The following is a 111,531-nucleotide window of genomic DNA, read 5'->3' as shown; positions in this document are numbered from 1 at the left end:
GCACCCCTGCACGGCCCGACCCACACCCCTATTTTATTAGGGCACGGGTGTGCGGACTTGCACGCCTGTGCCGTCGTTTTCACCTTCTCCCCCACACCTCCTTTCTCTTCTCTTTTCCTCCAACTTCCCAAGGTGTTACCACTCCTCCCCCATGTTCATCTCATTCCATTCGATCATCCGTGATGTCGGACTTCGCAAGAAGGAACTCTCGTCAAAGGAAAGGAAAAGAAGTGTTGGTCATCTCAAATGAGGAGAATGCACGCTTCAAAGGTATATCGAACAACTTTGGTATTACTTTCTCTAATGATGATCAATTGCATCATTTTCATTCTTTATCTAAACGTCCCATTTTAAGCACTAGATTTATGGGCCGAGAGACCTTAGAAGCATTGGGGTTTGGAAATGATATTGATTGGTTGCTTGATAGAATAGGTTGGTCTAGTATAATGACCCTAAGGTACCCAACTTACCCTCGTATTGTCTTGGAAATTTTAAGCTCTGTTTCTGTTGATAATGTTTAAGGAGGAAGGAAACTAAAATTTTGTTTATTTAATGATGACTATGAATGGAGTCTTGAGGATTTTAATATATGCTATGATTTGCCTAGGGACAGAACCTACATAATCCTGCCTGCTTTTGAAAAATCAAATTTGTGGGAGCAAATTGGTGGAGAGTCTGGGTTTAATCCGCACGTTTCTAATGGTAGTAGTATTGTTAACCCAATCTTTTGATATGCCCATATGATGATGAGAAACATGATATTTGGAAGGGGAGGTAAGGATGGAATTGTAAGGCTTTCGGACTTGTATTGTTTACGAGGAATGGTAGAAAATGTACCTATTAATTCAGGATATTTCTTTTTGAAGTACTTGGTAAAATTAGGGAAAACTTCATCCCCTACCCCCATTGTTTTAGGTGGTTTGTTTACTCACATTGCAGTAGTATTGGGCAATGACTTGAGTGGTCTTGAAATGATTGAAGATATTTCTCGAATGTATCTAAATTTTTGTTTAACCACTCGTTTGATTCACCAAGAGGAATTTGGGTATAGTCTTGTGAATAAGGATAATTTTCCCCTTAGATTGCCCAACCCAGCCTTGACTATGATCCATGTTAAGGAGAATTGGCGGTTGACATTAGCAAGTCAACAGATTAGGCCACCTCCAAACTCCCTTCATGGAGATGTGCCTTCGGTTAGTCAGGATGTTTTGTGATTTGATTTTCAAGAGTTTGGCCTTATCATTGACTCTTTTCATCATGATATTGAACAAAATAATGGATTGCTTACTAGGAATTTTTACATGGAGGATGAGCAGTTTAAACAACTACAAGACTATTTTAAGAGTGAGAGAGAGTTATACACACGAATGTTTGAATTTATGGAGGCTCATAGAAAGAGAATGGTTTGGAACGAAGATTTTAGGTGGTATATGAGGAGCTTTCAAAGTAATATTGATGATTTTTTTGCATATCATAAATAGGTAAGGGATCTAAGATGGGTGGTTAGGACTTATCCTGAGCTTCTAGATCTCCTTGACATTCGGCCTCATTGACCATTTTGATTTCATCGGGACGATGAAAGGTCTAAGTCTGGGGGGGTGTTGTGTTTGTCCGCACAACCTTAGTCGAGTTTTTGTGTTTTCTTATCTTTTTGCATTTTCTTTCTGCTTTGCATTTTAGTCTGTTTTGTTTATCTGCATTTCTCTCATTTCATGTTTATTTTGCATCTCATTTGCACTTTGCGTTGTTTATTCACATTTATGGTTTTGAGGCATATTTAAGAACATCAAACCTTCCACTTTTTCTGTTACTTGTCTGATAGCAAAATGGTTGACATTTTCTTAGTTTATGAGTTGTCAAGATAGTGTTAGTATATTTGGTGTATCTCTTTTCTCTATCTCTAGTAGCATAAAATAAGCTAAGTATTGTACGGAGTTTGGTATAAGTTTTGGCCTAACCTTAAGGATCTTATTTACACTACACCTAAGTACTTAACCTTGAATAGTAGAAATTCTTTTGGAATAGTTATGATTCATCCAAATTGTTTAGTACTTGTGTGTAGGTCCCTTTGGAGGCCGGCAAGAGGGGAGGGGTGAATTGCCCTACAAAATAAAACCAAAAACCCTTCTCGGATATTCAACTAAATTAAAAGAGCTTGTAATTAAAAAAGTAGAGACTAATTAAAACAGAAAATAGACACAGAGGAATTACTTGGTTTGCAATCAGAGGATTGCTAATCCAATGCAAAGAAGGCGCACTAATGATTCTCCTCTGGGCGGAGTAGCCTCTTACAGCGTTGAAAGCACAGAAAGAAATAACACAAATGAAAGCACAGGATTACAAGTAGTTAATTAATCTGTGCAGACCAGTACTATATTTATAGTACTGGTCCGGGCGCCTGGAAGGGGTTCCGGGCGCCCTAGGGGGGATAAAATTTTATCCCCCAACGATCAGATCGCGTTTGACACGATCCTGGTCAAAAGTCAGCTCCGGGCGCCCGGACCCTCAATTGCGCCCAGGGCGCCCGGAATCATTCCGGGCGCCCGGACCTCTCAAGTCAACTTTGTTGACTTTTTGTGGTCCGGTTCCACTGCTCCGGTTTAGCTCATTTCGGTCCGGGTCCGTTCGCTCCGGCTCCGTTAGCTTGGGTGATCTCGGCCTCCCGGAATAGGGCTCACCCGAACCCATGTTCCGGCCTTCTCCTCGAGCAGCCTTCCTTCCCGGGTTCTCGTCCCTCGAACGCCGCGCACGTTCTTCTCGTCCACCGGTGTACTCTTCCGCGGTCACCTCGTCCCTCGGACGCACCGAGCCCGTCGGCTCTCTCCCGTGCCGTCCTTCTCGCTAGCCGCGTCTTCCGCTCGACTTCCTGTGTTCCTAAGCTCCTGCACACTTAGACACAAGGGTAAAACAAACGCAGGACCTAACTTAGCTTGTTTGATCACATCAAAACACCTTGGGGTTCCAACAATCTCCCCCTTTTTGATGTGAGCAACCCAAGTTAAGTCATATGCAATAAAAACAATTTATTTGCAATTAAGTCCAAAGATATTTCATAAAAAAATTTATATACCTCCCCCTAGACTTAACATTTTTCTCCCCCTTTGATCACATTAAAAATAGGGGTTCTTTAAACAAGTCTAAGGTAAAAAAAATTTCTAAGGCACTTACAATTTTCAAAGGAAAAATGTATAAGACAATATTCATAGAAAAATTTCTAAGTTAATTAAAAAAATATCTAAGTCAATAATTTTCAGAAATTTTTTAAGTCAAAAAAAAATTTATTTGCCAAAAAATATATATATATATATATATATATATATATATTTTTTTTTTTTAATTATAAGTTAATTTTAAATATTTTCTAACACAAATTGAATAACTCTTTTAAAGCATTAGGTAAATTAAATTAATGCTTTTTCAGTTAGTCAATTAAACTTTTCATTTCGATACTTGGCTTCCAGGTCGTGGCGAGGCACTAGGCCTTCTTGGTTATTGGAGCAACAACCACTTCCTTAGACAAAGCCTCATAATGAAATTAGTCGTTTAATTTCCTTGCTGAAAATGCTAAGTCTAATTTTAAATTAAACAGGTTTTTGGAACCCAGTAGAGGTTCCTACCTACAGGGTTAACCAAGTATTTCCTAGGTACATAGATTTTTGATATATTTCTAATTTGACTCTGATGAAACCTATAATACCAATTTAAACCTCTATAATTTCTAAAAGTAGAGATATTTGAACTTTTATATTTTTTCAATCTTTCTATTTCTTCTTTTAGTTTTTCATTTTCAATTTTCAATTTATCAAAATCCTCTATAAGATATGATTTTGCTAAAATTCTTTTTGTTTCCAAAATTTCATTTTTTAATCTGATATTTTCATTTTCTAATTTATACATGGATTTAGTCATTGCCTTAATGCCGGAATAAAGTTGATCAGGGGGTAAGAGGCATACCTCACTTACCATATCAGACTTGAAGCCTGAATCTCCCCCTGCTTCGCTGCCTTCATCTGAGGTCGCTCCCCCTTCATCAATGCTAGGTTCTGATATACTTTGTCTATCGTAGCTTGCCATTAGTGTTATTCCGGCATATTCTTGAGCTTCGATTCGGATGAAGAAGTGTCGTCCCAAGTTGCTTTTAGGTTGTGTTTCTTGGGAGACTTCCTTTTGGCCTTTTTGAATTCTGGGCAGTCTTCTCTTAGGTGTCCCTCCTTCTGACACTGGTAGCACCGCACCTTTCTTCCACCTTTTTGATTCTTTTTATTCTGCATTTTAAATTTATTAGATCTAAAAAACTTTTTAAAATTTCTTACCATGTATGCTTCTTGATCGTCTTCGGAGTCTGACTCGAGTTCATCCTTCTGGGTTGCGTTCAGCGCCATAGTCTGGGTTGTATCCTTTGTCGTTCATGCATACCTGGTTTCATGCAATTCAAGAGTAGAAAACAACTCTTCTAAAGTGCTTACCTCCAGGTCTTTTGAGATGTAGTAGGCGTCGACGATTGATGTCCATTCCGGAGTTCTTGGAAACGCGTTGAGCGCGTAGCGTATAGTGTCCCGGTTTGTTACCGTTTCACCGAGGTTCTCGAGACCAGTAACTAGTTCTTTTACCTTTGCATGTAAACCAGCTACTTTCTCACCTTTCTCCAGACAGATGTTCATCAGTTTGTTACGGAGGATGTCCCTTCTAGCGAGCTTTGCTTCGGACGTGCCTTCGTGGAGTTCCAAGAACTTCTCCCAAAGTTCTTTAGCAGATAAATAGTTTCCGATGCGGTTGACCTCTTGAGGCGGTAACACGCTCAGCAGGTGATGTTCCGCACGGCTGTTTGCTACCGACTCATTCTGCTCCTTCTTTGTCCAATCGCTCTCTTCTTTTTCTTTTCCATCTTTATCTATTGGAGCTACAAAACCATATTTCATAATAAACCGAATTTCAAAATCTGTTTTTAGGAATACCTCCATACGACGCTTCCAGTCTGCGAAGTTCCCCTCGAATTTTGGTGGAACAATGCTTGGTCCGACCATCTTTGTTGCTTCGATCGGCGGTTAGTCCTCCTGAAGCGCCCTCGCTCTGATACCACTTGTAGGTCCCTTTGGAGGCCGGCAAAAGGGGAGGGGTGAATTGCCCTACAAAATAAAACCAAAAACCCTTCTCGGATATTCAACTAAATTAAAAGAGCTTGTAATTAAAAAAGCAGAGACTAATTAAAACAGAAAATAGACACAGAGGAATTACTTGGTTTGCAATCAGAGGATTGCTAATCCAAGGCAAAGAAGGCGCACTAATGATTCTCCTCTGGGCGGAGTAGCCTCTTACAGCGTTGAAAGCACAGAAAGAAATAACACAAATGAAAGCACAGGATTACAAGTAGTTAATTAATCTGTGCAGACCAGTACTATATTTATAGTACTGGTCCGGGCGCCTGGAAGGGGTTCCGGGCGCCCTAGGGGGATAAAATTTTATCCCCCAACGATCAGATCGCGTTTGACGCGATCCTAGTCAAAAGTCAGCTCCGGGCGCCCGGAGGGGTTCCGGGCGCCCGGACCCTCAATTGCGCCCAGGGCGCCCGGAATCATTCCGGGCGCCCGGACCTCTCAAGTCAACTTTGTTGACTTTTTGTGGTCCGGTTCCACTGCTCCGGTTTAGCTCGTTTCGGTCCGGGTCTGTTCGCTCCGGCTCCGTTAGCTTGGGTGATCTCGGCCTCCCGGAATAGGGCTCACCCGAACCCATGTTCCGGCCTTCTCCTCGAGCAGCCTTCCTTCCCGGGTTCTCGTCCCTCGAACGCCGCACACGTTCTTCTCGTCCACCGGTGTACTCTTCCGCGGTCACCTCGTCCCTCGGACGCACCGAGCCCGTCGGCTCTCTCCCGTGCCGTCCTTCTTGTTGGATCGAGACGCGCTAGAGGGGGGGGGGGGTGAATAGCGCTCGTGGCTATTTTTTTTTCAAATCGGAAAACTATCGGAGTTTAAAAACACGCAGCAGAATAACGAACAAACACACACAGAGAGACACGAGAGATTTTACTTCGTTCGCAGCCTAAGGCGACTCCTACTCGAAGGCCCGCGATCCTTGATCGCTTTCCGTGGGCAACAACTATAAGCTCGTAAAATATACAATAAGATATTACAATTGAAAGAACTAAAACAAATTATACCCACAACAATAAAGTAGCAGAATCTGAAGCTCCGGGTTGTCGGGGACTTGTAACAGCACTTCTGGGCGTTTCTAGAGCAGCTTGTAGCGTAAGGATTGCTTGGAGTTCGTTGAAGAGAGCTGCTGGTCGAAACCCCTTATAAAGGGTGTTCAAGGCGCCTTCTACTGTTCACCAAGGCGCCTTGAATGGCCGAGTCAGCCGCGGAGATAAGGGGCGAACTGGTTGAACCTTATCACAGATTCAAGGCGCCTTCCACTATTTACAGGGCGCCTTCATCTGTTCAAGGCGCCTTACACTGTTCACCAAGGCGCCTTGAATAGCTTCTCGCAGCCAGCTCCTTTGCCTTGCACCCGAGGCGCCTCCAAGCTCCATGAAGGCGCCTCGGGCACTGTTCATCCGAGGCTTTAGGTTGCTCCTTTGCCCCTGCAAGATACGTTAGTCCCAAACACTACCCTGAAACACAAAGTTAGCACCTAATGCAATAAATGTGATAAGTGAAGTATAGACAGTCTCCGGACTGTCCGAGTCTGACTTCGGGTTTCCTACCGGAAACCCTAGGTCGACCCGACGCCTATTGTTCCCTCTACGGGGAACGCGCCCTCACCTACTCCACTCAGGAGATTTACCTGTTGCCAGTGCGATCCTCCAGATCGACTGGACTTTTGCTCAGCACTCGACGCTTCCGGACTTCTGCTAGACATCCGCTTCCCGGCTAGTCCAGACTTTCACCTGGTTCGCCACACCAGGACTTTCCACCTAGGGTTACCACCCCCTAGGACTTTTGCCTGAAGCTATCGACCTGCCAAGACTTTCCGCATAGGGTTGCCACCCCCTATGACCTAGGGTTACCACCCCCTAGGGTTTTCCCTCTGCCTAACCGCAGTTAGGACTTTTCCTGAGACACTCATTCAACATGTTAGATCACAACTCACCTTAACTTTGAATCCTTTGCCATTATCAAAACTTAGGTTTGATCGTTAGATGCTTCCCGCACCAACAATCTCCCCTTTTTTGATTATGGCAACCCAAATTCAAAGTTAAGTAAAAACAGATGCACAAGTAGAAAAAAGTTTTAAGTGAGCAAGCTTAAGTATATAACTTCAAATGAACGCCTAACTTAAGCTAACACTTAAACTTTTGTGAAGCTCCCCCTTAATACAGGGTTTCCTTTAAATTTTTACTTTTTACTTTTGAATTACTTTTGATTTGAATTTCCTACTCTCCCCCTTTGCCATTTATCAAAAAAAACAGTTGAAACTAATTTTCCACTTTTCTCGAAAAAAACAGGATTAGTGAAAAGAGACTAAGTGAAAAGATTGACCTTTGAAAATGTAGCTTAAGTGAAAAGAGACTTAGCTTAATTTTGAATACAAAGCTTGTTAATTTTTAGGTTGACGAGAGAGAGTAGCTAGAATTTTAATTTAGGTAATTTATTCAGTTGGTCCTTAAGTCCAAACATGAGTCAAGTTAATTGGTGTTGATCAGGTATCAGAGCTATAAGGAACAGAACATTCTTAACTAAAAGATTGAGTATTCTTTACCAACTGTCTAACTTTTGAGTTACTTGCTAATTGTCTATAGGACAATAGCTTTCACTTGGTTAGTCAAGTTAAGTTATTTTGATCCAGGTAGATTTGACTAGAGCTGGAGAACTTAACTTGATTAATGTTTATTGCATATTTAACGCCCAGACTCATATTGATGCACAGATATAAGCATTCTTGAGTCCAGGCAATACCCTATGCATCTCACGCCGTTCTATATGTGTCAATCACAATCAAGGTAAACCTAGGTGTTTGTGAGATGCTCTGGCTTAATTCTAGAGGAACATGATATCTAGGGGGAATAAACTAGGCTAATTCCAGATAGCTCAAAATCTAACAAAATTGGAGTTTTGAAAACTGTTTTTCCTAGAATTTGAAAAAAAAAAGGTTATGGTAAGATGTCTACTCTACCCAACACATTCCTATTTGCCTTCTAAGTCCACTGAACTCAAGTTCAGGTAATTGTTTTGTGAAGATGTCAGCTAAGTTTGATTTGGACTCAACATGGTTGAGTGCAATTTCACCTTTAGCTACATGATCCCTTACAAAGTGGTGTTTTACCTCTATGTGTTTGGTCCTAGAGTGGTGTATAGGATTTTTTGTCAGATTAATTGAGCTGATATTATCAATAAATATTTTAGTATTTTTATAGTCTAGTTGATAGTCTTTTAGTGTATGCATCATCCATAACAATTGAGATGCACATTCTCCTAGAGCTATATATTCAGCTTCTGTAGTGGATAGAGCAACACAATGTTGCTTTATACTTGACCAACTTACTAGGCACTGACCTAGAATCTGGCAGCTTCCACTTGTACTTTTCGTATCTAACTTGCACCCAGCATAGTCTGAATCAGAATAGCCATAAAGGTCAAAGGTGCAAGTTCTTGGGTACCAAAGTCCTACATTTAGAGTTCCTTTAATATATCTAAGTATTCTTTTAACATATGTTAGGTGTGACTCTTTTGCACATGATTAGTATCTAGCACACATACCTACTGCAAACAGTATGTCAGGTCGACTTGCAGTTAGATACAATAGACTACCTATGGCACTCCTATAGTATTTTGGGTCTACAGGTTTCCCTTCGGGGTCAGAATCAATGTTTATGTTGGTTGCCATTGGTGTATTTATAATTTTAGAATTTTCCATGCTGATTTTTTTGATTAACTCTTTAGCATATTTAGTTTGATATATGTAGATTCCATCTTTGGTTTGTTTTATTTGTAAACCTAAGAAAAAATTGAGTTCTCCAACCATGCTCATTTCAAATTCACTTTCCATTAACTTAATAAATTCTTTTAGAAATTTTGAGTTAGTTGAGCCAAAAATTATGTCATCAACATAGATTTGGGCTATAAAGATGTCTTTACCTATAGTTTTTACGAACAAAGTGGGATCGATTTGTCCTTGGTTAAATTCTTTGGATATTAAGTGATTAGATAATCTTTCATACCATGCTCTAGGGGCTTGTTTTAGTCCATATAGTGCCTTTTTTAATTTAAAAACGTGATTAGGGTAGTCTATGTCTTCAAACCCTGGAGGTTGACTTACGTAGACTTCTTCCTTGATAAAGCCATTTAGAAAGGCTGACTTGACGTCCATTTGGTACAATTTGAATCCTTTATTGGCTGCATAGGCTAATAACATCCTAATGGACTCAAGTCTAGCTACTGGAGCATAGGTTTCATCATAGTCTAGGCCTTCGACTTGACTAAACCCTTTGGCTACTAACCTTGCCTTGTTTCTTACGATTTCACCGTGATCATCTAACTTGTTCCTAAAGACCCATTTAGTATCTATTATCGATTTATCTATGGGTTTAGGTACAAGGTCCCAGACTTGGTTTCTCTCAAATTGGGCTAATTCTTCCTGCATCGCAATGATCCAGTCTGGATCAGGAAGGGCTTCTTCTATAGTTTTAGGTTCAATTTTAGAAATTAGAGCGATCTGACTAAGGTTTCTATAGGATGATCTAGTTCTGACTCCTAGGTTTGGGTCACCCAAAATTTGGTCAGGTGGGTGAGAGGTGCTTATTCTAGTTGGTCTTATTTGTGAGTTAGAACCTGGTTCTTCAGACTCATTAACATTAGGTTGGATTTCATCATCATCTACATCTCTTGGATTAATATTTTCATTTATATTAGGTAGGTTATTTTCTTCATCAAATATTACATTAGTTGTTTCTTCAACTTTTAATGTATTTTGATTATATACTCTAAAGGCTCTACTGGTAGAGGAGTATCCTAAGAATATTCCTTGGTTAGATTTGGGTGTAAATTTTCCTAAGTAATCCTTAGTATTTAAAATGTGAACTTTACAACCAAATACTTTTAAATAGTTTAGATTGGGAATTTTATGATAGTAGAGTTCATACGGTGTTTTGTTGTGATATTTGTTTATTAAGATTCTGTTTTGAATATGATTTGCCGTATTTATTGCTTCAGCCCAAAATTGGTGACTTAACTTATATTCGTTTAACATTGTCCTAGCGGCTTCTTGTAGTGTTCTATTTTTACGTTCTACTAGTCCATTTTGTTGGGGAGTTCTAGGGCATGAATATTCATGTTGGTATCCGTTTATTTTACAAAATTGGGTGAACTTCTGATTATCAAATTCCCCACCGTGATCACTTCTTATTCTTTTAATTTTAGTATCTTTTTCATTTTCTATTAAGTTGCAAAAATTACTAAATATTTCATAGGTTTCATCTTTTGTTTTTAGAAATTTTACCCAAGTAAACTTAGAGTAGTCATCAATTATTACTAAGCAATACTGGTTCTTGCTTAGTGACTTGGCTCCATGTGAATCAAATAGGTCAAGGTGAAGGAGCTCAAGTAACGAGTTGGTTCTTTCTACATTTGTTGATTTGTGTGTAGACTTAGTTTGTTTACCTTGTTGACAAGCATTACAGATTGAGTTTTCAATGAATTTTAGTTTGGGCAAACCTCTAACTAGACCATTATGACTCATTCTTGAAATGAGTCTAGTGTGGGTGTGGCCCAATCTTCTGTGCCACAAGTCAGTTTCCTCTTCCTGTGTTATTAAACACTTTATTGAGGATGTGGGTAGATTAATTGAGTACATATTATTTTTCCTAAGTCCCTTAAGTGTAATTTTAGGATTTTCAATATTTTTGACTAAACACCTAGCTTTGTCAAAAGTAACTAAGTATCCGCTATCACACAATTGACTTATACTTAGTAAGTTGAAATTGAAATTTTCAACTAACAGAGCCTTTTTGATAACAAAATTGGAGCTGAGTTCGATATTACCTCTTCCGATTACTTTAAGTAAACCGTTGTTGCCGAATGCAACTGATCCTAAATTTTTTAGTTTGAGCTTTGAAAACTTCAATTTATCTCCAGTCATATGTCTGGAGCATCTACTATCCAACACCCATTGATCCAACTCCTACACATAAAGTGAATGAGTTGGTTCTTTGTTAATGGAAAAGAGATAGTTTGACTGAAGTAATTTTGAAAGGTTTTTAAAGTAATTTTGAAATTAAATTTGAAAAGATTGAAAAGATTTTTAAATAATTTTGAAAAGATTTTTAAATAATTTTGAAAATATTTTTAAATAATTTTGAACAGATTTTTAAATAATTTTGAAAAGATTTTGAAATTAATTTTGAAAAGATTTTTAAATAAATTTTGAAAAGATTTTTAAATAATTTTGAAAAGATTTTGAAATTAACTTTGAAATTAATTTTGAAAAGATTTTTAAATAAATTTTGAAAATATTTTTAAATAATTTTGAAAAGATTTTTAAATAAATTTTGAAAATATTTTTAAATAATTTTGAAAAGATTTTTAAAAGATTTTGAATTAAAGTTAATTTTATTTTGAAAAGATTTTGAAATTAACTTTGAAATTTGTTTTGAAAAGATTTAAGAATTTTGAAATGATTTTTAAATAATTTTGAAAAGATTTTGAAATTAACTTTGAAATTAATTTTGAAAAGATTTTTAAATAAATTTTGAAAATATTTTTAAATAATTTTGAAAAGATTTTTAAAAGATTTTGAATTAAAGTTAATTTTATTTTGAAAAGATTTTGAAATTAACTTTGAAATTCGTTTTGAAAAGATTTAAGAATTTTGAAATGATTTTTAAATAATTTTGAAAAGATTTTGAATTAAAGTTAATTTTATTTTGAAAAGATTTTGAAATTAACTTTCAAAAGATTTTTGAAATTGATTTTGAAAAGATTAAAGAATTTTGAAATTTATTTTGAAAAGATTTTGAAATTAACTTTGAAATTCGTTTTGAAAAGATTTAAGAATTTTGAAATGATTTTTAAATAATTTTGAAAAGATTTTTAAATAATTTTGAAAAGATTTTGAATAATTTTGAAAAGATTTTGAAATTAACTTTGAAATTAATTTTGAAAAGATTTTGAATAATTTTGAAAAGATTTTGAAATTAACTTTGAAATTAATTTTGAAAAGATTTTGAAATAAATTTTGAAAGGATTTTTAAATAATTTTGAAATTGATTTAAATAATTTTATTACTTGGTCATCTCACCCGATCTAAATTTTCAATCAGGGAATCCTATAATTGATGTGAGATGATTTATTGTTGAATTCAGGAGTCTGGTTTAACTTTGTGTTAGATTCAGGTTTAGCTTTGAGTACAACAAGTAAGCATTGTTTGGATAAACTTCTGGGCTGTGGTGAGTCACAAGGAGCTCATTAAAATAACCATGCCTTCGAAGTTTCCAAATAGTCCTACCCATTGAGCTTAATACTAAGCCTTGGTCTAACTAGTTAGGATTCATTTAAGGGTAGCTTCGGTCAGTTCCAAATGCACCAGGTCGAAGCCATATCTTCCTAGACATGCGATGCCCAAGCTTCCCTAACGTACTATCATCCAAAAACTTCACCAGTACTGTGGTTCAAGTTAAACTTATCCCGTTTTTAATCTAATCTTAATTACCCTGCCGGGTAATTTATTCTTGCTTTACCCTATTCCGGGTAAATTAGGTTCAGTTACCCTGTCGGGTAGTTCAGTTGGAGGTGCCAGCTAGTTTGGATCCTCCATCTACTTTTCATAATTTCGAATTTAATTTAATTTAATTTCGAATTTGACTTTTAAGAATTTGATTTTTAATTTTAGGTTTCGAATTTTAAATTAAGAATTTTAGGTTTCGAATTTTAAATTAAGAATTTGATTTTTAATTTTAGGTTTTTAATTTAATTTTGAATTTTAAATCAAGATCATTTTTCTTCTAGCTCCCCCTGGATCACGGCCTCGATATGGTCTATCGAGATAGTATATATGATCCTTAGGGACCCAGTATTGACCAAGTCCAACTTGATTGATCAATTTGGACTTGGGGACCCATGCTTGGACTGATTTACTACTTTGTTTGTTTATTAAGGATAAGTAAGATTTAAATTTACTTTTATATCCTTGTCCAGTTCTATTGTAAATGGCCCTTTATGTCCCAAGAATTAGATCCAAATTCTTGGAGCCCAGAGAGAACTTTTCTAAAGTGATTTTTAAATCATTTAACTGATTTTTCAGATTTGAATTTTCTTTCTCAAGTTGTTGTACATGAGTTGAATCTTCAGTTAAATATTTTGAGTTAGTTACTCCTTTAAGAATGGTTATTTCTTTTAAAAGTGACTTAATTTTCAAATTTGACTTGGCTAATTTGCGAAGTAAATAATTGACTAAATTATTAAGCCTAGGAATACTTACAGCGGAGTCTGGCCCTTCGGAAACGGATGCGGATCCGTGGCTTTGCTCGGAGTCGACTTCTGACTCGCTCTCGGATTCGTTGATCTGGTCCCGGGCCATCAATGCGAGTAGACTCGTTTGGTCGAGTTCGTCGTCTTCGTCCTCCGAAGAGGATTCGTCCTAGGTTGCCTTTAGGACTTTCCTTCTTCTTTGCTTCTTGGATTCTTTTTGATTTGGGCAGTTGGCTTTTATATGCCCCTTTTGGTTGCACCCGTAGCAAGTGACTTCGAACTTCGTCTTTGAGTTCTGTTGAGCCTCCTTGGATTGAACTGCCTTCTTCAGATCTTTCTTGTTGAAGCCCTTCTTCTTCTTGTATAGTTTCTTTACGAGATTCACAAATTCGCTGGCCAGTTCATCTTCCGAATCTTCTGAATCGGGTTCGTCTTCTAATTCCGATTCAACTTTTCGCCGTCCTCTTGATTCCCTTATTTGACTTGTACCTGCAACCAAAGCAATGCCCTTCTCGGATGGCTGTGCATTAGTCTGTTCATGGAGTTCAAATTCACTAAATAATTCGTCTAATTTTAAGGAAGACAAATCCTTAGAGACTTTATAGGCATCTACCATTGATGCCCATAATGAACTCCTAGGAAATGAGTTAAGAGCATACCTTATTATATCTCTGTTTTCTACTTTCTGCCCGATTCCATGAAGGGAATTCAAGATATCTTGAATTCGAGCGTGTAAAGAACTTGCCGTCTCGCCTTCCTGCATTTTCAAATTATATAATTTATTAAGTAACAAATCACGCTTACTTACCTTGGTTTCCGAGGTGCCCTCGTGTAGTTCGATTAGTTTCTCCCATAGTTCTTTTGCGGAGGAGAATGGACCGACTCTGTTGAGCTCTTCTTTGGTAAGACCACATTGGATGGTGCAGGTGGCTTTTGCGTCAGCTTCCACCTTTTTGATAAATGCTGACTCCCAATTTTCACAGGGTGTAGGCTTACCGTCGGTACCATTTGGCAGTTCCAGTCCTGTTTTGATGATCATCCAGGTATCGAACTGGATCTTCAGATATATCTCCATTCGCCCCTTCCAATACCCGAAATCTTCTCCGGAAAATAGTGGGGGACGAACGGTGCTATATCCTTCTTGTTGGGCCATTTTAGATCTAAAAGAAAAAAAAACAACAAAATCTATTCCAAGACTGAGTCTTGGATTAGTAGTGCGAGAGAAAGAAAAAAAAAACGAGCCCAAGTGGAATTGACCAACTTTGAGCAGTACTGATTCGTGAAAAGCAATTAGAATATAGCTATGAAGCTAAATTCTGATCAACTCCGAACAAAATACCACGACAAAAAAATGTTTTAAATGGTGGTTGCACCAAATTAAAACAACCCTGCTCTGATACCAATTGTTGGATCGAGACGCGCTAGAGGGGGGGTGAATAGCGCTCGTGGCTATTTCTTTTTCAAATCGGAAAACTATCGGAGTTTAAAAACACGCAGCGGAATAACGAACAAACACACACAGAGAGACACGAGAGATTTTACTTCATTCGGAGCCTAAGGAGACTCCTACTCGAAGGTCCGCGATCCTTGATCGCTTTCCGTGGGCAACAACTATAAGCTCGTAAAATGTACAATAAGATATTACAATTGAAAGAACTAAAACAAATTATACCGACAACAATAAAGTAGCAGAATCTGAAGCTCCGGGTTGTCGGGGACTTGTAACAGCACTTCTGGGCGTTTCTAGAGCAGCTTGTAGCGTAAGGATTGCTTGGAGTTCGTTGAAGAGAGCTGCTGGTCGAAACCCCTTATAAAGGGTGTTCAAGGCGCCTTCTACTGTTCACCAAGGCGCCTTGAATGGCCGAGTCAGCCGCAGAGATAAGGGGCGAACTGGTTGAACCTTATCACAGATTCAAGGCGCCTTCCACTATTCACAGGGCGTCTTCATCTGTTCAAGGCGCCTTACACTGTTCACCAAGGCGCCTTGAACAGCTTCTCGCAGCCAGCTCCTTTGCCTTGCACCCGAGGCGCCTCCAAGCTCCATGAAGGCGCCTCGGACACTGTTCATCCGAGGCTTTAGGTTGCTCCTTTGCCCCTGCAAGATACGTTAGTCCCAAACACTACCCTGCAACACAAAGTTAGCACCTAATGCAATAAATGTGATAAGTGAAGTATAGATAGTCTCCAGACTATCCGAGTCTGACTTCGGGTTCCCTACCGGAAACCCTAGGTCGACCCGATGCCTATTGTTCCCTCTACGGGGAACGTGTCCTCACCTACTCCACTCAGGAGATTTACCTGTTGCCAGTGCGATCCTCCAGATCGACTGGACTTTTGCTCAGCACTCGACGCTTCCGGACTTTCTGCTGGACATCCGCTTCCCGGCTAGTCCAGACTTTCACCTGGTTCGCGACACCAGGACTTTCCACCTAGGGTTACCACCCCCTAGGACTTTTGCCTGAAGCTATCGACCTGCCAAGACTTTCCGCATAGGGTTGCCACCCCCTATGACCTAGGGTTACCACCCCCTAGGGTTTTCCCTCTGCCTAACCGCAGTTAGGACTTTTCCTGAGACACTCATTCAACATGTTAGATCACAACTCACCTTAACTTTGAATCCTTTGCCATTATCAAAACTTAGGTTTGATCGTTAGATGCTTCCCGCACCAACACTTCTCGCTAGCCGCGTCTTCCGCTCGACTTCCTGTGTTCCTAAGCTCCTGCACACTTAGACACAAGGGTAAAACAAACGCAGGACCTAACTTAGCTTGTTTGATCACATCAAAACACCTTGGGGTTCCAACATTGTGTTCCCATGGGGATTTCTTATTTATATTTTGGTTACTGGATGACCTCAGATCATGAAAGCTCATTTGGAAAAATCTTAATCCCAACATATGCATCCTATATGTGTGATTAGTGCTACACAACACAAAATATATATATATATATATAATGGATAAAAAAATAGTTGTCGTGAGTGGAAACTAATAATTCACCCCTTTGAGACCGAGTTAGGTTACTAGGGAAATGAATGTTATGTTTCTCTTAATTCTGAGAAGTATCCTTTGAGACCTTGTGTAACTTAAGAAAAACGAACCAAGTGTGTGACAAGTAAGTGCCTATCACCGGGAACATTAGGAACTCAATCGTATGACGAGTTAACTAGGATAAAGAATTGAAACTTGAAGAGTTTGAGCTACTTATTGCACCGAGCACAAAGAACTTATGCTTAAGTCATACTTAGGTAACTTCACAATCATGCTTATCAATGAAACTAGTTGATAGAGTTAGACGAATGTACTAGGGATTATGAAACACTGCCAGGAGCTCATGAACATAGTTTGTAGTGTTTTGCTTGAGGACAAGCAATGGTTCAAGTCTGGGGGTGTGATGTGCGTACATATTATGATAGTTTATGCATGCTTTTACGTAGATTTGCTTACTTTATATGTACGTATCCTTTTTATGATCACCTCTTTTATCATGTATTCATCACATATACTCTATTGTACGGATATCTGCTCTTTGTTTGGTTTTGTGTTGACAGGGACAACTTTTGGAGTGAAAACAGCGTTTGTCGATGCATCGGAGCGAGACAGAGAACACGGTTGTGCAAACCTTGCACGACCGTGTGGCCAAATAGAAGGGAAGATGTGCACGGCCATGCAACCCTTGCACGACCGTGTGGCCAAACCAGAGGCGGATCAGTACATGGCCATGCAACCCTACACGGCGATGCACCCCATGACCGAAGCCAAGCAGCACACAACCGTGCAACCCTGCACGACCGTGTCCCCAGGAACCAAGTCCCAGCATCACATGACCGTGCCAATTGGCATGGCTATGCAGTGCAGCTAGAGCCCAGTTAGGGCACGACCGTGCCACCGCGCCGTACCTTAGCCTATAAAAGGGGTTTTAACCTTTTTTCCGAAGGGGGAGAGCGGGGAGGCGAGCCGTCAAGAGGAGATTCATTCTGGTGTCGTTCCACGCCGTCCAGGACATCGATCCAGCGTGTTGTTTAGTCCTAGGAAAATCATATCGGTTCCACTGTACAAAAATTTTGTACAAGTGTCGAACCTTTCCTTAAATAACCTATTGTATTCTATAGAAGTTAAATTAGGAATCGCAGACGGACTTAACATCATTGATTCCAAATTTAACTTATCTTTTCTTAATGGTTTAGATTTGAATCGCAAGCGGAACTTAACACTATTGATTCAAATCCACCTATGTTATTAATTCCATTAAATATTAATTTCCAAAATTGGATTCCAGGACTGCATGGCGATGTTGGTTGCTACTCGGAAAACCTAGAGGTTCCACTGTACAAAAATTTTGTACAAAGGTCTGAACCTTTTCCTAGCTACCATGTGTTCTTTTAAATTAAATTTTGGATCGCCTGCAGAACTTAACACGTTTGATCCAAAACTTAATCTATTTGTTCTTTAAGGTTTAGACTTGGATCTCCTGCGGAACTTAACACGTTTGATCCAAATCACCTAAGTTATTAATTCCATTAAATATTAATTTCCATAATTGGTTCCCAGTACTGACGTGGCTAGGCACATGACCTTCTTGGATATGGGAACAACCACCACTGACTAGACAAAACCTTTTATAGAAAGCTAATATTTAATTTCCTAAAATAACTTTAGGTCAACCAAAAAGAACAATCAAATCACAAGGAAAAGAAAAATAAAAGAACACAACTTCGAAAAACATATTCGAAATACTAGAATCGTAAGCCTCTTGTATTTGGTATTATTTCCATAAATAACTAGCATGATGCGGAAAGGAAAAATTACTAGTTATACCTTCTAAAAAGACCTCTTGATCTTCTACCGTATTCCTCTTCTAACCTCGGACGTTGTGTGGGCAACGATCTTCCGAGATGAGAACCACCAAGCACCTTCTTCTTCCTTGCAAGTTTCGGCCACCATAATTCTCCAAGAGAAGTAGAGGTCCGGCCACCACCACCAAGCTCCAAGGGATGCAAGAAACAAAACCACATTTCTCTCCTTCTTCTCCTAGCTATAACCGGCCACCATCAAGAGCTCCAAGAGAGGTTGCCGCCGGCCATAAGAAGAAGAGAAGAGGAAGAAGCTAGGGCCGGCCACCAAGGAGGAAAAGAGAGGAGAAGAATAATAGAGTTAATCACCCGTGAAGGCACCTCTATCCCCTCTTTTATAATCCTTGGTCTTGACAAATAAGGAAATTTTAATAAAAAATTCCTTAATTCTTTTGTCATAAAAAAGAAAAATTATTTTAATTAAAAAACAATTTTCTTCTTTTAATAATAATGGCCGGCCACTTCTAATTCCCCAAAACAAGGAAAATTTAATTCACACAAGAATTAAAACTTCCTAATTTGTTTCTAGAAATTTATAAAAATTTCTCCAATAATTTTTATCCCTTCATGATTGGTTAATAAAAAGGAAATTTTATAAATTAAAATTCTTCTTTTAAACATGTGGATAATTTCCAAAAGGAAAGTTATCTCTAAAAATTAAAATCTCTTTTCAATCTACAAATAAGGAAAGATATCAAATCTTTTCTTAATCTTTTGTAGAAACTAATAAAAGAGAATATTTAATTTTTAAACTTCTCTTTTAAATTATTATCATGATTAAAAAGGAAAGTTTTTCTTTAAAAATAAAATCTCCTTTCAATCTACAAATAAGGAAAGATTTCAAATCTTTTCTTAATCTTTTGTAGAAAGCTTTAAAAGGAAAGATTTAATTTTTAAACTCTCTTTTAAAACTATGATATCCACATAAGAAATAATTTTAATAAAAAATCCTTTTTAATATGATGTGGTCGGCCACCTAAGCTTGGGCCCAAGCTTTGGCCGGCCACCAACTTGGCTCATCCATTTGGCTTGGCCGGCCCCATTGGTTGGGTAAGAAGGTGGGTATGTGGTGGGTATAAATCTCTATATACAAGAGGCTACGATAGGGACCGAGAGGAGGAATTGGTTTTGGTCTCCCGATGAAATTAAGCTTCCCGTGTTCGCCCCAAACACACAACTTAATTCCATCAATAATAATTCATTCCACTAAAGAACTATTATTGAACTACCGCACCAATCCCAAATTACATTTTGGGCTCCTTCTTATTATGAGTGTGTTAGTCTCCCTTTGTTTAAGATGTCAAATGTCCACTAATTAAGCGAGTTACTGACAACTCATTTAATTAATATCTTAGTCCAAGAGTAGTACCACTCAACCTTATCGTCATGTCGGACTAAGTCCACCTGCAGGGTTTAACATGACAATCCTTATGAGCTCCTCTTGAGGACATTCTCAACCTAGATCACTAGGACACAGTTTCCTTCTATAATCAACAATACACACTATAAGTGATATCATTTCCCAACTTATCGGGCTTATTGATTCATCGAACTAAATCTCACCCATTGATAAATTAAATAAATAAATATCAAATATATGTGCTTGTTATTATATTAGGATTAAGAGCACACACTTCCATAATAACTGAGGTCTTTGTTTCTTTATAAAGTCAGTATAAAAGAAACGACCTCTAATGGTCCTACTCAATACACTCTAAGTGTATTATATAGTTAAGATAAACTAATACCTAATTACACTACGACCTTCCAATGGTTTGTTCCTTTCCATTATGGTCGTGAGTTACTGTTTATAATTTATAAGGTACTGATAACATGATCCTCTATGTGTGACACCACACACCATGTTATCTACAATATAAATTAATTGAACAACTACATTTATCATAAATGTAGACATTTGACCAATGTGATTCTTATTTCTAGATAAATGTTTATACCAAAAGCTAGGCTTTTTAGTATACACTCTAACAATCTCCCACTTATACTAAAAGACTAAGTTGCCATATCTGCTGCCATACATCTGATTCCCAACCCTTCAACATGTCCATCAAAAGCTCTCGCCTTAAGGACCTTAGTGAAAAGATCTATAGGTCATCATCTGATGCATTCTAGGCGGCAACAACTTCTCCTCGTTTATACGATTTCTCGTATTGGGTGGTACTTGCGCTCTATTGTGTTTACTTGTCTTATAGACTCATGGTTTCTTCGAGTTTGTTACTGCACCATTATTATTACAATAAATTGTAATAATCTTTGGACAAACTAGAAATCATATCTAAGTCTATCTTGAGGTAATTAAGTCATTCAGCTTTTATGGCTTCCTCGGAGGCTTGCCATATACTAAGCTTCTATGGTGGAGTCCAGAAAAACACCTATGCTTATCACTCTTCCATAGTTATGACTTTACCTCCTAAAGTAAACACAAAACCCCGAGGTTGACTTATTATTGTCCCTATCCGATTGGAAGTCAAAATCCATGCAACCCACAGGGACCAAATTAACTGCCTTGTAAGCTAGCATATAATCTCTAGTTCCTCTAAGGTACTTTAATATATGCTTTACTGCAGTCCAATGTCCTTGTCTAGGGTTACTTTGATATTTGCTAACTATGCCCTTGGCAAAACAGATTTCTGATCTCGTGCATAGCATACATTAGGTTGTCTAACTGCCGAAGCATAAATAACTGCCTACATGTCCTCAATCTCCTTTGATGTCATCGGAGACATCTCTTTAGATAAAGACACTCCATGCTTAAAAGGTAAGAAACCTTTCTAGGAGTTTTGCATGCTTAAAATGAGCAAGGATTTTTCCGATGTATCAAGCTTGGGATAAGTAAAATATATTTTTTCTTGTGATCCCTTATTACTTTGATCTCAAGAATATATACATTCTCCCAAGTTCTTTATATCGAATTGTTTGGACAACCATACCCTTACTTCTGACAACATTTTGATATTGTTTCCAACTACCAAAAATGTTATCTACGTATAGTACAAGAAATACCACCACGCTTCCTTTTGTATACACAAGACTTATCCGGTTACTAAATCCATAGATCTGGATTACTTTGATAAACCGGATGTTCCAAGAAGCTTTGCCTCAGTCCATAGACTGATTGAGCTTGCACACAAGATGCTCTTAGCCCTTTGCAATGAACCCTTCTGGTTGCTTTATATGGATGCTTTCTTCAAGACTTCCATTAAGGAATGCTGTCTTGACATCCTCTTGCCAAATAGATAAAAGAATCCGGATAGACTTAAGCATGACTACCAGTGAAAAAGTTTCCTTTTTCATCAAGCCTTGCTTTGAAAGTTACTACCTTCCTGTCTAACCCTCTTTTCCTATTATAGACCTTTTTACACCCAACGGCTTTTACACCATTTGGTGATTCTACAAGCTTTCAGATTTTATTAGAATACATATATTCTAATTCTTTTATTCATTACTCTTTGCCAAGATGCTGCATCTTTATCTTGAAGTGCTTCATCATATGACCGGAGATCAGGTTCATGTCCTCCAGGGATCGAGTCCAAAAACTCTCCCAAAACATGAACCTATTTAGGTTGCATAACAACCCTCCCACTACAACAAGACACTTTCTGTAATTGTGTATCAATTTGTGATACGTGTTGCAGTTTTCTTGTGGTATCTTATCTTGTACAGTTGGTACTAGGTTAGACATGTCCTTTATTATTTCCTTAAGAACAAATTTGCTTATGAGCACGTGGTTTATTATATAGTCCTTTTCTAAAAAATCAGTCATTGATGCTAACAATGACCTTCTGATTTTTAAGACTATAAACCTACTTTTGTTTATCTAGGATAATTTACAAACAAGTGAACTCCTATCCAACTTATCATTGTCTCTCTTTAACATATGTGCTGGATTACCCGAATCCGAATATGCTTCAAAATAGGTTTTCACCTATTCAGCAATTCTATATGAGTAGAGAGTTCTAACTTGGAAGGTACTATGTTCACTTTCGTTTTCAGAGTTTATCCTTAAAACAAATTTGGTAATTTTCTGAATAACTCATCATCTATCTAATTATTTCATAAGAGTCCTTTACCTTCTTTCTACTACACCATTCTGTTGGGGTGTATCAGGTGCAGTTAGTTGGGATTGAATCCCTACTTTTGATAAGTGACTCCTAAATTCTCCCAAGAGGTATTTGCCACTACGATCTTACCATAGTGACATTTACTTTAACATTTCTCCGCATCAGCCTTGTACTCTTTGAACTAATCAAAGTACTTAGTCTTGCGGTACATTAAGTAAATTTATTTGTATCTTGAATAGTTGTCTATAAATAGACGAAATATTCAATACTACCTCTTGTCTGGATAATCATAGGATCACACAAATCAGAATGAACCGATTTCAACATATCTTTGACTCCATACCCTTTGGACTTAAAAGCTTCTTGGTTATTTTCCTTCCAAGTAAGACTCGCAGGTTGGAAAGATTTCCACTACCAATGAACCCAAAAGTTCATCAGCTACCAATGAATCCTACTTAAGTCACTACAAGAAAAAAGCTAATAGACAACGCTTTAAAAGCGTTGTCTTTGTGCCTGAAAAAGCATTGTTAAAGGCACTGTTGTTAAAAGTCTGCTCAACGACAACGCTTTTAAAGCGTTGTCGTTTGTAGAGAAGAAAACGCTTTAAAAGCGTTGTGTATTTTTTGCAAAAACATCATCTTTGCAACGCTTTAAAAGCGTTGTTGTTTTTGGCAAAGACAACACTTGTGCAACGCTTTAAAAGCGTTGTCTTTTTTTTTAAAAAAAATCTATTTATAAAATCATTTTTTTTTATATTTACAAAACTATTAATTTTCTTTTACCATGTCTAGATTTGAATTTGACATATAAAATAATATTAATTAGCTCAGTTAATGATTTCAAACTCGTACCAAAACAATAGAATTCAATTACAAAGTGTTAGTATTTACAGGAGAATTCAACTATACACAAAGACTAAATAGTTCTGTTTCAAAGTAGATAGTGACATTCAAATTTAAAACAAAAAAAAGCACAAAATAGCTAGTCGGCCTCGAAGATAACGATCTGCATGCTTACTTCTACTAGATATACTGATCAAAAAGGATTGTCGGCTTGAGACTGGGACAAAACACCTACCACTGTGTATCTGCCAAAGAAAACAATACCATCAGTATTATGCAAAAGAAATTTTCACTCTTAAAGTTGAAAGCAAAGGTCACAGTTCACACCATACAACAATGAGAAAATTTGGATTGAGAAAGACAGAAGAAAGAAAAGGATCTTTGGTAGGTAAATTAGTGCACAAGAAAAAAGGCAACCAAAGCCACACATGATTCTATACATAGAACCTAGAATGATATCTTGGATTGGTTTTATATTTTACTGGCTACATTTCTTTAATAGGCATATTAATGCTATAAATCACATAGATATATTCTTCTCGCAGTACTGAAATTCCTTCTCATTGTCAAATGTTTGACAAGATAATAAGTAGTCCTCGTCTATTGAAAAAGCAACAGTAAGATACATCTACAGACTATATTATTTGTCATTCATTGCATATCTCAGGATTAGGACACTAAAAAAAATGTTGATTACGTTTATAGAAAAACCTTCATCTCAGGCTTCTGGACCTACCTTTTTAGTTTAACATATTCCTATTTTTTTCCAGACCACAGTTACAGGAATTCCATCTTAAACTAAACGAGAATGATTCAGGAGATAACTAAGTTATATATATCAGTATATTATTAACATCCATTTAATATAGGTTTCTTTTCCAGTTAAGCACTCCTATAAGTTTCTGATATTTGTTTCAAAACTTCAAGAATTCATTGCACTGACTTAATGTTATAGTTCTGTCTTGAAACTTTATGAGAAATTATGTCTCAACCTTCCACCAGTCCACCTGGACAATAAAGGATGATATTGGCTATTAACTATTCATGTTTCTTAATTTAGAATTCCTTCACAGACACTTAATAAAACTTTCAGCAATCAGTTAAACAAAATAGATGAATTAATTACAGAACAGAGCCTTACTACAATACTACAGTGTAAAAGAGCTCGACAAAATAATCTATGATTAAAAGGTTAAAACATAATTTCTCGAAACAAATAAAGTCAAAATGCAAAAACATGGCATTTACCTGTTGAGAACTTCGGCAGCCTTTGCCCACACAAAAAGGATGGAGATCAAGAGAAGCAGAACATTTGAGACAAGCGACAGAAGGGTATATCCAGCTACCTCAAAGATGATCCAAGATGTAAGTACACCGATGAGAATTCCAACAGTTACATTCTTCTTCCTCCAGAGGATCACATCAGCAACTATCAGGCACAATTACAGCGAGTCATTGATCAGGACACAAGCATTTTTAAATTCCACTCCCAATCATTTTGTTTCTCTCCATGTGACCCTAATTGAAGTAAAAATATCACAACTAGATTCGCCAATAGTAGAAAGAAGGAAAAAAAATGGATCGGGAAACTAATAAAACACTTGATGGGCATGAGTCATGAAATCATAATGTGTGCAAATTGAAACATAGGAGGTCAAATTAATACAAGCACTTAACATTCACATAAAACATTACTCAATATGAAAGACAACATGAAGAAAAACATAGAACGAAACCTAAAACATGAAATGAAATCTACATGAAGCTCTAAAATAGCAAAGACTCAATCAGCTAACCTATCAGCATCCAAAGGGTTTTCCTATGAACGATAGCATTTCACTTTTCAGCTATCCTTACCCCTGATAGACTATTGCGTGGTTTGATGGAAAGAGCCAACAGATTTATGTTTATTTCTCACTCAGGAAAATAATTGAGTCAGACACCAAGGAAAGAAATGGATGAATATCATGACAGCTGTTAGACAAAAGGTTTCAAATTAAGACACAAGTAATCTTCAACCAGACCTCGGATAGATATAACATCATAAGATGAGTCCTATGCTATTATATATAGTTCTTCCTCTACCTGGCACCTTCTAATTTTCATTGATTTAGTTTGTCTAACTACAAAATCAATGGTCTCTCACAAGCCTTTGTCGTTGAGTTTGTTGAATCTTATTCCTCTTCTATATGTTGTCATGTGAGCTTCGGATGACAGATTCACAATACGGCTTTCAATTCCTGTCCTCTCTGCTGTGCTTTTCATTTTGTCAAGCAGAAGTTTGGTCAGAAGAAAATGACATGAAATCAAAACGAAACCACATTGCAAGATCATATGGAAAACGAACATGTGGAAATCTTAAAAAGAATTGCTCGTTTACGATTACTAAATGAAGCGTTTTGAGATGGTGAAGAAGATACTCACCGACATGATTGGTAGCAAACTGCATCTCTATCCCATCCTCCGAAAGTTGAAACGGACAGTACATGACGCCGACATTGTTTCTGAAACCAAACAAGTTGAAGAGGAGACGTAAGATTCGGCCGCGACAAAGAATGGAACAATTAGTGTGAGGAAACAATGGTATAATTACATCAAGATGTTTAGAGGAAGATCCATGGCAAGAAACTTCTCAGTGAAGGCTCGGACGGACATGAGCGAACTGAGTTCTATCTGTATGATGTTGATTCTAGCAGATGGGGTGCTCTGTAGAATGCTCTGCTTTACTTCACTGGCAACTTCGGTGTTCCTGGCGCCGATGATGACATGGGAATGCGATATATAAATAGCAGATCTGCTGAAAACACCAAAGATGGATATTCCTAGGATCAAAACATTACCGAGCAAAAAACTGTTTGAGAATTGCATGGAGAAATTAAAGAATCTAGAGTCTTGGCACTACCATTCACAAGGCATTGAGCAGAGGAATTTATCATGTGAGAGAGGCAATGCATACGTTTTAACTGTTTTGCCATCCCTAGTCATGAGTAAGCAAACAGAAATTTTTTTACATAAGTTTTTCTAAGTGTGGAACACATTTTTCCCTTTCATGTTGGTTACGAAGGATTACTTTTACAAAATTTAGAAATGAGCAACATGCCTCGAAATTTTTATTAAAGTAACAAAACACAGATTCTAGACTATTATTTTGATTGCTCTTTTTTGTTGACTAAACAATGAATTGTCGAAAATAAGCATTCAAATTCACCATTGTTAAGATAGCTTATCAATCTAAAGGAACAAAAGTTGAGTTTCCAAGCGAATAAAAGGTCACGAGAGTTTTACAGTAGAACTTACAGAAGCATATCTGCTTTACTAGGTAAATATTTTTCTCCATGCAATTTTTTCTCCATGCAATTCTCAAAAACGAGTGTTTGACCGGGAGAGGGACGAGGGAAAAACAAATATTTCAATGGTGAGTTTTACAATAGAACTTACAGAAGCATATCCACTTTACTAGGTAACCTCCTGAAGAAGTTAAAAGCGACGGAGGGTGTCATGCTTCGCAGCTTTGGGTGGCGCATGGCGTACAGGTGACTTGGATGCTCGGAGTCATCGTCGGTGCTTGCTACTGTCGCTGCTGGAATCAAGAAGAAGGGTGGGCTATGGAGGTCCGGCCAATGGCAGTGAAGAGAAGAAAGAGATGCCGGCCGGTGGTGAGGAAGAAGAGACGACCGACGGTGGGAGGTCGCGTGCCCTAGCCGCGCAAGAGGAGATGTCGCGAACAGAAAGGAATCACCAGCACTGTGTCTTCGCATGGGTAAAAGTAAATAAAGTTTTCTCCTCCTTTAATCTAGGTCGTCCATATTGTGATGAAGATGGATGATGATCCAGCCGTCAGATCTTCAGATAAGCGGTCTAGATCACTTAAGATTGAGATGATAACTTGACAGTAGACAACGTTTTTTAAAAATCGTTGTCGTAGACACTAAAAAAATGCTAATAGACAACGATTTTTACAAAGTGTTGTCTTTGACCCATAAAAATCACTAATAGACAACGGTTTTTAGAAAAGCGTTGTCTATTAATAAGAAAATAATGAAATAGACAACGATTTTGACTAAAAGCGTTGTTAAAAAAAAATAGACAACGCTTTTTAAAAAAAACGTTGTCGTTTAAGTGTTGTAGAATCCCAATTTTCTTATAGTGAGTATAACCTAGCTTTAGGTGCCAAAGATATAATTAGTTCATTTCTGAAGGTTGCTTTCTCTTAAAATTAGAAGATGTGTTACTAATTTCCATTTGTTGCATCGTGGGAGTTATTGGATTATAAATTGTCAACCATCATACCAGAATAGATAACTTCCCTATTTTTCTTGATAACAACTTTGTTATCAAAATAGACACAATATCTATAATAGTTTAGAAACTGAAATCAGGTTCTTTCTAAACTTGGTACGTAAAGACAATTACTTAAAATCCATATTTTATTCTTATCAAAGGATAAACATCTCCCACTGCAACAGCTACCACTTTTACAGTAGTGCCCATGTGGACGGTGATTTACCTTTCATTTAGTTGTCGGGTTTCCTGGAACCCTGCAATGAATTGCAGACATGATTAATGACATCTTGTATCTACACTCCAGGTTCTGGTAGATAACACCACTAGACATGTTTCAACTAATGAATTAAATACACCTAAATTGTTCTTAGTTCTAAGAAGACAGTCTACCTTAATGTCCAAGTCCTATTTCCAATCATTACAATTGGGACTACTAAGTCTTTTCTATAGTATGACTACTAGGGATTGACAAACATTATAAGAATCACAAAAATATTTGGTCAAGATCAACTCCTTAAAATCTCCATGAATTTTGTGTATACAAAATCGAAGAGGAGATTTTATTCATTAATTTTATTATCTCGTCAACTTTACTTTATAACGAATAAAATTAATAGTTGATCTGTCTTTGATCAAATATTTGGTCAAAACTCTTTGAATTTAAAATAACATTGATTCCTCAAACAATATTATTTAAATTCACCAACACCTCAAACACCGTGAATTTTGCATGCCACGTTAGTGTGGACGTATACAAATTCATCATTTGTAAGAGGAGGGTTTTACCCATTGACTATCTTGTCAATATAACTTTTTGACAAATAAAATTACCTCAAACACCATGAATCTTGTATGCCACGTTAGTGTGGACGTATACAAATTCAAACATTTGTAAGAGGGGTTTATTAATTTTATTATATTGCCAATCTAGTTTTATGACAAATCAATAGCTGATTTCCTTTTGGTCACACAAGTGATAGTAGTGACTCCGTTGGGGAGGATACTATTAAATGTGTCTAAGTGTATACCATTACTTGACACTAAGTCCATTAATAAGATTATGCCCCTTCCGTTGGGGAAGATCACACGCTCTTAATTAACTTCCTATAGTCATCCAAAATTGGAAGTATGTTCTAGTGATCCACAAACAAGCTCATCCGTTATGGAGGAAGGCACTCAGAGCCAACGCGCAAGCTTGTTTGCATCACTTACAAACCAGTAATGGAGACCATGGGATTTACTTAAAAATCCCTCTCCCACTTAGTTATTTATAAATGAGGAATTTTAACTATGCTAGCCTACTAAATATGCATACTAACAAGCACACACAACACAAGATAAAAACAATAAATAGAAAACTAATTTTCAACTATTATGGCTTTTATCTATTCTGTCCTCCGTGTGTCACCAACCCTAGCTGCTGCCATCTTTGGCCACTGCCACCGGGTCTAGTTGTCGCATCCATCTTGCTCCTTGTTCCGCTGCGCCTCGGTCCTTAAAGGTTCCACGCCTTGCAAGACTCGATCCGCGACATAAATAGAATTTTACATTTTTCGATCCTATATTCCTCGAAGGAATGTACATGTATCTAGATCAAAAAATAAAATCCTAATAAAACTAAATACAGCTCCTGCTGTATTTTATAATACAATCATGCACACACAATAAAATGCCCTTGACATGTCCAAGGGTCCAATCACACACATAATAACTATAAGCCATAATAGTTTGATCCTGCATCCACAAAGTTAGCACATCCTACTATTAATCTGCCTAAATTATGTATGACATGTGCATAATTAAACTAATACCAAATACACAGAGGCAATACCCTAGCTCTGATACCAGTTGTTGGTTGCTACTCGGAAAACCTAGAGGTTCCACTGTACAAAAATTTTGTACAAAGGTCTGAACCTTTTCCTAGCTACCATGTGTTCTTTTAAATTAAATTTTGGATCGCCTGCGGAACTTAACACGTTTGATCCAAAACTTAATCTATTTGTTCTTTAAGGTTTAGACTTGGATCTCCTGCGGAACTTAACACGTTTGATCCAAATCACCTAAGTTATTAATTCCATTAAATATTAATTTCCATAATTGGTTCCCAGTACTGACGTGGCTAGGCACATGACCTTCTTGGATATGGGAACAACTACCACCGACTAGACAAAACCTTTTATAGAAAGCTAATATTTAATTTCCTAAAATAACTTTAGGTCAACCAAAAAGAACAATCAAATCACAAGGAAAAGAAAAATAAAAGAACACAACTTCGAAAAACATATTCGAAATACTAGAATCGTAAGCCTCTTGTATTTGGTATTATTTCCATAAATAACTAGCATGATGCGGAAAGGAAAAATTACTAGTTATACCTTCTAAAAAGACCTCTTGATCTTCTACCGTATTCCTCTTCTAACCTCGGACGTTGTGTGGGCAACGATCTTCCGAGATGAGAACCACCAAGCACCTTCTTCTTCCTTGCAAGTTTCGGCCACCACAATTCTCCAAGAGAAGTAGAGGTCCGGCCACCACCACCAAGCTCCAAGGGATGCAAGAAACAAAACCACCTTTCTCTCCTTCTTCTCCTAGCTAGAACCGGCCACCATCAAGAGCTCCAAGAGAGGTTGCCGCCGGCCATAAGAAGAAGAGAAGAGGAAGAAGCTAGGGCCGGCCACCAAGGAGGAAAAGAGAGGAGAAGAATAATAGAGTTAATCACCCATGAAGGCACCTCTATCCCCTCTTTAATAATCCTTGGTCTTGACAAATAAGGAAATTTTAATAAAAAATTCCTTAATTATCTTGTCATAAAAAAGGAAAATTATTTTAATTAAAAAACAATTTTCTTCTTTTAATAATAATGGCCGGCCACTTCTAATTCCCCAAAACAAGAAAAATTTAATTCACACAAGAATTAAAACTTCCTAATTTGTTTCTAAAAATTTATAAAAATTTCTCCAATAATTTTTATCCCTTCATGATTGGTTAATAAAAAGGAAATTTTATAAATTAAAATTCTTCTTTTAAACATGTGGATAATTTCCAAAAGGAAAGTTATCTCTAAAAATTAAAATATCTTTTCAATATACAAATAAGGAAAGATATCAAATCTTTTCTTAATCTTTTGTAGAAACTAATAAAAGAGAATATTTAATTTTTAAACTTCTCTTTTAAATTATTATCATGATTAAAAAGGAAAGTTTTTCTTTAAAAAAAAATTTCCTTTCAATCTACAAATAAGGAAAGATTTCAAATCTTTTCTTAATCTTTTGTAGAAAGCTTTAAAAGGAAAGATTTAATTTTTAAACTCTCTTTTAAAACTATGATATCCACATAAGAAATAATTTTAAAAAAATCCTTTTTAATATGATGTGGCCGGCCACCTAAGCTTGGGCTCCAAGCTATTGGCCGACCACCTTAAGACCAACCCACATGCCCAGCGTCCTTGATTCAGCTTCGAACAGGATTGGGTAAGAAGGTGGGTATGTGGTGGGTATAAATCTCTATATACAAGAGGCTACGATAGGGACCGAGAGGAGGAATTAGTTTTGGTCTCCCGATGAAATTAAGCTTCCCGTGTTCGCCCCGAACACACAACTTAATTCCATCAATAATAATTCATTCCACTAAAGAACTATTATTGAACTACCGCACCAATCCCAAATTACATTTTGGGCTCCTTCTTATTATGAGTGTGTTAGTCTCCCTGTGTTTAAGATGTCAAATGTCCACTAATTAAGCGAGTTACTGACAACTCATTTAATTAATATCTTAGTCCAAGAGTAGTACCACTCAACCTTATCGTCATGTCGGACTAAGTCCACCTGCAGGGTTTAACATGACAATCCTTATGAGCTCCTCTTGAGGACATTCTCAACCTAGATCACTAGGACACAGTTTCCTTCTATAATCAACAATACACACTATAAGTGATATCATTTCCCAACTTATCGGGCTTATTGATTCATCGAACTAAATCTCACCCATTGATAAATTAAAGAAATAAATATCAAATATATGTGCTTGTTATTATATTAGGATTAAGAGCACACACTTCCATAATAACTGAGGTCTTTGTTTCTTTATAAAGTCAGTATAAAAGAAACGATCTTTAATGGTCCTACTCAATACACTCTAAGTGTATTATATAGTTAAGATAAACTAATACCTAATTACACTACGACCTTCCAATGGTTTGTTCCTTTCCATTATGGTCGTGAGTTACTGTTTATAATTTATAAGATACTGATAACATGATCCTCTGTGTGTGACACCACACACCATGTTATCTACAATATAAATTAATTGAACAACTACATTTATCATAAATGTAGACATTTGACCAATGTGATTCTTATTTCTAGATAAATGTTTATACCAAAAGCTAGGCTTTTAGTATACACTCTAACAGGCGAGGCACATGACCTTCTTGGATATGGGAGCAACCACCACCGCCTAGACAAAGCCTTTTAAGGAAAGCTAATATTTAATTTCCTTAAATAACTCTAGGTTAACCAAAAAGAACAATCGAATCACAAATTTAAAAAATAAAAGAAGATAAACACAACTTCGAAATAAATCCGAAAACTCTAGAATCATATGTCTCTTGTGTTTGGTATTTCCAAAAATAACTATACAAAGAAAACTAGTATGATGCGGAAAATAATTACTAGTTATACCTTTCTTTGTAAGCAAATAACCTCTTGATCTTCTACCGTATTCCTCTTCTTATCCCGGACGTTGTGTGGGCAACGATCTACCGAGATGAGAATCCACCTAAGCCACCTTCTTCTCCAAGCAAGATTTGGCCACCACAATTCTCCAAGAGAAGTAGAGGTCCGGCCACCACCACCAAGCTCCAAGGGATGCTAGAAACAAAACCTTCTTTCTCTCCTTCTTCTTCTAGCTAGAACCGGTCACCATGGACTTCTCTTGTGTTGATGTCACCAGCCACAAAGAAGGAAGAGAAGAGAAGAAGAAGAGAAGACCCTAGGGCCGGCCACACCAAGGAGGAAAAGAGAAGAAGAAAAGAATAGAGTCATTGTCTTGAAGGCACCTCTACCCCCTCTTTTATAATCCTTGGTCTTGGCAAATAAAGAAATTTTAATAAAAACTTCTTTAATTCTTTTGCCATGAAAAGGAAAATTTATTTAATTAAAAATTAATTTCCTTTTCATTATTTCAATGACTGGCCACAACCAAATCTCCAAGCAAAGAAAATTTTAAATACAAATTAAACCTTCCTTATTTGTTTTTGGAAATTTTATAAAAAATTTCTCCAATAAATTTTCTCTTCATGGTGGATTATAAAAAGAAAATTTTATAAATTAAAATCTTTCTTTCAATCATGTGGATAATTTTCAAAAAGGAAAGTTATCTCTTAAAAATTAAAATCTCCTTTCAATCTACAAATAAGGAAAGATATCAAATCTTTTCTTAATCTTTTGTAGAAACTTATAAAAGAGAATATTTAATTTTTAAACTCTCTTTTAAATCATCAACATGGTTAAAAAGGGAAAGTTTTCTCAAAATTAAAATCTACCTTTCAATCTAGAAATAAGGAAAGATTTCAAATCTTTTCTTAATTTTTTGTAGAAAGCTATAAAAGGAAAGATTTAAATTTTAAACTCTCTTTTAAAACTATGAAATCCACATAAGAAAAATTTATAAATAAAATCCCTTTTAATGTGATGTGGCCGGCCACATCAAGCTTGGATTCCAAGCATTGGCCGGCCACCAACTTGGCTCAACCACTTGGTCTTGGCCGGCCCTAGCTTGGGTTCCAAGCTAGCTTGGCTGGCCCCCTTGAGTTGGGTAAGAAGTGAGTATGTGGTGGGTATAAATCTCTATATACAAGAGCCTACGATAGGGACCGAGAGGAGGAATTGGTTTTGGTCTTCCGATGAAATTAAGCTTCCCGTGTTCGCCCCGAACACACAACTTAACTTCATTAATAATAATTCATACCATTAAAGAATTATTATTGAACTACCGCACCAATCCCAAATTACATTATGAGCTCCTTCTTATCATGAGTGTGTTAGTCTCCCTGTGTTTAAGATGTCGGATGTCCACTAATTAATTGAGTTACTGACAACTCATTTTAATTAATATCTCAGTCCAAGAGTAGTACCACTCAACCTTATCGTCATGTCGGACTAAGTCCACCTGCAGGGTTTAACATGACAAACTTTATAAGCTCCTCTTGGGGACATTATCAACCTAGATTACTAGGACACAGTTGTTTCCTTTTATAATCAACAACACACACTATAAGTAATATCATTTCCCAACTTATCGGGCTTATTGATTTATCAAGCTAAATCTCACCCTTTGATAAGTTAAAGAAATAAATATTAAATATATGTGCTTGTTATTATATTAGGATTAAGAGCACACACTTCCATAATAACTAAGGACTTGTTCTTTTATTAAGTCAGTATAAAAAGAACTTTCCTTAAATGGTCCTGCTCAATACACTTAAAGTGTACTAGTATAATTTATTAGTCAAGATAAACTAATACCTAATTACACTACGACTATTCCAATGGTTTGTTCCTTTCTATCTTAGTCGTGAGCTACTGTTTATAATTTATAAAGAACTGATAACAGAATCTCCTGTGTGTGACACCACACACTGTGTTATCTACAATATAAATTAATTGAACGAGTACACTCAGTATATATAAATGTAGACACTTGAACTATATGATTTTTATTACTAAATAAATGTTTATACAAAAAACTAGGCTTTTAGTATACACTCTAACAATCTCCCACTTATACTAAAAGACTATGTTGCCATATCTGCTGCCATACATCTGATCTCCATCCCTTCAACATGTCCATCAAAAGCTCTTGCCTTAAGGACCTTAAAGAAAGGATCTACAGGTTATCACCTGATGCAATCTAGGCGGCAACAACTTCTCCTCGTTATAGGATGTCTCGTATTGGGTGGTACTTGCGCTCTATTGTGTTTACTTGCCTTATGGACTCATGGTTTCTTCGAGTTTGCTACTGCTCCACTATTATTACAATAAATTGTAATAATCTTTGGACAAACCAGAAATCATATCTAAGTTCATCTTGAGGTTACTGAGTTATTCAGCTTCTATGGCTACCTCTGAGGCTGCCATATACTCAACTTCCATAGTGGAGTCTGAAAAGCACCTATGCTTAATACTCCTCCATAGTCATGGCTTTACCTCCTAAAGTAAACACAAAAACCCCGAGGTTGACTTACTATTGCCCCTATTTGATTTGAAGTCAAAATCCTTGTAACCTACAGGGATTAAATTATCTGCCTTATAAACTAGCATATAATCTCTATTCCCTCTAAGATACTTTAATATATGCTTTATGGCAGTCTAGTGTCCCGGTCCTGGGTTACTTCGATATCTGCTAACTGTGTACTGGGAAAAACAGATATCCGATCTCGTGCATAACATACATTAGGCTTTCCAGCAGCCGAAGCATAAGGAACTGCTTTTATGTCCTTTATCTCCTTTGATGTCTTTGGAGACATTTCTTTAGATAAAGCTACTCCATGCCTAAAAGGTAGAAAACCTTTCTTGGAGTCTTGCATGCTAAAACGAGCAAGGATTGTTTCGATATATGAAGCTTGGAATATGCACAATATTATTTTCTTGCGATCCCTTATTACTTTGATCCCAAGAATATGTGCACATTCTCCCAAGTCTTTCATATCGTATTGCTTGGACAACCATACCCTTACTTCCGACGACACTTTGATATTGTTTCCAACTACCAAAAATGTCATCTATGTATAGTACAAGAAATACCACCACGCTTCCATCACACTTCTTGTATACACAAGACTCATCCGGACACTGAATAAATCCATAGGTCTGGATTACTTCATTAAACCAGATGAACCAAGACCTTGAAGCTTTTCTTCAGTCCATAGACTGATTGAGTTTGCACACAAGATGCTCTTTGCCCTTTGTGATGAACCCTTCTGGTTGCTTTATATGGATATTTTCTTCAAGACTTCCATTAAGGAAAGCTGTCTTGACATCTACTTACCAAATCTCATAGTCCATATAGATAAAAGATTTCAGATAGACTTAAGCATGGCTACCGGCGGAAAAGTTTTCTTTTTCAACAAGCCTTGCTTTGAAAGTTTCCACCTTCCTGTCTATCCCTCTTTTCCTATGGTAGATCTATTTACACCCAATGACTTTTATACCATTTGGTGGTTCTACAAGCTCTCAGACATTATTAGAATACATATATTCTAATTCTGTATTCATTGCTCTTTACAAAGATGCTGCATCTTTATCTTGGAGTGCTTCATCATATTTCCGGGAATCAAGTTCATGTTCACCAGGGATCAAGTCCAAAGACTTTCCCAAAACATGAATCTTTTAGGTTGCCTAACAACCCTCCCACTACGATGAGACACTTTCTGTAATTGTGTATCATTTGTGATGCGTGTTGTAGTTTCTTGTGATATTTCATCTTGTACAGTTGGTACTAGATTAGACATGTCCTTTATTTATTTCCTTAAGAACAAATTTACTTATGGGGTTGTGGTTCATTACTTAGTCCTCTTCTAAAAATCGAGCATTGGTGCTAACCATGACCTTCTGATTTTTAAGGACTATAAACCTACTTTCGTTTTCCCTAGGATAACCCACAAACAAGTGAACTCCTTTCCAACTTATCAGTGTCTCCCTTCAGCATATGTGCTGGACCACCCAAATCCGAATATGCTTCAGACTAGGCTTACGCCCATTCTGTAATTCTATGGGAGTAGAGAGTTCTGACTTAGAAGGTACTATGTTCACTTCCGTTTCCAGTGTATATCCTTAAAATGAATTTGGTAATTTTCTGAATAACTCATCATCGATCTAATTATTCCATAAGAGCCTTATACCTTCTTTCTACGACACCATTCTGTTGGGGTGTACTAGGTGCAGATAGTTGGGATTAAATCCTGACTTCTGATAAGTGACTCCTAAACTCTCCTAAGAGGTACTCGTTACTATGATTTCACTGTAGTGTCAAGATACTTTTACTTTGACGTTACTCCACATCAGCCTAGTACTCTTTGAACTAATCAAAGCACTTAGACTTGTGGCGCGTCAAGTAAATGTATCCTTATCTCGAATAGTCGTCTATAAAAGAGATGAAATATTTGAAACAACCTCTTGCCTGGATAGTCAAAGGTCTACACAAATCAGAATGGACCAATTCCAACATATCTTTGGCTCTATACCCCTTAGACTTAAAAACTTCTTGGTTATTTTTCCTTCCAAGTAAGACTCGCAGGTTGGAACGATTTCCACTACCAATGAACCCAAGAGTTCATTGGTTATTATCCTTTAAATCATACTCAAGTTAATATAACCTAGCCTTAGATGGTAAAAATATGATTGGTTCATTTCCGAAGGTTACTTTCTCTTATTAAAGTTAGAAAATGTGTTATTAATTTCCATTTATTGCATCGTGGGAGTTATTGGATTATAAATTGTCAACCAACATACCAGAACAGATAATTTCCCTATTTTTCTTGATAACAAGTTTGTTGTCAAAATAGATAGAATATCTATTCTTTAATAGTTTAGAAACCGAAATCGGGTTCTTTCTAAACTTAGTACGTAAAGACAATTTCTGAAAATCCATATTTTATTCCTATCGAAGGATAAACATCTCCCACTGCAACAACTGCTACTTTTGTAGCAGTGCCCATATAGATGGTGATTTTCCTTTCATATGGTTGTCGGATTTCCTGGAACCCCTGCAATAAATTACAGACATGATTAGTGACTCCTGTATCTACTCACCAGGTACCGATAGATAACACCTCTAATTATGTATCAACTAATGAATAAAATACACCTATATTGTTCTCAGTTCTAAGAGAGCAGTCCACCTTAATGTCCAAGTTTTATTTCCATTCACTATAACTGGGACTGCTAAGTCTATTCTATAGTATAACAACTAGGGGATTGACTACATTTGAAATCCTAAGAATCACAAAAATATTTGGTTAAGACCAACATCTCAAAATCCCCGTGAATTTTGTATGCCATGTTAGTGTGGATGTATAAAAATTCTAAAAGGAGATTTTATCCATTAATTTTATTATCTTGTTAAATAAAATTAATAATTGGTCTTTCTTTGATCAAATATTTGGTCAAGACTCTAAATTTAAAATAATATTGATTCCTCAAACAATACTATTTAAATTTACCAACACCTCAAAATACCGTGAGTTTTGCATACCACGTTAGTGTGGACGTATACAAAATCAACATTTGTAAGAGGAGGGTTTTACCCATTAACTATCTTGTCAACCTAACTATATGAAAAATAAAACTACCTCAAACACCGTGAATTTTGTATGTCACGTTAGTGTGGACGTATACAAATTCAAACATTTGTAAGAGGGGTTTTTAATTTTATTATCTTGTCAACCTAGTTTTATGACAAATTAATAGTTGGTTTCCCTTTGGTCACACAAGTGAGAGCAGTGACTCCGTTGGGGAGGATACTATTAAATGTGTCTAAGTGTATATCATTACTTGATACTAAGTCCATTAAATAGAATTGTGCCCCTTCAGTTGGAGAAGATCACACACATCCTAAATAACTTCCTATAACCATCCATAATGGAAGTTTGATCTAGTGATCCACAAACAAACTCATCCGTTGTGGAGGGAGGCACTCAGAGCCAACATGCAAGCTTGTTGCATCACTTACAAACCAGTAATGGAGACCGTGGGAATTATATACTAATCCCTCTCCCACTTAGTTATTTAAAATGAGAAATTTTAACCTAGCTATCACACATCACACACATCATAGTAAATAAAAGCAATAAATATGGAAATTATTTTTTCAACTATTATGGCTTCTTCCATCACTGTCCTTCGCATGCTGTTATCCCTAGGTTCATGTCGTCGGGTCCATCGAGCTTTCTTTTTTCACTGCGCTTCTGGTCCTCCGATAGCACCACGCCTCGCAAGGATACGATCCGCGACAAATATAGAATTTTACATATATCGATCCTATATTCCACAAAGAAATGTACATGTATTCTAGGTCGAACAAAAAAGTAAAATTCTAAAACTAATATAGCTTCTGCTGTATTTGATACATACAATCATGCACACACAAAATAATGCCCTTGACATGTCCAAGGGTCCAATCACACACAATATCTATATGTCATAATAGTTGGAGCCTACAACCAAAGAGTTAGCACATCCTACTATTATCCTACCTAAATTATGTATGACATGTGCATAATCTATTTAAAAACCAAACACACAGAGACAAACCCTAGCTCTGATACCAATTGTTGGTTAGTCCTAGGAAAATCATATCGGTTCCACTGTACAAAAATTTTGTACAAGTGTCAAACCTTTCCTTAAATAACCTATTGTGTTCTTTAGAAGTTAAATTAGGAATCGCAGACGGAACTTAACATCATTGATTCTAAATTTAACTTATCTGTTCTTAATGGTTTAGATTTGAATCGCAAGCGGAACTTAACACTATTGATTCAAATCCACCTATGTTATTAATTCCATTAAATATTAATTTCCAAAATTAACTTCCAGGACTGCATGGTGAGGCACATGACCTTCTTGGATATGTGCGCAACCACCACCGCCTAGACAAAGCCTTTTAAGGAAAGCTAATATATAATTTCCTTAAATAACTCTAGGTAAACCAAAAAGAACAATCGAATCACAAATTCGAAAAATAAAAGAAAAGAAACACAACTTCGAAATAAATCCAAAAACTCTAGAATCATATGCCTCTTGTGTTTGGTATTTCCAAAAATAACTATACAAAGAAAACTAGTATGATGCGAAAAATAATTACTAGTTATACCTTTCTTTGTAAGCAAATAACCTCTTGATCTTCTACCGTATTCCTCTTCTTATCCCGGACGTTGTGTGGGCAACGATCTACCGAGATGAGAATCCACCTAAGCCACCTTCTTCTCCAAGCAAGATTCGGCCACCACAATTCTCCAAGAGAAGTAGAGGTCCGACCACCACCACCAAGCTCTAAGGGATGCTAGAAACAAAACCTTCTTTCTCTCCTTCTTCTAGCTAGAACCGGCCACCATGGACTTCTCTTGTGCTGATGCCGCCGGCCACAAAGAAGGAAGAGAAGAGAAGAAGAAGAGAAGACCCTAGGGCCGGCCACACCAATGAGGAAAAGAGAAGAAGAAAAGAATAGAGTCATTGTCTTGAAGGCACCTCTACCCCCTCTTTTATAATCCTTGGTCTTGGCAAATAAGGAAATTTTAATAAAAACTTCCTTAATTCTTTTGCCATGAAAAGGAAAATTTATTTAATTAAAAATCAATTTCCTTTTCATTATTTCAATGACCGGCCACAACCAAATCTCCAAGCAAAGAAAATTTTAAACACAAATTAAAACTTCCTTATTTGTTTCTGGAAATTTTATAAAAAATTTCTCCAATAATTTTACCCTTCATGGTGGATTATAAAAAGGAAATTTTATAAATTAAAATCTTTCTTTTAATCATGTGGATAATTTTCAAAAAGGAAAGTTATCTCTTAAAAATTAAAATCTCCTTTCAATCTACAAATAAGGAAAGATATCAAATCTTTTCTTAATCTTTTGTAGAAACTTATAAAAGAGAATATTTAATTTGTAAACTCTCTTTTAAATCATGAACAGGGTTAAAAAAGGAAAATTTTCTCAAAATTAAAATCTACCTTTCAATCTACAAATAAGGAAAGATTTCAAATCTTTTCTTAATTTTTTTTAGAAAGCTATAAAAGGAAAGATTTAAATTTTAAACTCTCTTTTAAAACTATGAAATTCACATAAGAAAAATTTATAAATAAAATTCATTTTAATGTGATGTGGCCGGCCACATCAACTTGGATTCCAAGCATTGGCCGGCCACCAACTTGGCTCAACCACTTGGTCTTGGCCGGCCCTAGCTTGGGTTCCAAGCTAGCTTGGCCGACCCCCTTGAGTTAGGTAAGAAGTGAGTATGTGATGGGTATAAATCTCTATATACAAGAGGCTATGATAGGGACCGAGAGGAGGAATTGGTTTTGGTCTCCCGATGAAATTAAGCTTCTCATGTTCGCCCCGAACACACAACTTAACTTCATCAATAATAATTCATACCACTAAAGAATTATTATTGAACTACCGCACCAATCCCAAATTACATTATGGGTTCCTTCTTATCATGAGTGTGTTAGTCTCCCTGTGTTTAAGATGTCGGATGTCCACTAATTAATTGAGTTACTGACAACTCATTTTAATTAATATCTCAGTCAAAGAGTAGTACCACTCAACCTTATCGTCATGTCGGACTAAGTCCACCTGCAGGGTTTAACATGACAAACTTTATGAGCTCCTCTTGGGGACATTATCAACCTAGATTACTAGGACACAGTTTCCTTCTATAATCAACAACACACACTATAAGTAATATCATTTCCCAACTTATCGGGCTTATTGATTTATCAAGCTAAATCTCACCCTTTGATAAGTTAAAGAAATAAATATTAAATATATGTGCTTGTTATTATTTTAGGATTAAGAGCACACACTTCCATAATAACTAAGGACTTGTTCTTTTATTAAGTCAGTATAAAAAGAACTTTCCTTAAATGGCCCTGCTCAATACACTTAAAGTGTACTAGTGTAATTTATTAGTCAAGACAAACTAATACCTAATTACACTACGACTATTCCAATGGTTTGTTCCTTTCCATCTTAGTCATGAGCTACTGTTTATAATTTATAAAGAACTGATAACACGATCTCCTGTGTATGACACCACACACCGTGTTATCTACAATATAAATTAATTGAACAACTACACTCAGTATATATAAATGTAGACACTTGACCTATGTGATTCTTATTACTAAATAAATGTTTATACAAAAAACTAGGCTTTTAGTATACACTCTAACACAGCGACCTTCCATCACCACCTCAACTCCAGAAGCAAAGGATTGGATCCGAAGATCACTCATCATCATTGGATAAGCATACTTCTTCTTTCTCTCTTTGTTTTTGAGGATTGTATGATTAGATTCACCATGTCTTCGGGTTCTTCTCTAGCGTCTATGGAGTAAAGTCTTTGTTCTAGGACGAGGGAGTAATTGTGGATTGGGTTTGATGTAAAACTCACATTACGTTTATATTCATTGGATGATTTTGCTTTCTTTGTTTCGATTCCTCAATCTCTTTGTCATGTTGATTGATTGTGTAGGAATTGTCAATCTCGTAGAGGGAATACCTTAGATCATACACCCGAGGGGCCCTAGTGTAGGGGTAACCCATTCACGGACATCTAGGGTACTTCCTTGAAAGGAGAGGCGACTCCTTTGCAAGGAAGTAAGAGACCAAACTAAGTTTCTTAATTCTATCCTTGATAACATCAGTATGAGTCGTGTCCTTGTGATCTTCCGAGGCGCCATAGTGACAGGGGTTAACCGTGACAGGATTTCGTAGGGATTGACTTTGTCTGGTGCTCAAAGATAGTTGCTTTAGCTTCCGACGAATGCATGCCGATAGACAATGAGTATATGATAATATGAGACACATCAATACCACCACAATGAAACCAAACTCCTAGAACTCTCCATTAACAAAGTTGATTTCTTCTCGTTGCTAGTTCTCATTCCTGCTTTCCGATCTCTTTTAGATTACTTACAACCATCGCTAGTGCTTATAACCAGTCCTTGTGGGTTTGACAATCTTTTATATTACTGACGACGAATCCGTGCACTTGCGGAATCGTAACACCAAGCAATAGTTGATGTTGGGAATAAAAAGAAAAGATGATTCAATGATGACTTCACCAAGATTAGAAATTAAAACTTGAGAAATTTAGGCTATGATTAGCACTGAGCACGTTGAACTCATTCTTAGGCTAAGTCAAATCCATTTATGATCATGCTCATTATTAAAATTATTTGATAGAGTTAAATTGATTCAGTAAGGATTATATACACTTACTTCTACACATGTTTCTAGATTGTAGAATTTCGTTTGATAACAATCGAGTGCTTTCTTGTAGATCATTCTTGATTATGCTCATTAGTTTTACTACTTTGATAGAACTAAATAGAATCACTGGGGATACTCATTATTAGCTCATGAATCTAGATTGTAGAGTTTGCTTGAGGATAAGCAAAGGTTTAAGTATGGGGGTGTTAGGCGCGTAGATTATATATGTTATTTTGTACTATTTGACACACATCTACGTATATTACATGTCTATGATCTAAGTGTTTTGCACCCTTTTCTATCATATTTTGACATAATTACTATCTTGCATTCAGAGATATACTTGGTGCTTGTTTTAACTTTCAGGAGTAGTTTGGAGTGGAAAAGGACGCTTAAGACGCAAATGAAGATCAAATAAAGCAAGGATTAGAGTACCCAAGTTATTTTAGAACCCAATTGGACCTGACCATGCTGTAAGCCATGACCAAGGAACAAGGAAATGATACTGGCTATGCCAAATGGCATGGCCAGGAAGTTAACTTAGCGCAAAGGAGGACTAGGTCGTGCTTCATAGCACGGCCAGATGCTGTCCATGCCATTTTCCAGAATCAAATTGGGTTTGGCCGTGCCTTAAGGCATGACTATACACTTGAAGGCACAATTTTGAAGAGATGGCCATGCCAAATAACACGACCAAGAAGAGAAAATAGAGTAGTCTTTGCTCTGGTCGTGCCAAAAGGCACGGTCAAGAAGCCAGAGATAGCTTTGGCCGTGCCAATTGGCACGACCAAGATATCTTGCTAGAGCCAATTTGGTTCCTGCCGTGCCAAAAGGCACAACCAGATGCCCAGGAAGCGGATTGGCAGTGCCTCACCTCTATAAGAGGGGAACCTCTTTTCCTTTGCAAGGGGGGATACAAGGACGGAAGAAGACCATCTTGGTTGAATTCTCACATTCGGGGATCATTTGGACGATTCAAGGCTGTTCCACTGCTCCATCCTCGTTGGCATTGCAAGATCTACATCCAAGCTATTCACTCAACGTCAAAGGATAAGTTTCTACTTCCCTTCTTGGGGTTTTGGGAAATTTCTATATTTTTTATTGCTTGTGTTGTATTTCTTCATATTATGGAGTAGATTCTTATTGTTCTAGGGCGTGGGAAGTAATTGTAATGTGTGGATGATGTAAACTCTATGGAATTGCCATTTTCCTAGTTTGATGAAGCTTGTATACACTTGTTCTATTTGATGAAATGCTTACATAGAGGCTTTCCCTTATGAATATGAATTTATCTATCTAGATTATATTTTTTGTATGCATAGATATCACTTTTGAGTAGATACATTGCTGTGTGTCTAAATTAGGACTGTGCGTGAACCTGAATTTTCATTGATCGGATGCATAAATTATCATCTCTTTTGAGTGTGTGTTCCGATATAGCTCGGTATGACTTTAGGATACTTATTTGAAGTTGAGTATCTAAGATAACTATCCTTCTATGGAACGTAACCTCCTAAGGGAGGATGATTCTATGTATGGATAAGTCTATCACTTGACCTAATTAGCTTCTCCTAATTATATGCTACGCAATTGACTAACGTAATTTAGAGACGTATACCTGGGGGAGACCTTGTGACAAGAGATGCTCTACTAAAACTCAGACTCTTTAAGTTACTTCTTCACTTGATGGCATACTTGGTTAATAGTATGGGAAGTACTATGATATTCCCTCTACTGGGAATGCGTCGTCACCTACTTATCTCAGGAGAGTTTACCTTTTTACCAAACCGTTTCTCCAGACCCTTTGGACTTTTGCTTAGCATCCAAGACCAGGACTTTCACCTAGTGTCCTCGAACATAGAATTTCCCACTTGATGTCTACGACCTCTAGGACTTTCATCTAGTATCCTCGACCCTAGGATTTTGCCCAACATCCTCGATCTGCCAAGCCTTTGCCCAGTCCCACGGACTAGAACTTCATTGTCTAGCTGCAACTAGGACTTTCGACCTTCCTAGTGTCCACTAGGACTTCTTTGCCTTGCCTCAACTAGGACTTTCTCCTTGTCTAAGATCACTTAGGACTTTCTTGTACACTCAGTCAAACTCGTTAAATGACAACACAATTTAACTTTAAACCTTTGCCAATATCAAAATACAGATTTGATTAACTAGTACTTCTAGCACCAACACATATTTGAATATAATCTATAGATGTGAATATATAATTCCTCTATATAAAAGAAAGAATCTCTACATTTGGAAAAGAAATGTAGAATATATAGTTTTGATATGACAATGGGAGGTTGGGTTTGGGCATGATAAGAGTCCATTTTGGATCTGGCTAGTGGTTTATTTTGGGCTAAAATAATTCCATTAAAAACATAGATCTAAATTTAATAAATTTAGATACTTTATTACACACAAGATTGATATCTCTTATTTGAAACCTCCAGCTCCTGCATAAGCAAAAACATATTTATTATTTACATACTTATTATCCAATATATTATAATAATCATCAATATCAACATTAGGCACAATAGACTTAGGATTCAAATAAAACCAGTTATTCGATCAAAATTTATTACAGACAAGATTGATATCTCTTATTTGAAACCTCCAGCTCCTCCATAAACAAAAACATATTTATTATTTACATACTTATTATCCGATATATTATAATAATGATCGATATCAACATTAGGCGCAATAGACTTAGGATTCAAATAAAACCAATTATTCGACTGATCAACAAACTGAATGTCGATGAAATAAGCAGCTTTATTGGGTCCTTCATTACTTGGATGACCACTGCCCATCGGAGGGCTTGGCACATCCAAGGGAGTCACAACTTGCCCACCCAGTTGAACGAAGTCGGCATAATCATTCATCTTTGGAACCAATTCCTTGGGGAAATACCCAAGAGGTAGCTCATCATTATATGTAACCCACCAATTATTTGTTTTAGAGTCCTATACATGAAAATACACAAAATTTATCAATAAGGATTAAGCTTCAAAAAGAATTTAAAAAGCACATTTAGAAAAAAAAAAAAAAAAAAAAAAAAAAAAAAAAAGGAATTACCTTAGCAATTAGTATCGATAGATATTTCTGTTCACCGCCATAAGTGGAAAATTGAGGAATAAAACTTCCAGGTCCATAAATATTAGTGGTGCTAACAAAACCAGGACATTCCAAATTAAAACATCCTATTTTTTGACTACCATCACTCTGAAAACATGTAATTAAATATGTTATTTGATAATATATATATATATATATAAAATTTATACTTACAGTCCAAAAAGTATAAAATCGAGGATAGCTGGTACCGTAATAGGTGTTTGAAACCTATGAAATTGGATATTAGTGACGATATAAAATAATATTATTAGTAAATAATTTATATTAACTTACATGCCAACCAGCTGCCAACATATTGGTTGGAGATTTTGCATCTCCAGAAAGATATATACTGCTGGATGATACTTGATCAGTTTGTAGATTTGGAAGTCTATAAGTTGCCATTTTTGCATAAGCTCCATAAAATTGAGCACTTGGAGTTTCAATTACTGCATACTATGTACAATGTAAATATTATTTATCTTTAAACTATATAAATAATGAATTAAAATTGTAATAATAATAATAATAATAATAATAATAATAATAATAATAACTCACATGATTTCCTGGCACATTTTTGTCGGCTTGTGCTCTAAATTGGGTTCTCAAGAGTTTAGACTCAATTAAATCTTGTGTCTGAGTACGGTGGACGAGCACAGTGCCAGAAGGACAAGTATCATTGAATCCATAAAAAGACGCCGATTTAGATTTGGTAAGCTTCATTCCTTTTGGAAGACTACTTGGTTTTAACTATAAAGATTATTAAGCGAGTTAAAGGGCCGAATGAACTATACCATGCAATAAAACACTTCATATCAATTTGACTTATGTTCTTAATGCTCAATACCTGAAGAGTGTGATTTTTCAACAAAAGGTGGTCAAATGCTGGTTGCTTATACATATCAACACAGTCAAACAGATCTCCAGTTATTGTCTGAAAATAATAAATAATTTCAAAAGTAAATATTATTTATAATTTCTCAAAAAATAATAATACTGACCTGGATGGTTTTAAGAGAATGCTTAGCCTTTTTGTTCCATGATCTTGCTTGTGTCCTTTGAATTGAAATAAACACCAGAAATATAATACGAAGTAACATGATGTAAATGATATGAAAGTTTAGTATTTCAATATGTGGTATATCTTGACCCATTCTCACTTATAAATACATAAAAAAAAGTCTATAGTTGGTAAAATATAAGAATCATTAAATAAAAAAATGAATGAAAGGAAACTTATTTTCATTCTTTAAATTTGTAGATTTTTTTTTATTAATGTAATCTTAAAATGTATAATTAGTAAGATATAATAATTGGTAAATAAAATAAATAAATAAAAGAGAAATTATTTTCCATCTTTTAAATGTTTAATTTATCATTAATGTAATCATCTAATTTATATAAAATTAATGTTAGAATTAATTTAATCTTATCTATATTAATTGTAAAATAAGAAATTTCAAAATTTATACCAAATATAAGCATCTATTAAGGTTAAGATAGTAAATCTAAATTTATACAAAAGTTAAGCAATTATCTCTGTATTAATATATTCTTAAAATTTAATAAAATAATAAATTCCCTTCCATTTATTTTTATTTAAAAGTAAATGGAAAATATAAATTACACACTTAAAATACGCAAATAACTTTTTATTTATTATTTTATTTATTGACTTTTCTTTGTGTCTTTATACATCAGAGAAAGAGCCTAGATTTACAACATTTTAAAAATTAAACTTTCATATCACATCATATTACTTAGCATTTAATTCGTTATGTTTATTTTGATTATTGGGGCTAGAAATTAAGTCAAACATATTCACACAAAACTATTAAAAAAATAGATCTGTTACCTTAATAATTCATAGTATCAACTCACGAATATAAAAAGAGATAAATATAAATATATAAGTGTTAGATATATAGGGGGGTAAATTCTAGGTCATCAGTTGATATGAGTTATAACGAGCGGGTTTAGAAGACGACATGAATGTTAAAGACAAGATGAGGTGGTCAAAATCTTGAAAGCATACCCTAGCATCTCTGGAGTAGGATGCTCAAAAGCAATTGGTCGAGTGGAGGTCAAACGAGCACAAGGGTATCTATATGCACTCGATCGGGCAAAGCCTGACCGAGCTTAAAGGCACTCAACCTTATAAAGCTTCTAGTAAATGCTCAGCCATGCAAAGATCGAGCGAGTTTAAGGATGTTCCACCCTATGAAGCTTCTAGTAAGCGCTTAATCGAGCGAAGGCCGAACGAGCACAGGTGTGCCTGTATGCGCTTGATTGAGTAAAACCCGACCGAGCTTAAAGGCACTTAGCATTATGAAGCTTCTAGTAAATGCTCAGTCGTGTAAAGACCGAGTGAGTTTTGTTGGTGCGGGAAGCATCCGACGATCGAATCTAAGTTTTGATAATGGCAAAGGATTCAAAGTTAAGGTTATGTTGTGATGTAACAAGTCTGTTTAAGTGTTTCAGGAAAAGTCCTAGCTGTGGTTAAACAAGTGAAAACCCTAGGGGGTGGTAACCCTAGGTCATAGGAGGTGGTAACCCTATACGAAAACTCTTGGTGGGTCGAGTACTTCAGGCAAAAGTCCTAAGGGGGGGGGTAACCCTAGGTGGAAAGTCCTGGTGTCGCGGATCAGGTGAAAGACTGGACTAGCCGGGAAGCGGAAGTCCAACAGAAAGTCTGGAAGCATCGAGCAAAAGTCCAGTCGATCTGGAAGATTGCACTAGCAACAGGTAAATCTCCTGAGTGGAGTAGGTGAGGACGCGTTCCCCGTAGAGGGAACAGTATGCGTCGGGTCGACCTAGGGTTTCCGGTCGAAAATCTGAAGTCAGACTCGGACAGTCGGGCGACTGTCAAACTTTAATTCATTATTATTATTGTGCACTAACTCTGTGTTGCAGGTACTCTAGACTAACGCATTTTTGTAGGTACCAAAAAACACAAGCTAAGCTCGGATGTACAGTGTCCGAAGCGCCTCCATGGGGCTTGGAGGCGCCTCGGGTGCGAGCCAGCTTCTGCCAGCGCAGCTCAGTGGAGGCGCCTTGGATCGGGCTTTGAAGGCGCCTTGGAGAGCACAGAAGGCGCCTTGAAGGGATAAGTCACGACCAGTTCAGGCTTGATCCACGCGGGCGACTCGACCATCCTGGAGGCGCCTTGGAGGGCTTTCAAGGCGCTTTGAACACCCTTTATAAGCAGCACTCGACCAGCAGCTCACAACAACTACTCCTAAGCGATTCTCTTACGACAAGCTGCAAACTCAACGACCCCGAAGTGCTGTAGCAACATCCCGATGACCCGGAACTCCAAATTCGCTATTTTTAAGTGTTGTCGGTATACTTTAACTTCTGTTTATTGTACTTAATCTGTAGTATTTTCAAACTTATAGTTGTTGCCCACCGAAAGCGGTCAACGACCGCGGGCCTTCGAGTAGGAGTCGAGATAGGCTCTGAACGAAGTAACCTCTCGTGTCTTTTGTGTGTTTGTGCATTTTTATTTCCGCTGCTTTATAACTCGATAGTTTTACGAATTCGAAACAGTGAAAGCCACGAGCGCTATTCACCCCCCCTCTAGCGCTTTCGATCCAACAATTGGTATCAGAGCCTGGATTGCCAGAAGGTTTAACCGCCGACTGTGCACAAGAGTTATGATCTGATTGAGCTATGTGGGTACAATATTGACCTTGAACAAAGAAAGTGAGGGCTCCTATGTTCGGATCAAGAGGACCAGACACCAGGCAGGAAGTCCTAGTTGCGGCTAGGCAAGGAAGTCCTAGTAGGTCGGGTGGACCGAGGGGCAGGAAGACTTGGTGGGTCGAGGATCGGGCGTGGGAAGCCTGTGGTCCTTTGTTTGAGGGGGGGATTGTTGGTGTTGCAAGGTTACAAACATAGTCCCACATTGAAACCACATTGGAAAGATCATGAGTTTATAAGAGAAAGATATCTCCATTTGGCATGAGGCCTTTTGGGGAGAGCCCAAGAGCAAAATCATGAGGACTTAGGCCCAAAGTGGACAATATCATGCAATTGTGGAGATATCTAAATTCTTTTCGATCCAACAATTGGTATCAGAGCGGGGTCATTTTGAATCAGTGCAACCACTATTTAAAACAAATTTTTTTCGTGGTATTTTCAGATTTTTCGAAGTCAAATTAAAATTAGCTTAATAGTTACATTCTAATTGTTTTATCGAATCGGTTTTGCTCGAGGTTGGTACAATACCACTCGAGCTCGTTTTTCCCTTCTTTCTCCCGCAGTACTAATCAAAGACCCAGTCTTGGAACCGGTTTTATTATTTTTGTCATTCAGGATTTTAAATGGCCCAACAAGAAGGTTTCAGCACCGTTCGCCCCCCACTTTTTTCTGAAGAAGACTTCGGATATTTGAAGGGGTGAATGGAAACCTTCCTCAAGACACAATTCGGCACGTGGATGATAATCAAGACCGGACTACAACTGCCATCCGACGAAGATGGCAAGCCAACACCGGGAACCGTCCCTAATCAAGAAGGTGGAAGCTGATGCCAGAGCAACCTGCACCCTCCAATGCGGACTGACCAAGGAGGAACTCAACAGAGTTGGACCATTCTCCAGCGCAAAAGATCTTTGGGAGAAGCTGATCGAACTCCACGAGGGAACCTCAGACACAAAAGTAAGTAAACGTGACTTGTTGCTTAATAAATTGTATAACCTAAAAATGCAGGAAGATGAGACAGCCTGTCAACTCCACGCACGTATACAAGACATCCTCAACTCCCTCCACGCAATCGGTCAAAAGGTCGAGAATAGGGACATCATAAGGTATGCACTCAACTCTTTCCCTAGGAGGACATTGTGGGCATCAATGGTAGATGCCTACAAAGTCTCCAAAGATTTATCTTCAATTAGATTAGACGAGCTATTTTCAGAATTCGAACTTCATGAGCAGACTAATACACAACCTTCCGAGAAAGGAATTGCTTTGCTTGCAGGTACCGGTGGAGCTCGCGAATCAAGATCACAACGAAGAATCGAACAGGAGTCGGAAGCAGAAACCGACTCAGATGAAGAAGACAATGAACTAACCATTGAACTCATGAACCTTGTGAAAAGACTCAACAAGAAGAAGAAAGACTTTAACAAGAGGGACCTAAAGAAGGCAGTCCAATCCAAGGAGGCCCAACCAAATTCTAAGGTAAAATTTGAGGTGATATGCTACGGATGCAACCAAAAGGGGCACATCAAGGTCAACTGCCCCAACCAAAAGGAAGCCAAGAAGCAGAGAAGGAAGAAAGCCCTGAAGGCGACATGGGATGAATCTTCCTCAGAAGACGACGACGACGAACTCGATCAGACGAGTTTACTTGCGCTGATGGCCCGGGACCAAATCAACCTGTCCGAGAGTGAGAGCGAGTCGGAGGCCGAGTCCGAGAAAAGCCACGGATCCGTATCCGTTTCCGAAGGGCCCAATCCCTCTGTAAGTATCTCTCGACTCAATAATTTAGTTAATTATTTGTTACGAAAGTTAGCTAAATCAAACCTTAGAGTCAAGTCACTTCTAAAGGAAGTAGAAGTCCTTAAAGAAGTGACTAACTCTGAATCTTTGACTGAACCAGTTCAGACTGGAAACTCATCTCAAGTCCAAAAACTTGTAGAAGAGAATTCCAACCTGAAAATTCAAGTCAAGGATCTGGAGAAAACACTAGAACGGTTTTCTTTAGGTTCCAAGAATCTTGACTTAATTCTTGGGACACAAAGAGTCGTTTACAATAGAACTGGTCTAGGATTTAAACCAAAGAAAAAAAATATAAATCTTATTTATCTCTTGTACAAAGAGCAAATAGAAAAATAGTCCAAGCATGGGTTTCCAAGTCCAAATTGATTAATTAAGTTGGACTTGGTCAATATTGGATCCCGAAGGATCAAATACACTACCTCGATAGACCATATCCAGGCTATGATCCAGGAGGAGCAAAAAGAAAGACGATATTAATAAAACGAACATAATTAAAAATTCAAAATTCAATTAATAATTCAAAATTAAATTTAAAATTTAAAATTCAAAATTAAAATTAAAAAAATCAAAATTCGAAACTCAATTCGAAATTAATTCAAAATTAAAAGTAAAATTCAACTTAAATCAAATAAAAATAGAAGGAGGATCCAGAATAGCTGGCACCCCCAACTAAAATTACCCGACTAGGTAACCGAACTTAATCTACCCGATAGGATAATCGAACTTTACCTACCCGGCAGGGTAAATAGGGTTAGATTAAAATGGGCTAGGTTTAACTTGACCCACGGTACTGGTGAAATATTGGATGATAGTACGTTGGAGAAACTTAGACATCGCATGTCTAGGAAGATATGGCTTCGACCTGGTGCATTTGGCTAAGTGAAACTGACCGAAGCTACCCTCTATGGATCCTAACCAGTTAGACCAAGGTTTTGTACTATGTTCAATGGGTAGGACTATTTGGAAAACCTCGAAGGCATGGTTACTTTAATGATGTCCTTGTGACTCACCATAGCGCAGAAGTTTATCCAAAGAACGTCTGCTTGTTGAACCCAAAACTAAACATAAATCTAACACAAAGTTAAACAAAACCCTTAAATTGAAACTAATTCATCTCACAAAACTTATAGGATCCCCTGATTGAAAATTTAGATCGGGTGAGATGACTAAGGATTATAAAAAAAAAATTAAATTAAATTCGTAATTATAAATTAAATTTGTAATTATAATTAATTCAAAATTAAATTCGTAATTATAATTAATTCAAAATTAAATTCGTAATTATAATTCAAAATTAAATTCGTAATCAAAAATTAATTAACTTAAATTGTCTTTCAAAAATTAATTAACTTAAATTATCTTTCAAAAATTAATTAACTTAAATTATCTTTCAAAATTAATTAACTTAAATTATCTTTCAAAAATTAATTAACTTAAATTATCTTTCAAAATTAACTTAACATAAATTATTTCTCAAAATTAAATTAACTTTTAATATTTAATCTAAAAACTTAATTTATAGAAATTAATAACCTCTCAAAACTTAATTAATCATAAACTTCTTCAACGATAAAAAATAAATAAATAAATTTAAAAAAACAAAGGGGAATACGTGGCGCCTGAACAAAGGCGCCTCCCACACAAGGGAGGCGCCCTCAACAGCAGCGGGAAATCTCCCGCTGACCTGATTAAGGCGCCTCGGACCATCTTGAAGGCGCCTCCAAAGGCGCCTTAAGGAGCCTTTAAGGCGCCTTCATTCCACGATTTTGCCACGAACAGAAGGCTTCTTCTGTTCATTTTCTGTCGAAACACAACACGAGGTTCTCGTGCGATTTCTCCCCTACCAAGGCGCCTTCAACCCATCTCTTCCTCCTCTAATCCTAGAAATACCTCCTAGGTATACTCTAAACTCTTCTCAATTATCTATTACATAAATTTCATGCTAGTTTTGCTATTTTTCTTGTATAATGTCAAAAATAGGAAACGTCGCATTGTTGATCCTACACCAGCTAGGGCCCCTTCCACGGACCCTAGATTCCCCTCAGAGCAACATAGGATAAATTTTGCCAGGTTTACCTTTGAGTCCATTAAGCCTAGGTATATAGGTAGGGAATATTTTGCCCAATTTTGTCTCCCCGCAGTCCAGATGATAGCCTACTATCACCTAGATAAACTGGTTAACTGCACCACTACAGTGAATCAAGACCTGTGTGCCCAGTTCTATCGCAACCTTGAAAAGGTTGATGATAGCACCTATTCCACCAGAGTTGGTGGCACTGATCTTCAGTTTACTCCCTCCCTGCTTCGCACTAGCTTAGAGCTTAGGGAGTCTCAGTGTACATTTTTATGTTACCCGAGTAGGGAACTACCTTTCGGTGATCCCTATTCTCATATTACCTTAGATGACATCTACATGCATTTTTTTGGGGAGGAGAGACCCTTTGGCCTGACTGAGTTCAGGTCTACTCTTCTTCGAGTTCAGGACTATGTTATGTACAGAGTCCTGACAGCATGCATCCTACCCATCACATCTCGAGACGTCTCGAAGATGTGATCATCTCACTCCTTCTTTTTGTACGCTCTTAGCCAGCGCCTAGATATAGACATCGCACTGCATATGTTTCATAACATTATTCATGCATCTAGTACAGTCACGTCTGGAGTGATCCATATGCCCTACTGCCATATCCTTACCCAGATTTCTCCTCCTCTAGGATAGACACTACCAGAGGGACACTCATACCACTTACTATATATAATGAGTTAGGTCAGCGTAGTCTTAGATTAGCGGGTGCAGAGGTCACTGCCGAGGGGATTCTGGCCTGGAAAGGCCGGCCACCACCAGTAGCTGCTCCTGGTGTTCCAGAGGCTGAGGACGTACCATGTGACGGTGAGGAGTGGCCTGACTTCCTGGCAGAGGAGTTTTTCGCAGATCCTTCCACCTCTGCCGAACCCTCCACATCAACCGGGCCTTTGACTTCAACTCCTCCCTCCGTCGAGGACAGACTTACTCGGCTTGAGATCCAGTCCATTCAGACGCGACGGGCTGTACTAGACATCCATCGTTTCCTCCGATCTCTCCGATCTGAGATAGTTGCAGGGTTCGCGTCTCTCCGAGGTGAGATACGGCGCCAAGGACAGCCTCAGCCGGCACCCGAGCAGCCTCTTGCACCACCTCCAGCTGACGACCCTCCAGCTGATGATCCCACTCTTGATGATCCTGCCTTTTGAGACTATTACTTGATGTATTTTGGACAAACACCTATTTGTCTTCTCAGACTGTATTAGTATTTGGTTGACATCTACTTACTCATGTTTATTAGTTTTTAGTTGTTTATTGAAATAGGAATGTGTTGGGTAGAATAGTTATTTTTAATCAGTTTCCTAAAAAAAAAATTTCTATCTTTTAAATTCTAGGAAAATATTGGTTTTAAAATTCCAACTTTACTAGACTTTCAAAATATGGAATTAGCCTAGGCTCTACTTTAGAAATCATGCTCCCCTAGATTTCAGCCAGAGCATCTCACAAACACCTAGGCATACCTTGCTTGTGTTTGAAAAATATAGAACAACGTGAGATGCTTAGGGTACAGCCTGGACTCCAGTATGCTTATATCTGTGCATCATTATGAGTCTGGACGTTAAATACCTTATTAACAGTAATCAGTTTAAGTCATCCAGCCTTAGTCAAATCTAACTGGACCAAATGACTTAACTTGACTAACCAAGTGAAAGCTATTGCCCTCTAGGCAATAAGCAAGTAGCTAAAGATTAGACGGTTGGTGAAGGAAATGGAAATTGTAAGATTGAGCATGCTTTAGGGCTCTGATACTTGATCAAAATAATTTGGATAACTTAACATCTATTTAACCTGACTCATGCTTGGACTTAAGGACCAACTAAATTTAAATAAATAACTTAAATTAAATAGTTACTCCCTCTTCGTCCTAAAATTAACAAGTTCTTACTCCTATTTTTTCAAAATTAAGTTTTTTAAAAATTAAGCTAAGTACCTTTTTAAACTGAAGCTACATTTTCAAAACTCAATGTTTGCAAAAGGCTTAGCTAAGTGATTCATATAGCAATTTTTTAACTTTCTCAAACTTAGCCAACCTTGAAATCTAACTTTATAACTTTTTACTAAAATATTGTTCTAAGTTACCTCTCAAATTCATTCGTTACTAAAATCTAGCTAAAAGAGACTTCAATTTTTTGGCTCAAAAAAAAATTCTTTAAAATCTAGCTAAGTTTTTCTTCTAACAGATTTTCAAAATTTAGCTAAGTATCTTTCAAAAAACAACTAAGTTTCAAAAGGAGTCAACCATATATTAGCCTTTTAAACTTAGGTGAAAAATATTCCTTTTAAGTCCTCTTTCTCCCTTAGCTAACAGTTTTTTTAGTAAAATTTAATTATAAGCTAAGTGTTACACAAGCATTTTTTTTCCCTTCTTTCAAAGGCTAATCTGTTAAAACTTGTTTTAAACTGGCTTATTTTTGATAAATGGCAAAGGGGGAGAGTAGGGAAATTCAAAAGTAAAAAGAAAGTCTGATTAAGGAGGAGCTTCACAAAGTTTAAGTGTTAGCTTAAGTTATGCTTGTATTTGAATTTATATACTTAAGCTTGCTCACTTAAACCTTTTAAATATATTTATGCATTTGTTTTACTTAACTTTGAATTTGGGTTGCCATAATCAAAAAGGGGGAGATTGTTGGTGCGGGAATCATCCGACGATCGAACCTAAGTTTTGATAATGGCAAAGGATTCAAAGTTAAGGTTATGTTGTGATTTAACAAGTCTGTTTAAGTGTTTCAGGAAAAGTCCTAGCTATGGTTAGGAAAGTGAAAACCCTAGGGGGTGGTAACCCTAGGTCATAGGGGGTGGTAACCCTATGCGGAAAGTCTTGGTGGGTCGAGTGCTTCAGGCAAAAGTCCTAGGGGGGTAACCCTAGGTGAAAAGTCCTGGTGTCGCGGACCAGGTGAAAGACTGGACCAACCGGGAAGCGGAAGTCTAGCAGAAAGTCCAGAAGCATCGAGCACCGAGCAAAAGTTTAGTCAATTTGGAGGATTGCACTGGCAACAGGTAAATCTATTGAGTGGAGTAAGTGAGGGCGCGTTCCCCGTAGAGGGAACAGTAGGCGTCGGGTCAACCTAGGGTTTTCGGTCGGAAATCTGAAGTCAGACTCGGACAGTCGGGAGACTGTCAAACTTTAATTCATTATTATTATTGTGCACTAACTCTGTATTGAAGGTACTCTAGACTAACGCATTTTTGCAGGTACCAAAAAACACAAACTAAGCTCGGATGTACAGTGTCCGAGGCACCTCCATGGGGCTTGGAGGTGCCTCAGGTGCGAGCCAGCTTCTACCAGCGCAGCTCAGTGGAGGCGCCTTGGTGCAGACCGGAGGCGCCTTGGACCAGGCTTTGAAGGAGCCTTGGAGAGCACAGAAGGCGCCTTGAAGGGATAAGTCACGACCAGTTCAGGCTTGATCCATGCGGGCGACTCGGCCATCCTGGAGGCGCCTTGGATGGCTTTCAAGGCGCCTTGAACACCCTTTATAAGTAGCACTCGACCAGCAGCTCACAACAACTGCTCCTAAGCGATTCTCTTACGACAAGCTGCAAACTCAACGACCCCGAAGTGCTGTAGCAACATCCCTACGACCCGGAACTCCAAATTCGCTATTTTTAAGTGTTGTCGGTATACTTTAACTTCTGTTTATTGTACTTAATATGTAGTATTTTTGAACTTATAGTTGTTGCCCACCGAAAGCGATCAACGACCGTGGGCCTTCGAGTAGGAGTCGAGATAGGCTCAGAACGAAGTAACCTCTCGTGTCTTTTGTGTGTTTGTGCATTTTTATTTCCGCTGCTTTATAACTCAATAGTTTTACGAATTCGAAACAGTGAAAGCCACGAGCGCTATTCACCCCCCGTCTACCGCTTTCGATCCAACAAGTTTAAGGAAGGTCGGCCCTATGAAGCTTCAAGTAATCGCTTGACTAAGCGAAGGCCAAACGAGCATAGGTGTGATGTATGCGCTCGATCGGGTAAAGCCCGACCGAGCTTAAAGGCACTCAGCCTTATGAAGCTTCTAGTAAACGCTCAGCCATGCAAAGGCCGAGCGAGTTTAAGGATGTTCTGCCCTATGCCGAACGAAGGTCGAACGAGCACAGGTGTGTGTATGCATTCGACCGAGCAAAGCCCGGTCGAACCTAAAGATATTCTTAATTGATGACCAGCTAAATGACCAATCGAGATATATTCTCAACAAGAGATATGTTTAAAATATGATCAGCCTATGAACAGTAGGGATACATTCTCAACAGAAGATATGCTCAAGCAAGCAACCAGGGTAATGATCGGCTGAGATATATTTAGTAAAAGGTATTCTCAAAATATGACCAGCATAATGACTGGTCAAAATATATATGCAGCAAACAAATAGTGGACAACCATATGACATCTTGGTAAGTTTGTTGCGAAGTATTCTCTTGAAGTTTCTTCAGTTACAGTGACACATTTCTTTGCATATTTCATCAAGGATATAAGTTATAAGTGATAAAGGAGGTACATTTGGGATAAAAAAAGATTCCTTGAAGGATTATTGCATAAAGTATAAGTTGTATTTCTCTCATCTTCTAATAAACTTTGACAAACTAGGGACCGCTTCATGATCGCAGAGGTTATGTGTGTTGGGATGTATACTATAAGCCTAGCGTTTGTATGAACATCTGTTTTTATAATATTTTGAAATGAGAATCACTTTGATCAAACGTCTGCATCTTATATTTATATATATACAGTTGTCCATTTAATTTATATTGTAGATGTAAAATACGGCAACAAATGTAATTAAATAATAAGGTTTAATGGACGAATAACCTTAACGAAATTTTCAGGAATTTTTAGAAATTTTTCTGAAATTAATCGGAGCTCGTACGACTTATTTAGAGGGGATGCACATATGGGCTCGAGTAAAGTCCGTTTGGAATACCCGGAGGTGGGAGTTGATTGAGTAATTGATCTAGGGTTTAAATTACAAATCCCTAAGTAATAAAGGAGGATTTTGCTCGTGCCCTAGCTCCCTACGCACGCCGAACTTCTTCTCCCCTCACCCCTCGCGCACCCAATCTCTTCTTCCCCTGAGCCATCAGCTTGCGCCGCCGCCTCCCCTCCTTCGCCGAGTCTCTTCTCCCCAAGCCACCGCCAGCCTCTCCCCCTCACGCCAGCACCAGAGGCAAGCCCCAGCCGCCGGTCTCCTCCCTTCCTCGCGCGCGAGCACCGTAGCTGTCGGCGATTTTCTTCTTTCCCTCATGCGGGCACCAACCGATCTCCCTCTCACGAGATCTCACATACCACCACCGCCGATCCTACTTTCTCCAAGCTGGTGCCCTAGCGTTGTTGCTGTTCATCTGCCACGGTCCCGACCATGAGCCACTACCGATTGATTTCATCTAAATTTCCTTCTCCAATTAGCAAAAGATTAGTTTAAGGTAAGATCTGAATAGTGCTTGAATATTAGAGTGATTATTCTATTTCGATATTAGATTGGATGTGTGAATTGGAATGCTGAAAATGAAGGGGCAGTAACTTCATTGTAATTTTGGTTATGACGTTCAAACAAAAAGGGGTTTCTGACAGATGGCTGATTCAGGAGCAAACAGATTAGGGTATGTTTGGAAATAATTCTTGTATAAACTCAATTGAATTTAGTTGTACAATAGTTGGATTTTATCCTAATTTGATTTGGTGAGTGATTGATTTAATTAGTTGCATGGTCAACATTGGGATCATTGAATTGTTGTGGATGAATTAGGTGTATATTGATCTTTGAAGATGACCATGATTAAATTGATTACCTCATGAGTGAGATTGAAGTGAAGAAATGGTGGATTGGGTTAGACCTAATTGGATTAATAATTAGGTTAATTATTTCAATTAAGATTTTCCTAAATAGATTGGGAATTTTATTTAGCTATTTGCTATATATGTAATTAGCTAAATACATATTGTCATCACAGGACTTGGGACGAGCGCCTCGACGTGAGACTACTTGACGCGATCTACATATAAAGTCGGGTACTTCTTACTTTGTCTCTTTAGTTCTTTGAACTTGGTGCATGAGCTATTTTTGGATAGAAACTGCTTTTACCTTGACTTCACTCTTATTTTTCCTGCGCTTGATACTTCCACGCAATCTTTGAGAAATTCGTTTCCATATCTATACAGTCTCTTTTGTTGTCCATGATCGGTAGAAGATACTAGATACCATGGTTGTATGCTTTGACTGTTGCTTATTTATGTACGATATTGAGCATGCTGGCTTCATGTAGCATACCCGTTTCTGCTTATAGATATATGATGACTATTGCATTGTTCGCATCATGTCATTCCATGCATGCCACATCCTCGGCCACTCGAGAGAGTGGTAGCTGGAGTTGATGTAACGCCCGAAAATTCTCAAACTTGCATTAGAGTTATTCTACGATTTTTCTGGAATTTCTAGATATTTTTCCGGAATTTTCCGAGTAGCGGAAGTAGCAAAAATAAATATAAGCGTAAAACGGCCTAGGCGGGGATTGAACCCGAGACCTATGGTTTAGTGGACAAGGCTAGTAACCAGTGGACCCAGCAGGGCTGTGCTGAAAGGAAAGGGGAACAATCCTAGTTAAGTGGGATTTGGGCGGAACTTATCACTAAGTATAAATAGGAAACTTAAGTTGGGTTTGGGTTAATTTGGTTCTGCAGCCATCTCCTCATAAACCCTCACCGTGACCTATCCCTCTCCCAAAAACCGGCACCGCCGCCCACACCTCTCCCTCCTCCTCTCTCGGCGCCCAAGCCCCAAGGGCTCTCGGATCACTTTCCGGCGACGACTCCAACACGAGAAGGGTTCTTCTCCGCGAGAGGAACGCAAAGACGTGAGCGGATCGTCGAGAGGACCATCTCCACCGGAGTTTTAGCGAATAGAATCGTAAGAAATTACGATTATGAGGTAAGAAACCCCTCACCTGCGGTATAATAGCTTCCGTTTGAGTTTTTATGCTTTAGTTAGGATGTATGCAGATTGTTTTATCGATATCTAGGGTGTATTTAACTCTCTTTTCATATTAGGGTCTTAGTTGAACACCTTTAGAGGGGCCGGGCATGTCTTCCCTCTTCAGATAGGAGGTTAGATGTTGTCGGGTGCCTAGAGGTGGTCTCCCTAATAGAGAGGAGAGTTAGGGCACGCTAGGTGTTCGATAAAATAGCTAGTTTAGTAAAAATGCACCCTAGGCATCTTTAACAGCTCAGTTAGATACATTAGAAGTATCTATTCAGTATACTCAGTTTATTACAGCTTATATGGATTAGATATCCAATGGGTGGGCTCCCATAGTCGCCTCTAGGTTCAGATAACCTAGTTCTAGGTTCAGATAACCTAGTTTCAGCAAAACAGTATTATCTATTGGATTTTACTTCCACAATCGTCATCGGATTAGATATCCATAGTGGGCTCAGATACCTAGTAGGTTTAGATAACCTAGCTAGGTTTAGATAACCTAGTTAACCCTACTAAATTCGGGACTTGCAAACCCGGGTCTAGTTAGGGATGCGCGCATAGCAAGTACAGTTGTCGGGCCCAACAGCATGTTTAGTATTTTCACTTACTATGTATTAGTTTTCAAAACTCAAAAATCAGTTATACCAGTTGAGTTTGATTGCAGCTTCAGTTTAGTTTAGCTTAGCTCAGCATTATGCTTCAGAGTAATTTTCCATGTTAGCTCTACGTTCAGCTTATGTTATGCCATGCTTGTATGATACTATGCCATGCCATGCTTGCATATTCAGTATGTTTTCCAAAAGCATGTTTTAAAAGCATATTTGCATCGTATGCATGATTTAGTGAGGTAGATGGTTTCTTACTAAGCTTTTTAGCTTACAGATACTATTTTCCTTATACTGCAGATACAGGTAAAAGGAAAATGGACTAGCAGAGGAGGCTGGAGGACAATGCGAAGATGGTGTGTGTGTGTGGAACTGGAATCAAAGGTCCTTAGGGGACTTAGCAGGATGAACATTAGACTCTTTAGCATGTTTACCTTAGCACTTTACAGTTTATGGTTTAATACTTTCATCTTTATGCACCTTTAGTTTTGGAACGTACTAAACTATGAAAGAATGAGTTAGATTGTTAGTAGTCATTATGGGAATGCTTGTTAATGCATGTTAGAAGTAGCTTCAATTGATTTAGAACTATGCGTGAGGTTTTGGCACGCCAAAGTGTCAAATCGAACTTCGGTGAATCGACTCGATCGGTCTCGGCATCGATCGTGGTCTCGAAATCGGATCGGCCACCGACCGATCCTGATAAGATGCTATCAGATCTCCGGATCGGCCACCGACCGATCCGATACAAGAGCGATCCGGTATTCAGTGCTCGGATCGGCCACCGACCGATCCAGATACTGGACGGCCGCCGACCGATCCATCACCGGACGATAGCGAACCCAGGATTCTCACTGGATCGGTCACCGACCGATCCAATGCCTAGAGCTTTGGACCGATCAGACATCCGGATCGGTCCCCGCACCGATCCGGATCCTCGCTTGGTCAATGGATCGTTCCACGGACCGATCCAAAGCTCCAATTTTGCCTCCTCACCTAGCTATGAATATCTAGAAGGTAGTGGGACATGAAATCTCACTCTCACAGAGTTAACAGAGGCAACTACAATAGTTTAGTAAAATTTTATTTTACCCAGTTTCCGCATAGTAATAGTAATTTCAGTAGCAAAGGTAGCGGTCCGCCTTGCAGCCTAGCAGTAGAAGGTGGGTCGTTACAGAGTGGTATCAGAGCCGTGTTCCATACTTCCTACACACACATCAGCATTGTACCTGCAGCTTCCAAGTAAGAATACCTCTACTCTCTATATGTTCCTTGCTTTCTTATTTCAGTTCATGTTTACATATATACCTGAAGCATGCTAGTATATGATAGTTTTTAGACATGATATCAGTAGTTGTGAAACTATGAATGCTTTAGTTATGTATGTTCTCTATGTCATTAGAAATGGCACGAGGACGCCCAGCTAAGCGGGCACCAGCTACTGAGCCCCAGCAGGAGGCATTGGTGGCTCAGTTACAGCAGCAGCTAGCTGAACAGCAACAGGAAATAGCCACCTTAAAGGCTAACCAGCAGCATACCCCTACCGTCACCCCGGAACCGAACTTAGCAACCCCAGCATTTATAGAGGTTCCACCAGTTCAGCCAACAGCACCAATACCAGCACCAGTAGTCCCAGCAGCTGAGCTAAGGAAAGAAGCTTACCTAATCCAGTGGCAGAGAGTTAAGCCCGAGAATTTCTCAGGCACTAGCGAACCATGGGATGCTCAAGCATGGTTCAAAACACTGGAGAGGATAATGGAGCTTCTAGACTGGCCGGAACAGGAGAAGGTTAAATGTGCTTCCTTCTGCCTGACAGGGGACGCTAGCATATGGTGGGAGAGTTAGAGCGGCGCCCAGTGAATCAGATGTCATGGGCGACTTGAGAAAGAGTTCTTCGAGGAATTCTTTCACATGCGAGTTACAGACCGCCGCTACGACGAGTTCATTGAATTTCGCCAGGCAACCTCAGTGGAGGAAGCGTGAAGAAATTCAACAGGTTGGCTCGTATGCCCGAGCTAGTCAGCACAGAGAAGGAGAAACCGGTTGATGCTCAAGATCGAGGCCGAGATAGCGATGAACGTGGTCGGTGGCGCATATAAGCCACAAACCACGGAGGAGTTAGTGAGCGCCTTGACCACGTAACATTATCGAACATAAAGCGTGACGGTGTCTCCTCGAGTCCAAAGGCCAAGGAAGCTCTCACACTCAAAAACAGCAAGGCCTCTAACTGGAAGGGAACTCCAACAAGAAGCGCAAATCGTGGAGTGACTCAAAGGAGGACCATCTAGCAAGCGACCCAGTTATCCAAAGTGTGCTACTTGTGGGAAATTCCACCAGGGTTTGCAAGGGCACGCGAGGATGCTTTGAATGTGGACAAGAAGGGCACTGCAAGCAGTGGCCGAACAAGACTGGTCTTCCTCACCACAAGAGATTCAAGATGCAGCCAGTAGCTTATATCGATGCGCTCTAGAAGGTCCCTTATCGGCCAGGCATTAGAAGCCCCTCCACTATGGCGAATGCGAGGATCTACTCACTCACCAGAGAGGACGTAGCCAATGCCTCGACAGTCGTCACAGGTCAGTATAGTGCTACTGCTCTATTTGATACTGGGGCAACCCATTCATACGTAGCTAGGGTGTTCTCCGAAAAATTAGAAATACCATCAGAAGTACTCAGTGGTCAGTTTTTGACGACACTACCTTCGGGAGAAGTTATGGCATCCACGCACTGGCTCAGAGCAGTGCCAGTCATTATAGCAGACAGGGAACTCTTCTGTGATCTGATCCTGCTAGAAATGACTGACTACGACGTCATCCTGGGAATGGACTTTCTGATCAGATACGGTGCTTCCATAGAGTGCCGTAAACAGAAAGTCGTATTCCAACCCGAAGCAGAAGCACAGTTTGAATACATCGGCGAACCGAAGAGAAAAGCCAGAAGATTTCTCTCAGCAATGAAGGCCCAGAAGTTGATGGATTCGGGATGTACGGGGTACCTAGCACATGTAGTCAGTACTAGTCAGGGCAAGGACCAACAGCTAGCAGAGGTCCGAGTCGTATGTGACTACCCAGCAGTCTTCCCTGAGGAATTACCAGGCTTAGCACCAGACAGGGAGATTGAATTTGAGATAGAGCTCTTCCCCGGTACTAATCCCATTTCCAAAGCGCCTTATCGCATGGCTCCAGCAGAACTGAAGGAACTTCAGGAGCAATTACAGGAGCTGCTCGACAAGGGTTTCATACGCCCGAGTCACTCACCATGGGGAGCGCCTGTATTGTTCGTGAAGAAGAAGGATGGAAGCATGCGACTGTGTATAGACTACAGATCCCTGAATCAAGTCACGATCAAGAATAGGTATCCTCTTCCCAGAATCGATGACCTGTTCGACCAGCTGAAGGGAGCAGCAGTGTTCTCTAAGATAGATCTCAGATCGGGTTATCATCAGGTGAAAGTCAAGGAAGGGGATGTACCTAAGACAGCATTCAAGACCAGATACGGACACTACGAGTTCGTAGTCATGCCCTTTGGCGTGACCAATGCTCCAGCTACATTCATGGACCTCATGAACAGAGTATTCAGGGAATACTTGGACAAGTTTGTCATCGTGTTCATAGATGACATCCTTATCTATTCAAGTACTCAGGAGGACCATGCAGAGCATCTGAAGACAGTTTTGCAGATCCTTCAGCAAATTCACGAAATGTGAATTTTGGCTAGACCGGTAGCCTTTCTCGGTCACATCATCTCCAAGGATGGTGTTATGGTAGATCCCAAGAAGAAGCAGTAAGTAACCGGAAGAGACCTAAGAACGCCAATGAAATCAGGAGCTTTCGATTAGCAGGATATTACAGAAGTTTGTAGAGGACTTCTCCAGATAGCCTCCCACCGACTCTTACCAGAAGAACAGAAATTTCAAAGGGATGAGGATCGTGAGAACAATGAGCTAAAAGGAGGTTGACCAGGTTCTGCTTTGGCTCTACCGACGACACCAGCAGCTTTGACATCTACAAGGATGCCTCTAAGTTGGGACTAGGAGCAAGATCGATGCAAAACGGCAAGGTGATCGCTTATGCCTCCGACAACTCAAGGATTATGAGAAGAACTACCCTACTCATGACCTTGAGCTTGCAGAAGTGTCGCCCTCAAGATTTGGAGACATTACTTATATGGAGCTCGGTGCAGAGTATAGATCATCAGAGTCTCAAGTACTTCTTCACTCGAAGGATCTGAATATGCGACAGCACAGGCTAGAGCTGGTCAAAGATTACGACATAGACATCCTCTACCACCCTGGAAAGCCAACAAGGTAGCACGACTCAGCAGAAAATCCAAAGCTACCTTGTTATCTCTTGACCATGTCACCACCCCCATGTAGGAGATCGCGGATTTTAGTCTCGAACTCATCGTCGGACACTCTCTACTATGACCTTAGAGTCTACCTTGCTTGGTGATATTCACTCAGCTCAGGGACCTGAAATTCGAAAATCAAGCAAGGGCTAGTAATCTAAAGTAGAGAATTCAGAGTGTCCGATAGCGGGTGTTGTATTTTGGTGATAGACTCGTGTTCCAGATCGAGGAGCTAACGAGGATGATTTTAGATGAGGCTCACAGACTCCCTATGCGATGCAGGCTCCACCAAAATGTATCAAGACCAAGAAACGTTTTTGGTGGCACTGGATGAAGCGAGACATCGCCAGATATGTTAGCGTCTGCCTCACCTGCCGAGGGTCAAGGCGGAACATCAGCGACCAGGAGTTCTGCAGCCTATACTGATTCCAGAATGGAAGTGGGAGGATATCTCTATGGATTTTATAGTGGGACCGCCCGGAACCACGAATGGGTTCGATGCCATCCGGGTAATAGTCGACAGTTGACCAAATCAGCCCACCTTTTAGCCATCAAGATATCCTACTCCATGGAGAAGCTAGCTCAATTGTCTCGTGAGATCGTCGGACTACATGGAGTCCCACGAACCATCATTTCGACAGAGACAGAGATTCACATCACACTTCGGGAGTGTACATCAACATTGGGTACAAAGCTAAAGTTCAAGACAAGATTCCATCCTCGCATGATGGATGGAGCGAGTAAATCGTGTACTCAAGATATGCTCAGAGCTTGTGCCCTAGACTTTAAGGGAAGTTGGTGTAAATATCTAAGTTTAGCGAGTTTGCATACAACAACAGCTATCGTGCCACTATCGGCATGGCACCTACGAGGCTCTCTATGGGCGAAGGTGTAGATCTCCAATCTGCTATGAGTGGTGAACAGAAGGAACTAGAGCTTCAGACAGATCTAGTAGCAGATACCACAGCAGCCTATACAGCAGATCCGCCAGAGGATAGAGACAGATCAGGCAAGATCGGAGACGCAGACCCTTAGAGTTTTCTGTTGGGTGGTTCCTCGAGTAGCTCCCATGAGGGAGTAATGCGTTTTGGGAAGAAGGGCAAGCTAAGTCCCGATATGTGGGACCATACCTTATCGAAGAGTGGGCAAGGTAGCATATGAGCTAGAGCTACCTCGGGAGATGTCACCGTTCCTAATGTATTTCATGTCTCTCTTGTGAAGAAGCATACCCAGATGCCACCCAGGTGATTGAGTCGGTACAGATCCGCCAAGACCTCAGCTATGATAGTCGGCCTATTCAGATAATAGACCGAGCGGTAAGTTGAACAAGGAAGTACCATTAGTCAAAGTTATTTGGCATAATCACCACAGAAGAGGCAACTTGGGAGACAGAAGCTAGAAGTACCCAGAATTGTTCTAAGTTCGAGGACGAACTTTTTATAAGGTATGGGGGATTGTAACGCCCGAAAATTCTCAAACTTGCATTAGAATTATTCTACGATTTTTCTGGAATTTTTAGATATTTTTCCGGAATTTTCCGAGTAGCGGAAGTAGCAAAAATAAATATAAGCGTAAAACGGCCTAGGCGGGGATTGAACCCGAGACCTATGGTTTAGTGGACAAGGCTAGTAACCAGTGGACCCAGCAGGGCTGTGCTGAAAGGAAAGGGGAACAATCCTAGTTAAGTGGGATTTGGGCGGAACTTATCACTAAGTATAAATAGGAAACTTAAGTTGGGTTTGGGTTAATTTGGTTCTGCAGCCATCTCCTCATAAACCCTCACCGTGACCTATCCCTCTCCCAAAAACCGGCACCGCCGCCCACACCTCTCCCTCCTCCTCTCTCGGCGCCCAAGCCCCAAGGGCTCTCGGATCACTTTCCGGCGACGACTCCAACACGAGAAGGGTTCTTCTCCGCGAGAGGAACGCAAAGACGTGAGCGGATCGTCGAGAGGACCATCTCCACCGGAGTTTTAGCGAATAGAATCGTAAGAAATTACGATTAGGAGGTAAGAAACCCCTCACCTGCGGTATAATAGCTTCCGTTTGAGTTTTTATGCTTTAGTTAGGATGTATGCAGATTGTTTTATCGATATCTAGGGTGTATTTAACTCTCTTTTCAGATTAGGGTCTTAGTTGAACACCTTTAGAGGGGCCGGGCATGTCTTCCCTCTTCAGATAGGAGGTTAGATGTTGTCGGGTGCCTAGAGGTGGTCTCCCTAATAGAGAGGAGAGTTAGGGCACGCTAGGTGTTCGATAAAATAGCTAGTTTAGTAAAAATGCACCCTAGGCATCTTTAACAACTCAGTTAGATACATTAGAAGTATCTATTCAGTATACTCAGTTTATTACAGCTTATATGGATTAGATATCCAATGGGTGGGCTCCCATAGTCGCCTCTAGGTGCAGATAACCTAGTTCTAGGTTCAGATAACCTAGTTAAAGCAAGGTAAGAAGATTAGCTATGAAATCAATTAGATATCCATTGGGCTGGGCTCCCATAGTCGGTCCCTAGGTTTAGATAACCTAGCTAGGTTTAGATAACCTAGTTAACCCTACTAAATTCGGGACTTGCAAACCCGGGTCTAGTTAGGGATGCGCGCATAGCAAGTACAGTTGCCAGGGCCCTACAGCAGCATGTTTAGTATTTTCACTTACTATGTATTAGTTTTCAAAACTCAAAAATCAGTTATACCAGTTGAGTTTGATTGCAGCTTCAATTTAGTTTAGCTTAGCTCAGCATTATGCTTCAGTGTAATTTTCCATGTTAGCTCTATGTTCAGCTTATGTTATGCCATGCTTGTATGACACTATGCCATGCCATGCTTGCATATTCAGTATGTTTTCCAAAAGCATGTTTTAAAAGCATATTTGCATCGTATGCATGATTTAGTGAGGTAGATGGTTTCTTACTAAGCTTTTTAGCTTACAGATACTATTTTCCTTATACTGCAGATACAGGTAAAAGGAAAATGGACTAGCAGCGGAGGCTGGAGGACAATGCGAAGATGGTGTGTGTGTGTGGAACTGGAATCAAAGGTCCTTAGGGGACTTAGCAAGATGAACATTAGACTCTTTAGCATGTTTACCTTAGCACTTTACAGTTTATGGTTTAATACTTTCATCTTTATGCACCTTTAGTTTTGGAACGTACTAAACTATGAAAGAATGAGTTAGATTGTTAGTAGTCATTATGGGAATGCTTGTTAATGCATGTTAGAAGTAGCTTCAATTGATTTAGAACTACTGTGTGAGGTTTTGGCACGCCAAAGTGCTGAAATCAGAATTTCCGGTGAAATCGGACTTTGATCGGTCTCCGACGATCGAATCGATCGATCACCGACCGATCCGTGAGATAAGATGTTATCAGATCTCCGGATCGGTCACCGACCGATCCAATCGATACAAGAGCGATCCGGTATTCAGTGCACGGATCGGCCACCGACCGATCCAGATACCGACGGGCCGACCGATCCATCACCGGACAGATGGCGAACCCGTGATTCGTTCCGGATCGGCCACCGACCGATCCAGATACCGATCGGTCCGACCGATCCAGTTTCATGGATCGGTCCCGCACCGATCCAAAGGTTAGTCAATGGATCGCCCACCGGACCGATCCAAAGCTCCAATTTTGCCTCCTCAGCCTAGCTATGAATATCTAGAAGGTAGTGGGACATGAAATCTCACTCTCACAGAGTTAACAGAGGCAACTACAATAGTTTAGTAAAATTTTTATTCAGCCCAGTTTTTCCGCATTAGTAATTTAGCTGCAGTTAGCAAAGAAACTGTAGCGGTCCGCCTTGCAGCCTAGCAGTAGAAGGTGGGTCGTTACAGTTGATGCCACTTGTCCTGTCGTGCCGCACTCGGCCACTCGTGTGAGTGGTAGCTGGAGTACGAGCAGCAGGGACCCCCCTTCGCTGTGTAGCTAGTTAGCTACTCAGCACCTGTCCATCCGATCACTCGTGGGAGTGGCGGCCTTTGGGTGGTACAGTTGTCATTGATCCGGCCTCTCGACCATACAGGGGTCATGATGCAGAGAGGTGGGCGGGGTGACCATCCGTGCATACGCTGTTATTATGCCTGCTTTGGCTGCTACTGTTTATTTATGTTATTATTGCTTACTTATGCTGATGTGGTATATTTATGCTGCAGTTGTTTCTTGCGGTTGTTCACTTATGCTGGTATGCCGTCTTATGTTGAGATATGCTCTCGTTGTAGGCGGTTAAACCTTGGTTTATTCATTTAAAATGTCTATATGTCTTACACATTACCTCTGTAGTTACGAGCAGTATTGTAGCAGATTAGTACCATTCTTGACCTTCTATATCTAGCCTAGGATATGGTTTCAGGTATGAGCATTGATTATGGTTTCATTTTGTATATGCTACTTCTCTTATGAGACTGTATTTCTTTTGGGCATTCTCTATTTGTTGACTATGTTCATGCACTATATTTTCTATACCCGCTGAGTTTCAATACTCACCAACTCGCAAATTTGTTTCTTTTCGCCAGGTAACAGATAGATGAGTCAGGGATGCTTGGAGAGATGCCGGCTGCCAATCCTGGGTCCCGCGTCATATTCAAAAATTGATTTTGGTTCTGTTTCTCTTTACTTGCATTTCGTATTCGTTGGATTTGGTGTTGTGAGAACTAGGTTTTGATACTTGTGGTGTGAACTTGGTATTTGTGATGTTTTGATAACTTTACAAATTGTGGGTTTTCTCTTCGTTTTCTTTCCGCTGTGCTTATTTTATTTTTATTTTTTTTGTCCAGCCGAGTAGGCTGAGTATATTAAACTGCGTGGTTGTGTTGTTTCCATTTTCTATGGTATATATATTCCAGTCGAGTGTGGCTGATGTATATTTTGTATGTAGTAATGCTTCAGATTGTCACTCGTACAGGGGAGATGTTGCCGAAATTTCTTCGGACAGGGACTCCTCTGGGGCGTGACAATTTAGTGGTATCAGAGATCAGGTTACGAAGCCTATTTATGTGTTTCAGATTGTGCGATTTGTTTTTCATGTTCGGTATTTTTGAGTTAATCTGATACCAATTTAGTGGTATCAGAGCAGTTTCGATCTCGTTTTGATTTATGATTTTTGAGTTAATCTGATACCAATTTAGTGGTATCAGAGCATGGTTCGAGTCAAATGCGTTGTTTTGTGTTTTGAGATTTCGGTTTTGTTCCGATTTATGATTTTCGGTGTTCCGATTGTTTTGTTTTGCCCTTTGTAATTTGATCCCTCGATGTGACTTTTGAGTTTTGGGACCAGGCAGCGGCAGGACATCTCCAAGATATAGGAGGTATGTTTGTATACGGTTATTATACATCGTTATTAGAACTTGGCTAGTTGATTATACCATGTGTACATGTTTAGTTGCTTATACCATATATGACATGTTGGGTCAGCCATTGCTTAGGTCCGTCAAATCTTAGTAGAGATCATGGACTATAATTTTATGAGATTTTCCCTATCGTGCCACTAGTATTACTAGTTGGGTAGTGGATAGTAAATAACCTTTTGGATCCTTTAAAATGATGAACTAACCCAGTTTTAACTTTTAAGTCTTCAAGGGTAGTTAGGAAAAGTCGCTCATCGTCCTCTTATTTGTTCATTTCTAGTCTTGAAGGTATCTCAATCTATCCGTGACTGTACTTGAATATTCAAGGAAGGTGTTCAGTGTTAGTAGGACAAGAACAATTTTAGCTCATTTTTTTTCTTGCTTACAACGTATCCCATGCATATAACCGCCCCACGTGCTTGTCTTTTTAAGTTAGCTTCCAAATTTTTTTGTATCATCTGAGAAAAATTAAATCTGAGCAAAACTGTCATCTTTGTTCCATGGAACATGGTAAAGGAGTTGAAATTGTAAATAATACCAAGCTGGATTCAAAGAAGTGATGAATATCATAAGTACCCAATACTTTGTACTTCACATGGTTTATGCACAGATTTTAGATGGCAACTTGTTCATTGTGTACTTATCAGGATTGTTCATTTTGTTCAGGAAATAATGCTTCATTGTGTTGGAATCAACATCTTTCTAGTGTGTCGATGATATGGTTTAAATTCTGTAATTTGTTATTGCATATCTAGTATGCCAAATTGTCAATAGTTGTGATGATACGACTGGATAGTGCACATGATGCTTGAGGAGCTTGTTGACTTGATGAGATTGAGTTGTGGACTTAATGATCATAGATATAATGTGCTCAAGATCGGAGACTTAAATTGGTTGAATTGGGAAATTTTGGATTGGACTATCTGATCAAAGAGGTTTACTGAAAATGGATACTTCAGAACCATAAATTTGTTTAGATATGTTTTTGGGTAACAATATTTGTAGGTAGAAATAACGGAGACTTTCTAGTGTGATTTGTTCTCTTATCAGCCAGCGCCCTACATAGATATTGGAGGATCTGTTGATAATGGATATGGATTTCGGAGACAATGGTGAAGACCCGTTATATTTAGTGAATTTTTATCCATAGTTGGCTAGATAGAAGTGTGAGAGTAACGGAAGTAGGGTAAGCTCATCACCCAAAGAGTAATCTCTTACGGTCAGAGATTTGTTTATGATAGTTGGGCGGAGTAGTATATAAGTGTGTTGTTTGGTTGTTACCCTTAGATGAGGATCCTTGGATTGAGCAGTAAATTTGTGAACCAAATTTTTATTAGTGGAGGAGAATGTAAAATATGACAACAAATATAATTAAATAATAAGGTTTAATGGACGAATAACCTTAACGGAATTTTTATGAATTTTTAGAAATTTTTCTAGAATTAATCGGAGCTCGTACGACTTATTTAGAGGGGATGCACATATGGGCTCGAGTAAGGTCCGTTTGGAATACCCGGAGGTGGGAGTTGATTGAGTAATTGATCTAGGGTTTAAATTACAAATCCCTAAGTTATAAAGGAGGATTTTGCTAGTGCCCTAGCTCCCCACGCACGCCGAACTTCTTCTCCCCTCACCCCTCGCGCACCCAATCTCTTCTTCCCCCGAGCCATCAGCTTGCCCCGCCGCCTCCCCTCCTTCGCCGAGTCTCTTCTCCCCAAGCCACCGCCGGCCTCTCCCCCTCAAGCCAGCACCAGAGGCAAGCCCCAGCCGCCGGTCTCCTCCCTTCCTCGTGCGCGAGCACCGTAGCTGTCGGCGATTTTCTTCTTTCCCTCATGCGGGCACCAACCGATCTCCCTCTCACGAGATCTCACATACCACCACCGCCGATCCTACTTTCTCTAAGCTGGTGCCCTAGCGTTGTTGCTGTTCATCTGCCACGGTCCCGACCATGAGCCACTGCCGATTGATTTCATCTAGATTTCCTTCTCCAATTAGCAAAAGATTAGTTTAAGGTAAGATCTGAATAGTGCTTGAATATTAGAGTGATTATTCTATTTCGATATTAGATTGGATGTGTGAATTGGAATGCTGAAAATGAAGGGACAGTAACTTCATTGTAATTTTGGTTATGACGTTCAAACAACAAGGGGTTTCTGACAGATGGCTGATTCAGGAGCAAACAGATTAGGGTATGTTTGGAAATAATTCTTGTATAAACTCAATTGAATTTAGTTGTACAATAGTTGGATTTTATCCTAATTTGATTTGGTGAGTGATTGATTTATTTAGTTGCATGGTCAACATTGGGATCATTGAATTGTTGTGGATGAATTAGGTGTATATTGATATTTGAAGATGACCATGATTAAATTGATTACCTCATGAGTGAGATTGAAGTGAAGAAATGGTGGATTGGGTTAGACCTAATTGGATTAATAATTAGGTTAATTATTTCGATTAAGATTTTCCTAAATAGATTGGGGATTTTATTTAGCTATTTGCTATATATGTAATTAGCTAAATACATATTGTCATCACAGGACTTGGGACGAGCGCCTCGACGTGAGACTACTTGACGCGATCTACGTATAAAGGCGGGTACTTCTTACTTTGTCTCTTTAGTTCTTTGAACTTGGTGCATGAGCTATTTTTGGATAGAAACTGCTTTTACCTTGACTCCACTCTTATTTTTCCTGCGCTTGATACTTCCACGCAATCTTTGAGAAATTCGTTTCCATATCTATACAGTCTCTTTTGTTGTCCATGATCGGTAGCAGATACTATATACCATGTTTGTATGCTTTGACTGTTGCTTATTTATGTACGATATTAGCCGGCTTCATGTAGCATACCCGCTTATAGATATATGATGATCGTTACATTGTTCGGATCATGTCATTCCATGCATGACGCATCCTCCACTCGAGAGAGTGGTAGCCGGAGTTGATGCCCTTGTCCCGTACTCGCCACCGTGTGAGTGGTAGTGGAGTCTACGCAGGGACCCTTTGTGTAGCTAGTTAGCTACTCAAGACCTGCCCATCCGGTCACTCGTGGGAGTGGCGGCCTTTGGGTGGTTCAGTTATCCCGCCTCTCGACCATACAGGGTCATGGTGCAGAGGGGTGGGTGGACATACGCTGTTATTATGCCTGCTTTGGCTGCTACTGTTTACTTATGTTATTATTGCTTACTTATGCTGATGTGGTATATTTATGCTGCAGTTGTTTCTTGCGGTTGTTCACTTATGCTGGTATGCCGTCTTATGTTGAGATATGCTCTCGTTGTAGGCGGTTAACCTTGGTTTATTCATTTAAAATGTCTATATGTCTTACACATTACCTCTGTAGTTACGAGCAGTATTGTAGCAGATTAGTACCATCCTTGACCTTCTATATCTAGCCTAGGATATGGTTCCAGGTATGAGCATTGATTATGGTTTCATTTTGTATATGCTACTTCTCTTATGAGACTGTATTTCTTTTGGGCATTCTCTATTTGTTGACTATGTTCATGCACTATCTTTTCTATACCCGCTGAGTTCCAATACTCACCACCTCGCAAATTTGTTTCTTTTCGCCAGGTAACAGATAGATGAGTCAGGAATGCTTGGAGAGATGCCGGCTGCCAATCCTGGGTCCCGCGTCATATTCGAAAATTGATTTTGGTTCTGTTTCTCTTTACTTGCATTTCGTATTCGTTGGATTTAGTGTTGTGAGAACTAGGTTTTGATACTTGTGGTGTGGACTTGGTATTTGTGATGTTTTGATAACTTTGCAAATTGTGGGTTTTCTCTTCGTTTTCTTTCCGCTGTGCTTATTTTCTTTTTATTTTTTTTGTCCAGCCGAGTAGGCTGAGTATATTAAACTGCGTGGTTGTGTTGTTTCCATTTTCTATGGTATATATATTCCAGCCGAGTGTGGCTGATATATATTTTGTATGTAGTAATGCTTCAGATTGTCACTCGTACAGGGGAGATGTTGCCGAAATTTCTTCGGACAGGGACTCCTCTGGGGCGTGACAGTATATAACATGGTGTGTGGTGTCACATAGAAGATCACGTTATCAATTCCTTATAAATTATAAATAGTAGCTCACGACCAAGATGGATAGGGACAAACCATTGGAACAGTTATAGTGTAATTTGGTTTTAGTTTGTCTTGACTATAAAATTACACTAGTACACTATGTGTTTATTGAGCAGGACCATTTAAGGTTGTTCGATTTATACTGACTGCATAAAAGAACCGAACCTCTATTATTATGGATGTGCGTACTCTTAATCCTGATATAATAACAAACACATATATACTTAGTATTTATTTCTTTAATTTATCAATGAGTGAGATTTATTAGTTAAATCAATAGGCCCGATAAGTTGGGAGATAGTACCATTTATATGGTGTGTTGTTGATTATAAAAGGAAATTGTGTCCTATTTATTTAGGTTGATGATGTCCCCTTGAGGAGCTCATACGGATTATCATGTAAACCCTACAGGTGGACTTAATCTGACATGATAATAAAGTTGAGTGGTACTACTCTTGGAGTTAGATGTTAATTAAATGAGTTGTCAGTAACTCATTTAATTAATGAATATACGATATCTTAAACACAGGGAGATTAACGCACTCATGATAAGTAGGAGCCCATATTATAATATGGGATTGGTGCGGTAGTTCAATAACGACTCTTTAGTGGTATGAGTTATTATTGATGAACTTGAGTTGGGTGTTCGGGTCGAACACAGGAAGCTCAAGCTCATTAGGAGGCTAAAACCAATTCCTCCTCTAGGTCTCTGTTGAAGCCTCTATATATATATAAAGTCTCACATCCACCCATGTCACGCCCCAGAGGAGTCCCTGCCAAACAAAAATCCGACAGCATCTCCCTTGTACGGGTGACAATATGAAGCAATAAATACACACAATACATCTATATAATCATCAGCCCACACAGCTGGACATACATAAAATATAAACAACATAACCACGCAGTTAATATACGCAGCCTACCCGGCTGGACATAAATGAATAAAACAACTACGCAGTTAATATTTAGCTCATACGGCTGTATCAAAATGTAGTGAAAAAACGAAGAGAAAACCCACAATCCACAGCCAAAATTTACTAGCCAATTAGGCTTACACAACCACAAGAGCACGAAAGCAAAACACTACGAATCAAACTCCAAACATAGACCAATTCATACAATACCAAAATCGTTGTATACTAAAAATACAAGTAATGCGGAAATAAAATCGATATAACGCAGGACCCCGGACTGGCAGCCGACATCTCTCCAAGCATCTATGAATCGTCTACTGCTACTTGGCGAAAGAAAACCATTTTGTGGGGTGGTGAATATTGGAACTCAGCGGGTAAAGAAAGATAGTGCATGAACATAACATACAACTAGAAAGTGAGCCAAGAGTATACAGTCTCATAAGAGGAATAGCAGATACTAGAATAGAACCATAATAAATGCTCATACCTGAAACCATATCCTAGGAATAGCAAATACTAGAATAGAACCATAATAGAAGGTCAGAGGTAGTACTAGTCTGCTACAGTACTGCTCATAACTACAGAGGAAATAAGTAAGGTATATACAAACTTCCAACAAGTAAACCAAGGACTAAACACTTACAACGAGGGTATATCTCAATATAAACAAGCATATCAGCATAAGAAACAACAGTAGTATATACTAGTAACAACAACATAGGCTAATAACGGCAACATAAATAAGCAATAATAACGGCAGGTATAATAACAGCGTATACACGGATGGTCATCCCGCCCACCTCTCTGCACCACGACCCCTGTATGGTCAAGAGGTCGGATCGATGACAATTGTACCACCCAAAAGCCGCCACTACTCTCGAGTGACTGGATGGACAGGTGCTAAGAAACTATCTAGCTACTAAGCAAAGGGGGGCCCTACTACTTGCAACTCTAGCTACCACTCTCCATGTGTGGTCGAGTGCGGCACGACAGGACAAGCGGCATCTCCTCCAGCTACCATTACCCATGAGTGGCCGAGTGTGCGGGACGGCCCGATGGCTCACTCCCCCATAAGGAAGAAGTGGTCTCCTGCATGCATGCAATGACATGACGCGTACAATGCAGCAGTCATCATATAAACATTAGCAAAAGTCAGGTATAAGGTATGCTACATGAAGCCAACATGCTCAATACGATATATGAGTAAACAACAAATAAAACAAACAAGGTGGGTATCTAGTATCTGCTAAAATTTATTGATTGCAACAAGAGACTGTATGGATATAAAAATGAATATCTTGAAGGCTTTGAGTGGAAGTATCAAGCATAGGAAAAATTATGAGTGGAGCCAAGGTAAAGCAGTCCTTATCCAAAATAGCCAATGCACTAAGTTCAAAGAACTAAAAAATCAAAGTAAGAAGTACCCGCCTTTACTTGTCGATTGTGCTAGGCTGTCTCCACTTCGGAACACTTGGCTCGTAACAGTGTCCTGCAACAAATCATATGATTACAACCAAATCCCCTCATACCTCAACTAGTTACCTAAATCCAGTTCAAACAGAAAACCCTAACTGAACCAAGCCATTATACCATCTACAACACGCCATGAATCAACCCTACATAGTTCATGCAAATGACCACTCACGATGAATCGTGTAACAGAACTAATCAACTAACATGGATAATGGATTAATCGAGTAAATCTCCAAATAAGTCCTCCATAAATCTACAAATCAATCCAATGAAACAAAGCAAATCATTGATTCCATTTGATATCAATTCATTTCTACCCACACCTGCCCCAATCCAGAATATGAAAACTTTACCTTTCACATGCCATGTTAATTTACCAACAAAGGAGCAATGATCAGATGTCTATACCTCATCACTGATTTGGTAGAGCTGCTCCTTGTCTATTAGATTGTATACTAAAAGCCTAGCTTTTGTAAACATTTATTTTTGAAATAAAAAATCACATTGGTCAAATGTCTACATTTATTTGTTAAGTGTAGTTGTTCAATTAATTTATATTGTAGATAACATGGTGTGTGGTGTCACACACAGAAGATCATGTTATCAATTCTTTAAAAATTATACACAGTTGCTCACGACTAAGATGGAAAGGAACAAACTATTGGAATAGTCGTAGTGTAATTAGGTATTATTTTATCTTGACTGATAAATTACACTAGTACACTCTAAGTGTATTGAGTAGAACCATTTTAGGTAAGTTCTTTTTATACTGACTTAATAAATGAACTAGACCTTAGTTATTATGGAAGTGTGTGCTCTTAATCCTAATATAATAACAAGCACATATATTTAGTATTTATTTCTTTAACTTATCAAAGGGTGAGATTTAGCTCGATAAATCAATAGGCCCGATAAGTTGGGAAATGATATTACTTATAGTGTGTGTTGTTGATTATAGAGGGAAACTGTGTCCTAGAAATCTAGGTTGAGAATGTCCCCAAGAGGAGCTCATAAGGATTGTCATGTTAAACCCTGCAGGTGGACTTAGTCCGACATGACAATGAGGTTGAGTGGTACTACTCTTGGACTAAGACATTAATAAAAGTGAGTTGTCAGTAACTCAATTAAATTAATGAGCATTCAATATCTTAAACACAGGGATACTAACACACTCATGATAAGAAGGATCCCATAATGTAATTTGGGATTGGTGCGGTAGTGCAATAATGACTCTCTAGTGGAATGAGTTATTATTGATGAACTTGAAGTTGTGTGTTCGGGGCGAACACGGGATACTCAAGCTCGTCGGAAGGCCAAAACCAATTTCTCCTCTAGGTTCCTGCCGTAGCCTCATTAATGCCTTAAATTCACTCATGGAAAAGCTCATCTTGGTGTCCAAGAGAGGGTCGGGCCATGGATTGGTGACCAAGCCATGTGGCCGGCCCATTGCTTGGTGCCCATGCAAGAAGGGGCCGACCATAATATTCAAATTATAAGGGGGTGTTTTGAATTTTTAAAATCTTCTCTTTGTAGAAATCCATAAGTTTTAAAAGAGAGATTTTAAAATATAAAACTTTCCTTATTTGAATTAGGCCACATGGTTTAAGAGAAAGTTTAAAAGTTTTAAAACTTTCCTTTTTTAACCATCCTCATGGTTTTTAGAAAAAAAGGAAAAGAAGTTTTAAATTTGAAATTTTCTAATTTAGTAACCATGTTAAAAAAGGAAATTTTAGAAGAGAAGTTTTAAATTTTAAAACTTGGTTTTAATTTTTTAAAACTTTCATTTTTTAACATTCACTTTAGGAAATTAAAAGAGTGCTTGTAAAATTTTATAAGAATTTTTTCTTTGCTTATAAAATTTTTACAAGGTTGTTTCTTTCCTTTTATTATGGTCGGCCACCCTTGCTTGGTGCCCAAGCAAGGGGTCGGCCAATCAATTAAACCAATCAATGATTGGTGATTGAATCAATCAAATGGAAAGAAGAGGAAAAATAAAAGGGGAAAAGGAAAAACAAGAGGAAGATTTTATTTTTTGTAAAAAGTCTTTCCTTATTTGCCTTGGGCAAGTAATATAAAAGAAGGGGAGGAGAGGCCTCATGACACATCAATTATTATTCTCTTGTTGGAGTTCCTCATTGTGGCCGGCCCTCTCTCCCTCTCTTTTCCCCTTGCTCTCTTTTGCTCCTTGGTGGTGGTGGTGGTCGAATACTAGAAGGAGGAAGAAGGCTTTTGGGTGGTGTTCATCTTGGAGGATCGGTCCACACGATGTTCAAGAGAAGGTGAGGAATACAGCAGAAGATCTCAAGGTTATTATCATACAAGGAAAAGGTATAACTAGTAATTGTTTCTCGCATCATGCTGGTTATTTTTCTTTGTCTGAATTCCAAACACAAGAGGCATTAGCTTCTAGTTTTTTGAATTTGTTATTCAAGTTTGTGTTTTTGTTTTTCGAATTTATGATTCGATTGTTTCTTTTGGTTAAACCTAGAGTTATATAAGGAAATTAAATATTAGCTTTTCTAAAAAAGTTTTATCTAGGAAGTGGTGGTTGCTCCCATATCCAAGAAGGTCTAGTGCCTCGCCATATTTAACCTGGAAGCCAATTATGGAAATTAATATTTAATTAAATTTATAACATAGGTGGATTTGGATCAATAGTGTTAAGTTCTGCTTGCGATCCAAGTCTAAACTATTAAGAACAGATAAGTTAAATTTGGAATCAATAATGTTAAGTTTCGTTTGCGATTCCTAATTTAACTTCTAAAGAACACAATAGGTTGTTTAGGAAAAGGTTCGACACTTGTACAAAATTTTTGTACAGTGGAACCAGTACGATTCTCCTAGGACCAACCAACAATTGATATCAGAGCTAGGGTGTGCCTCTGTATATTTGGTTTTCAATTTAATTATGCACATGTCATACATAATTAGGCAGGATAATAGTAGGATGTGCTAACTTTGTGGTTGCAGGCTCCAACTATTATGGCTTATAGATGTTGTGTGTGATTGGACCCTTGGACATGTCAAGGGCATTATTTTATGTGTGCATGATTGTATATATCAAATACAGCAGGAGCTGTAATAGTTTTAGAATTTTACTTTTTTGTTCGATCTAGAATACATGTACATTCCTTTGTGGAATATAAGATTGATATATGTAAAATTTTATATTTGTCGCGGATCGTATCCTTGCGAGGTGTGGTGCTATTGGAGGACCAGAGGTGCAGCGGAATAAGAAGAAAGATAGATGCGACGACTGGACCTGATTACGGTGGCTAAAGATGACAGCAGCTAGGGTTAGAACACACGGAGGACAGTGATGGAAAAGACCATAATAGTTGAAAAATTAATTTCCATATTTATTGTTTTTATTTACTGTGATGTGTGTGTGTGCATGTGATGTATGCTAGCATAGGTTAAAATTCCTCACCTTAAATAACTAAGTGGGAGAGGGATTTTTAAATAAATTTCACGGTCTCCATTACTGGTTTGTAAGTGATGCAACAAGCTTGCGTGTTGGTTTTGAGTGCCTCCCTCCATAATGGATGAGTTTGTTGCGGATCACTAGATCAAACTTCCTTTATGGATGGTTATAGAAAATTATTTAGGAGCGTGTGATCTTCTCCAATTGAAGGGGCACAATCCTATTTAATGGACTAAGTATCAAGTAATGGTATATACTTAGACACATTCAATAGTATCCTCCCCAACGGAGTCACTGCTATTGTTTTTGCGTGACCAAAGTAAAACCAACTATTAATTTTATTTATCATAAAGTTAGGATGACAAGATAATAAAATTATTGGGTAAGATCCTCCTCTTACAAATGTTGAATTTGTATACGTCCACACTAACGTGGCATGCAATATTCACGGTGTTTTGAGGTATTGGTAAATTTAAATAGTATTGTTTAAGGAATCAATATTATTCTAAATTTAGAGTCCTGACAAAAATTTATTTTGTGATTTATAGGATGACTTTCAACCCACTGGCCATTATACTGAAAGAGAACAGACTTATTGGTCCCAACTATATAGATTGGAAAAGAAATCTGGATATTGCCTTAACTGCCGAAAGCTATAAATTTGTACTGTCGGAGGTATGCCCAGATACACCTAATAGTGATTCTACCCCAGAGGAGATTGAGTATCATAAGAAATGGATAAAAGCAGATGAGATGGCGCGGTGTTACATTTTGGCTTCAATGCCAAATGTATTGCAACATTAACATCAAGATTTACCAACTGCTTATGATATAATGAACAATCTCAAAGAACTCTTTGGGCACTAGAGTCGGACTGCTAGGCAAGAGGTAATGAGAAAGTTAATGGCAGCCACCATGTCAGAGGGGACACCTGTAAGGGATCATATCCTCAAAATGATGGCTTATCTGAATGAAATACAAGTCCTTGGAGGTGAAATCGATGGGGAAACTCAGGTCGATATAATTCTCCAAACGCTACCCAAAAGTTTTGAGTAGTTCCGCCTGAACTATAACATGAACAAAAGGGAGTATACGTTGGCGGAACTTCTGACAGAACTACAAGCAGCAGAAGGTATACTTCGTCACAGTTCTCAGATTCACTATGCTGAAAATGGTTCTACTTCTAAGTCGAAAGGAAAGAAGAAGAAGAAACAGGTTTTTTCAGCAAAGAAGGTGAATAAACCTTAGGGTACAGGACAAAAAGCTGGAATGAAGAAGCCGAAGGGCAAGTGCTTCATTGGAAGGCGGACTGTCCTTGTAGGAATCAGAACAATAAAGGTATATCTCATTCTCTAGTAGTTGAAACATGTTTAGCGGTGTTATCTACCAGCACCTGGTGTGTAGATTCGGGAGCCACTGATTATGTCTGCAACTCTTTGCAGGGGTTCCAGGAAACCCGACGACTATTTAAAGGAGAGATAACCGTCTATATGGGCAATGCTACTAATATGGCGGCTGTTGCAGTGGAAGACGTTTACTTATCTTTTGATAGGAATAGAAGTTTGGTTTTAAGAAATTGTCTTTATGTACCCAGTTTTAGAAAGAATTTAATTTCAGTTTCTAAACTGTATTTGGATGGATATTCTGTTTCTTTTAATAGCAATGTGGTTATAAAGTGAAATAGAGTTATTATTTGTTCTGGTGCATTGGTTGGCAATTTATATACTTTAAATCCAATTTCTTCCACAAAGCAAAAAATATAAATTAATAACACATCTTCTAATTCCAATAAGAGAAAGGAACATTCGGAAATGAACCAAACATATCTTTGGCATCTAAGGCTTGGTCATATTAACTTAAGTAGGATTCAAAGACTTGTAGCCGATGGACTCTTGGGTTCATTAGAGTTGGAAAACTTTTCAACCTGTGAATCTTGCTTGGAAGGTAAAATGACCAAGAGACCTTTTAAGGCCAAGGGGTATAGAGTCAAAGATATGTTAGAACTAGTTCATTCTGATTTGTGTGGTCCTATGTCTATCCAGGCAAGAGGTGGTTATGAATATTTCGTCTCCTTTATAGATGATTATTCAAGATACCCGATACATTTACTTGATGCACCGCAAGTCTGAATGCTTTGATAAGTTCAAAGAATATAGGGCTGGTGTGGAGAAATGTCTTGGTAAAAGTATCAAGACACTACGGTTTGATCGTGGTGGCGAATACCTCTTTGGAGAGTTTAGGAATTACTTATCAGAAGTCGGGATTCAATCCCAATTGTCTACACCTGGTACACTGATAACGATGTCTGTCACACTCGTAAATCAAATTAACAATGTATTTCCACTGAACCCCTTAATTTCACAATAACGTTGTAGTAACGAGCCCAAGATCGATCTCTCGAGGAACCAACGGTAGGATGTAATCTAGGATTATCTTTTATTCCTATTTTTGGGATTTTTAATATGTAAATGGGGGTTTAAGATTGAAATCCAAATTAAGCAAATGAAATGCAAGCAAATAAGAAACTACACTACTGCTGAAATTAAAGCTAATTAAACTATAGAAAACTAAATTACTCACTAATACTTAACCCTAAGCTAAAGCAAGATTAATAACAACTTTAAAATCAATTGAAACTAAATTACTCCAAACATTTGAATTAAAACAATTAAGCTAAAAGAAAACTATGATTACTGAATCCAAATAAATCTACCAACAATAAAAAGAATACATAAAAGAAACCATAAACCATCTCAACACCAAACCAATCTTCTTGGCAACTTCTCCTTGCCGTCACACAAGGAAACAGCAGAGAACACTCCAACTGTAATCAGAGAAAGACAACCTCAGCAACTGAACTCAACTCAGCCTTCACCAGCACCATCGGAGACCACTCCAAACGAATCTGATGAAGATCGATGCTGCCAACCTCAGGAAATCTGCAAATCTACGACTGCAACCTCAGATCTGAAATGGAGCTGATGGTGGATGGATTGTCGTCGGGAATGGTCCAGAAGCAGTGGAGGAACGCCGCCAATGCTCTCGGATGGAAAACGAACCATCGATTGGAGCAGCGGCAGAAACAGAGGTTTGCGGAGAAATTCTCGCCGCAGGACCACCTTTGAGCGAGCTCAGATGGCCGGAAGCTGGTCGCAAGCACTGAGAATGTCATCGTCGATGAAGTTGCCAGAAAATTGATCTAGAATTCGAGATGGGGTCAGAATCTCGGAGAACGCCGCGGGACGCGAAGAACAGCGCTGAACGTCCGATCAGATCAAGGTAATGTAGTTCTTTCTTATCCAAAATAGCTCATGCACTAAGTTCAAAGAACTAAAGAATCAAAGTAAGAAGTACCCGCCTTTACTTGTCGATTGTGCTAGGTTGTCTCCACTTCGGAACACTTGGCTCGTAACAGTGTCCTGCAACAAATCATATGATTACAACCAAACCCCTCATACCTCAACTTGTTACCGAAACCCAATTCAAACAGAAAACCATAATTGAACCAAGCCATTATACCATCTACAACACGCCATGAATCAACCCTACATAATTCATGCAAATAACCACTCACGACTAATCGTGTAACGGAACTAATCAACTAACATGGATAACGAATTAATCAAGTAAATCTCCAAATAAGTACTCCATAAATCTACAAATCTAAACCGGTTAACATTCGGAAATCCTTCTCAAAATCTGTATCAGAAACTAATAGCCCTCACAAAGGAACAAGAACATCAACACCTAACTGAATCCACCAAAAGTTTGGTTCCAGAAACTCGATCCATCCAGAAAATCTCAAACCAAATCAAATACAACCATAAAATCATTGCAACTCAACCATTTCATCATAAAGAAAAACAAAAAACCCAACCTAGAAAATCTTCTCTGAATTCATCCCAGACCAAAACCATCACAAAACAAGACCATGAAACCAATCTAAAATCACCACTGAACCTACCCTAATCCAAAATCACCACATCAAGCTTAAAATTGAGAACGGGAACTTATTGAGTTTGAATCACTTCAATTGAAATTGATCGACAACCAACAACCACCTTAGGGTAAGGTGAATAAAAATAATAATTCTGTCAAATAAACCTTTACCAAATCCATTTCGAAGAATCAAACCCATCAAGAGCAATGGAAACCACCAAAAACCGATCGATAAACTCTAGAACCCCAAGCAGAAAGTGAGCACATGCTAGCACAGAAATAGGAACGACAACCAAATCCTGCTGCTAACCTCCTGGAAATCTCCCATAAAACTACCATTCATATCTACAAAGAAACTACTTACCGGATCAATCAGGGCACGACTCAGAGAGAAGAGGATCGGCGACTGTGGTCTGCGGTGCTCGTGCGAGGGAGAAGGATCGCCGCTGTGCTATCCGCGTGGGGGAGAGATCACCGGCTATGCTCCGCGATGCTCGTGCGAGGGAAAGGGATCGCCACTATGCTGTCCGCGTGAGGAGGAAAGGCCGGCGGCCTCCGGGAGCTCGCGAGAGGGAAGGAAGAAGACTCGGTTGTGGCTCGGGAGAGAAGAGAGGCCAGCGGCGGTGCGGGGGCTCGCGAGAAGAGAGGAAGGAGGCGCGTCGCGAGGTGAGGCTCGGGGAAGGAGGGAGTTCGGCGCCGTGTGGGGAGCTAGGGCACAGGCAATGCATGAAATTTATAAAATTCAAACTTAGTTTAAGAGAAATCAAAACCTAAGTTTATTTCTCAATCAACTCCCACTTTTGACTATTCCAAACAATTTTTTTCCAAAGTCTATAATTTTATCCCCTCAAAATACGCCCTATGGGCTCAGATTAAATCTCTGAAAATCTCTAAAAATTCCTAAAAATTCCAATAAGATTATTCGCCCATTGATCTTATTATTTAATTATTATCTGATTCAGTATTTTACATTCTCCCCCACTAATAAAAATTTGGTCCCCAAATTTACTACTTAACTCAGGGATCCTCATCTAAGGATAACAACCAAATAACACACCCATGTACTAGTCCATCGTAGTGTCATGATCAAATCCTTAACCGAAAAGGATGCTTCTGTGGGTTATGGACTCATCTTGCTTCCACTGCGCCACTATGATATCTATCTCACTATGGGTAAAATTCATTAATAGATCCTCAAAAGACTACATATTACCACACCTAATCTCTCAATATCCATCAATCAAAAATCATTCTCAACATCACTTGTTCTAAAAGTTGATTCGGTTGCAAACATAAAGCTTCCATGATCAAACTCAACCACAAGACTCTCCATAGATTAATGTATAATAACAAATCTACTAAACAGTGCCACAAAAGGAACAAACAAAGAAACAGTGCTAACTATCTAGCCCACGACCAAAATAGATAGTTTATGTAGACAATAACCACTAAGAAGCCAATAAACTAAGATTGTCAGCTTCTTCTACATAGATCCTTGCCGTATTCAATTCACCATAACATGTCATATATGGTATAAACAACTAAACAAGAATACATGGTATAACCAACTAGCCAAGTGCTAATAAATATGTACAATGACAATATACGAACATACCTTCTATAGCTTGGAGATGTCCTGCCGCTGCCTAGTCCCAAAATCGGAAAAGTCACATCGAGAACCAAATCACGAAAGGAAAAACCGAAACACCGGAATAGGCATCGTAAAACTATGCTCTGATACCACTAATTGGTATCAGATTAACTCGAAAATAATTATAAATCGAAATAAGATCGAAATTGCTCTGATACCATAAAATTGTCACGCCCCAGAGGAGTCCATGCCAGACAAAAATCCGGCAGTATCTCCCCTGTACGGGTGACAATCTGAAGCATTACTACATACAAAATATACATAAACCATATACGTCTGGAATATATACACAACCACGCAGTTTATATCATCAGCTCACTCGGCTGGAACAAGATAAACATAACCATGCAGTTTAATAAACCTACACGGCTGAAAGTAAACACGCACAGTGAAAAACACAAAATAATACGAACATAAGATCAACAACGGCACTAACAAAAATACCTGCAACCACCTGACTAGACTCCAAAAAATCCACATCGTCTTGATCAAAAACAAAATACGCAAAATTAACATACCACCCAAACAGTAACAAAACTCAAAAAGAAAACTATCTTCGAGTATGACGTGGGACTGGCAGCCGGCATCTCTCCAAGCGTCCATGACTCATCTATCTGTTACCTGTCGAAAGAAAAACTAATTTGTGGGGTGGTGAGTACAGGGAACTCAACGGGTATAGGAAAAAATAGTGCATGAACATAACATATAAATAGAAAATCAGCCAACAGTATACAGTCTCATAAAGGAGATAGCATATACTAAAGTAAAATCGTAGATATATGCTCATACCTGAAACCATATCTTAGACTAGCAATAGAAGGTCAGAAGTAGTACTAATCTGTTACGGTACCGCTCATAACAACAGAGGTAATATATAAGGTATATAAACATTTCCAATAAATAACCAAAGGTCTAACCACCTACAACAAGAGCATATCTCAACATAAGGCAGCATATCAGCATAAGTGAACAACAACAAGAAGTAACGGCAACATAAATATACCACAGCAACATAAGTAAGCAATAACAGCATATGTAAACTGCAACAGCCAAAGCAAGTATAATAACAGCATATGCACGAATGGTCACCCCGCCCACCTCTCTGCACCACGACCCCTGTATGGTCAAGAGGCCAGATCAATGACAACTGTACCACCCAAAGGCCGTCACTCCTCTCGAGTGACCGGATGGACAGGTGCTGAGTAGCTAACTAGCTACACAACAAAGGGGATCCCTGCTGCTCACAACTCCAGCTACCACTACCCATGAGTGGTCGAGTACGGCACGACAGGACAAGCGGCATCTCCTCCAGCTACAACTTCCCATGAGTGGCCGAGTGTGCGGCGCGGCCCGACGGCTCACTCCCCCACAAGGAAGAAGTGGTCGCCTGTATGCATGCAATGACATGATGCGTACAATACAGCAGTCATCATATAAATATAAGCTAAAATAAGGTATAAGGTATGCTACATGAAGCCAGCATGCTCATTACGGTACACAAGTAAACAATAAACAAAACATACACAGTTGGTAATCTAGCATATGCTAAATATCATTGATAGCAACTATCACGCCCCCAAAGAAGTTCCTGCCAGAAGAAATTTCGGCAGCATCTCCCCTGTACGGGTGACAATCTGAAACATTACTACATACAAAATATATATCAGTCACACTCGGTTGGAATATATACACCATAGAAATAATATAACCACGCAATTAATATACACAGCCTACCCGGCTGGACATAAATGAATAAAAATAACCACACAGTTAACAACAGCCCACACGACTGGAAACATGCACAGAGGAAGACACAAAATAATACGAACGTAAAACTAACAACGACACTAACAAAAATACCTACAACCACCAGACTAGACTCTAAAAAAACACATCGACTTGTTCAAAACCAAAATACGCAAAACTAATATACATCCAAACAGTGACAAGACCCAAATAAACTATCCTCGAGTGTGACGTAGGACCCAGGACCGGCAGCCGGCATCTCTTCAAGCATCCATGACTCATCTATCTGTTACCTGGAGAAAGAAAACCATTTGGTGGGGTGGTGAGTATTGGAACTCAGCGGGTAAAGAAAGAGATAGTGCATGAACATGACATATAAGTAGAAAGTATCAACAGTATACAGTCTCATAAGGGAAATAGTAGATACTACAATAGAACCAAGATAAATGCTCATACCTGAAACCATATCCTAGGCCAGGTATAATAGGTCAAAACTGATACTAACCTGCTATAGTACTGCTCAGAACTACAGAGGTAATAAGCAAGTATATACAAATTTGCAATGACTAAATATCTACAATGAGAATATATCTCAACATAAGTAAGCATATCAGCATATGTGAACAACAACAGTAAGCAATAACAGCATATATAGACCGCAGCAGCCAAAACAAATATAATAACAGCGTATGCACGGATGGTCACTCCCGCCCATCTCTCCGCACCATGACCCCTGTATGGTCGTTGACATGCATGCCATGACAGGATGCGAACAATGCAACAGTTATCATATATATATAAGCAGAAACAGGTATACTACATGAAGCCAGCATGCTTAATATCGTACATAAATACACAACAGTCAAAGCATACAAACATGGTATCTAGTATCTGCTACTAATCATGGACAACAACAAGAGACTGTATAGATATGGAAACGAATATCTCAAAGATCACGTAGAAGTATCAAACGCAGGACAAATAATAGTGGAGTCAAGGTAAATAGTCCTTATCCAAAATAATACGAACACTAAGGTCAAAGTACTAAAAGAAAACAAAGCAAGAAGCACCCGCCTTTATATGTAGATCGTGCCGGAATATCTTCACACCTTAGAGTTCGCTTCAAATCAGAATCAAACCCTACAATATAGGATATATATCATAACTAGGTTCTACCGTACATCAAATAGAAAAGACCTAATCCCAATCTAATTATGTAACACCAACTAATCCCACACATAAAATAGATCAAATACTACATTTATCTCTAACCAGCTGAACAATTGGCTAGACTACCACAACCTAACCATGAAATTGATTACAACTAATTAACTTGAAATCAATCTTATCCCTTGATTAATCCACCTAATTCAATATTACAATTTGATCCCTCTCAATGTAGCAAATAAATCGATTGCCAATTCCCTAACCAAATTGATTCAACATCACCGATACAACATGAACAATCTAATCGGAAACCCTGTTAGGATGTATACTAAAAGCCTAGCTTTTGGTATAAATATTTATCTAGAAATAAGAATCACATTGGTCAAATGTCTACATTTACGATAAATGTAGTTGCTCAATTAATTTATATTGTAGATAACATGGTTTGTGGTGTCACACACAGAAGATCATGTTATCGGTTCCTTATAAATTATAAACAGTTGCTCACGACCAAGATGGAAAGGAACAAACCATTGGAATGTCGTAGTGTAATTAGGTGTTAGTTTATCTTAACTATATAATTACACTAGTACACTTAGAGTGTATTGAGTAGGACTATTTGAGGTCGTTCCTTTTATACTGACTTTATGAAGGAACAAAGACCTCGGTTATTATGGAAGTGTGTGCTCTTAATCCTAATATAATAACAAACACATATATTTGATATTTATTTCTTTAATTTATCAATGGGTGATATTTAGTTCGATAAATCAATAAGCCCGATAAGTTGGGAAATGATATCACTTATAGTGTGTGTTGTTGATTATAGAAGGAAACTGTGTCCTAGTGATCTAGGTTGAGAATGTCCCCAAGAGGAGCTCATAAGGATTGATCAATTTTCTTGAAAAGTTGGTATTTAAAAAAACCTCAATCATTTGAATACTCATATGAATATTTTAAAATATTGTAGAAGAATGTGCAACATCAATCATTTGCTCCTTCAGATGTTCATGGTCATCAGGATAAGTACAAGGAAATTGAAAAAACAAATATTGCCAATGGCATGCAAGTATATCTACTCATATGTTATTAAATTGATACCTGAAGATGAGAGCATACACATAGAATTTGATAAAGCTATGTTTGGGCATCCTAAAAGTGTACGGTTGCTAAGAGAAGATATCTTACGCTTTATGGATATGAAAGAGATAGTGTCAGACAAATTTTGATTTACATGGGGTATGTTATGTGTTAAATACAATATTTATTCATATGCTTTTCTTTGTTCACAATATTTGTTCACATGCTTTTGCTTTGATTTACATGGGGTATATTACCTTGCAGTTACCTTTACAAATACTTGAAGAAAGAAAAAAGAGCTGAGTATGTGTTATTTGTGGATCATGGTCACATACCTACATGTGGTGTGGGTGAAGAAGGTAATAAATTGTCACAACATATTACTGCTCAATTGGGAGCATCGAACAGAGATAGCATATGCCTCATCCCATATAACACTGGGTAAGATTTTAATTATTTATCAATTCCTACTACATGCTAGTCAATGTTATATTTTCATTTGTGTAGGTACCATTGGATCCTGACTATAATTAATGAAGATAAGAATATGATATATCTATTGGACTCTTTGAGTAACATGAACCGAGACCATACTTGGTAAACTATTGTGACCAAGTAAGTAGTAAATTATACTGATTTTGAATGCATTGAATTCATTATAAGTTAAAAAAATAATTTTCTATTGTTTACAATGTAGTGGGGTCAAGATATACAATGCATCAAGAGATATTTCAAAAGGACCAGGTTTTAAACAATTGACAGTATGTATTGTGACTATGTATTTAGACATCAATTAATAATTCTTATTATTTAGATTGTGACTTCTTGCATGACATTTTCAATTTCATTAGGATAATCTTAAACAAAATGGTGGTGTTGAATGTGGATATTGTGTGATGCGGTATATAAAAGAGATAATCTTGGATGAAGATCCATAATTGGAGAGGAAGGTGAATTTCTTCTTTATGAAATATTTTCTTTATAAAATATTGAATTATTTTTCATTGATACTCAAACTTCTGTTAATGCTTCAGTTTGCAGCATCAAAAAATAAACAGTATTACAATCAATCTCAGTATGATGAAGTCAGAAGTGAATGGAGCGAATTCGTCTATTTCTATATGGGTGCCTAAGTGTAGGCTATGATATATATTTTAGATTGTATTTAGAGATCTATGGATACAAAAGTTTTTGGGTTATGGTTAAACATGTCTTTTATAAATACAATTTTGGATTGTATTTGATACATGTTTGTGATATATTTGGTCAATTTTGGTGGTGAAAAATATTGTATTGGAGTAAAATATTATAATATATATTTTTGTCAATTAAAATTGTATTATAATAAAATATGGTCAATTACTTCGACACTATAAATAACTAATGAAGTAAATACAACACAAAAGACTTCGATAAATTTAAATAATGATATAGTTAAAGAAACTATTTACTTCACTACTGATTAAATTTGTGAAGTATTTCGTATAAATTACTTCGCTACATTAAATTTTATGTTATAGTAAAATATGCTCTATTACTTCTATCCTACGATGAAGTAATACAATAATAAATACTTCAACCAAGCCAAATTATTCAGAAGTAAAATTAAACAATTACTGTACCAAAATTTAAAATTGGTGAAGTTATATACATATTTTACTTCGTCAAACAACATAACCTATTAAATAATAATCATCAACTACTTCCGCATACTTTTGACTGATCTAATTTATCTATTTATCCATCATATTTCAAGCTTTAACATCATGTGTTCAATTTGGGTATTTTTTTTCAGTTGGTAGAAGAAACTTCAATATATGAAAGAATTGCTGGTAGAGTTTGAGACTACATTGTTGCCTTTTCATTCTTTCTAAAATGCTATTTTTTCTTCAGTAACTTCCACGAGCTACCGAAAGCTAGAAAAGTCTGCTCATGCCATTAACTTCATCTATGATTCAATTGATATCTAAGGAAGCTTCATCTATGATTCAATTGATATCTAAGGAAGAAAGAATACTGGGAAATTTTTACATTTTAGAGAAATATGATTTTGAAAAGAATATATCTTTATATATGTGTGATATATTTTGTATGTTATGTTGGACGTCTAGATACTACCATATGGTGGATAGAAATAGGAAAGGTTGTACTTTGTATGAAGAAAAGTTTTTGTGCTTATTTGATTTTGTGTTCCGATAGGTAGTGGATTTGGACATGATTGTTTTGCACAATATCTATCCTATTATTTTGGTAATGACAAATTGTTAGATTGTGACCTTTCTCAAAGCCACTTTGTAGGTGTTCCATTGATAACAATAAATTTTGTCCAAATTGTTGGATCAGTCACTTGCACTTATTTTGTTTGAGCATTTGTGGCGGCAAGACCTTGGTCATGTGTTGCACATTCATATTTCGAGACAAAGCACTCATATCACGCAGAACTTATGAAAAGAATGATGGCTACATGATAAACTTGCAAAGTGAATTAATGTCTTCATTTGTTTCCTATATTGTTAAGCCAACAAAACAAATTCTTCAAAGTTTGTTCACCCATATACTGTTTTGTTAAATTAAAATGAACCTCATGAACATAATTGCTATATTAATGATAAATGTGTTACATTATTGACAAAAAAATAAATTACAGCCTTAAAAACTGAAGTGACCAATCGACTTGTTAGTCAAATTCAAAACCTCCTTAATTGTTTCAGGCAACAACCAGGCCCTATCGGAGGGGAACGTCTAGGTCCTACTAATAGTGCAGCAGCAATCCCCTCTGGTTGAGTAAACACTTGAACCAAGCCAATCTCCCAGTAACTTGTGTTGGATATCTTGATAGTTTTTCTATAGGAGTCCCCAATCATTCTTCACACAAGTATTAATTTACCATTCTTTATCTGTTTTGCAAGTTTCCTGCCAAAAAAAAACAATAGTTCTGTTTGACAAAAACAATATCTAGAATACAATTCAATGAGGTATATGGAAGTGTAGCCATCAAGCAATAGAAAATGGGACGACAATAATTCAAGATGGCCACCGCTTGATGCGACGCATCATGTTTTGTTCTTGAAGGTACAAATTAAATTCTAGTCACGTGTGGAAAAAATGAATTTGCTAAGTTGGTTAAAATTGCTAGTTCCTTCGAAACCACATTTCATCTCAAAGTGCATGTAACTAGTGTACATGAACCACACGTTAAAAAGTCCTGTATCTAGGCAAACATCTCAGCAAAACCAATAAACCAATACTGCTTCAATGTCTGATCTAAGTTGAAGGGTGTAAATTTCATGGTAACACTATATTGCTTGATTGAAAAATCTGTGCAGATGAGAACTCGGTCAACGGCTAAACAGGCAAATTAAGAAGCTGAAAGTTGAAAACTCACTTCTTTGAGTTTATAGAATAGGGAGAAAACCAGAATAAATTTCTTTACGGGCACGAAATGATCTTGACCTTACAGAATAGGTTGACAAAAGATAAGCTATAACAAAATCTAAAAGTGGGGGAAGTCCAACACCATGACCCAAATCACACCTAGTCAACAAAATTAATCCGTATCCACTAGAAAGAACCAAACTTGAGACATGAATCGAAGTTCACAGCCACTAGAAAGAGGGGAAATGAGAATTACTGCTTTGTATCTTAGAAAGAACCCAACTTTACTGTGAGAATCGAAATAATAATTTCAAGGAAGAAAAGAAGTAGTTACCGGTACATATCGGAACTTCCTCGGTGGGTGTTCCTACGGTTGGGTGGCTGCCGTCGGTTGGAGTGGAAGAGACAGGGAACCACTTATAGAGGAGAAGGCGGGTTGTCATTGGCTTTGGCCGCAGAGAGAACGGCAACACCATGAGGAAGAGCCATGGCGAGGAGGGAAAAGTCACGGTGAGGACGGCGGCGAGGAGAGGAAGAGTCGCGTCATGAATAAATCTGGGGGACGGCGTCGCGAACAGGGAAAAAACTTGGAAGTCAGGGCGAGGTATCCAGAGAGGAGTGGCGGCGAGGACGGCGTCGTTGAGTATTTCGTCCAAGAAAGGTAGAGGGAACAGAAAAAAAAAAATGGAAATTTGGGTGGGGGGCCGCGAAGAAGGCATATAAAAAAAATTGACGTGGTATTGCTACAGTTCCCGACGCCCACAAATCGCTCAAATCAGGGTGCTCAGGATAACTGAACGTGTGTATATATATATTGGATATCCTTGGTAACATTCATGTGCGACGCTTGTGGGCACATCTCTGCATGATATGTTACTGACCTTCTATTATGGACACGTTTGAACCTGACTCGAGATGTCTGAAATTAATCTAGGTGCCTCAAATGAAATACGTAGTTTTTTTATTTATTATTTTTAGCTCTGGAGTTAAATAAATTATATTTTATCTTTAGAATTTAGAGGTTGAGTTCTAGTATTCAAGTTAAAAAAATTAAACAAAAAACTAAAACTAAGGTATAATATATGTATTTAGGATGTTTAGGGTCTCAGATTTAAGGATTTTTTAAATAAAAAAAATCGAGGTGCTTAGATCAATTCCAAGCGCCTCGACTAAAAAAATTTTTAAAAAAAAAGGAAACAAGGTGCCTGGATCAATTCCAAGTGTCTCGACTAAGATATTACAGACCGTTCCACAACGAACTGTCCACAGGATAACAAAACTCTACTAGGGAACCGACGTTGGGCGCGCCTAGCAATCCAGGCGCCTGGATTCCAATTTTTTGTTTTTTTAAACAACATTTCTTTTTTTTAAAATAACATTTATACCATGTGAATATCTAAAATTTTTTTATCTTCAACACTATAACTCAAGAGAGAAGTCTGGATCCTATAGTGGAAAATCTTTTATATATATATATATATATATATATATATATATATATATATATATATATATATATATATATATATATATATATACACACGTGGACGCCTCTCAGCATGATATGTTGCAACCTTCCATTGTGGACTCGTCCGGACCTGACTCGGGATGCCTGAAATTGATCTAGGTGCCTCAAATGAAATATACAATTTTATTTATTTATTTTTTAGCTCCGCGGTTAAACTAATTAGATTTTACCTTTAGGATTTAAGATTGAGTTCTAGTGTTCAAGTTTAAAAAAATGTAAAAATACTAAAAATGAGGCATAATATATGTATTTAGGATATTTAGGGTCTAAGATTTAAGGAATTTTTTATTTTAAAAAAAAAACGAAGTGCCTGGATCAATTCCAAGCGCCTCGACTAAAAAAATTTAAAAAAAAAAAGCTCGTTCACGCCTAGCAAACCAGGCGTCTGGATTCCAATTTTTTGTTTTTTTAAAAAGCAACATTTCTTTTAAAAAAATAACATTATACCTCATGAGCATCTAAAATTTTTTATCTTGAACACTATAACCCAAGAGGAAAGCTTGAACCCTATAAATAAAATCTTATTTGCTTAAACACATTATAACCTAACACCTAAATCCTAAAATCTTAAACCCTAAATATATAGAATATAGCCCATGAGAAAAGGTTGAACCCTAGAGGAAAAATCTTATTGACTCAAACTCATTATAACCCAATTACTCCTAAATTCTAAATTTTGAACCCTAAATACATATAATATACCCAAAAAAATAAACAAAAATAAAAAAATAACATTCTAATGGAATCCAAGGCGCTTAGATTCAACCCAGGGCACCTAGATTCAATCCAAGCGCTTTGGGTCCGCACAGTCGGCGGCAACGAGTCCGCAACATAGCAAACTCATGTGTATGTGTGTGTATATATATATATATATAAACTTATTTTTGTTTATTGTCCTCTCTCATCTGCTTGCAACGCTTTTCTCTCTCTTGCATGCAAGGTAGTGTTGGACGCTAGTACTAGCACCAACGTTGGTTTGAAACCAGAATCAGCCAGCACCACATTGGTGCTGGTCTTTAAAGACCAACATCAACGTTGGTTTGAAACCAGCAACATGTTGGTACTAATCTTTAAAGACCAACACCAACGCTGATTTGAAACCAGCATAAACTAGTATCACATTGGTGTTGATCTTTAAAGTCCGACACCATATTAGTTTGAAACTAGTATCATGTTAGTACTAGTCTTTAAAGACTAGCTCCAACGTTATTTTCAAACTAGCACTAGCCAGCACCATGTTGGTGTTGGTGTTGAAAGACCAGCACCAGTTAGTGTTAGTCTTTAAAGACCAACATCACCTTACATGCAGGAGATAGAAAAGTGTTATATGCAGATGAATGTGGAAAAAAAATAGTTTTGGCCATGTCAGATCATCCACATATACTGTTGTCCACTATTGTGCATAGTAAGTTGTGCAGGGTATCATTCTTATATATATACATAGAGAGAAAAAAAAATTACCCAGCACGTCCTTAGGTGAACAACCATGGGCGACATCTAACGTGGCCACCTAATATGACCAAAATCTAAATTTTTTAATTTTTCTCTCATCTGCATGTAACTTTCTTCTCTCTCCTATATACAAAATATCATCATCTTCTTTCTCCTACATGTAAGGTGGTGATGATATTTTATAAACGAGCACTAAGGTGGAGCTGATCTTTACAGACTAGCTCCAATGTGCTAGTCTTTAAAGACCAGCACTAATATGCTAGTGCTGATTTGTACAAAACAACACCATGTTGGTTTGCGTAAACTAGCACCAATAGTGGTGTTGGTCTGTGGTACTAGTTTGTGTAAACTAACATTAATAGTGGTGCTGGTATGTGGTATTGGTTTGCACAAATCAGCACCAACGTGATGATGGTTTGCGTAAATTAACACCAACATGGTGCTAGTTTGCGCAAAGCAAATCAAAATTGGTGCTGGTTTGCGCAAACCAACACCAACATAGTATTGGTGGGTGCTGATTTCAAACCAATACTGATGCTTAGAGCATCTCCAATGCAAGTTTTGTCAAAGGTTTGTAAAATTTAAACCTCATTAAAAAAGCTTTTATGATTGTGTAGATGAGGTTTGGGGTTTTGAATTCAAAAGTAGGTTTGAGTTTTCAAACCTGTTTTTTCTTTTGAAGGTGGAGCCAATAATTAATATACATGATTGACCTTTTAAATAATTTAAAAATAAATTATTTGATGAGCTAATTATAATGTTTCAATTTATAAATAATTAGTAATAATTAAAATTATATTTTTTTTCTTTTAAAAATAAATATATTTGAGATAAGTTAAAAAAAAAATATACAACTGACTATAATTAAATTAAATTTATAAAATAATTAAATATTAAATAAAATGATAAATTATATTAAATTAAAAATTAATTAATTTATTAATTATTGATTATAAATAAATTAAATTAAATATTATAATTAATTAAAATATCAAATGAAAATTATATAAAGATATTAAATGAAAAAATTGTATGCTGGTTTTTTTTTTTTTAAATTGTGTATATTTGTATTGAAATTGATGTAATATGCATGGAGTCATACAACTACATGTGGAGAGAATTACAAAAAAAAACTCACTCAAAACTTTATGCCTTGTTTACTCTGATGGATGGATGAGTGAAGGAAAGGAAAGTTTTTTGCATGCAAAATTTTTCACTGTTTACTACACAAAGAGGATGGATTATTCATCCTTTCTCTTGTTTACATCTTCTAAAAAAATGAATGGATGGTTGACGAAACCATCAATGGATCCATTTTAAGGCATTTTTTCATACTCTCAAAATCGGACGAAAAGCAACCATCCGTCTTTCGCTGCAACTCTGCCTCAACTTTGTGTGCTGCCTCTATATGCCAACAGACTGTCATCCCAATATTACACTACTCTTCCATGTCCGCCGTCACCTTCCCCGGCGAGATCTACTTCATAACGGAGAAGCAACAATCGATAAAGCAGCTCCAATGGAAGTCTCTTAAACACTTCAAATCTGGTTCTGCCTCCCAAAGCTCGAAGTGGCTTCATATCCCCTCATCGATCTCGCTCTCTACTCCCTCCTCCCCCGCAAGTTCCCTACTCACTTCAAGCCCTGATCTTGTGTGTGTGAGTTGACAGGTGGCGAGGGGCTCGTTCACTTGCAGACAGGCGACGAGGGGCTTGCTCGTGAGCCGAAGGGTTGCTGGGGGCTCGCCCACAAGCTGGAACGTCTTTCCTTCGTCAACCACGCGAGCCTCCAATGACTTTGACAGCTCCACCAGCTTTGCACAACATTCGCCGTAGCTATTTCTGAGCCAACATCTGCCATAGCTGCTTGCTCTAACAAAAAGAGACAAACAAACAAATCATATTTTTATCTGTTCGATGTGAGTTGGAAACAAGAAATCAAGGAGGAGGATCAAAATTAAAGCTACTTGATCGTAGATTAATCTACTCGATTTCATCCATCTCTCATTTTATTGGCAAGCTCTTCAGAGAGTATAGAAGAAATAGAGTCAGACGAGAGGCAAAATCCAATGGAGACAACGGCAGGTAGTTTGCTCTGTTCCTCGTGGAAGTTGACGGCAGGCGGAGGTGGAAACAGTGTGAAGATTTTATCGGAGGTGAACAGTCTTCTCCCTCTTTGTCGTCTCCCTCTATCTTCTCTTCTACCCGTAGAGACTTTTTTTCTCTTCCTTTTCTTTCTTGTCCTTTCCCCTTCCCTACCCCTAGGGATATTTTTCTACAGTGAAATCCTTTCTCTCACTTATCCACTCCTTTGAATAAACATAATTTTAATGATTGAGAATATTTCAATAAAATTTTATAATGTTGATATGACATATTAAAATTCTAAAAAAAATTCATTCAAAATTTTAATTATTAAAGATGCCCTTAAAAATCAGCACTAATACTCATGATTGTTTGTAAAAATTAGTACCATTTTAATGTTGATTTATATAAATCAACGCCACCTTATATGCAGAAGAAAAAAAGAATTCAAAGAATTCTTACATATAAGAGAGAGATAATAAATAAAGACCACGTTAGATTATCTACATGTCACCCACCGTCGCTTCGCTCTGTATACACACACAATTTCAGCAACAACCTTTTATATTTACTTATTTAATTGAAGAAAAAGATGATATTCCCAAGTGGCTACTATCGGCGCCCCACAGTGAGATAAATGTATTCGTTTATTTAACATAATAAATGAGCCGTTACAATAATACAATTTACAGAAATTGTAACTATATCCTTCCAATTTTGACAAATTCGAAACCTTTCATCCTTGAACTTGAAATCTGCATAGCTAAGAAAACTAATGGCCATCCTAAACAGGTGCATCGCTTCTTCCGTGGCTATCAGAAATCTGCATTCTTGTCCAGTTTGTGCGAAGGGTGAGCAACAAGAGTGTGCAAGACTGACAGAAGAGGCCACAGATCAAGCCCGTCCACAGCCCCTGCAACGTCGATCACACAAAATTCAGTAGAATTGTAAGGAATTGTGTTTGCAGGAGCAAGTGTTTCACCTTGGCTTGGAAGCCCAGCTTGAAGCTGAACAGCAGTGCCAGTGTCATTCCAATCACATAAAACGCCACTAAATTGGTCCATGCGGCCAGGTGCTGCCAACCGCATCCTCTTGATACTCCTGCAGTTTCATTAATCTACTAAATCTGAAAATTTTTTGAGAATGTTGTCAGGTATTTAGCTTGATAGTGTACCTGACAATACACCTTGAGCAGAGTCCAGGACTATAGACACTGTGAGCAGAGGAGTCATGGAAGCAAATGCCCTTATGATGTCGTCGCTCTCGCTGAACAACTTCGCCCACAAATCATGGCCAAAGGCCAAAAGAAGAACGATTGTGACACCAAGAAACACTGCAAGTTTTAGTGTCACACTGACTGCATTCTTAGCCTTCTCCAAGTTCCCCGCTCCTATCTCATTCGACACGCGCGTGCTGCAATGAGATGATTTAATTTACTGATCAGTTCACACACTGAAATAATTAATTCTAACCAGCTAAGAATTTGAATCACAAGGGAGATTAGTCATGACCTCACTGTTGCACTGAAGCCATACGTAACCATATAGGCGATTGCCTCTGTGTTGACACTGGAAAAATGGAATGTTTAATTCATGAACAGTGTGTAAGAACAAGCCTGAAGAGGTCAGAGAAAACACACCACATAGCAATGAGTGAAGTATTCAATTCTGAGTTTGGCAAGAGCCCGGCCAGCAAAACCAAGATTTCAAAAGCCCAGTACTCTAAACTGAAGCACAACAAAGAAACACAGATTATTAAATTTTCCTTTTTCTATTAAAGTGGAAAAGGAGAGTAAGCTGCTAACCAAACCATGACAGCGGAGGGAACAGCCAACTTCATGCAAGGGATTACATGGTGCAATGCCTCTGCAGTGAAGCCCTTCCAAGTATACCTAAACTTGTCGGAGTACTTCACGTAGATCGCCAGCATAATGAAGGATATCCAGATTGAAACAGAGGCAGAGAGTGCAGCGCCCTTAAACCCAAGTCCGAAGACATGAACAGTCACATAAGCCAAGCCTACATGGATAAGCAGTGGAACCACTGAGCAGACCACCAAAGGGATCACAACTGTTTGAGTCTGCAGAAACCTCAGCGTGCACTGCAGGAGTGCATAGGCGTAGAGGCCTGGGATCAGGCACTGGAGATAGAGGGCGGCCATGTTTGCCACTTGGGGCTCCTGGTGAAGCCAGATGAGTATGGGCTCTGAGAAGTACCATGAGACGGAGACCAAAATGGAGAAGAAGATGGAGATGATGATTGAGGATTGGAGGTATATTCCCAACATTTTGTAGACCCTTGCGCCATATGCTTGGCCGCATAGAGTCTCAAGAGCCCCGCTCAAACCAACCTGGAACAGATTGAGATGATGTTAATCTCTGTTACCTATAGATCAAATAAAAAAACAAGAAATCTTTTCGTAATCTTTTTGATAGTTTAGTTTCAAGATTTCTGATGATCTCTCAGAAGTTGGCATTATTTTGCGTCCAATTGTAGCTTTTTAAACAGCATAAGAAAATATAAAATAGGCAAGGCACCATGAGAGCGAATCCGGTGACTGTGCCCCAGGAGTTCGCGAGGGTGGCGCCGGCGAGGTGGAGATCGCCGAGATGGCCGGCGAACATGACGGAGACGAGAGTGATGGCGTAGTAGGAGACGTTGGTCAGGATCATGGGGAAGGCGAAGCAGAGCTGCGTGGTGGCCTCCTCCTCATCTATCAGCACAGCCACCGCCCGCCTCCACCACGCTCCTCCTCCCTTCGTCTCTGCCTTAATCTCTAATTTTCCGCTGCCGGCGCCAGCTGCCCCGCCGTGCTCTTGTGGCTGCAGCAAGGGGGAGGAAGCCGCCATGCTTACCTAACAACCTCCAATCCAAATTCGAAGAAGACGGATACACATAATTGCTGGAGGAGGAGGAGATCGACACAGTCACCGCGTCGTCCAGTCTCCAGGCGATCTGATCTACTGATCTTCGAGTGGACAAAGAAGGAAGAGGAGCCGCCACGACTCTCCGCCAACTCTCAGTCATCCATTATTTCTACGTGCAGCGTGGACAAAGAAGAGAACCCGCCACGAGTCTCCGCCAATTCGGTCAGTCAGTGATAATTGCTTTTCCCACCGCCTCTGACAGCGCACTCCCTCTCTCAATGACCTTTTTACCCCTTTTTAAAACAATAACAAGTTATTTTATTTTTTTTCAATTTTATTTGCTACTTTAATTTTACTTTTTTAAAATTTTATTTACTTCTTTAGTTTTATTTTTTTAATAAATTTTATTTATTATTTTTTCATCAATTTTATATTTTTTATCCATATTTTATTTTTAAATTTTTTACAAATAATAACCTTAAAACTACTATTAAAAAAAAAATTTAAAAATTACAAAAGATCGAATCTTATGTCCTAATATCACCTATTTCTGTGTCTCATTCGTCGCCCTATCCCATCGTCGGTGGTCTCGATTGTCATCCTGATTAAAATTATATCATAGGAGAAGGTGAACGTAGTGAGGTCGTCATCGGCACGATCGACGTTGAAATTCGACCGGATCTGAGTAGACTTTCTTTCACCGTCGATCTGAGTCCCTTCTCAGATTTGGCCGAATTTCGACGTCGATCATGTCGATGGTGACCCTTTGGGTTCACCTTTCCCCTAGATTATAGTACTGATCAAGACGATGATCGAAAGTCGCCGATAGTGAACTAGAGATGACGAGTGAGACATAAAAATAGAAAATTAGGGACAGAGGATCTGATCTCATATAACAAATATAAAAAATAGCATAATATTCTTGTCAAGAAAAATATTAATAAAAAAATTTTAAAAAATAGAATCAGATAAATAGTATAAAAGTAAATAATAAAAGTGGGTCGATGCAAAAATTTATAATTAAAAAATAAATAAAAAATTATAAATATATAATAAATAATTATTGAAAAGAATAAAATTAATTAAAATGACAAAAAAAAAATTGATTAAAAAACAAAAATTAATTAAAAAAAAGCAAAATAAAATAAAACGTGGTGGAGAATAGAAACTAGAAAGGGATATAAGAGTAAAAAAAATTAAGTGGGGCCGAAAAAAGAGAGTGTCAAAGGGTGGGAAAAGCACATCTCTTGTCAGTCAACCATCAGTACTACACGCGCTGCACGTGGAGAAGCCGCTTGCAAAATAATAAGGATTAAAATCAAAGGATGCCCTAATTATTCTCAAATAGATACCTTTAAAAAAATCAAACTAATATCCGATATAAAATCTGAGCGAGCGATATCGTATAAAAATATTTTTATATTTTAAAAGGAAGTTATTATGGCAATTTATTAAACGACGGACAGGTTTACGAATTAATCAAAAGGCATAATATACGTCAGCATTTACCGAAAAGCACTTTCGATTTACCATTCTTCTCATTTTACTCGTCCATCATTTCTTTTTTTTATTTCTCCTCTCCTATTTATAGGATTTCTTTTTTTTTTATTTCTCCTCTCCTATTTATAGGATTTCTTTTCACTTTCCTCTTTTAATGTATATCTATCCGCTCTCTTTTCTTTTATTTTCTATGTCTTTTAGATGTATTCATACATAACATAACATGAGTATGATATAAAATCATATTAGATTCACATTGAGCATAATATAGTTTATATTAGATCCACGGGATTTCAGATTTGATTGATTCGTTTGATAGTATTTTAATATCTTTAGAGAAGTTAAAATAAGTAATATAGGACACCATTTAACTCTTCACCGTCTCAAAAATCTACAAGACCTGAAATAGGTCCAATGAGACATGTCTAGATTGATTAATGAATTTTTGTCAAAACTCACTGATTGACATATAGACCACAGATTATAACTATTTCAGATCCGGTTGATTTTTAATATTGCAAAGAGTCCAAAGGTGCCATCTATTACATATTTTAGCTTTTTTAGAGGGGTTAAAATTTTATAAAAAATCAAAAACCATAAATCCATTGATATGATTTCATATCAGGTCCAACGGTAGGTCTGATATAATTCATATCAGACCCACAGAGTTAGAGTTTAACGAATTCTTTAGATAAAATATTAACACCTTCGAAGAAACTGAAATATGCAATAGATCGTACCGTTGGACTCTTTGCAGTATCAGAAATCTATAGGACCTGAAATGGATCAAATCATATCTGTTTAGGTCTATTAGTGAATTTAATTTGGTCAAAATCAACTTATCGACCTAAAGACCTCATATTGCAACTATTTCGAATTTTGTGAATTTTTTAGGCTGCAAGGAGGCGAATGTTGACATCCATTGTATATTTCAGATTTTCAGAAGGTGTTAAAATTTTATCAAAAAAATCAGCTAAATAATAAACCCATTCATATCAGGCCCACGGAGGTTAGGGTTTAGCTAATTATTTTCAATAATATTTTGACAGCTTCAGAGAAGCAGAAATATGCAATGGATGATACTGTTAGACACCTTACAACTTCAAAAATTCATAGGACATGAAATGAGTTCGATCAGACATGTTTAGGTTCATTAATGGATTTTGGTCAAAATCCACTAATTGACCCAAAGACCTCAGAATATAACCATTTAAGGTTCTGTTAATTTTTTAGACTGCAAGAAATCCAACGATGACGTCCATTGAATATTTTGGCTTTTTCAGAGGTGTTAGAATTTTATTGAAAAGATCAGATAAACTATAAATTCATGCATATCAGACCCATGTTGGGACTGATATGATTCCATATCAAACCCAACATGATCTAATATGATTCATATAGGTCTACGGGGATTAAGATTTAACTAATTCTTTCGATAAAATTTTAACACTTTGGAAAAATTAAAATATATAATGGATGATACCATTGGAATCCTTGCAACCTCGGAAATCTATAGGATATAAAATGAATCAAATCGGACCTATCTACGTCCATTAAAAAGCTTAATTTGGTCAAAATTCATTGATCGACTTAGAAACCGTATATTACAATCATTTCAGGTTTTATGTGAAGGATTGAGAGAGAGAGAGCAATAGAGGGGGGAGGTGAATATCGCTCCTCTAAAAAAACTTTTCTTCTAAACCGTTAAGATAAGAGCAGTGCAGCGAAAAATAAAAGACTTGTTTCGGTTACTTGGTTCGAAGTCTAGGTCGACTTCTACTCCAAGACCCGCGATGTCTTGATCGCACCATTGGGCAATCCATTATAATTCTTCTTTCTGGAATCTCCAGAAAGAAGCAACTCGTACAATGAAAGATGTAAGATAGTAACAACCTATTATCTTACTAGTAAATAAGTACAATACAAGCTAATAAAAATATACCAAACAATTAAGAAGCGTTGCATATTGTCAGCACTTTATCGAAGTAGTAGCTTGCTTGAAGAAGTGTCGCAGAGCAATTGCACAAACAAGGATTTAGCACAAAGGTGAACTAGAAACTAATAATTAGCCTTGGATCTTAAGCTCTTCTTTTATAAGCATTGCTACCATTTGGTCGACTAAACACGCTCCATGTCTTCTTCGCTGAGATTCGATCTTTGAGCATTTATGATCTTTAATGGTTCGGTTGACCGATCACCACCTTGTTCGGTCGACCGAACAGTGAATTTCCCTATTCGTCAAGATCCGCACTTAATGCGGCTTTAATGAGATGATCGTTCAGTCAACCGATCCACTGGTTTGGTCGACCGATCAACGAGGTTTCATTCTTGGCTTTGACTCGGTCTGATCTCTGCCATATCATCAAGGTCTGGTCGACCAATCATCTAGTTCGGTCGACTGATCAAGTTTTGATTGGACTCTGCTCTGCTTTGGTCTGAGTTAGCCTTGCTCGGTCAACCGATCCCTCTGTTCGATCGACCGATCAAGTCATTCCCTGCAAAACAGAGTTAGACAATTCCCTGCAAAACAAAGGTTAGCACAGTAATATAAGCAAATGCATGAGTAGTAATAGACAGTATAACTCTCTTAATCTCAACTTGGAAACCTTCCTGGTTTCTTCAGTTGGATCAGCGACCTAGGGTTTGTTCCTTTTCCGGAGCACGACCTCACTGTCGCTCCCTCCAATTGCATACCTCAACCTACCAACTAAACATTGGTCCTCCAAACCTATTTAGACTTTATCGCTTAGCATCGGATCGGCTCACCAGGACTTTCCCTCGATCTACGGTCCTTCAGACCTATCGAGCTTCCCTACCAAGTGTCGGGTCCTCTTGACCCACTTGGGCTTTCTGCCTGGCTTCCACAATCTGCTAAGACTTTCTCTAGGTTGATTAAACTGCCTACATATTCAGTCAACTTGTTAGATCACAACAAGACTTAACTTGAACATTTGATAACATGAAAACTCATGTTCGATTCTGGTGCACCCTGTACCAACACTATGGATTTCTAAGGCTGTAAGGAGTCCAATGGTATTGTCCATTGCATATTTCGACTTTTCTTGAGGTGTGAAAATTTTATCAAAAAAATCAACGAAAATATAAACCCATTCATATCATGTCCACAGGTGTTAGGGTTTAGTTGATTTTTTCAATAATATTTTAACACCTCTAGATAAGCTAAAATATGTAATAGACAATATCGTTGAACTTCTTGCAACCTTATAAATTCATAGGACCTGAAATGGGTCCAATCAGACATGTCTAGATTCATTAATGGATTTTGGTCAAAACCTACTAGTCAACATAAAGACCTCATATTGCAATAATTTCAGGTCTCGTAGATTTCTGAGTCTACAAGGAGTGCAACGGTATTGTCCATTGCATATGTCAATTTCTCCAAAGGTGTTAAAATTTTATTGGAAAATCAATTAAACAATAAACTCATTCATATCAAGCCCAACGTGGGCCTGATATAATACATATTAGGCCCACAGGGGTTAGGGTTTGACTGAATTTTTTGATAGCATTTTAACAACTTCGGAGAAGCTGAAATATACAATGGATGGTACCATTGGACTTCTTGCATCCTAAGAAATTCATACTACCTGAAATGATTGCAATTGGATGTATCTAATGTTAGAGTGTATACTAAAAGCTTAACTTTTTGTAAACATTTATTTTGAAATAAAGAATCACATTGGTCATATGTCTACATTTATGCTAAGTGTAGTTGTCCATTTAATTTATATTATAGATAACATGGTGTGTGGTGTCACACACAGAAGATCATGTTATCAGTTCCTTATAAGTTATAAACAGTTGTTCATGACCAAGATGGAATGAGACAAACCATTGGAGTGGTTGTAGTGTAATTATTTATTAGTTTATCTTGACTAATAAATTATACTAGTACACTATGAGTGTATTGAGCAGGACCAATTGAGGTAGTTTCTTTTTATACTGACTATATAAAAGAACAATGCCTCTGTTATTATGGAAGTGTGTACTCTTAATCATGATATAATAACAAGCACATATACTTAATACTTATTTCTTTAATTTATCAAAGGATGCGATTTAACTCGTTAAATCAATAGGCCCGATAAGTTGAGAAATGATATTATTTATATGGTGTGTTGTTGATTATAGAATGAAATCGTGTCCTATTAATCTAGGTTGATGATGTCCCCTTGAGGAGCTCATAAGGATTGTCATGTAAACCCTACAGGTGGACTTAGTCCGACATGACAATAAGGTTGAGTGGTACTACTCTTGGAGCTAAATATTAATTAAGTGAGTTGTCAGTAACTCATTTAATTAGTGGGCATTCAATATCTTAAACACAGGGAGACTAAAACACTCATAATAAGAAGGAGCCCAAAATATAATTTGGGATTGGTGCGGTAGTTTAATAATAGCTCTTTAGTGGTATGAGTTATTATTGATGAACTTGAGTTGGGTGTTCGAGGCGAACACGGGAAGCTAAAGTTCATTGGGAGACCATAACCAATTTCCCCTTTTGGTCCCTATTGTAGCCTCTTATATATAACCTTATATCCATCCAAAGCCTAGCCTCTTAGCCCATGCTAGGGGTCGATCCTTATCCTTGCTTGGAGCCCAAGCAAGGGGCCGACCAAGCCAAGCTTGGAGCTAAGGCGAGGGCCAGCCAAGCCTTGCTTGGTGCCCAAGCAAGGGGTCGGGCAAGTATGAAAAGGGAAGAGGGTTTTTATTAAAAATAAAATTTTGATAAAATCTTTCTTTTTATATTTTTATTCACATGGTTTTAAAAGAGAGTTTTAAATTTTAAAATCTTTCCTTTTATAGATTTTCTACAAAGGATTAAAAGAGATATTAGATATCTTTCCTTATTTGTAGTTATCTATAATGTGAAAGAAAGATTTTAATTTTTTGACAAAACTTTCCTTTTTTGTAATTATGATATAAAAGGAGTTTTATTTTTAAATCTTATCTTTTATAGATATCCATGAAAGAATTTAAAAGAGAGAGATTTTAATTTATAAAATATTCCTTTTATAACCAACCATAAAAAGGATTTATAAAAGAGATATTTTAATTTTTATTTAAAATCTTTCCTTGTTTGTTTAAACATATGGTGGCCGGTCATAGAGAGGAATAAAAGGAAGTTTTATTTTTGTTATAAAACTTTCCTTTTTTGGATTCACCAAGGAATAGAAAAGAGGGGGAGAGGGTGCCTTCATGAGACACAACTTATTCTATTGTTCCTCTCCTCCATCCTTGGTGGTCGGCCCTACCTCTTCTCTTCCTCTTCTTCATTGTGGTCGGCGACATCATCTCTTGTGGAGCTCTTGGCGGCCGGTAGCTTGGAGGTGAAGAAGTAGAGAAAGGAGGCATTATTTTCTAGCATCCCTTGGAGCATTGTGGTGGTGGCCGAAACTTGGAAGCAAGGAAGGCTTTGGTGGTTTTCTTCTTGGTAGATCGTCGCCCACACGACGTCCAAAAAAAGAAGAGGAATATAATAGAAGATCAAGAGGTTGTTGCTTACAAAGAAAGGTATAATTAGTAGTTTTATTCTGCATTATACTAGTTTTCTTTGTTTAGATCTTGAAATACCAAACACAAGAGGCTAGTGATTCTAGGCTATCGAATTTATGTTTCGATTTTGTGTTTCTTTTGTTTTTTGATCTTGTGATTCGATTGTTCTTAATGGTTAAACCTAGGGTTACTATAAGGAAATTAAATATTAAATTTCGTTGAAAGGCTTTGTCTAGGAAATGGTGGATGCTCCCATACCCAAGAAGGCCTAGTGCCTCGCCATGTTTAACCTGGAAACCGATTTCTGAAATTAATATTTAATTAAATTTGTAACATGGGTGGATTTGAATTAATAATATTAAGCATCGTTTGCGATCTAAGTCTAAACCTCTAAGAACAGATAAGTTGAATTTGGAATCAATAATGTTAAGTTCTGTTTGCGATTCCAAATTTAATTTCTAAAGAATACAATAGGTTGTTAGGAAAGATTCAGGACTTGTACAAAATTTTTGTACAGGGGAACTGTTATTATTAACCCTAGTACCAATTATGAGATGATTGTAAAGGGCACATTATTGTATCATATATCATTATTAATAAAAGGCAGAGTTGGTTATTATATTTATTTCAGTTCAGTGTCAATTGAATAAGTATAATATGTTGGAACCCCAAGGTTGTTTTGGTGTGATCAACAAGTTAAGCTAGGTTCTGTATGTTTCTAACCTTGTATCTAAGTGTGCAGGAGCTTAGGAACATAGGTAATCGAGCGGAAGACGCAGCTAGCGAGAAGGACGGCAGTCCGAGGGACGAGGTGCTGCGGAAGAGTACCCCGGTGGACGAGAAGGAAGCATGCGGTGGTTCCGAGGGACGAAAGCCGGAGCGGAAGATTGCTCGGGGAGCAAGATACGCAGCTAGTGAGAAGGACGGCACGCGGTGCGTCCGAGGGACGAAGATTGCGGATGAGTACGCCGGCGGACGAGAAGGAAACACGCAGCGATTCCGAGGGACGAGAAGCCGGAGGGAAGCCTGCTCGAGAAGACCGGAAGTTGGGTTCGGGTGAGCCCTATTCCGGATGGCAGAGATCACCCAAGTAAGTGGATCCGGAGCGGAAGACTCGGACCGAGGCGGGACTGAAGCGAAGCAGAGGTCCCTGACGAAAAAGTCAACCAGAGTTGACTTTTGGGGTCCAGGGCGCCCGAAGTTGATCGGGATGCCCCAACCCCTCCGGGGCGCCCGGAACCCTTCCGAGCGCCCGAACCTGAGTTTTTGACCGGATCGAGCTTTGACTCGATCTGAACGTTGGGGGATAAAATTTATCCCTCCCCAAGGCGCTCGGAACCCTTCCAGGCGCCCCGACCAAGGCTATAAATATAGGCTTGGTCCATAAACTTTGAATCAACTCAGTAATTAGCATTCTAAACATTTGTGCGTTCACTGTTCTAGTTTAGCTTCTATTTTTGTGCTTTCACCGGTGTAAGAGGCTTCTCCGCCCGAAGGAGTTTTTAGTGCAATCACTTTCCTTGGATTAACAACCTCCCCGGTTGTAACCAAGTCAAACACGGTGCCTCGTTTCTTTCTTGTATTTCTACTTAGCTAATTTTATACAAGTGTTAGTTTAAGAATTCGAGAAGGGTTGCTTTTATTTTTTTTTACAGGGCTATTCAACCCCCCCCCCTTCTAGCCGGTCCAACGGTCCTACAAGTGGTATCAGAGCTAAGGCGCTTCAGGAGGATTAACCGCCGAACGAAGCAACGAGATGGCCGGACCAAGCATTCACCCACCGAAATTCGAAGGGGATTTTGCCACTTGGAAAAAACATATGCAGGTATTTCTTACAACAGATATTGAATTATTTTTAACAATGAAACTTGGCTTTTAAGCTCCAGAGGACAAGGAAATAGATAAATGGACAAAAAAGGAGAAGGCCGACTTCGTGGCGAACGACAAAGCAGAGTACCATCTGCTAAGCGTTCATTCGCCTCAAGAAGTCAACAGGATCGGTAAATACAACTCTGCAAAGGAACTTTGGGAAAAGTTCCTCGAGCTACACGAAGGAACGTTCGAAGCCAAGCTCGCCAGAAGAGATCTGCTTCGCAATCAGCTCACCAGCCTGCGACTTGGGGAAGACGAGTCAGTCGCGCATCTACACTCGAGAATAAAAGAAATTATCATCGGACTTTCGAATCTCGGAGAAAAGGTAAGTAACCGAGATTCGCTCAGGTACGCTTTAAATTCCTTTCCTAGAAATACCAAATGAGCATCATTAGTAGATGTATTTTACATTTCTAAAGATTTAGAAAAGATTTCATTAGAAGAATTCTTTTCAACATTTGAAGTGCATGAGTCAAGATGTGCAGGAATGAAGGAGCCTAAAAATAATGTCGCCCTCAAAGCCTCAAGAGACGAACCAGAATCGGAATCCTCTCTCAACGACGAGGAAATGGTAATGATGGTAAGAAGATTCAAGAAACTTTGTAAATCCAGATCTACTAACCATCCGCAGGGAAAGAGGAGAAGAACGATCCGCTGCTACCACTGAGACGAAGAAGGGCACGTCAAGGACAACTGCACCAAGCTGAAAAACAAGGACAAGGAGAAGGGTAAGAAGCCTATCCAAAAGCAAAAGGCCCTAAAGGTGACGTGGGACGATACATCGTCCGAATCGGAAGTCGAAACTTTCTCCGAACTCGCACTGATGGCGAGTCATCAAGACGACGATTGCGATTCAAGCTCTTCCGAAATGAGCATCGAGAGCATCGATGAAGGGGGAGACACGTCGGAAGAAAGCAGCAGCTCAGGGGGAGAAACGGACAACGAGATCAACAAGGTAAGTCAGGTACGATCTCTTCCTCCCGATAAAATGTTTAAGTTCGTTAAACTTTTAACAAAAGATTGCTGCAAATTAGAAAGTGAAAATAAAAATTTAAAAGTAATTCTAGCTAAGTCTTGTCCCTTAGAAGAATTAGATAAATTAAAACTAGCAAATGAAAAATTGAAACTTGAAAATGATGATTTGAAAATTCAAGTAGATAACTTGAGAAACCATGCATGTTCATCTAAAACCAATGTTAGAAGATTTAATAATTTAAATTGGTACTTTAAATATCACCCTGGACAAATTAGGAACATTTCAAGAAAATATGTTCCTAAAAACTTTTTAGTTAATCCAGTAGGTTGGAACCTATATTGGGTTCCTAAATCATGCTTAAACTAAATTTTAAAATTAAAATTAGCGCTTTAAGTGAGAAAATTAAACAAAGAATTTCTTTATGAGGCTTTGTCAAGGAAGTGGTTGTTGCTCCAATAACC

The 111,531-nt window shown here is 38.2% G+C and overlaps 4 protein-coding genes across 5 annotated transcripts; all 4 read right to left on the bottom strand.

Annotated features, from left to right (window-relative positions):
- Nucleotides 1-23,215: 23,215 nt before the first annotated feature.
- Nucleotides 23,216-26,910, bottom strand: LOC121987791 (retinol dehydrogenase 11-like). 2 transcript variants are annotated; one of them, XM_042541516.1, is made up of 5 exons: nucleotides 26,612-26,910; nucleotides 25,767-25,970; nucleotides 25,598-25,677; nucleotides 24,422-24,602; nucleotides 23,216-23,418 (listed from the first exon to the last, which is right to left on the bottom strand). In XM_042541516.1, the coding sequence occupies exons 1-5, from the start codon at nucleotides 26,695-26,697 to the stop codon at nucleotides 23,367-23,369; spliced, it is 603 nt and encodes a 200-aa protein (XP_042397450.1). In that variant the 5' UTR covers nucleotides 26,698-26,910; the 3' UTR covers nucleotides 23,216-23,366. The 2 variants fall into 2 exon arrangements, with proteins under 2 accessions (XP_042397450.1, XP_042397451.1); XM_042541517.1 differs by having other exon boundaries at nucleotides 25,767-25,967.
- Nucleotides 26,911-45,057: 18,147 nt separating this feature from the next.
- Nucleotides 45,058-83,489, bottom strand: LOC121986982. The gene is made up of 8 exons (XM_042540902.1): nucleotides 83,278-83,489; nucleotides 46,579-46,633; nucleotides 46,425-46,511; nucleotides 46,136-46,327; nucleotides 45,869-46,030; nucleotides 45,749-45,802; nucleotides 45,536-45,682; nucleotides 45,058-45,423 (listed from the first exon to the last, which is right to left on the bottom strand). The coding sequence occupies exons 1-8, from the start codon at nucleotides 83,487-83,489 to the stop codon at nucleotides 45,058-45,060; spliced, it is 1,275 nt and encodes a 424-aa protein (XP_042396836.1).
- An 8,987-nt stretch (nucleotides 83,490-92,476) lies between these two features.
- Nucleotides 92,477-93,994, bottom strand: LOC121986981. Its single transcript, XM_042540901.1, has 2 exons — nucleotides 93,610-93,994; nucleotides 92,477-92,813 (listed from the first exon to the last, which is right to left on the bottom strand). The coding sequence occupies exons 1-2, from the start codon at nucleotides 93,992-93,994 to the stop codon at nucleotides 92,794-92,796; spliced, it is 405 nt and encodes a 134-aa protein (XP_042396835.1). The 3' UTR covers nucleotides 92,477-92,793.
- A 4,974-nt stretch (nucleotides 93,995-98,968) lies between these two features.
- On the bottom strand, nucleotides 98,969-101,427 carry LOC121985598 (protein DETOXIFICATION 18-like). Its single transcript, XM_042539158.1, has 7 exons — nucleotides 100,876-101,427; nucleotides 100,144-100,688; nucleotides 99,979-100,065; nucleotides 99,851-99,907; nucleotides 99,514-99,752; nucleotides 99,322-99,440; nucleotides 98,969-99,252 (listed from the first exon to the last, which is right to left on the bottom strand). The coding sequence occupies exons 1-7, from the start codon at nucleotides 101,185-101,187 to the stop codon at nucleotides 99,124-99,126; spliced, it is 1,488 nt and encodes a 495-aa protein (XP_042395092.1). The 5' UTR covers nucleotides 101,188-101,427; the 3' UTR covers nucleotides 98,969-99,123.
- Between the last annotated feature and the right edge of the window lie 10,104 nt (nucleotides 101,428-111,531).

The sequence above is a fragment of the Zingiber officinale genome, chromosome 5B (assembly GCF_018446385.1).
Source record: "Zingiber officinale cultivar Zhangliang chromosome 5B, Zo_v1.1, whole genome shotgun sequence".
Lineage (NCBI taxonomy): Eukaryota > Viridiplantae > Streptophyta > Magnoliopsida > Zingiberales > Zingiberaceae > Zingiber > Zingiber officinale.
This window is presented reverse-complemented; position numbering and strand designations above follow the sequence as displayed.

Bases quoted from the DNA above. Each gene is read 5' to 3' on its own strand.
- LOC121987791 (XM_042541516.1), bottom strand. From the start codon at position 26,697: ATGCGCCACCCAAAGCTGCGAAGCATGACACCCTCCGTCGCTTTTAAC. The intron at 24,603-25,597 runs GTGAGTATCTTC...TGTGCCTGATAG, and splicing joins GTTTGCTACCAATCATGTCG to TTGCTGATGTGATCCTCTGG. The intron at 23,419-24,421 runs GTAAATGCCATG...TTTCTTTGGCAG, and splicing joins GCTGCCGAAGTTCTCAACAG to ATACACAGTGGTAGGTGTTT.
- LOC121986982 (XM_042540902.1), bottom strand. From the start codon at position 83,489: ATGACATTCTCAGTGCTTGCGACCAGCTTCCGGCCATCTGAGCTCGCT. The intron at 46,328-46,424 runs GTATTGAGCATT...TAATCTTTATAG, and splicing joins TGAAAAATCACACTCTTCAG to TTAAAACCAAGTAGTCTTCC. The intron at 46,031-46,135 runs GTGAGTTATTAT...CATTGTACATAG, and splicing joins AAAATGTGCCAGGAAATCAT to TATGCAGTAATTGAAACTCC.
- LOC121986981 (XM_042540901.1), bottom strand. From the start codon at position 93,994: ATGCCTTCTTCGCGGCCCCCCACCCAAATTTCCATTTTTTTTTTTCTG. The intron at 92,814-93,609 runs GTAACTACTTCT...TTTTTTTGGCAG, and splicing joins GGAAGTTCCGATATGTACCG to GAAACTTGCAAAACAGATAA.
- LOC121985598 (XM_042539158.1), bottom strand. From the start codon at position 101,187: ATGGCGGCTTCCTCCCCCTTGCTGCAGCCACAAGAGCACGGCGGGGCA. The intron at 100,066-100,143 runs GTTAGCAGCTTA...GTTGTGCTTCAG, and splicing joins CCCTCCGCTGTCATGGTTTG to TTTAGAGTACTGGGCTTTTG. The intron at 99,253-99,321 runs GTGAAACACTTG...TCGACGTTGCAG, and splicing joins AGCTGGGCTTCCAAGCCAAG to GGGCTGTGGACGGGCTTGAT.